At 39.6% G+C, this 127326-nt stretch overlaps 7 protein-coding genes and 1 long non-coding RNA gene across 17 annotated transcripts; 4 read left to right on the top strand and 4 right to left on the bottom strand.

The window, feature by feature from the left end:
* The first annotated feature begins 3974 nt into the window (after positions 1-3974).
* cald1a (caldesmon 1a) lies at positions 3975-51883 on the top strand. 6 transcript variants are annotated; one of them, XR_005892805.1, is made up of 17 exons: positions 3975-4119; positions 26763-26848; positions 34290-34427; positions 36034-36466; positions 36561-36587; positions 36681-36893; positions 37810-37922; positions 39328-39595; positions 41163-41300; positions 43834-43877; positions 44099-44177; positions 44469-44609; positions 44789-44884; positions 46165-46233; positions 46583-46634; positions 47966-48002; positions 50152-51883. XR_005892805.1 is itself a non-coding variant. In XM_041029691.1 (16 exons), exons 2-16 carry the CDS (start codon positions 26772-26774, stop codon positions 50163-50165), a joined length of 1887 nt encoding a protein of 628 aa, XP_040885625.1. In that variant the 5' UTR covers positions 3975-4119; positions 26763-26771; the 3' UTR covers positions 50166-51883. The 6 variants fall into 6 exon arrangements, 5 of the variants coding, with proteins under 5 accessions (XP_040885625.1, XP_040885627.1, XP_040885628.1 ...); XM_041029691.1 differs by lacking the exon at positions 46583-46634; XM_041029693.1 differs by lacking the exon at positions 46583-46634 and having other exon boundaries at positions 44102-44177.
* Positions 51884-52009: 126 nt separating this feature from the next.
* tnnt2e (troponin T2e, cardiac) lies at positions 52010-64864 on the top strand. Of its 4 annotated transcripts, XM_041029696.1 has the most exons (18): positions 52010-52582; positions 54916-54960; positions 55076-55083; positions 55185-55208; positions 56729-56752; positions 57415-57435; positions 57746-57760; positions 57913-57933; positions 58631-58652; positions 58742-58802; positions 59304-59420; positions 59541-59618; positions 60158-60271; positions 60406-60518; positions 60716-60806; positions 61508-61548; positions 62852-62889; positions 64689-64864. In XM_041029696.1, exons 2-18 carry the CDS (start codon positions 54932-54934, stop codon positions 64721-64723), a joined length of 852 nt encoding a protein of 283 aa, XP_040885630.1. In that variant the 5' UTR covers positions 52010-52582; positions 54916-54931; the 3' UTR covers positions 64724-64864. The 4 variants fall into 4 exon arrangements, with proteins under 4 accessions (XP_040885630.1, XP_040885631.1, XP_040885632.1 ...); XM_041029697.1 differs by lacking the exon at positions 62852-62889; XM_041029698.1 differs by lacking the exon at positions 61508-61548.
* Positions 64865-64957: 93 nt separating this feature from the next.
* Positions 64958-76946, bottom strand: LOC121176219 (dynamin-1-like protein). 2 transcript variants are annotated; one of them, XM_041030231.1, is made up of 19 exons: positions 76768-76946; positions 73290-73431; positions 72664-72701; positions 72508-72579; positions 71076-71162; positions 70527-70689; positions 70303-70423; positions 69823-69954; positions 69217-69423; positions 68883-69003; positions 68571-68726; positions 68377-68466; positions 68164-68256; positions 67924-67977; positions 67521-67601; positions 66802-66933; positions 66593-66702; positions 66009-66168; positions 64958-65907 (listed from the first exon to the last, which is right to left on the bottom strand). In XM_041030231.1, the coding sequence occupies exons 1-19, from the start codon at positions 76867-76869 to the stop codon at positions 65851-65853; spliced, it is 2118 nt and encodes a 705-aa protein (XP_040886165.1). In that variant the 5' UTR covers positions 76870-76946; the 3' UTR covers positions 64958-65850. The 2 variants fall into 2 exon arrangements, with proteins under 2 accessions (XP_040886165.1, XP_040886166.1); XM_041030232.1 differs by lacking the exon at positions 67521-67601.
* Positions 74122-75368, top strand: LOC121176222. Its single transcript, XR_005892925.1, has 3 exons — positions 74122-74390; positions 74688-74751; positions 74991-75368. It is a non-coding gene; the product is annotated as an uncharacterized LOC121176222 (long non-coding RNA).
* A 172-nt stretch (positions 76947-77118) lies between the features above and the next one.
* Positions 77119-78649, top strand: stmp1 (short transmembrane mitochondrial protein 1). Its single transcript, XM_041030234.1, has 3 exons — positions 77119-77279; positions 77591-77644; positions 78079-78649. Exons 1-3 carry the CDS (start codon positions 77265-77267, stop codon positions 78148-78150), a joined length of 141 nt encoding a protein of 46 aa, XP_040886168.1. The 5' UTR covers positions 77119-77264; the 3' UTR covers positions 78151-78649.
* Positions 78650-78760: 111 nt separating this feature from the next.
* Positions 78761-79597, bottom strand: LOC121176220 (small lysine-rich protein 1). The gene is made up of 3 exons (XM_041030233.1): positions 79445-79597; positions 79235-79292; positions 78761-79115 (listed from the first exon to the last, which is right to left on the bottom strand). Exons 2-3 carry the CDS (start codon positions 79235-79237, stop codon positions 78855-78857), a joined length of 264 nt encoding a protein of 87 aa, XP_040886167.1. The 5' UTR covers positions 79238-79292; positions 79445-79597; the 3' UTR covers positions 78761-78854.
* Positions 79598-79986: 389 nt separating this feature from the next.
* Positions 79987-89318, bottom strand: dhx57 (DEAH (Asp-Glu-Ala-Asp/His) box polypeptide 57). The gene is made up of 25 exons (XM_041030387.1): positions 89284-89318; positions 88643-88676; positions 88347-88535; positions 87936-88229; positions 87578-87781; positions 86507-87399; positions 86208-86392; positions 85957-86078; positions 85587-85782; positions 85243-85367; positions 84934-85067; positions 84447-84501; positions 84137-84351; positions 83887-84003; positions 83672-83768; positions 83303-83476; positions 82922-83122; positions 82433-82709; positions 82108-82203; positions 81935-82018; positions 81555-81692; positions 81232-81306; positions 80973-81107; positions 80686-80886; positions 79987-80553 (listed from the first exon to the last, which is right to left on the bottom strand). Exons 3-25 carry the CDS (start codon positions 88529-88531, stop codon positions 80410-80412), a joined length of 4347 nt encoding a protein of 1448 aa, XP_040886321.1. The 5' UTR covers positions 88532-88535; positions 88643-88676; positions 89284-89318; the 3' UTR covers positions 79987-80409.
* Positions 89319-91778: 2460 nt separating this feature from the next.
* Positions 91779-93081, bottom strand: LOC121176573 (putative nuclease HARBI1). Its single transcript, XM_041030665.1, has 4 exons — positions 92643-93081; positions 92445-92557; positions 92254-92365; positions 91779-92155 (listed from the first exon to the last, which is right to left on the bottom strand). Exons 1-4 carry the CDS (start codon positions 93079-93081, stop codon positions 91779-91781), a joined length of 1041 nt encoding a protein of 346 aa, XP_040886599.1.
* Positions 93082-127326: the final 34245 nt, after the last annotated feature.

Consider the following 127326-nt stretch of genomic DNA (forward strand, 5'->3'; position numbering starts at 1 on the left):
TGGGCAAATGTGTTTTTATGTTGTTTTCTTTTTTACCAGTGCTTCCTTTGTGCACTTGGTGTGTTTGAAAAGCCCTTGGACCTGACAGCGGGTTTAGCTCATGGGTACTTAAGAATGCAGAAAGCCAGACACTAGAAATGTCTTCTCCTTTGATGTATCTTATTAAAAAAAGAAGAAATTTTTATCTTTTCTAGAATAATGACAGAAGAATGTAAAAACATTTCTGTTCATGTGTGGAGCTTTATGCTCTACACCAGCTCTTGGGAATTCAGTTCAGAGCCACTTTGATGTCATGAAACGCGACATGAAAGAGTTCTTACCTTTAAACCACATTCTTCACATAATTGCACTGAGCCAAATCTTTTTCGACAAACTCTTATATTTTCCTGACTAGATTCAACATTTCATAAAAAGTCAACAAACAGGGGATTCTGTGTTTGCTTTCATTAGACTTATAGCCAGTGTGACGGAGTCCCCCAGGGACACATCCCGGAGCCCTTGAACATGTGAAAGAGTTAGAACTCGAGCCAGATGGGTCACAGCAAGGCTTTTAATCCCTCCCTGAACCTCCTGCACGCTACATGTAATTGATCATTATAAATCATTTTACATAATGTATTAGCCATGGAAGGGGGTCAGAGGTCTTAGTGCAAGGAGAGGATTCAAAGCCATTTTCATCATGCACATTAACAGAAGAGGCTCGGTTTTCACGTAACGGTTACTCTTGTAGTGATCCACGTATATACTGTTGATCCTCCTTGATTTAATGTTGTCGTATGTTAAACTGATGTACATTGCACAATGATGCAAGGTTGCCAAGGTTTTTTAGGGCTGGCAATGTTGGTCTGGAGGATGAGGCTTATTTACTTTGGTGATGGCCCAGCTTCTATTCTAGCACCAGTAGCAGGGTGATTGAAATTTGGTGCAGACATTTGTGTTATCCTCAGGATGACTTACAGATGGATCACTCTGGTGATCCATTAACTTTTTGTCTTGTACCAGTGTAAGGTAAAAATTTTAAATATGTCTAAAACTTTGGTTTATGACCATATATGTTCCCATCAGTTAGCATGCTGATCTTAGCATTTAGCTGAAAGCACCACTGTGCCTCATAGAGCCACTGGCATGACTCTTATTTATTTGTTTTTTTAAAGCATTTAAGTTTATCACTTAAGTAGTATCCATACAGTACTGCAGAGTGGTAAAGCTTACATGTGTATTTCGTATTTAGTATATATGTATGCTGGCTGTGTAGTGATGTCCCATCAGTTCAGAATACACAGAACAAGTCTTTGGTCGAGGAGTAGCGCTGGAGAAAATGAAGCCCTTATGATAATCTTATTGTTTGTCTGAGGGATGCAGCAGGTCAGTTGTCAGTATTAAGTCAAACATGAACCATACACCAGGGAAATAGTCCAGATGTTTACTACTGCAGGTGGCTATCCTTTGTTGACATTGTTGTGTTTGACAGTACACAGTAGAGAGACTCAGAAAGAAACAGGAGACCGATCAGAATGATAAAAGTCCTGAATCTAACCCAGGATGCTGCAGGTATTTTGTATGCACATCGACCAGCTGAGCCACGGAGACACCCTAGATACCAATCATCCATCATACATACACAGTCTGAGTAAGGCTGCAGTGTGTGTTAATCCATTTCAAGTTGATGTCTGATAATTGATGACTTTTACTTTATTTTTAAACAGGAACATCCTGATTATATTTAAAACTGCAGTGACCCTGAGATGGCCCGGGTTTTGTATTGTTGCCATGGAAACATGTTTTATTACGCTGTGATAATGCTGTTGCAGAGTAACATACAGGACTTTCATCATTAACAATAGCTCTTTTCTATGGCTGAATACAATCTTGAATGCGAGTCCTGTCCTCACCTCTAATGTAAGTTTCGCACAAGATGGCAACATAGTCTTTAATCTGATTTAAAACAACATGATGAAATGGGAAAATGTCAGAGGTTTGTTAAAAGCAATGCGTTGTTAAAACCTTTATAATTGGCTCTGAGGTGTTTCATCTGATGTAACATTTTGAAGGGATATATGTCAGGTAGTTTTAGCAACACGAATCTCTCTGGCCCTGGGCTCCAAAGATCTGTGCGTCTCTGACAGCAGCTGGGAACAGCTCACAGAAAGCAAAACAGCCAAGAGCCACAGTGTTTCCACCATGGTTCGTGGCCAGATAAACACCGACCTGCGTCCATATGTTCAGTGCTACCTCTGCTGGCACTGATATGGCTAAGACTTGCGTCCATTCAGTTGTAGTAAGGCTCTTTTTTCAATCACAGGACTCACGGAAGGCCTCAGCCCTGATGAGGCTGAGCATAAACTAAAGTGTGTGGCTGAGGTAAACACCTGAGCTCATGATGTAAATATAGCAAGTGACCATCAAGTGTGAGGCATTATGCTAACTCTAAACATGCCCCTATCTTTTGGCAATCAAATTATGCCATGAAGTGATTTTGGATCAGGGTAATGGGGGGTTTCTGGATCCAAGATGCTGTGTGCAAACTGGATTGGGAGTAAAGTTCTGAAAGAACCCTTCCAAATGAAAGATGACAGGTTTGAAATACAGATTTTTTTTAAAGAAATGAAGACAAATGAATTTTCATATTCGTTGAGATGGATTGGCACTCGGACCCCCACCACCCCTCCCCACCACTATCTCTCCTTTCTCATGCATACTCTATCTCATTTGGTCACATACACATACACAGTAGGCACCTGCACACCACACACTTACACACAATTGCATTTGCACATGCACACAATCAACAGACCGCATTTATTTCGTTTTATCTGGAAAAAAAAAAAGCACATGCAAAAAGAACACCAGCGCATATGGTGCTCATTTCTGCACCAGTGGCCTAATGCTCTTAAGTTCATTCTTTGTTCTGAGCATCATTGTTTTAAAGGGGAAGACAAAGCGGGACAGTGTCCACATGCTGCTGCTTCATAGTGGAAAGTAGAACACTGTGGCTATTGTGTTTGTCACCTCCTAACTCCCTGCATCCTTAGCAAAACTGCTGACAGAGACAAGGTCACAAGTAGGGAATTAAACATGACACTGCACTTTTATCAGTATCCTTTACCTTAAAATATTGAACATGCAGTACATGTGGAACCTGGTTCTTGATGCAAGAACTGAAGCTCACTAAAGACAGCTTTGTAGCTTTTAGGCCAATAAATAAAAAATCTGACTACAATGAAACTAATGCATTACTTTATTGATTCTAAAACAATAAAAATAATCTTTTTTTTGCTGCCACAGTTTATAAATGTATATACTTTTACACTCAGTTTTAATTGTAGCATTACAATAGCATTATCCATCTGTGTATTTTTGACTTGTCTGATAACCTTTCACTAAATTTTGTAAATATTTGGGGTTCTGAGCTGTAAGTGGCTTCAAAAGACCTTCAGGGTTTTTCAAGTATTGCTCTGACACAGATGTAATGGTAACAAATGAGAGGCAACTAGGGCTATATGTTAGCTTGTGTTGATTTAGCATTGTAACTTACTTTTATTATTATAAGTGAAAAAGGGTAATATTATAGTATATTATAGTATTGATAATACTGCTTACTTGAGGTCAATTGCACCCATTTTTATTAAATTGCCACCACATCACTGTTAATATGAAACCTCTCAGGCCTTCTGAGTCTGCCTGTGAGCAACCAGCCCTCCTTTTACTCCAAGATTAACATTTCATATGATCAGTCATGACAGATTATTTTCTTTCAGAGGCCCCCCGAAGGAAATCCAGAAAGGGCACTTTCTGCCTAAAGTCACTTTAGCAGCTTGGAGCGGAGTTCTTCATAGAGTTGACACATTTCATTTTTCATGTCCGGACTCAGACAGGCTTAGAAAGTGCTTTATGGGTGAAGGCTGAGCAGTTGCTTAGCGTTTTTTTTTTTTTTTTTAAACGCAGACTAAGGAGCCAAGAGTGGATGTGCGATTATATCTTAAAGGGAGGGGCTTGAACGGGTGTTGAGTTTGGTTTTATCATTGAGCGTAGTGGAGGACCGACTGCAGACTGCCTCTCTCTCTCTCCTCTCCCCTCACTCGACTCAAGAGCTCTACTTTGTCCCGTTAAGATCCACAGGTAAGCGCAAAACCTTTGAACCGCCTGCACGCTCGGCTCGTACGCTTTTATAGTCGTGCTCCGGAGGAGAGTTCACGACCCGCTGATGCTTTAGCGAGAGGAAAAAGAACGATGCAATATCGCGATGGCAGAATATCCCACTCTGGGTCTCCACTGTGCGCATGGGCTGCTGCTGATACTTTTTCGCAGTATCTTGCCGCTCCCTCTTTTGTGCGCTTTCAACGCCAACAGTGAACTGACGGCGGAGTAAAGTCGTGATTGCGAGCTATAGTAAACTTTTCTATGGCTCGAGCGTTGACGCTGTCATGTAAATGTTTTGTTAACCGAGGGACTACACAAAGAGAAAGCATATGTCCACTTCTGTAATGCGCACTCGCTCCAACAGATTCTTATCGAACAAAGTATGAAGGGGCAGGGTGAAGGGAGGGGGGGTGTCTCCAAACCCCAGGCCGGCCAAGTTTCTCATCGCCTCAGCAGCCGACATTGCTTTAACTATTGCCTGAAAGAACTTTTTTTTTAGGACTGGAACAGAATTTTTTAAAGAGAGATATACAGGTTTTGGTTTTTAATAACATTCTTTGCCAGTAGAATCCCCAAAACTCTAAAGGAAAGCTGTAATCTTGGCCCATAACAGCAGAATGTGGATAAACCTGTTGAAATTTGACATGTAGAGTGTACATAGTTGGCTAAAGGCAAGGATGGGCCTCACTATAGGCCACCAGCACACCACATGCCCCTCAAAGATCTGGTTTGACCATGGGATCGTGCTGAGTTACACATGTCGTTTGGTGTATGCACATTAAAAGCATCCAGCATCTCCTGCAGACAAAGCCATAGGGCAGGCTCGCAAAGGTTTGGCCTGCTCATTCGCAGATGAATCCTCTTCTCATCCTTTCAAGGTATCACATTCTTTGCAATACCACCAGCCCTGAGGCCAAAAGAGACTCTTCAACTCTCATTGTACTTGAGTTGGGCAGCAAGTCTTTTGATCTCGGCTTTATTACATAGTAGTATCTGTGAAATGGAAGCATGGAAAATGGAAGAGGGTGGAGGGAGGGAGCTGCAGAGGGTAGATCTGTAGGTTCTTTTTTTTTCAATGCTTTTGGGCTAGAGACAGCATAGCAATTGTCCATGAAACTGTATCTGATACGTTGTGCAGTGTTTGGAAAACACGTGGAGAATGCCCTGCGCTCCTTATAAGGCGCAGGCCCAACCTGGTGACAGATGATTGGAATAGCCTCTGGAATGCAATTCATAACAGTCCTCCAGTACAGTGATGTACCCCCACTGCTCTGTCGGATGAGTTAAGTACCCCTTCATCAACACCAACTGTGTTTGTTTGAACTGATTCTAAACTGGATGTTGTTTAACAGTGTTTATTTTATAAACGTGCAAATTGCTACAACAACTTCTTCATACAGTTGTTTGCTAACAACTGGAGCATTTGGAGCACAACCTCAACATTTCAGACATTTGCCTGTTACCTTTAGTTATTTCAACCATTTCTCCACTATTTATAGCTTTTTGCACCACTTGCACCCTTAGTCATCAACTGTTTGTCAATGATTTATCTATCAGCCATTTATCAGTGGCTTTAAATGTTCAGAAACTTTGTCCCAACACTGTTGCAGAAGTTCCCACTAATGTGTTGCACTTGTAGTTTGCTTTGTTTTCACTTTCTGTCCAGTTGATCACAAACCAGCTCCATGGGGTTTAAGTCTGGAGACTGTTGGTCTTCACCATGTGAAGCCATCGTCTGGCGCTTTTCTTGTAAAGTTTTGGGTCATTAGCTTGCTGCAGGATGATCTCCGACCAACCAATCTGTCCTCCTTTGTTAGTTTCCTTTTTCTCTCCATTGTGATAGTAATATACAGTACTACTTACTGCTGTGCAGTATTGTAACAGTATTGTAACAGTTTGTTCCAACACTGCCTTTGTATAGACAGAGGGTTTGTAAGTCATCAGCACAGTTGTGGCACCTGTAGGAACTGTCTGCATTAACTTTCAAGGTTTCATTTACTTCCATTTCTGCAGGAAAGGTGGAAGTTTAACCTTTGGCAGTTTATCTTTCGCCTTTGTACCATTTAATATTGTTCCCTGGACTTGAACTGATCATATTTAGGTAAAAACTGGAAAAATGGGGTTGTTCTAAAACTTTTGATCGGTGGTGTAAGTATCCATTACTTATCACGTGTAACAGCTGACTCAGTATGTGGATATATATTTTTCATCAAATCATCATTTCTATTTTGTCAAACCAGTTGACCCACTTTGCCTTTGCAAGGACCTCCTGGCCACTGCAGAAATACCCCTGGCTGGGAATCACAGCTATAACATTTTTTTCCCTCAGTCTTTTTATGTGTGTTCACACAAATCCATACATTCTCACAGAGCTTTTTCTAGGCTGAAACACACAGAAAACAACAGGCTTTACAGTCAAATGCATGTAGCCCTTTGTAGTGCACTTAGAAGGGGATTTTATAATTGGCATGATATGATATGGGTGCAGAGGAATCTGGAGGTAATTGCACAGAGTGATAACAGGGGTTTGGCAGTGTGGGGCGAGAGCCATGGCCAGGGTTAGGGCTGGGCGGGCAGGATGTAGGGAACACTGCCATGCATTTCCGGAGTCTGGCTCTGAGCTGCACAGTGCGGTGGAGGCTTCTAGTTACTGTATGCTGGCTCCCTCTCCTTCTCCCTCCCTTCTCTCATACACTTGATTAAAGTTAAATGTTGGATCAGGTGATTATTGTGCCTTGTTCTCATCATAATCAACATCTGCTAAAGCACACAGCATTCATGAGTCGTGTTTACATGCATGCAATATATGTGGGTGCTTTGTTATAGCTTGATCCAAGATATTCATAATCCAGCACAGTATCAAGTTCCAAAGCAAGAATCCAGAGTTTTCCTGCAAGGCAATAGTTTCTTACCACCACTGAGCTGAGACAGCCAACCAAGTGGCAAAGTGAATTTGAATAGAGTGGAAAACTGGCAAAGATAATTTTCTGAAACAGATGATCAGGCCATTCAGTTCTTTTTTTGGTAGATGTTTACCTATACTGTGTTCAGTGTTTAAGCTTTTTTAAATGTGGTTCAGTTTCCAGTGATCACATGCTGACACGTCAGTCCAAACATACATTGTTTCTGCACAGCAGGTGCCAGAGCTATTTTCTGGTTCCTTCTCATAATGGACCAGTGAAACTATGTCAAGCATGTTTCTTGTGTTCTAAACTTTGTGCCCTTTGGCTTTTAATTTTATGCAGCCTTTTTTTTTTTTGTTCTAAGAATATGGTTTGATATACTGATGCAGCTCCACCATGCCCGCAGAACCACATGCAAAATGATTTCTTTCTGTATCATCTGTGGTGTCCTTGTCATCAGTTGACCAGGGAATAAAGTTAGTTTAGGTTTTAGGTTTGTGTCTTCTGGACAACAGCAGGAGTAGGACAGGGTTCAGCTCATTTGAAGTGATTGTGATTGACGTGCAGCTAGCGCTCATGGGACTCTGGCCCTGGACTCGAGCCCCACAGCGTACTCGTTCTGTTCCCCCTCGCCTTTGAATTCGATAGCATGTAATTTGAATGCGCTGCATCCAGAACCGCACACTAAGTTGTATAATATGGTGAGCTTGGATGGACGGGCAGATCTCGGCTTGGAAAGGTATTCTTAACTCTTTCACAGAGTAACGACGGTCAGCAAGTGGTAGACAAAAACTGGTGGTGCTGCTTAATTGGTTGTGAAGTCACACGAGGGCATGAAACTTTAGATGATGTTTATTTAGGTCCTGGAAAATATGCAGTACGAGTTTTGCAGATGTTTGTGATGTAAATTTAAAATTCCTCCTAATTTGCCATTTTAAAAAGAAAAACCTCTCATGCCATGAAATTTCCCTCTGTGTAATTTAGCTTTATATTCTGTTTGTTGTTCCTCATTACGCAGCCAACATGACATGGAACAGTTCTGGAGGGGAATATCCACACTGCTCTTGGATATTCTGCCGTTTGTTCACTGCACAGTCAGACTCTGGTTGTCTCTTGGGTGTTGGAGAATGCTTGCTCTCATTTTTTGTCTCGTCTTTTAATCGACCCATACTCTGGCCTATAACAGATTTACCACGTCCCAAGTCTTATTTAATCAAACCACATTTACAAAGCTGTTTTCAAGCCACAGATTTATTACGCTGTACTTGCAAAAAGAATTTCACACTGATCCTTCCTCCTAGGATCTGTGTCTTTTACTTCCCTTCTTTCCGAACTATTTCCCAAACTTGGATTCTCCTGACTGGAGCAGTCATGTGGGCACAAAAGACCTGTATTTGAATTCCTCTGGGCTTTAGTCACACTCTGATGAAGAGGGTTTGTTAGATCAGCCTCTCACTCGTGTCGTTTTCTGACTTTAAAGTGCTATCACTCAAGGCCAGATTGCCTAATAGGCAGCATGGCATGTCGGTGTTGGTAATTGGCATATTGGTCTGCCATCTGCTAGTTGCCAGATGCCAAGCTCCACCAGAAGTTTCATAGCTATAAAAAATAGTATTGTATTCCTTTGCTCCTAACTAAATCCTTTTTTTCTGTGGGTGATTTAATTCATGAGGCAGCCTTGCTTTATATCTTAAAAGGTAAAACCTCCTCTCTTACTCACGTGGTCTACATTTCTTGGGGTTTTTGTGGATGATTGATTGTGCGAGAGTGAGGTCAGTGCTCCGAAGCACTGTTTCTGATGTCATCCTACAAAGATGCATGTTCTCCCCTTCGTTCCCCAAAGTGGGTTATTCGGAGAAGTGTACAACACTGTTGAGTGGGACATTTAGCCTTTGGGCTTCTTCTCATCTGATAAAACAAGCACAGGAAATGTCTCTGTTAGCTGATTGGCCTTGTGTTTTCATTTCGGCGTCCTCCCTCTGGGACCTCAGACTTGCATAGTGTGTCCCTGTGGCAGAGAAACCACCTTAACTTGTCTCTCTCCTAACAACTACATTAACTTTCCCTTTGCCTCTCTCCTTCCCTTTGACACCAATCTATTCGACCTCAGCCATTTTCTCCCAAAAAGAAATGATTACTATAACGTTCATTCTCACTTCACCCTGCTTCTTCTTTTCGCCAGCTTTCCATTCTTTCCCCTCTGTCCTCTCTTCACCTCCCCTCTCCTCCTCCTCCTCCTCCTTTCTACTCTCAGCCTATCGTCTTCCTCCCATAGCGTTGCAAAACTAAACAAACATTACTAATCAAGAGCCTGTCAAATCACCTTTTAAAAGTCCCATATTTTTGGGTAATGGGGAATTAAGGGAACATGGAGGTAATAAGGTGATGTAAATCCCAGCGGCGTGTGTGAAAAATACCACTGAGTGTAAACACATGACCGGTGAGGTCATGTGTTTACACAGTTAGCAAGGTTAACCGCTCTATGAATCGCACGGGGGGAAAACAGACAGGGCACTGTGTGGGTCAGTAATAGGCCTGCTGGATTTATGCTTGTGGCTATAGAGGCGCGGTGTGTGTTGAAGTGTGTATGGCGAACTTGAAGGACAGCTTGCAGAGTCCAGGTTGGACGCCCGCCATCATGGGAGTGAGAACTGGCGAGAGCGAGATCAGGCTTATGTGTGGTAATGATGAAAGTGAGGACTTACCTCATACACATAAAACAATCACTGTGTCCTTACATGGGTATTCACATGAGTCAGACTTCTGTTCATTCTTTGGAAGAGCTTCAAAGTTGAGAATATTTTTTATTCCAACCAAGTTCTAAGTATTTGAAGATTTATTCTGAGTCTTGATGTAAAATCTAAGGAGAATACAGCATTGTCCTGTGATCTCACCACGTATATTTAAAGCTGCAACTAGGGGTTATTTTTACCCTTGAATCTACTGATTATTTTCTAAATGAATCACTGAATTGTTTAGCCAGTATACCTTCACAATTTTTTTTGCTGAACAAGTTGGCAGCTATGTCTGGAAACAGCACTGATAAGCGCGGTGAGAGTGAATCGCAAAAGGAAAGTTGTGGGTCATAAAACCAAAACAATGCGTTGAAAGACGCTAAAATAACACTGAAACTCTCAGTATAGCAGAGGTCACCGTGAGCACCTCTTTTCACATTACAAATATGGATTGTAGCAGCTTTAAATGATTCATAGACAGTTAAATTCAGCTAATCATTTAATCAAGTAACTATTTTCAGCTCTAAATGAAATTTCATTCATTCATAATGTTTCTCAAACCTTTCACAGTCCTCGTACATAAAGTTAAACTCTAGACATGTGTCTTATAGCAAGGCACTCTGTTGTAAATGGTCTGTATCCGTCTTTCCCACCTGAATAAGCCAGTGAGGCAGCAGCACAGTCTGAGGTCTGTGTCGGGGCTGCAGTCGGGAGCAGTGGTAATTGTTTAAGAGTGCATTTATAGAGTGTACTCTTTGTGCCTCCTAATCAGAAGCATACTCAGGCATTTACATATGAGCCTCCGAGGATTGCTCAGGAATGTATTACAAGCAAGGCGAGGGGACAGGAGAGTAAGAAAGCTGGAGTTAGTGCGCCACTCCACTGTTGCCTTTTCTTTCCACTTCACATGTCACGGCCCTGTTGGGAGCGGGTAAGATAAGTGGTGGTGATGGCTGGTGGTGGTGGGGTGGGTTGAAAGTGATTAAGGCTGAAGATCAAAAGCACAGAATGGCTGATGCAAAGCCATTCCTCCCTCAATACCAGTAACAAATGTAGAGTATGTTTAGGCACACTTTCAGCATTCCCTTCCTGTGTCTTTGAGTCATGGATGCCAAGGATTTCTCAAAAAAAAAAAAAAAAAGTAGAAATTCAACACTCTCATCTATCTACCTACCGAAGACCTTTATAGATTAGATCTGTTTTTGTGCATTCATTCAGTATGCATTAGGTAATTTGTCAATTTTTCTCTCTGTACTCAAACTCAGAGCTGGCAAGGGGACAAGGAGAACAAAAATATGGTCTCAGAAAACCATTTTAATCAGACAGTGCTCCGCAGGGACAGAGGCTGGCATAGGAGAGCTCTTTACCTCATCAGAGATCTGCCAGTGGTGATTGGGAGAAACACTCAGTCAGGTTTTTATTGAATAACCCCAGCTCTGTACTGGAGGGGTTTTACTGTAATAGAGCAGCTCTACAGCCGCCGAGGTGACAGCCAAATGGTACTTATTAAACCAAGGGCTGATTCATACTGTATGCCCTACTGCAGTTTAACCTTGTTGGAGGCTTATGGTTTGGCTTTAATGCTGAAGTCCAGTCATATTTTTTATGACCGAGCTACATATGCGTATGATTATCCTCTGATCAGACAGCAAAGTTCACAAATTTCCTTTGTAAAAAGACACATGAATACAATTACTTAATAGGGACAGTGATACATTTCATCCTACTTCCAGTTTTAGTTGTAATATCCACTTGAACAACATATGTGCTCAATAGTTTAGATCAAAGCTTTCTTGGAGATGCGCATTCGTGCCTCAATAGTATCAGAACAACTGAGATGCCGTTGTGTTCAGGAATAATAGCTGTGGGTCCCGTCATCTCTGCTTATTTACCCAGCACACAGCTCCCTGCACAAATTGAGCATGACGTCTAATGGAGTGCGAGTGTGGATTAATTACCCCCACATTTAGACTAATGGCTCCTTCTCTTCTGATTAATGATGACACATGTCGCACAGAGGAGAGCTCAGCTAAAACATGCTTAGTTTTCTGCTGAAATAATATATTTGGAATTGTAAGATAATTGTAAGACAAAATCAGCTTATGTGAAGAGTCTTTATTTTACATAATAGCAAAATCATAAGCTATTGAGTGCCCTTTAATGGCAAAGTAGCATTACATGTAGAGAAGGTACCTGTAACCACCCTTGTATTATCATGTACATGTACTAATGCTGAGTTACTGTATATTAGGTGTAGGAATCAGTTGAGTTGCATCAATAGACAGAACATTAATCTGCAAATATTTTAACATTGGATTGACCGTTTCTGTCATATTTAATGCAAAAATACCAAATATTTGGTCTCTGCAGCTTCTCATTTATGACAATTTGATGTTAATATCTGCAAATATATGGGCCTTAATGAAGTATCGGCCTAGCTCTCCTTGCTACTAAGCCGAATATCAATATATTAGTGTGTCATGATTCTTGGCCTGACTTGGTTTTATTTATGGGGGAGATAATGGTTTTGGGTGGATTGTTGATGATTCATTGGAGCAGATGTTGAAGAAGGTACCAATACAACAGAGTATATAAGAGGGATGGGATGTGGTGCCCATTCTGGCTGGAGTCATTAAACCTGCCTTAATGAGAAACAAAACACCCAGACCCCCCAAGAACAATGGGTTCTTGTGATCAAAGAGTCTGCATCCAATGTATGATGGAGTCTGGCTTGCGTCCCGGCAGATTCTTCATGAGAATCTATGTGCCTGAGTCAAACCCTGAGCCCCACAGTGCCACTCACTCCTGTGACAGCCACCTGGGAGACCACCTTGGAAAATAGGCCCCTATTAGTTCAGGTTAGACTTAATGACCAGTAATGGTACACTGGCCAAGCCAAACTGTGCAAAAGGGCTCTGGGCAGGCCGAAATGAAATACCAGTCACTCAAGCTCTGAACATAAACACAAGGTGGGTGGGGGTGGATAGGTATGTCTGTAGGTGCTTGTCTATGTGTATGAGGGGGTTCAGACATACATCTCTGTGTTTGAGAGCAGGGTCGGCCCAGGTGGAGGAGACAATTTCAAGCAAGAGTAAATGCTTGCCCCCCCATGGACAGATTAGTGTCGGGGTGTGTCGGGGGGGGGTCGACTGTGGTTTTGGATTTATTCCCATTTAGCTCTGCTGCTTTGTGAACCAAATCTCATTTCCAGTTTTGCCATCAGCTAAAAAAAAAGGCTAGCAGCAACCTCAACGGAGCAACCAGAGAAGCCTCCTAAGAGCACCACTCAATTATTTACAATTTCATGGCTGTCTGAGATATGTGTTATTCTAATAAATTTAGGAATTAGGAGGCTTAAATACCGCACATGGTATTAACCTCTAAAGCTGAATTTTATCCTCAATTTAGCAGTAAATGCCACATCATCATCATCATTCAATGATGATTGCGTCTTCCATGGTCTAAATAGTGTGTGGTCTTGAATTAGCACAGGCATTAAAAGTAAGAAACTCCAGCATTTAAAATGGTGTGATATGAGTCAATCAGCCACTGAATAAAATTACTTTCGGCTCCCAGGGAGAACGAGCTGTAGAGCTTCCAGGCCTGCAGAAGGCAGACAGAGAAACACAGTGTAATCTACAGTGAAAGACACAAAGACAGAGAAGAGAGAGAGCTTTGTTATGTCTCATGAAGCTCTAGGGTTTCCTGAAATTTCTGGCAGTGGATCCCAAAGTCACATAACCACAGAAGGAGAGAAGGAATAGAGACAGATGTGGGGTAACTCTCCTGAAGGACACACTTTCACAGGTTGACAAATGGCCTCTCTGCCCCTGTAAACTACAGGTATGAAGATCTCAGCTGCAGTCACCTACCTGGTGGTCGCTTTTACCTCTAGACTGACAGAAACGATGACCACAGTACAAACACACATGCAGTGAGTGCAGAGTATAAAGTAGCATACATTACCTACTGTAAATGTATACATTTAAGACCTTGGCCTGGGCCTTTCACATCGAGGGGGGATTGAGGGGGACAGAGGACGTGTACCCGTCCAAGCTGGCTGGCTGCCACACTAATAATAACAGCCAGCACAGCCATGCACGAAAAAGAGATCTGGTAAAGCTAGTGAACTTTAGTCCTGCAGAGCCCTGAAAGGATTTGAGGTATGAGGAGAGTGGAATGTATTCTTTGGAAGGAGAGGTGAGCTCTCTGTCACTTAGAGAATGTGCATCCGCTGATTCAAAAGCAATGATAATGCTTTAATATTGTAGAATTTGACGATACAAACAAATGATAGAAGAAATGTCACATTTTCCACAGGGGTGTAGTATTTGTCAGGATTTCATCTTTGCTGGAATGAAGGAGCTCCATATTGCTAATTCCTGGCATCACATCTGTCAACCAGTGTAGATGGACCAGGATTAGGATTGGTATACTCCACTGAATTTTGTGCTGACCTCTGCAGTCCTTTGTCGAGAGCTATGCTCTGGCTTTTCTATTACAAACATTCTTCTTCTTGTAGCTACTCTGTGCTCTTTGCACCCTCAGTTTGTATCTTAGCTGAATGTAAGCAAAACTGTTTAAAGGAAAATTCTACAGAGTATCTTTAAGGTAGTCTAACAGTGACAGTGTCACTTAAACACGTCGAATGCTTCTTGCCAGTTAGTTTCTCTCGGTCACTGTCACTGCCAATGAAGGCAGCTTATCAGATATATCTGTGGAGTGTCCTGCTTAGAGAAACCTGTTAGTTTCTACTCCTGGCTGAGGAGTCCCAGCACATCCTCCATTAAACAGCTTGGCCCTGCATCAATTCACTGAGAGCATGTCAGGGCCGCATGAATACCCAGAGAGAAAAAGAGAGAGAGAGAGAGAGAGAGAGTGAGAGTCATAGGATTAAAACAAAACATCCCTGACTGTCTCTGCAGAAAGGCTCTCTATTATCATTCCTTTTTCTCACTTGTGCGTATGCGGCATGTGTCTTGTCTGTGCGTTCCCCTGAAGAAACCCTCCGATTTCCCCCCAGTAAGACTGGACTGAAAGCACTGTCAGGGGATCACTCCGCCTCTCCACATCCACTGTGAGTAATAGACCCTCTCGGTCAGGTCATCTTGCTCGCCCACCACCCCACCCACAACACCACCCGCACCTTAATCTCCTCCTATCTCTCTCCAGGAATGCAGCCCCTTATTTTGAAAAATACCTTGTCATGTAATACCCTTGAAAAGCCTTGCAGCACACTTCAAAAAAATTGGCACTCTGCCGCATGATTTACTGACTTGTGTTTTACAACAAGGCAGGAAAAATAAAGATTTATGACATTTTGGAGAGATTTAAATAAATATGTCCTATGTGAGAGTGATTTTCTTTGTGTTTTCCAGATAGGGCTGTGGTGCATGCACAAAAAAGGCAAACGTGTGTCAGGGTTTGCACACCACACAGCTGTCATGTTTTCAACAGGCTCTCGGTGTGTGGGGGCATTGCATCATGCTTTTTAGCCTCACTCTACCCTCATGTATGTTTCCATGTAAGGTATGATGGGACATCCTCTCTTAGTGTGGTTTGAGTCAGCCACATAAAATAACTCTGCCGTTTGTATTCTTCTTCTTTTTTTTTTTTAATCCTTCCGACTTTCTCTCCTTCTTTCACCAAAGTGTAATTTCTGTCCGGCCACAGAGAGCCACACGTCCACCCCGACCATAACGTGGCTTTTATAAGAAGCATGTCACAAGTGCTCAGCAGGACAATTTTCTTAGCACTTTCTTGCCTTAGAGAAACACATCAGGAACCTCTCAAGCTTCATGAGAAATACATTTTTTATGTTCCACTTAATGTTTCCAGCATGTCATGTTATTGCCCATGTACCACAGGCAGTGGGCTGCTGTGGATCATGCTAATCACGTATACTTTCACATTTTAGTGATTGAGCTTTGGTGCGTATCCCGAGTGACTTACACTTATTAAAATGGTACAAGTTCAAGATCTTTCCCTGAAGGCCTTTCAGCCAGACGCACTGGCCTTTTTGCAGTGATTGAAACTGTGGTCTTTCAATTTCTTGTCACGAGAACTGAGCGTTTCTTCTCAGATTGAAAGAAAGCAAGGTTTTTAAGTACTGTAGAGGTTATTTCTGTCCTGTTATGTCCTGTTTTTATCCTTTTCCGTTCAATTCTGCTCTATTGCCATCACCTGGATAAACTGTTCTCTAGCTGCAGTGTCGGCAGTAGCGCTGCTTAGACTAAAATCCACCATATATCAGCACTCTGGTTCCACTAGTCTCCCTGGTCAGCTCACTAGTAGCAGATTAATGTCCTGTTGAGGAGACACAGACTCCTGCCCAGGCCTCATTTACTCTGACAGAAGGCAGGTGTCAAGACAGGCCGTCCTAAAGGAACAAGAGGTGACTGCTTTTCCCCTGGAAATGGACACAAGAGAAGGATGAGGAAGGGATTTGTGACAAGTCACATGTTCTCGTGCTTAAAATGAGAGAAAAACTCTACCTGTGGTGATAGAGGTTCACAAGATTATTAAATTACTTGTTGGGAAGATGTTTTTTTTTCAGTGCATTGAGATTGCTATCAGCTCTTTTGTCTTTGGCTTCATTCCGCAGCTGTCTGTCATTACTTATTTACAGTCCTATTTAATAGACTTAAAACATGTCACAGCGTTCCCTGAGGTACTGAGAGACGCGGTGATGTTGTCCTTGTGTACTCATCATAACTCTGCTTTGTTTTGACAGGAAAATGATGTGGAAAAATCGCATTTATTTATTCATTTTGCCCTGTCTTGTTTGATTATTGTTATTACCAATCTACTATAGTCTAGCTGTGCTACCTTCTTGGCTCTTTAGAGCATGTACGTTCTCACATGGCGTTTGCTCCGGAGTGACAAAAAAGATGAAGGCTTGACTGTGATGTCCTTGTGGAGTTACGCAACACACTGTTACTACTGCACGTCAAGTATACAGGGGTTCATATTTATTGAGTTTATTTGACATCCTTGATATTTGCAGTAGAACATCTGATGTTGTTGTTTTTTTCCTTTTTTTTTAATTCTCAAAATGCCCAACTTTTTCTTTCAGGTTGTAAAACAATCCTTTATTAGTTTGGTTTATTGCATTTTCGTTTGAAGGACTGCTCAGTATGTATTTGATATCACTGCATTATTACCGCTAAACGAGAAAAACAATTTTATTGCTGTAGTCTGTTCTCCGTCTCCAACCATAGCTTAAATTGTTACATCTGTTTTGCTTTGTTTTGTGAGTGTATTGAGATTGTATCAGCTGAGAAGAAGTCCAGCACTAACCCGCGTAAAAACCACAACCTCGTTTTACATTTAGTAGTTAAACAAACCAGATACTGTGTGTTAATTAGTGAGCTTTAGACGCTTTAGAAGCTGGGCTCATCTAACACTTGGCAAGAAAGTGAAAAAGCATATAAAAAATGTAGAACCGTTTCTTTAAGATTGAATACAAATGTTCAGTGACTTGTTAAGCTGGACAGTTTTGTAAAAACAGAGGCACAAGTTCCTCTATTTATTGCTTTGTTCTGTGCTGACTGCAGAGTATTTTTTTTTTTTTTTAAATCTTCCAGCAGCCCCATTGCTGGCAGCTTACACACACTCCAAAAATGTCCTAGATAATTTGATAAGTTTCTTGTGAAATGACATGCCCGCACAAACATTTTTTTGCAGCACGGCACTGGCAGGAGAATGTCAGAGCCGCTCTGTATAGCGAGGGGGGCCAGATAAACAAACGGTTTCTAACAGACGGGACTGTGGCGTTTGAGACGGCTGCTTTTTCACCAAGAGGAATGTTCCCTTTCCAGGGGGCTCCGATACAATGTGCGCTGCAGAGACTCCGCTATAGAGCTCATATGTGAAAGTGAAGAAAGCTTTTGTGTGTGTTTAAAAATGAAATGTCAGCGCAGTGAAAAGATCGGTGTGCCTCTCTTTCACAAGTCCTGAGTCGTGCAGGTGTGTGTATTTATGCGTGTGTGTGTGCCCAACAGTATTCGCGGAGATGTCACGACAGGTCCACCATCACCATCAGTCATGCTGTTTTGAGAGGGAGCCAACTCTGTGGCCACTGTGTAGTGAGTGTGAGAGCTCTATCTTGCTGTGCACACAGCATGCAAGAAAACCTTCCCTTTTTTTTTTTTTTTTTTCTTTTTCCCAGTTTGGTTACGGGAAAAGGCAGCATTTTTTCCTACCATATTTGGTCATATGGAGCACCGCCAGTGAGCAGTAGCCTTTTGATGCCGTACAAACATCCCTATTTTGTGTGGGATTTGTACTTTTTGGAATGCCTTTTCTCCAATTCAGCCTGATTGTGGGTGTAGCATCTGAAAGTGCACTTTTAAAAGGGACACAAGCCTTTTAAAAGTCAAAGACTGGAGAGGAATTGCATTGGCTCTTGCTGGTGCTTCACAAAGAAGTTGCCTTTTTACAGTATTATTTATGATTAGAGCAGTAAGAATCCAGCTCCTAATGCAAATATCCCTCTTAAAACCAACATTTAAAAGTAAGACAGTGTTTTATAGCCTCCTTCTTCTTCAGCCAACTGCTACATCAACTCCTCTTGGGTACTTATTTAATTCGGCAAATTGGATCAACAGCTGACAAATAAGAATTTATCATCTTATTTCATTGCTTAACTTTAAAATGCTTCAAGTAAGATTTTGAAAACTGCTGAAGCTGGATTTATTCAGATCTCCTCAAAAATGAGAAAAATGATGATGTGTTTGCAGTTTAAATGGAGCATCTGTGCGCTAAAACCTGCCTGTCAAAAACCTGTGAGTCTCAGATGATGGATATGGCATGTTAGGGAAATGTTTTTATTGCAATTTAAGTGTGACTTAACTTCAGGCGTGAGGTTTAAGGACACATAAACACACCCTCAGCCTGAAGGGGAACGCTGGCTGGTGAAGCGCAGGTGTTTGCAGCTGTCTCTCCGCAGAAGGTAAAGGTCACAGTACCCTCAGATGTAACGCAGCCTAAAGGGTGATGTGAACACAGCGAAACTCCCATCCATGTGTGGGACCTGGGGAGGAGAAAATATTAAATGAAAAGTGAGTCACAGTCTAAATATACAACAGATGACAGCGTGCTCAAAGTCTAGTGAGGTTATCTCCCTGACAGTGGAAAATAAAACACACGATTCAAGAATGCTACACACAGAGTAATTTGTTTTTATCAGGGCAACACAAGAGTTTAGACAGTATCAAACTACAGCTTCCTTTCCAAAAGGGATTCGTCAGTTTGAAAGATAATTTAAACAAGTGCTATTTATAATCATGGCATTCTTGTGAGGGCTATAGCTGAGTTACACAGTACTTAAAAGGATAATTCCAGCTTTGGGGGTCTAACATTTTGTAGTTTTGGCCTCCATTTCTATTGGCGATGAAAATATTTTACTCCTCCGTAATTGTTGAGATCTGGGAACATGGCTGCTTTGCTATGTCCAATGAGGCAGGAAACACAATCAATCAGATGATCAAAAAGGTCATGAACAAGCCAAGAGTCAAACCAGATTATCTAAAGCACTTTATTTGGAGGTGAAACTGAAAGCAGTTTTGTTTATGTCCTGGCATTTTTTTACTGGTTTCACTTGGGCTGAGCTCAGCTGGAAAAAACTAATATCACATACTTCCTTGCACCAATCAGAGCAACATCTAAAGAAAAAAAAAAATTGGTGACTTATTAACTGTGAGCTAACCCCAACCACACCCTTACAGTCATGACGAAGCAGATTAGCCATGTCCAACTCTAAACTATTAACTAAGGATATTTTCTGAACTGTAACTCTGGCTGTTGCTTATTTAGTCTTGAATACTTGCAGAGAAACACGTAAAATCTGAAATCAAGTTTAAGTAAATACTTTTTGAAGCATTCAGCGTAGTACATTTTTGATGTTGATTAATTAGTCGTAATTAATTACCAGTTTGGTTGTGCATCTGATCTTTTGGATCACTGATGCTGTGATAAATTCAGTGGTTGGTTAATCCCAGCAGTGCTTAGTTTAACCTGCTAGCACCCTGTAAAAAGAAATAATAATGCATCTGAGGTATTCCATTGAGATTTTCTTTGCTGTGTGTGTGTCTGTGTGTGAACAGATAACCTCAGTCAGTCTGTCTCTGTGTGTATGATTCACAGGGCAAAGAGAGGTGTTATGGAATGTGAACCATTGTCTGGGAATGCAGGAGTCTCCTTTTTCTCCACCAAATGGAAACTTAACATCTTTAACCTTCAGGTCTTTTCCCTACACTGATGTGAAATTTCCCCTTGCTTGTCGTTTTTCTATCTGATAGCCAGAGTCAGCACAGAGGGCAATTTGAGGGAGGGTTGTGTCTGATCGGCACATCTTAAGTCGCTAATGATAATGCGTCTGAGGTATTCAAGGTCCCAAGCCCATTTTTTTCCCCCTAGCCCTGGCGCGTTATCCCACCGCATTGCAATTGCCACAGTGGCATTAGCTTCTCAGGTTTGCCTATGAAAACCGTCTGCTCATGCTCGGTGAAATTTTTCCTCATTCGAGCTGAAGTCACACTTTCAAAAATTTGTTTTGGGGAGATAGAGTGTGAGTGGAAAGCAGATGGTATTGAGATTGAGTTAGGCTCTGATGCAGTTGGCTACCTCATATGTTGCCTAGAATATATAGTCACAGCTGAAGACCTCAGCTTTGACAACAGAGGCCATTGTGGTTGTTATTCACACTGTGGCATGCAGATGCAGACACAGACAAATACTGAAAGAAGCTTGGCTGCTTGGATATGGGGGAAATCCTATAAAATTTCAACCCAGCACTAAGCTTAATTCATAGCCAACCAATCCTGTGTCTCTTCATATTGTAGCTGAACACAGTGCGTGCAGCTGTTGGCTATGCTGCAGCATTGTGGTCCAAGAGGAATGAAAATCAGCGAGAAAAGTGTGAGAAAGAAAATGAAACTGAGGAAAGAGAGTCAACCGACTGAGCATTTTCAATTCTGATACCTTTGTTGATATCTAAGAGTTTAAACTCAATAATATATTGGCTGATACTTAAGCATAGAGCAATATTGATAAATCCAAAATGTTTCCTCTAATTACTTCTGTATGTTCAGTATGGCTTGCTGGTTATCTTCATATTGCATCAGCAGAAAGAGCAACAATTGAGTTTACAGCAGTGGACAGGCTTAGATTAGAAGGTGCAGCCTGTTATGCTTATCCACTGGGAATTGGAAAAATTTCATTTTCAGAAACGTATTTACAGGTTGAATATTCAAGTGGCAGTTCGAATTTCAAATAAAAAGTCGGCAGCCCCATTCGACACCACAGTATCGGTTAATAATATCAGCTCACCAGTGTATCGGTCAGGCACAGAAAGAGATTCTAGATGACAGATGAAGCTGAGAGAGGGACAAAATGAGATGGAAAGAAAGAGAGAAACTCTTGGCCTTGCTGTGCCAAAAACCTCCAGTGAATTTATGAATGCTCATCCACAGCCGCTCTGCAACCTGGGCCTGTAAACGTGTTAATGCTGCCGAGGCCTGGACGTGTGAGAGGAGACGCGTAGCACAGAAAACCCACAACCCACAAGGCCAGCTTTCCAAACACAGCACTGCAGGTGGTGATGGATATCACACATGTACACACATTTACCGTACCATAAACACACTCACGCTGCACGGGCACTGGCCTCACGTATTTGCAGTAGTAGAGTAGGAAAAGCCACATTCTTACACACAGAAAAGTTTGCAGTCGTTTCTGAAGCACCTCCTCTGCACACATCTGCAGACACTTTCCACACACACACATTTACATAAATACACACACACTTGCAAATGTAAATCTTGTTTGTTAAATACTGTTTATAATGATGCACACACCCTCACACACAGGCTGAACATATTTTAACCGCCCTGTCAGACTACTCTCAGGAGACTCCTTACCCCTGCAGAAAACATTAGGTTTACCCAACTCAAACTGTCCCCAGAGCCTCAGCCAAAACAGCTGTTAGTGTGTGCTACCTACAGGCATGCAGTATCTCTCTCTCTTTATTTCTCTCTCCCTCCCTGTTTTACTGCAGAGGCTTTATCTGTATGATAAAATAATCATATAAAATGGTCATTTTTGCTTTGCCAGAATACATTGCCCATATTTCTTAACTGAGACTGAACCAATAGACCTCTGTCTATGTCTCTTTTCCCTCATGAATTAGTCTCCCTTACCTCCTGTTCATCTCCTGTGAAGTTAGCATCCAACACTCCCATAAATGGACAACTTGCTGTAGGTTGTCCTATGGCGACGTGCAAATGGAGCAGCATGTCAGGGTTAGCAGTTAAATTCCCACTGTGTCAGTTAACTCCTACATACTCACAGTCTCTCCCAGTATGGAGACTTTAATGATGTGCTTCAGTGCAATGCTATACCTTTCAGTGGTAGGAAAAATATGCAGTGTGGTCTGTTCGCTGGTGAAACAAACAGCCTCCAACTTTAAAGACAAGTTTTTAACGACTAGTGGGGTCATGGACTGATGTTTTGATCGATTTAATTCCAGTGAAATTTTTGCAAAAATTTTTGATGAAGGAAATTCAATACTTTTCTCAGGCTTCAAGGACACACACAATCCATTTGTGAAAAAGACCGAATGTAAACAGAACTTTGTTTCCAAGAAAACTCCACAGAGTGCCTTTAAGCTAAGATGACTATTAGCAGAGACAGACAGAGAGGCTTTGTGGCCGTCATTTCTGTTGTGAAGGAGAGGTGAATCACATGTGTCATGCTTGTCTGGCAGACCCATGACAGCATTTGAAGACAGGCAATCCTGCTGTCACAATAAAAGCCTCAAGTTTGTTAGAATGTGGAGACAATTGTATTTTCAGCCATAAATTTTTAGTCTGGCTGACTAAATATTGATGGGCAAGGACAGCTACTGTCAAAATACTGAAATCCTGCAGCTTGTGAAAACTTTCTTTTCACGTCCTCCACCATCCTCCATTATACACAGCCTTTCCTATATTTTCTCAATGATATTTGACATTATTTTGTGTGATATAATTGGGTACCGTTTTGCAGTGGCCAGAACATATTTCACTATAGCATATCAATCTTGTGTGCCATCTGGTCTCATCAGTTAGTTGGTACTCTGAAAAGCCCAATTACTCTCTGGTAAAATAGTGGTAGTGGCTCATGAGTTTTCCAACATACCATCCACTGCAGCAGGTGCGCAAAATATTTTCGTCCATTGATGCAAAAGCTAGAAAGACCAGGCTTTGTGCTGGTGTTGCATTCACATTCCAGATAACTGGGATGCCTCTCTTCACCTGGACAATGCACAGTCATTACTCCATAGCTGCTACCTTTCCTCTCAGCTCCAGACAACAGTGCGTTCCTCAGGAAACCAAGAGGAGAGCAACGGTATCTGTGACATGACAGTGTTGTGCTTTTATTTCCTCACTCAATAAACTGAATAAAAGAAAGATTTATCTTTCTAATCTTTATTATAAAAGTAAGTTATCTTCCAACATGTTTGATTTAGGTATGTAGTAGGTTACCTTAGCATTAAGGACTTTTATTTCTGCCATAAAAGTCTCTTTAAAACCTAAAACTGTATGTCACCTTCAACTATTAGAGCCAGCTGTAACAAGCCGCCATTGTTCCTTTATTTGCCAGCCTCACAGCTGGTAAGCACATAAGTTGTGCCAACCTAGTTTTTAAATGTTTATCTTCATATTAATTCCCTTCACTCAGCAACCAAAACAGTTACTGCACGCACAAGATCCACAGGAGGAGTTGTTTTTAACTGGCATGTGAATGAGTAATTTGGGGGCTCTTTCAAGTCCCCCTCTGCTAAAATCAGAGGTTAAATAGGAGCATTCCTCGCATAGCTCCATAGCCATAACGTGGAGATTAATGTGTTTGTCTAAAAGCTGCAAGGGGATAGTTGCTTAGAGTATCACAGTAACAAATCTGACCAAAGAGCTGCAGTCTTCTCCTCTCACAAAATGCTAAGCCAGTGTTAGGAACATTTCACCAAAGCCAAAAATAAATACACTGCTGGCCCCATACTTACTCTTCAGCCCTACTCCCAGACTTTTGCTTGATCTACTTTGTGTCTCATTTGGGCGATAAGGGCCTATTGTTTTGCTGCTTTTAACTCAAGACTTCGTGGGAAGATAGAGGCATTATAAGGTGGTGTAATCCCAGTGGCTGTCAGGATAATATCAACGTGGCTTTTAAGGCTTTTTAAGAGGCTGGCACTTAGACACTGGGTTCGGTGCCAGGGTCTGGCAGTCTCGACAGGTAGTAATTTGACTGGTAAATGTGTCATTATAGCCATTGTAGAAGTTTGGGGCAGCCAGGGAAAGAGAAAGGGGGAGGAGTAGAAAAAAAGGGAGATAGTGGAATAAGGGAGGTGGATGGATAGAGATAAATGGTGGAATAAATGGACAGACACGGGGAAGGAAGGAAGGAAGAAGTTTTACAGTGGACAGGCTAAGACAGGCTGAACTTGTAAAAAGTCTGAAAATGTCAAACTTATGACTCCAGGTTGCTCAGCTTTATGGAATGCTGTCTTTCTCTTGTTCTGCCTGTGTTCGCTTTTACAAAGTGTGGGTGGTCCCTTCAGAGATGTACACAGCAGTTACACTTCTACGTCTAACTGAGGGCCTTTTCTGTTGCTGCATGGTGTTGCCCCATGCAGAGACGAGACAGTGGGACTGTGCTTCGTTCAGTCCTGCATTTAATGAACAGCCCTTTTCAAACACCATAAATCAGTTTAAAACATACTTATTTCAGGTTTATTATTCATGTAAAGTCTTGTAAATACTTTGTGATCATTTTGTTGACAAACTTACTTTTATTTTAATTTACCAAGTGATTATTTTCTAAGGGTAAATGACACATCTTAAAAATGATCTATAACTAATTTTTTGTGCAAAATTGAACACCAAATGAAAATTCAGTCCTCTCAGCTGCATAAATCATGCATTATTTGCAACAATGACTCCAAATTTATACGCCGCCGTGCTTGCATTACTAATAACTTCGTCTCCCTCGGCGTCGCTGGTTCTCGGAAGTATGTGATTAGACTGGTGATGTTTGGAGGCCTTGTCGGTTTTAGTTATTGCTCTCATTTTGTCTTAATTACAGTTGTACGAATAGCCCCACATCCAAATGGCAGTTGCCCCCACCCCACCCCCCCATTTCAGAAATGACACTAAGCATGTATCTAAACATAGAGAGTGAATTTTTGTGGTATTTAAAATCTCTCTCTCTCTCTCTCTCTCTCTCTCTCTCTCTCTCTCTCTCTCTCTCTCTCTCTCTCACACACAGTGTAATAGTAGGGATAGGCAAGGCTGTGTTTACTGTATGGGTACACAGGGGGGAGGAGACTGGGTGAGAAGATGTAGAGGGGAGGGTGAGGGTCAGGAGGATCCCTTGGAGTCATGGTTTCTTTTAGCATTTCTCTCCTGTGTGTGTTTCCTGCCCACATGTGCATCTGTATGAGCTCAGCGGTCGGCTTATGAGTGTGAGTGCATGCACACAAATGCTGCAATGTTGCACCTACATGCATGTGTTGAAGCATACTTGTGGGCAGATGTCTATGCATAAAGAGACCCCCCGACCCGAAAACGAAAAAGCAGGCAGAAAACATGCTTATAACACACAGGAAGCTGGGCTCAAGAGTTGAGTCATGTCCTAGCACAGAGTTTAGCCAAGCTCTGACATGTCGGTAAACAACACAGGAAGGAAAAGTTAGCAGTGGAGATATGGAGAGAAAGAGAGACAGGACAGAGGAGGGAAAGAGGGAGGGGGAGAGGGGGTAAGATTGAGGGAAAGAAGGAAGGAGGTCACTGAGGGATGGAGGGAGGGACAAATAGCAGGGAGGGGAAGGAACAGGCATTTGCCTTTTCTGTCAGCTGAGGCTAGACTGTGGGAGACTATTACTAGAAGTTGTTGTATTGTATCTCTGCTTGGAGAAGACATTGTGAGAAGCTGGTATGGTGTAAAGGAAAAGACACTGTTTGAAGGATAATTCAAGGTATGACAGTCACCGCTTCTGTTTCTCCAGATTTGTCCTACAGCACCTGGAAGCATTTTGTTTTCTGCCTCACTTGTTGCTTTTTTGCTTCTATTTTATTTAGACAAAGTCAATAGTATTAATATATGACTTTACTCAGTTCTGTCCTTTTATTCCACGAGCTGTCACACACCTTTGTCTTTTTTCCTCAGCTACTCAACTAGTGTCTGTTTGCTCGGCTCCACTGTACAGTAGATGTTTCTGGTGGTTTAGCAGGGATTGTAGATGTATGATGGGAGGCTCAGCAGCTCCTGGGTGGTCTCTGTCCTCACAGCACAGCCAGTCACGTATCCTAGCGGGGTATTTTTAGTGAGAGTTGCTCTTTACAGCTTGAGTTAACATCCTGTCTTGGCTTCTCCTTCCTCTCTCTTTCTATCTCTGCTCCTCTTTCTTTCATTTTCTGCCTCATTCTTTCGTTTTCCAACAAAGTTCAGGGGCATAGATTCCAGTCAGGCTGATGCCACCTAACTGAGGACTGTAGGACTGTATACACAGAGCTGTGACTACATGCTTCTGGTCAGTACCATGTGTAGTAGGATTTACTGTACTTGAAGTTTTCTTAAGTTTTCAGTCGTGGTTGATTTGGAGACACTGGTGGTTACAGGTGGTAACAGCAAGTTAAACAGATGTTTAGTCAGACAGCAAACACTAACTGAGCAGCTTCTGAACTGTTCATGTCCCAAACAGATACAGATAAATGATGCAATATTGATGAAAACCTGTCTAAAATGACCATCTTGTTTTGATTCTTGATGAATGATCACTGATTGAATTGTGGTGACTTCACCACGATTCAATCAAGCTTTTTAAGGTGAAGGATGTTCCATTTCTGTTTAACTGGTGAACCGGCATTTCTGCCCTCTCAAAACTATCCGACTTCCTGAAATTGAGTGAATCAACATGTCTGTGTTTGATGATGTCATCCCACAGGGCACAGTCATGGAGGAAATGGACTTTGAGCGGCGCCGGGAGCTGAGGAGGCAGAAGCGGGAGGAGATGCGCCTGGAGGCCGAACGGTGAGACCCATTTGGCTGTCCATCATTCACGTCTGCAGATTACTACTCCAGGATTTTCCAACTAGTTCTCTTGCAAGGCAGAAAGAGTTTAAAAAGTCAGTCCTCCACTATGGCTTAATTTGTATCTGGGGCCACAGACGTCCAAAGGAGGTAATGCTGCTGTCATTTAAGATCCTACTACTAAGGTTGTGTGAAGCTGAGGGATGTTGTGTAATGACGCTCTGGTTGTCAATGTACAGCACATCTCCTCTGATGTTCATGCCAAGTTGGAACCAGAGGGAGCCAGCATCAATAGCTTGGACCCTCCTCTAGGCCTTTAAAGATGTCGCTTGTCAAGTATTGGCTTCCCTAACCAAGGCTAGAAGGAAAAAGCTTGATAAGAAATCTGATTCGCTATGTGATGACCTTTAAGTGGGAATGTGGAAATCCCTCCCTCTGTCCAATTTTCTCTCCCAGATACTTTGGCCTTGTGAACCCTCTTTGATTCAATGGAAGAAATTGATTAAACTAAAGTTCATTTCACTAAATTGATTGAGTAGTAACACGCCAAGTGCAGTAATCAAAAATAGTAAAAGGGGGTTTTATTGTGAGAACTTGAAACATAGTGTGCCAAGGAGGCATTTTATAGGGCCTTTTCACAAAAGTCTCTTCATCTGTGCTGCAGCCCTTGCAATTAAGGATGAGGTTGATGTGGATGCAGATACAAGCCAAGGTCAGCTGCCTTTTTGATGTATCTGGGAGAAGTGTTTTATTAGAGGCAGTTACCCCATCACAGATGAAAAACAAGCTGACATAGGTCTGACCACTGCTGAATACACAGATGTTTCTCCCAGATAATTCTTTTTTATGACAAAAAGAATACGCGAGTAGCATTTACTTCACTGAACAAGGCCCTTTGCTTAGAGCAACGCTCTTTACCTTTGCAAAGGTAAATAGCATTTCTTGCATGAAAGAAAATGTCTACAATAGTGGAGATGTGCTAGGTAATAAAATTCAGGGTTAAGTCATTCTTGCAGACATTGAAAATAAATTGTCTGCCTGCTTGCGTGTGCTGTATTGTATATGAAAGTGTTAACTTTATTTCCAGAAGGGTAATTCATGCAGACTTACAAGGATTTTTTTACTCACAAAATAAAACTTGCACAGAGCTACGAATAATACATAGAATGTTAGAAAGTGGTGCTGGGGTTTCTAGTAGTATTGCTCAGTATCTTATCACTAATATGTAAATATCTTAGTCACAGTTCTTCAGTAGTTGCCAAAACAAAAAAAAATCCAGTGTGGGTCAGATTAATAATTTCTGGAAGTGTGGTAAACAAATGAAGTATGACCAGACTATCTACAGCATACATATACTTTAGTGAGTACTTCCTTAGCTACTTAGTCTACAATGTTAGCAACCTGAGAGAGCTTTCTGGAGGCATTTAAAAGCATGATCCTGTACATTTTCATTTTCTGTAACAGTTATGCAATATTCTCCTACTTGGCATCTTTTAGGTTTTACCTCGTTTAGATTTTTATGCCTCATTTCCCCAGATGCACTCTAAATAGCTGACTGAAGTGAAGGTTAACGCCGCTGTTACATTTCATGGCATACAACCCCCATAAACCCCTGCTGCTAGACTTATTTATGCTAAGTTTTTGAGTGTTTATGTTACATGGGGAGGATGGAATTTGGCAGAAAATATGGATCAAGAAGGGTCAGCAGGGATTGACTGACTAAAGGAGAAATGGACCACGAGTGAAAAAGGATAAGAGTTGTAAGCGCCTTCGACATTTACATTTTCAGCTCGGCGGGAGTTTGTTCATGACTGTTTATTTGGTCCAAGCAGCAATAATGTCGGCTGGCAGGCGACGCGCCGCTCCTGTTATTGATAAAAGATTACATCTCTACATTGTTTCCATTTCTGCCAATATACTGAAACAATCAATATTTACATGCCCCTCTTGGTCAGACTAGTCAAAACCACATGTTGTCTCATTGGCCTGCTTCCATTCAACCATCACTGAGCACGCTGTGAGAAGCCGGAGAGTGCAGGGAGAGTGTGGGGCCATATAATAACTGCTGTAGGAATGCCAAATTCCTGGCTATTATAAGTGTTTACTGGCCAGGTCTCCATGAACTGTTTCCTACATGCTGGGACACTGAGACTGTCTGTGTAAGAGTACGTGAGAGCATTTTCTTTTGTGTGTGTGTGGTGCATTGTTTTTGTCTCATAGTCTGTGTGCAGCTTTGCTCATGCCTGTGTGTGCTATGCATGTGCATAGGGTTTAGGATGAGAACATGCATGCAGTTAAGCATGCAGGCGTTTTCTTTAGTGTGCACGTATCTCTGGATCAGGATCAGGTGATGAAGGCTCGACAAGCTCCATTCGCTTTTCAAGTCTGTGTGATCGCTTGTATGTGTGTGTTTGGAGGGAGAACAGCCAGATATTCTCTGTTCTGTCTTGCATCAGGCTCAGTTAGACTTGTAAGAAAATTATTATTGACATAGAGAAGCTCAATGGGCTTCAGTATCACTTCTAGGTCTGTTTGTTAAAGACACATACACACACAATTTTCTGCTCTGCTAAGGTTTCTCACGCTCATGTTCTTCAATTCCCCAGTCCATGCTGCTCATCAGTGCAATAGGTTCTGTTCACTTGAACACACAGTCACTGGCACAGGAATGTCTCGACTGCTGTTTTTTTTTCTTTATCTTTTTTTCCCGAGGAGAGCACATGGATGTGGAATTTTCCCAGTCAGTTCAGTGACCAAAGGGTATTTGCCCCAGCTAATAATAGTCTTTTGTAACAGTGATAGTACGCATAGTTTACAAAAATAAAAAAGCTTTTTTACTCTCTGCTAAGTGCAGCTGGAGCAGTTGAGCAGTTCATTGTCCCAGACAAGGTTATAATAGAATATTTACACATTGCACATTCATACTGAATTCTGTACAAGCGCAGCAGTGAGTTATGAACGTTGAATGTTAGATCAGAAGACTGATAGCACTCTGCACATTGCTCCCTGACCAAGAAATAGTCCCACACATAAAACCACAACTTCTTGTCTTGTCTTTTTATTTTCCTCCTCATCTACTTTCACTTTTTCTTTCCACCCATCTTCTCCCTGCTCCTTCCTTTTGATCTTGTTCTTCCACTTCAATCTTCATCTGCTCATTCTCCACATCCTTCTCCTCCCCCTCACTGTCTCTCTCTTTCCCTGTGTCTCCCTCTCAGTCTCATCTCCCCTCTCTCTCTCTCTCTCTCTCTCTCTCTCTCTCTCTCTCTCTCTCTCTCTCTCTCTCTCTCTCTCCATCGTACTCCTCTTCCTCCTCTTTCTCTTCATCATTCCCTACATCTGTGCTGGCCTCTCTCTGCCCGAGAGACCAGGAAGGGCTGAGGAAATAACACCCATCCTCCGTGAATGAGCCATGCCAAACAATCCCCACCCTGGATGAATGGACCATTCCAAACATGACCCGGTCCTGCATCGTAAACCTTTTGGTTCTGACAGGAAGAGAGAGGGAGATGCAGACAGAGAGATAGAGACAGGGAGGGAGAGGTTGATCCATGTATGCCAACTTTGCACTTACCGCATCAGCTTGGAAAGGATTTAAGCTATTGTTCTGCATTTTGAAGGCCTGGTTTTATTCTCTAACTTTTCACAAAAAGTGCAGAATTTGGTATTTATGTTTAATATGCATGCCATACTGCCTCATTCATCTGTGAGTGAGAAAAAATGCAGTCTAGGGGAATACTGTCATGGCTAACATTGTGTATTCTTGGAGCCAGCCCAGTAGAACGCAGGGTGGGGAGGGTGAGACAGACGGGGTACGATGTGGTTCTTTGGGCCGGCAGTAGGAAGGGAAATAGTCCAGAGAGGCCAGCGTGGGAATGGGTCAGCATTTCTGACAGCGCAAGCCCCCACCTTCTTTCCCTCTCCCTCCATCCCTTCCTTCTCTCCTTCTCCTCTCTCCTCTGTCCTGAGCGGCCTGTCTTTTCCCTCTCTTTCTGTCCTCCTCTTTTTAACTTTTTCTCCCTTCCCTTCTCCCTCTCGTCCCTCGCTCGCCGAGGAGGGGTGAAGAAGTCTTTTCTCATGGGCTTTTCCCAAATTGTTTTCTCTGACATTTCTGAGATATTTCGCTGTAAGGAAAATATTTGGACATATTTCTCCCTAATAGGCTCACTGATGGCGATGTTTTGTGTGCCTGTGCTGTCCACGCAGACAGTTGCTTTGTGAATGCAGAATCCTGCTTAAATCAGCTTTGCTGTGCTATGCAGCGTGTGAAAACCCAAGAAAATGAGGAATTTATTCACAAGTGTGACAAAACTTTTAATCTCCTTTTCAGCTGCATCAGCTGCCACATGTAAAACTCAGTGTGCAGAGTCTATATTAGCTGTCAGTCAGCAGTGTGCAGTTTACTGTACTTGGCCACCCATGAAAAAGGCATCTGTTGCAAACTCTATACAGGCAGACACACATACCTTTAGTTTATAACTGTGGCTAACATCATTCTGTACAGGAAAAGGTGTTGTCTGTGATAAAATCTGCAGATTACTCCTTTTTCCTTTTCCTTTCCTGTCTTTCATTCCCCACTTCTCCTCTTTATCCTCACTCTCCCATTTCATTTGCTCTCTCTGTTCCTCTCCTTTTTTCCTTCCCCCATCCTCCCCCACCCCCGTCCACCTCTCCCCATATTTCTGTGTCAGTATGCTGATAGAGTTTGGGGCCTAGGTAAGGAGAGGGATATTAAATCAGGGCTTCGGTTGTGTATGCGTCTCTAGCCAAGGCTGTGATTGACAGGAATGCTAATTCAGCTTTTAGGAGTTTGTTCTTCTCTCCTACTGAGGAATCTTTAACCCCGAGATTGTCGTCGTCACTGCCACCAAGGACTCTTTTGTTCCATTTTTAGCTGTTGTCATTTTCTCTTTCTCATGACATTTGGTGCTGTTTCTGGGACGGTGCAGTCCTTCGGGAGTTAAGGCAGTTGTTTCGCAACTTTTTTTTTTTTTTCTTGCTTGCAGAAACAACAGATCACTCTGGCATTTTAAATAAGGGTTAATGTTCTTTCTACTGCAGGGGAACCCAATTGAAGTTGATGGAATATAAATGTAATTGAAAAAAACAAAGATTTATGGAGAAATCTAACTTTTTGAAAGAAGAAATAACACGTTCTTTCTCTTACTAATAAAAAGTTGAAGAAGCAATGAAACACACGCTTGCCCATTTCAGTACACACAGGGGGTTTTGCTATAGCTTTTATTATTTTAACTGGCACATTTTAGCTTTATACATCTTCATTGTAACTGGTGGCCAGAGTGGCAGGTGTTTAGCAGAAGTCACATATGTTAGCTTTTAAGGCTGAAAAGAGTCTTAACTTTCACCTGGATTTGACCATTTTTCAATGCTCAAAGATTCTGTATTATCTGAACTAACCACATACTCATGCACATGTGTAAAGCATTGCCTGACGTCACTGATGTCACCGTCTCATAGGTCCAGTTTGGGCGTTAACCGATTCATCTGTTCTGTTATGACAACATTCCTCATCTGAGAGAAAGAAACGGGAGACGAAGGGCAACAGCATTGGGGAAGGAAAGGAAAAGGGAGACTGTTGTTCACAAGCTGTAAAACCTCACATAAACCCAAGCAGCTTTAGCTCGGCTAACCACACATGTTGCAATTAACATGCAATAGCACGCTTCGCTGGCTGACCTCAAAGGCTGCGCTGTGATGTTAGGTAGCTAGGCATGTGGTTTGCAGTGGGAGTGTAAAGGTCTGTCAGGGCAACACAGATCAAGCATGGAGCTGAGTTCATGGATGTCAGGTGGCCAGACACACAGCAGAACTGATTGGAAGAAAAGGAAAACTTGTTGTTGTACTGATAGACATCCTCAGTTTGTTTGTAGTTCAATATCAAATATACTTCACTTTTTGGGTGTTGCATCTTTCCTTCAACCTGTCTACTTGTACTTCAGTTAGATTTCCTGTCTTTTTCAGAATGACTTTGGACCGGCCCCAGAGAAAGGCCTGAACATGTTGTTCTCAATCGAATTTAAGCATATAAATATACAGTAGCTAGTCGGCCAACTAGTTTGTGAACAATGGAGTCGTGTTGATGATTGCATGCAGCCGCACCCTTGACTTAATCCACTGCATTTATTGAAGACATGCATAATCCACTGCATGCCTGCTTTGGATTTTGCTTTAAGTCAAGATGGTGAGTGGAGAAAGTTCTTAAATTCTTAGTAATGAAATACAAAAAATAGATGTTAACCCTTGATGTTTTTAGACACGACCTGCCATGACCGCGTTGCATCTTTGCTTGACCACTTATGCATAGTAATAATAAAAATAAACCATAAAAAGAGAACAGAAAATTCAAGGGACACCACCAGAAGCTATGTTTAACTCTACTGAAATAATAAAGGGTGTGCCTTCCTTCTAGTCATTTACTACACATTTCACACATTCCTAGGTTGTGAAAAAAAATGAACTGTGAAGGTGTTGTTATGGATATGTCATCAAAACAGATCATGTGTCAAGACTATTTAAATAAGAAGCAGTATTCAAGAAACTACTTTTTATCATAATTTTTATCATAAATTCTGCTGACTATTCGGCTTATGTCTCTTCTTGCAATATTTCTGGATTTTTTTTTTTCTTTCTTGCTGAGAGTTAGATTAGACATGCCGTCTACAGCCTGCAGACGGGTAGCTTAGCTTAGCATAGAGCCTGTAAACATCTTCCTCCAATGAGCTTGCCAAAAAGCAAATAAATATATTTTACAAAATGTCAAACACTTTGTTTAAACTGGGAAGGTGTTTTTGTTTTTTTTTTTAAATAGTTGTCTCAGCAAAACTTAGCTCTTACCTACAACTTTTCTGCACCTATGTCATCACAAAGTACTGCTAAATAATTTTGACAAAAGAGATTTTTTTAATGACTTCTAGATTTAATGTGGTATTAAATTCCTTGTAGAAATATAAACTTTTAAGGATAATGGCTGTTTTGCAGTGCACAAACACACTTATACACACACACACACACACCTCCCCAGTCTGATCTGTTCCAACACTAAGCAGACCAGTATAAACTGTGAGTCAGAAACACTGTTTCCCTGGTTCTCTCTTATCCTCAGCCAAGCCATGTCTGCAGACTGAGTTTTTATCAGCTCATGAAAACTGCAGCCACGATAAGAAGTATTAGTTGTTGCACAGCTGACAGGACAGCTCGATAGGAGAGAAGAAAAAAACTCTATCAACCAGGTTTGGTCACTGTGATGATTACAGTCCAATTTAAAGAATCGTTGACTTTGAAGTTTCTAACTGAGAAGCTAAATTGAGGAAGGGAAGAACCAGATGAAAGGTTGAAAGTTGGAGGTTGGAAAAAAAAAAGAGAAAATGTCTTTCTTTGTCTCCTGACTTGCTCTCTCTCTCTCTTCTTTTGTCTTCCTCAGGTTGGCGAGGAATGATGATGATGAAGAAGAGGCGGCTCGTGAGAGGAGGCGCAGGGCACGCCAGGAGAGGCTGAGGAACAGGGAGAGCGATGAGCCCAGTGGACAGCCGGACAGTCTGGTCATGACCAACAGCCACAGGTGACACACAGATAGCAACACAAGCTTTGTCTGTGATAAAAATGTAGTCAGCAGCCGACTGCTGGGCCTCCAATTTTTTTAACACTGTCCTGTCATCCTATCCTGTTCACAGAGCTGTACCTCATCAATTTATAATAAATGTGTGTCCCTGTTCTGCATGAAAAAATGGTCAATTTGATATCAAGGTTTTGGTTCTTGGACAGCAGATATACAGTTTAAAGTGATAATGGTGGCAGATTTACGCCTCGAAATTCTTCTGCCAACTTTGTCAGCTAAAATAACAAACTGCTTCTGGCAAATGTTATCAGCTGTAACTAGCCTCGAGTTGGTTGAAACACTGTCTCTGACTGAGATTTTAATGTTTCCAACCGACTCCTTTTGCGCTTAATGGATACACTCATGATAACATGCTAAATGACTAAATCAGACTGTTATTTTATAATAAGCCTGTTTGGCTGATCAGCTTACATTTTTGATGATTTCTTTTTTAAAAAGTATGTGCTAACTTGTGGAGAAATCCAGAGCTTGACAGATCTGCCGTGCCCAGTTATGGTTGGTTAAGTGATCGAATATTGTAAGATTGTCAGGTGTTGAATGATCAAATATTTATTTATGCATCCTGAAATACATTCAAGTCAGCAAATGCAAGAACTGAACCTCATTCCCTCCCTATTCCCAGCTGCCAGCATGACAACCAATTTATGATCTCATGCCTATCCATCACAGAAACTGCCATAGGAACAAAGGAGCTAAATATCCATTTCTGTGCATTTTAAGACTATGAGATCAATCGTCTTGGCTACAGTGGAAGTGGTGGTGGGTTGCTCTGACATCTAGCAACACAGACGATGCTTTGTGGTTGTGAATGTTTCCCTTCTATGAGCTCAGAAATACATCCTGGCCCGGTCGAACAACAAGGGGATTGTGCGGGAGGATGCTGAGGCAGGCGCTGACTAGCCATTGTTGATTGTGTAGATGCAAGGATAATGTTTGGCAGACTTTTAGGTCAGAATGGTTGAGTGTTTGAGTTTGAGTCAGTCAGCTGGACGCCACCGCTTTTTGTTTACATACATTATAGTCGATAGGTATCTGAGAGAGTGTATAGACACAGACCTGGGATTTATTTTCTGTCTTGGCCATGACTTTATATTTAAAAAATTCTGTGGTTGAGCCCTGTCAATCAAGCCAGATGTCAGCAGCAGCTTTTTACAGCCTCTTTGTAAACTTTTATTTCCTTTTAAAGTATTTTTTATTCATTTGGGGTTTTTTTGCAACACAAAGAAGTTTAATAGGCATATCCTTTTTTTTTTTTGCCATGTCTGCATCAAAGCACCATATGCTCACTCAGCAACACCTTGCTGCACGTTAGTTACTACATTCAAACCTGACTACTTCTTAAACTGAATATAAGTCTCAACTACATGCCTCTGAACAGCTATAAACTGCTGGAGGTTTCCTACCTTGCTCGAGGACATCTTGATGATTTAAAAAAAAAAGTTGATAATATTATGCATTCACTTTCACAGCTGACGTCTGTTGCTCTGACCTCGACGCTTCCTCCTCATTACCACACAGTGAGATGTTTGTGTCCTCTCTCTCCTCCTAGTGTGACAGAGACAGTGTCTGTCAGCAGCTCTTACGGAGGCGGTGGAGACGACGAGGACCAAGCCCTGCTGGACCGCATGGCCAAACGCGAGGAGAGACGGCAGAGACGCATGAAAGAGGCGCTGGAGAGACAGAGGCAGCTGGACCCCACCGCAACAGAGGAAAACAACAGCATCACCACGGAGAAAGACAACGAGGAAGAGGAGAGGCCCTCCTCCTGGCGTAGGGGCCGCTACCGTGAACATGAGGAAGAAGAGCAGAAGACATCCATGTACAGTTCACGGAGAGAGGAGAAGGAGCGAGAGGAGCCAAGAGAGGAAGAGGAGGCTGCTCCTGAGGGTGGAGAAGAAGCAGAGGAGGGTGCAGATGAAGAGGAGGAGCAGAAAGTGGAAGTGGTGGAGGACAAACCAAGAAGGTCTTACTTGAGAGAAACGGTGAGTCGTTTGTTCATTCTTGTCCATTCACTGTCGGGATTGGTTGTGTTGTTGTAGCTGACAGACCCTGCAAATGTGATGCTTGTTTTGGTAGGAATCAACAGAAGAAACTCAAAACAAGGTATAGTCACTGATTTATTGCCTTTTCAATGCACATAGTTAAGCTGATCACTGGTCTTTCTTTCAAAGAACTGCTATAATTCCTTTTTCGTAGGAGCTCGCTGAAGAAGAAACGCATTCAGTAGTCAGTGAGAGAAAGTCAGCAAATTCAGAGGCTGAGGAGGATGCAGTAGAGTCAGGGGAGCCTGAAGAGGTACCTGAGGATGATAATGTAGATAATTCACCAGAGAACAAGCCTATGACACTCATAAATGACACTGAAGAGGACAAAGAGGTGTCTGAGATACTGCACTCAGAGGATAATGAGGTATCAAACATGTGGTAAGAATTTCAGTAGAGGTGTAACGCACAGCACAGAAAATCTCTCTGGGTAACTTCACTGTCGTGATTCATCTTTGAGGAGATAAGTAAAAGAATATGTTTGAGACTAAACCACACAAAAAATCTCTTAATAAGGCTATTTTGTTGACTTTGTGATTTATCCCGGAGCCAGACGCTGAAATTACCCAGACACCTCGTGTCGTCACAGTGTGGTTTGCACCATTTGCAAACTTGTGGTAACTGAGCCTACGTTTTATAAGGAGTGGTTGTAGCCGTGTGGTCAGATTTTTAATGAGGTTAATGCTATGCTCCGCAGAGTGGTCACTGTGTTTGTTTTGTTTTTTTCTGCATGTCTTCCACCTCAGCTGTGAGAGCAGCAACGCTTCACATTACACTGACTCCACTCCGAAAACTGTCTGCAGCAGAGGAGCATAGTATATTTCTGGACACTTTGTCTGTTAAGATAAAGACATTTCTGATTCCTCGGTCATGTTAAAAATGCACTGTGACTGTGCCAGAGAGCATCATCAGGAAGACAAGTGTATGCTCTGTGCTACAGGGTAATAAAAGCTTGACTGGCAGTGTACATATTGGGCTTACACACATAATAATTAGAATTTATAAAACTTGAATTATGTTTTTGATGATGGTTAACAGTGAGAAGTGGAAGATAAACAGCTGGAGACACTCCCAGGTTGATCACATGTTAGATAATCCTCTGTCAGCAGTAATTCTGGAGTGGACACTGTTTGATGTGATGTTCTGTGTTATTTTGTTTTGGGTGTGCGCTCCTTCTCTCTTTCTCATGTGACACCCTGTGATGTCACATGGCAGATCCCGCCCATTCGGCCTACCCGCCGATTGCGTCTTCGCTCACTGTCCTGGTGGTTGTTTCCGTGCAGGTGAATGAGAGAGGCGGGGCCAGGGAGGAGAGGGAGGAGCAGGGGAAGCAGAACGGAGGGCTGCATGAGGAGGCTGCTCCCAAACAACACAGGAAACCTGAGAGGACCCACAGGTAAACAGACACAACAACACAAGCACTGTCAAAGTCACTGCCTGGTTCTCACTCTGAGGCCAGTGCTGGGGATAGTCTGGTCTTATGAATTATTCAGGAAACTCTGTTTTCCCCAACACAAGATTCATGTGGCAGTTTGCTAAGAAAATCAAAATAATTGCCTGAATGTCATCCAAAATGTTTCTCTCTCTCATACTGCATCACCAGCACCAATATGGATGTTTTAGGCCAATATACATATATCCAATATTTAGTCTCCTGCATTTTTCAACATTTTCAATATTTTCCTACTTTGCTGATATTAATAATACAAGGGTCCTAGAACGAAATGCAAAATTAGTTTATATTTTAAGTCATCAGACTTACCCACTAGGGCTACAACTCAAACTGTTTTCATTATCAGTTAATCTGCCAGTTACTGTGGCATTTTTTAAATTGTTTGGATTGAACAGTGATCAGAGATCATCAGTTATCAAATTTGCTTCCAATTATTTTGCTGTCAGTGGATTAATTAATCGACTAATTGTTAGTTGGATGAATTGGAATGAATATGTAGTTTGCTGAAAAAGCCATGATTTTTATTTTGAAACTTATTTAACAGTTAAAAGTGCCACTGGCAGTAAAAAAATGACAAAAGAGAAACAGTGACTTTGCTTTATAAAGCTGAGATTGGCTGATTTCAGCAGTAAGCTGATACATCAGTGCCTTTCTACATTTGATCAGTTGTGGAAAAGTACTGCAGTAACTTAATATTCCTGACACAAAGGTCAGCTGAAAAAGATCAAGTTACCAAACAAATATCACTGTGACTTTCCAAAATAAGATCCCCAGAAGTGCCAAGAAAAGACACATGTTCCAGTGATTAAAAAACTATTGATATTGCATAAAATAAAAACAAAAGGATGCTAAACTACAGCAGACTGCATCTTACTTTGGAAATTATGGAGGAGAAGTCTTCATATTTGTCTCAACACTGCACAGTTTTTGCAAATGCTGAACTGGGGCAGTTTCATCAGACAGGGACTTATTGATATTGCAGTCTGACATTTATTGTTTGTCGCCCTTGTATTGCCTAAGGCATCTGCAAAATAACTGAAAAGCATATCTGAATTAGATTTTCAAGCAAACAAGCTGTTTTTGTTCTGCAGTCAGCCGTGTTTTTTTTTTTTTTTTTTTTTTTTTTTTGACTTGGATCACCTACAGTAAATCCCCAGCTTGAAACACTGAATGAAACTTCAGCTGAGCTGTAACCTTATCTCTGCAGAGGTGATTGTTGGTATTTGTATGGGTGCATCAAATGTCAGGTGTTAACCTGCTTGTCAGCCAGCTTAGTGTCCTGCTTGTTTTTGTTTCTGTTGTGATCTGCTTCTCTGCTGTGACCTGTGGTTTCATGCATCCGTCTCAGTCGTGGCAGTGTACGTTCCCCCGAGGTGTCCGCGGGCGACGACCAGGACGACGCTGCCCGCCTCGAGGCAGAGCGCAAGCTGGAGGAGCTGAAGCGTCGCCGCGACGACGCAGAGAGCGAGGAGTTCGAGAGGATGAGGCAGAAGCAGCAGGAGGCCGAAGTCGAGCTGGAGGAGCTGAAGAGGAAGAGGGAGGAGAGGAGGAAGGTGCTGGAGGAGGAGGAGAGGCACAAGAAGCAGGAGGAGGCGGAGAGGAAAGCCAGAGAGGAGGTAGGGAAGCAAGAGGCATGTTTTGATGAGGTGTTTTTTTGGAGTTATTTTATAGATTCTGTTTGATCAGTGTTGCTCTGTCTATGTTTTTACTCTCCATTTGTTGTAGTTGAACTGAAATTTAAATTCTTCTCACTTTTTATTATTTACTTTTTGTTAAATAACCAACACTGTCATCATCATTCAGAAGCAAAAACTCATGTCCCAGGCACATTTCTTTCTTTTTGATAATTACACCTTTGGCCAAATTAGTACACAAGTCAAAACAAACACTAGATATATACATGTTGATTTTCTCACAAAAAATCTTTACGTTGCAGAGCCCATATCCTCTCTCCTTGTTTTTCCCTTCATGTTGATTTAGCCTTTACACCTGTGTGAGCTGAAACTCATGCATCATACTCAAACTAGCGCCGCAGTGACGTTATCTCTCCATACTTCACCGTTATCATGGCTCAACCTATTTGGGTCCCCACATAACTCAATTATGCCAGTTCTTTATCCCCCTCTTATAACAACCTCATCCTTATGTATCTCGAACGTGATAACCTCCTCCATGCTATGTGTTCACATCTGGGTTCAACCGCACAACGTCGTTCATTTGCCCTTTCAGCTGCTCACACTGAGGCCCAGCGTTCTCACTATTACCCTGACCGGTCTTCTTTGTTGATCTTGGCTCTGGATGTGGCGGCCCGTCTCTCGCTATCTGCCCCTGTTCTTCTCCTCTTGTGTGATGTTAATGAGGCCTTTTGGTTTGTAATTAAAAGATGGCCCAGAGATACAGAGAGACTAATTAACCAAGACAAGACTGCTGGAGAGGGCTGATACACTGCCAAGCACCAGGCCTCCTCTTAATGCAGTACAAATGGTTCATACATTAATTGTTTGAAATATATATATATATATATATATACTCTTGATAGTGTGAATCTCTCAAGTTTTCCAAAATGGCTTTTTGTTCCTGAGGCAGGCGATCACTGTAAAAGAGGATTTGCTCAGAGTAATTGAATGTGTTCTTGACCTGCTTCATTGGATAAAGTAAGTAAATCAATTAGAAAGTGGCACGGATCTGTTGTCTGGGTCGGCTGCATGTTGGTTGTCTGTGGGTGATGCTAATTTATATAACAACCTACGATAATATATGTACAGTACGGTAGTATGTTATTATTCTGTCATAAAAAAGTTATTTAACTTAAACCCACTTCGTGAAAAAAACATCCATTCTTTGTTCCAAAGGCTGGATCTGTTAGTTCACTTCCAGGCAAAGTCCTCTGGTGCACAGGAAGTGTACTGTGGTTTCCAGCAGCAACAGCGGTTTGTTTAGAGTAAATAGACAATAAGTAGACAGTTAGTATGAGCAGCAATATCCAGCATGGCTGAACAGGCAAAGAACAGAGCGCCACCTACACACGCTCCAACTAAATTCACAGAAAATGTCCTCTCAGCACCAGATATCCTGAAAAATATTTTTAAAAAATGAGGGTTTTTACTTGATTTCTTTCAGATGTTGCTCTCAGAAACTCATGTGCTGAACATCCTTAACCATAACCACATCTTTCTTTCTCAGGAGGAGAAGAGAAAGATGAAGGAGGAGATCGAGAAGAGGAGAGCAGAGGCAGCGGAGAAGAGACAGAAGGTGGAGGACACTGTGGACGGGGAGGATAAACCCTTCAAGTGTGTCAGCCCCCGAGGCTCCTCTCTGAAGGTCAGTCCACCATCTTTAACCTCTCACCTCCAACAACAGAGCGTCAGTCTAGTTTTATTTTGCCATTTAACTATTCACTAAGCCCCACTTGACCCTTAATTGGTGTTACTACGCCTGTCAGGTTTTCCATGACATGGTACCTATGCCATTTATAATGATAATGGTGGCAGATTTAGCACTGGAAATACTGGATTTCACACAGTAGATTATTCCACCTGAATAGACAACTGCCACTGGCAGCTGTCAGCCAGGTCTTTGTGAACACAGATAATGCAGTTCAATATTTAAAACAGCTTAAACTTTAAAACACTTTTCCTTGTTGTATTTCCCTTCCTGTGCTGTATTTGCATCCCGTTCAGCACACTCGTCAGTATAATAGTTCTCCAAATCTTGCAAATCCCACTCATCCGGCAATGCAGCAAAGCTCAAGCTAAACATTCAAAATATTTGGAGAGATTAAGTGCCAGATGACCCACATCTGCCCCTCTCACCTCTTTTAGCTCTTTGCCTGAAGTGTTATCTGACTGAGATGAAGGAATGTTCATAAGTGGAAAGAACCTCGATGAACTGAGAGAGAAATGCGAAAAAGTCGGCGGGTGGCAAATTTGACTGTTGACTTTGAAATTTTGCTGACCTGTTTACCTGTTTGTCACAAGAAATCCAAAAGAAAGAGCAACCTGAATAAACCCGGTGCATGCCCCTCCCTTCCTCATCCAAAGATAAATGCTTGTCATGGCAAAGGAACATTTAATCAGCTCAAATGTGGATAAATGTTTCCAGTGTTGCCAAAAGTCAACTCCCACACACTGAAAATCGAGGGGGATTTTCAGCCAGTGGAGAAAATCTAATTAGTGACAGTTAGCAGTAATATCCATCTGGCCCATCCCGGTGAAAGTCCAGACTTGACACTCGGCTCTAATGACGTGTGAGCTCTGATCATACTAGAATCAAGCACTTTGTTTGTGGTCAGTTTGTTAAATAATGTTGTTGAACTGTAATTCTCCACCCTGCTGCACTTGCCTCACAGACACAGCTTTACTTTGTCATCATGTTCACTGTAGGTACAGCTGTGTTTCTGTGTGTGTGTGTGGATCTGATCAGATCATCCGTCTGTTGCGTTGTTCATACACTGATCACTGTTGTGTATGAAGTGTTGCTTTGCAGTGTAATACATTTTGCTATGTTGTGTTTATGTAACACTGTGTTATCACATCATAATACAGTTGGGCTGTGTTTGGTGTCTTCCAACTTTTTTATTTTTTATATTTTTTACCAACAGCATTTAGGTGAACGCCATAGTGAGCTGAAAGATGCTAAAAAGATCCAGGAGGTCCATTTATGTGCTGAGTGCATTTCATACCCCGTCTTCTTTTCTATGTCAGATTTCAAAACATGCATGCATGATACTGAGAACATGCATTGTTTTCTACATTGTCTTTTTCTGTTATATGTTGTTTTTTTTGCCTGACAGCTGCCATATTATATCACTTGTTACACTAAAACATCGAGTGTTATGTTTAGCTATCTGCAATCACTTCCCAGTGGAACATACAGTCCACAGGCACGTTCAAGCTCGCCTTCATGTTATCAGCAGTAAACCAGCATAACCCTGCTCTATACTATAGATAAAGTGCTGTGTCCTGGGAGAGAAGGACAGAGGGACAGAATGAAGGACAGGCTGTGAGGATGCAGGAAAGCGATTATGGTTAACAGGATTACTGTAACGGCGTTCGGATGGGTACAGCTCTTTAAAACGCGTCTGAGAATGGGGAATTTCCTGTCGGGGAGTATTTTGGGAACTCCCACATTCGGTAGCAGTCGAGTGCAAGGTCCTTTTTCACAGAGAGAGAGAGAGAGAGAGGGGAGAGAGACCTTTTTCTGCTGTTTCTTCTTTTGTCCATTTAAAGTTTTTTTTTTTTTTTATGGTCAGCAAAGGAGCGCAAGCAGCCCTCTTTTAGCCCTTTTGTCGTATATCATAAACAATCCTCTGACGTTCCCACAGTCCGAAGGCAGAGATAGAAAAAAGCTTGCTGTGTTTTTACTGTGTGTGTGTATGTTTGTGCATGTGTGTGCATGTCTTTCAGAGCATTTTGCACACAGGGAACAATCGGGTACGTTGTGTGACCCTGGTCAGGAGAATCCAACTTATTGAGCATATGAAGAAATGAGACAGAAGACGTGTCCACCATTAAACAAATACAGTGTGTTGTAGCTAAATGACTATAGCTATGAACATTAAGTACATAATGCTTTTCAAGGTATGAACCACCAGTAGCTATAATTATTTAGATGAGAATCTCGTTTGTGTCGACACATTGACCTGTGAACTTAAGTCAGAAATGGGTTTAACAATGAAACTCCTCATACACACAATAAAGAAACGATAGAAGCATGGAAATCAAAAGGAGGGCTGGGTTTAACATCTGTTTTGAGGCTACTGAAGAGTGAAGGGAAAATGTTGCAGGGATGTATGCATGAGTGAAGCATCACTGCGATATTTATAACCCAGAGACTTTCTAACCTTTCTCTACAGATTGGAGAGAGGGCAGAGTTCCTGAACAGGTCAGCACAGAAAAGGTACAAACACATCGACCAGATCATGTTGTGTCCCAGTAACAAAGCTTTTACATGAGCATGCAAGCCTTACAGCAGTGAATAGTAAAAATGTAACCCAGACCTCAAGTTTAAATCCTGCTGGAGTGTCAGCTGTCGACAAAACCAGAGGCCAAATGGCATATAATATTTAATGTGGTCCCATTTTTTTATGTATTGTATTCTAACTTCTTGCTTTCACCCAGCAGCACAGTGAAGACATCTCATTCTCCTGTGGTGTCCAAGATAGACAACAGGCTGGAGCAGTACACCTCAGCTGCTCAGGTTAGCAATGATTCAGCTGTAAAAATGCGAAACCTGTGCCATGTGACTGTGTCTGGTATGCTTATCAAGCAGAAACCCTGTCAGGGCACCCTGAATGTGACGTCAGTGTCCTGCGTCACATAGCAAGCACTGTAAAAGACTATTTGAAATCAGTTTTGAGCAACAAGACAGACACAAATATCTAAAAACCACCTTTTCTTTTTTTTTAAGGAAAGATAGGTATCTGAGTTTTGATCAGGTCATCCATCCCCTGCTCTTCCCCAGTTTAAATGCACCACTTTGTCCCAGCAGAGAGAGAACAAGGAGTCTCGATCTCCTCGCTCCGGAGCAGTGGATCTGCCCATGGTCACCGACAGCATACGAAACATAAAGAGCATGTGGGAGAAAGGCAATGTGTTCAGCTCGCCTGGAAGTGGCGGGAGCACGTTCAAGGTAAAAGACGAGGCGGCGGAGGATGTGAGAAAGCTGATGAAACTTTGTGTGTGTCTGTGTGACTGGAGGAGAGAGAGAGTGTGAGAGAGAGGAAAGAACCCAATTCGCTGGCACTTCCTGCTTGGCCCCCGTTGCTGATGACGACCAGGCTTAGATGACCTTTGACCCTGTCCAAACAGGAAGCAGCTGTGATGAAGACAGGCGTGGCAGGCCGCATCAACGACTGGCTGAATAAAACCCCGGAGAGTGGCAAAGCGTCAGGAGGAAGGCCAGCGGTAGGTCGTCGTCGTAGCAACCCCTGTGGCTTCTGCTAGTACATATTCCGTACAGCTCAAGCCAAATGGAGATTTACATTAAAAAAAAAAACAAAAAAAACAAGAAAATGGCAGCTGTGTTGACTGACCTGCACCATCTTTAGAGCCATCTTAATATTTCAACTTAGATCAGATGTTTTATGTGAAATACCAGGATCTACTCATCAGTTTTAAGGTGTTAAACTTTTTTTTTTAACTTATTATTAATTTATTTACAGTAATCATCAATGTTTAATGTTATACAGAAATATTTAAAACTGAATTTTTAGGGGCTTTAAGTGATGTGTCCACTTGTAGCTGGAGTAAACACAGAACTTGATACATTAATACGCTGACCGGGTTCAAAGTCTTTCAAATTCTCAATAAGTTTATTTGTATTAAGGATTCAGTAGTCAGTCATGCATAGGACCAGTGATCCTGTAACATCTGAACTTCATTCATCTAAGCAAACACTGGTCAGCCTCATAATAAACTGCAGTATGCTCAGCAGTTTTATTACAATGATGCTGCAGTTATTGCTGGTCTTGTTTTTTTCACAGGTTTTATAATCGTTTATAATCATTTTCAAATGATGCAGTAGAAGCATATCAGGTTGTCCTTGTGCATGTCCGAGGTATTATCTGTCTGGCACCACCTTGTGGCCACTAATCAAAATAACTCGTGAAGTATGTGGACTTGCTACAGTCCACTCTTAGATCTGTCATTTAATCCAGATACAGTGCATGAGGATATTTTAGTTTTGGCTTCACTTTGGTATAAAGTGTCACTTAAGCATTTTATCTTAAGCTTATCATAAGCTTTGCTAACTTGCCAGACATCCAGCTTTTTTTTCTTGTGCTCATGTGTATGGCTCCATGCCTGTGCAGCCTGCCACCCTTCACTCTCTACAGTACCTATATTTCACCCAAATGTTTATGTTAGAGCTCCCCATGCTGCAGATTATGGCCTGTGCTAAAATAAGTAACACACAGCAGGACAGAGTGAGGGTATGAAAGGAAACTTTGAATATAAATATTTACAGAAGGGAAGTGTCCAACATGTGATAGTGGCGGTCAACCTTTGCTCTCATTCCACAACACCTCTGTCATCTTCCTGTCATTCCTTCCCTCCACATCTCAGGTACTCTGCCAGTACCACAATATAACAACTATTTTCAAATTGACAAACAAATGCTGAGCCCTCTGAGCACCGCTGATATGATGCTTTGTGTTTCCCTCTTGTTTTCTGTCTCCCTCTCACAGGACCTGAAACCTGTTGACGTCACCAATAAGAGGAGTCTATGGGAAAACAAAGGCGCCTCTCCAGCCAAGGTCGCTATCATTAATTTCAAACCGTCCACCGTCCAGTATCATGAAAAAAGATTTGTAGGGTGATCAGAGTCCCAGTCTCACCCACTGGGGAAAATTCAAGTGAGCTTTACACTTCTGGAGTTTCTCCAGATGCAGTTTTAACTATGCCAAATTGGTTTGTGGTCTTGGAAGGGCTTTCTGTGGTTTTTCATGGTTTTCCAGTTGCTGTCAATCAAGACAACATTTTGTTGAAGAGATGGCGTAATATTAAAATAATGATATTAGGCTATTAAAATAATCTCGTGGTATTTTGACCCTGGTGTGGCAGCAATGAGAGTAACAATCACTACTGTTTGTTTTTCTTTTAAAGAACTCTCATAGCTAGTTGACCTCATCATTAAATCTGGAATAAGCCTGGAGAGGTAAAAGAGCATTTCTTCAAAACTCTTATCACACAATGACCTCACACTCTGCTGTCACACGGTCGACTTTTTTTGCTCTCTGTCATTGGCAGAGCTGTGCTGTGTTCTGCTGTGGTTGGACACTACTGCTTATTTTAATCGTAATGAAAATAAATATCTTAAGAGTTTCGGTCCAAAGCGAGATATTGACAAATGTGCAATCTGTTATATTCAAGTTATGAACTCTGATAGCTCTTTTACACACTAAGTCACTACATGTTAGGGGAGGTAATTATCAGAATTATGTAAATATTGAGCAATAAACAAAAAGTGCTTTCCTAAATGCTCATAAGGCAATTAGGAATTAAACTCCTCACTTGTAAAACATGTTTGCCAAATGTTGTAAGTGTTGTAAAATAAAAGGAACAGAATGAACATATCAACAAAGCCAGAGAAAAGCCAATTTTAAAGAAGGATTACGCTGTTGACTCCATTAACACCCATAACTTGTTAAAGCCGACTCAACAAAATCCAGAAGATTACAGTTCGGTGTAAATTCTGTGTCGTAAAAACCTTTAACAGTGCGCCTGTTGTCCAACTGCGGGCTGAATGCTTTTCACAAATGGCTGTATCACATCACCGCTCCTTCTTCTGACAACCACAAATCACTACTCTCCGTCCAGCTTCACTTGACTTATTATTGCCCTGATGGAGAAACTGTTTACAACATTCTTTACAAGTAAGAGGCTTTGCTGAGTTTGCAGCGACAGTTTGACAGTTTTGAGTCACTGTTATCACCTCACATTTTCAAACAAGTCTGACTTAACCTGCCAAGAATGAATTCTTACCTTAATTTCTATACATAGATGAATCTGTGTTTGTAGAGCTGCTCAGCAAGACCCCACATTTTAAAATAGAGCATGACCAGGATGTCCTCTCACTTTCCTATAAACTTTCCTTCCTTCCTACTCTGGTGGTGTTGTGTTCCTGCAGCCAACAGCTGCCGAGCAGGCCGGGGGCTGTGGTCCGCTACAGTGAGTAGTGGGGTTGGAGGGCACCAGGCGGTGGTCTGCTCTGACGTAAAAAGAGCCCTAGACAGGAAAGGTAGCGGTTAGCAACCTTGTCATTAGTTAACCGTGCTATGCTGTGATGTCAGGCAAGGCAAGAGAGCAGGATGATGATTGGTGTGGGGCAGCTGGATTCTTTCTGCATAGGTCTAGAGTCTGCCTAGGTGGAAATGTTAAATCAGACGTGAGCACTTGCAGCTTTGACTGGAAGCTTCGCAGGTATGTTCTTCTGACTTTCTGCATCTTTGCTGCTTTATTACCTTCCTGTCTGTTCGTGTCTTGCAGGTGGCAGGCAGAGGGGAGACCAAATCAGTCGCCAATGGTGAGTTTTTACAAGGCACCAGAAAAGTATCAGCTTGTAACTGGGGAGCTTGTGAATTTTTGTGCACACAAATAAAGAAATGGGTGGACAGGCATGTGGGCTTGCACTCTGCAGTTGTCGGGTCAAATTGTGGCTCCACAATGTTTTTCTGAACCTCTAGAACACAGTCGTTCTTAGCTTTGCCACAGTGCTTTTTTTTTTTTTTTTCATTTTTCTAATTAATTTTAGAAAGAAACCAGGACTTAAGTTCCAAATGAGGATGAAAACAAACCGAGTATCTAGGATTAAAAGAAACCACCATGAAAATGTATCTGAGCGACCACTGTGCACTCTCACCTTTGTGCAGGCCAGAGAAGTGTAGTTCCAGCTTGAAGGTGTGACCTTCTCATTAAGTGTGCCATCTTGTCACTGGGTTTTTGATTTATACAGCGCCATGTGTCCCAAAACCAATAACTGGCCCTGTCACAGCCAACCCTGCAGTCTTTTTCAGGTTGCTGTTTGGCCTTTTGATCCACAGCGTTTTAGGATGCCACTTAAACATTGCTTGCTATTTTAAAATCAGATCTGAGTGCAGCCTCCTCCTTTTGTTCCCCCCGGTGGACGAAAGAGGGGGTTTTAGCCTTGAGGGATTCCGTACACGTCTGCGTTGCTTGTTCGGTGCACGGGATCATGCACACATATGCACACGCCAGTTTCACCTCTATAAAGCCACTCAGCAGCCATCTCGACGCCACTCAGACCTTTTCAGCTTTTCCACTTATGTACACGTCCACTTCTGCTGCTCAGACCACAGCCCTGCCTCTTGGAGTGTCAGAAGCAGTGTTCCTGCCAGGCCGGTTTGTCACATTAATGGCTGGTATGTTGGAGATTAGCACACCATCACAGTCTGACTCAGAGGATGAGGGAGGCTTTGTATAGATTTTGTGCTTCTCACTAGTAGTTGGCTGCAGGACCTTAGAGACATTTGACACCACACCTGGACCACATACAAGTTAGCAGCCCCACACTCTCTCCACATGTTTGGCTCTAATAGAGAGCTTCCAAAATAATGTTCACCATTTTGGAAGAAGTGTAAGTGGAAATTTAACTCTCACTTGAGCTTAGAACTGTCAAGTCAGAAATTTTTTTTGTCTAAATTTTAGTACAATATGATGTTATTGTGCACAATAGTACACAATTTAGAGTACACAAAGTTTTAATCTGCTCCAAATTTGTTTCGCTAAACTTGTCAAAGATGTAAAACTGTACTCTGGTTCTCTGTATGTTATTAAATCTGATGCACCTATCAAATATCCCTCTGTAAATATTTTGCAGTGATGTGGCCTGTTTTGACATGTGGATTTAGACCATGAAATGTGGAACAAATGTTAGCAGCTCTGTGAGGATGTGTTTAAACACAGCAGCATTAGTGTGCTAACATTCACCAATGGGCCAATGGGAATGTCATTGATTGATTTTACAATTGTTGAGATATTTTATTAAAAACACACAAAAGTCAGGAGGCCACCAGAGTCAGCATGATTCATTGTCTGGGAGAGATTTCATGGCAGTCTGTCTAATAGTTGTTGAGATATTTCAGCCCGGGCCAGATTTTGGACCACCCGGCCACACGACATGGGTATAAAACATACATAAATGTAATGTTTGTGATGTCCCCAATATTCCTCAGAAGGAATATTTACAAGACTGATCTTGGGTTTATGCTTGTGTCACTTTGTCAGTCTCCTGGAGGCAAGATATTCCAAATTGGAGCAAGTTTTCTGGACTGGTTGAATCTGAGGTGAATCTAATGTTCAACACCAGTAGTTCTACAGTTTCCTGCCAAAACACTCCTCTCAAACAGAGTCTCAACATATTATACAGTAACCTATAAATACTGTGATCCTTAACTTGTGGGGAAAAAATACTTTTTCAAAAGAACTTGTGAGTCTTTTCAAATGAGTTGTATACCGTCAAATTTTTCTTGGAGCCAGCATCAAGTAGCCTTTAAACTGCATGCTGACTGCAGTTAACTGCATGACTTCAACTCTTCACTGTGGCGTTTGCTGCTTGGTTTGACCCTTTGTGTCAGGAGGTCAGTCGTTAACCCACACCTGCCCAGGGGCTTGTAGTAAAGCCGCTGATAGACTTATTTTGTGTCTTTCAACAGGGATGGGGCACTAATGTCTTGAAGAAGCCACTAAAGCTGGGGACCACGACAATCCAAGACTCTTCCTTTGACTTTGTCTTAAGAACCAAATAATAACCACATTCCCAAGAGGGACCCCAAGGAAATGGAGGGACAGGAGAGACACTGTCCGAGCACTGTACCGAAACGATCATATTTTTGTACGGTTGCCACGTAGAGTGCCTTTGCACAATGATTTTTGCTTTCTAAAAGAAACAAAATGCTGTGAAATTTGGACATTTGTAATTACTGTTACTAATTACTTTATAAAATCCTGCCAGGAAGAAAAAAAAAACTAATTAAATTTAGATTTATCTGTTGTACTCCATGCCGACAGTTTTGATAGTGACAGAGTAGATGAGTTAAACGTTTCCACATTCCAAAGAGATGGGTGAAATCAGTTCTCTCCCTCGTACAGATCATTTTCCATCTCTTTTTTTTTTTATTTATATTTAAAGCAAAAGCTTCACACATTGCTATTTTATTCAACGTTCACCAGTTCAGGATAGAAATATAGGCACTTCTAGAATTTAGCTGATTTCACTTTTATTATGTCTTACCAATAGTGCAGCAATGGTCTGAGTAATATATGTTAGCACATGTGATGTTTTGAATATGACCTATCATACTGTATCGTATATAACATCTTTATACTCATAACAAAAGGTATTTTTGCTTTTTTTGTATCCAGAAACTATTCACCAACAGGCAGTTAATTTTGGAGGTGATAGGACTGTTGAATATTCAGAAGGCCATTATGACTTTTATTATCCTTTATGTCATTTTATTTATGTTTTAATGTGTTTTGTCCTTTTCTATTTCTAGCTGTTTTTGTAGCTTTTGTACCTGTTTGATGATCACTTTAAAATCTTCAGACATTCCTCTTGAAGAGCAGGTGCACGTGGTGCCTTCGCTGCTTAAAAGCTGTAGGTTTTATAATGTAGGAAGTCGGCAAACCAGCCTTTTTTTATTTTTAAATCTACCTTTAACTTCTCTTTTGCCTCTATGCACACTCTTACGCTCAGCGAACATTTTCTCATTGAGGGCATGCAAAGTAAAATCAGGGTGCCTAAGCATATAGCAAGATACTAGTACAGTACAAGGATATTTACCACTATGTAACTCTTCTGGCCTTATGATTGCAATGACAACATTTATGACAGCTGAGGTACAGTACATAAAAGCCTCAAAGCAACTCAGTATGATATTAAGACTTGTGACTTTCATGTTTATCTTTCACTAACATGGTCTTAAGTAGCTCTTTCCCTTTCGACTGTTTTTTTGCGCGGCACAAGCTTTGACAAGCGTATGAACGGTTTGCCGGGGCATTAAATTGATCCATGTTACTGCTCAAAAGTCTGACAATCACATTCCATGGCTCCTAAAAAGAGCAGGGGAGCTTGACCAAAACATTTTTAAGCGTGATTTAATGTGACATTTATGGGTTGTTTTTTTAATACAGTGGTTTCATAATGCCGTATTGTTTTTTTTTTCTACAACTTTGTGTCCATTTTATGTTTTTTAAAATTCTTTTATTTCCATGTTTAACCAGACACTTGTTGTTTGTGTAGCGCTAAGCCTATGCAAAACACACTTATCTGTAGTCTCTCTAAACACTCCCAATGTCATACAAGTGGGCAGTTTCCAACTGGATGGATGTTTTTAACATTGTACCCTTGACTCAAGCAACAGCAATAAAGACATTGAGGTATTACACATTTTTAAGTTTCCTTACATAAACTCCACTGCTCTACCAAAGACCACATTATATACTGTATATACCCACTGTAGCAGAGACTGTTGAAACAGTTAGTCAGTTAATAATAATTTGATAATTTGACGAATAATAATTTGACTGTTCTATTATACTAACTCTAATTGTAAATTCATTTTTCTCTGCTGCCTTCAAGTGCTGTCAGAAAATTTGTAATAATGAATTGGGCTAATTTTAATTTTATCATTATGAAGCTGCCAAACTGTGATGTGTTTACAGTGCCAGTGAGCATTTTCATTTTGCTTCAGCAGCATAAAGTTGCCCTATGTTGATGTTTTTCAGCAACAAAACACAACCAAAAAAAAAAAAGAAACTCACAAGCTCAATTTTATTACAAACCAAAAAGTCATTGGGAGTGGAACAAGTTCTATTTCCAATTTCTGACCACGAAAGAAGCAGATTACGAGGAGCACTTGAAGGCAGCATTCCTCTCCAGGTATAACTCATCTTTCTGCCCCCAACAATAGAACTGACAACCCTAACCAGTCATAGAAAAGATATGTGGTCACGTGACATACACGGCTGTATTAAGTATGCTTTTTGGTGGGGTGGATGATTGAACTTGTCTCTGTCTGGATGTGAAAGAATAAGACCTGAACTTGCCGCTAATCCCATCTCTTCCTCAGGGATATACAGGAGGTAAGAGCATGACAGTGACCTCTGGGTGCATGACTCCAAAAACATCAACAACATCTTGCATTGTTTTTGAATCTGCATTGATGTACAGTTCATATTTTTTTTCAGTTTTTTAATGAAAGTGTGTCTGCTTTTTAATGTCTTGATAAATTTGACAAAAATTTCAGCGAGCTGGGCTGAATTAAATCCATGAAGCCCATTGTGAATGCTGAATTCAGTTGGCTCAGACGTTGCCTAAGTAGACTCTTAAAGATTTTATGATGTCTTTTCTTTAATGTATTCCGATCAGAGCAGTGAATACGCTGGTGGAGAAGGTGCTAAGCTCGCCCCTGAGATTGCCGTGTTGGTAGCATGCTTTGGGCTTTGACTTAATGCTGCCTAATGCTGAAACCAGCACCCGCAACATTCCTGCCACTGTCAGACTGTGTGTTATTCCACAGTTTCAGCCAGACGGGGACTGACCGCATACATTAAAGCAAATACACGTTTAATACCTCAGCCATGACAGCCCTCATACACTGTAGATTCTTTTTGGGTTTTTGTCAGTGCTTTCCCTCTGCCTGTCTTTCTCGGTTTTGCTCACTTTTTTCACATTTCTCTTTGCTCCTCGTGTTTCTTGACGTCAGCTGCTCAACCTGATGACACAAGTAACAACCACACTGGGACTCCAAACACCACAGTGTTTGGATTTGAGGAGAGGATGTAACAGAAGTTAGACAGAAGCATGACTTTGTACAGTAACCATATACAGGGAAGGTGTAAATATGGCATGCAGAGATTGAATGTGCAGCTGGCCCTTTTGAAATGACTTGGAAAGAAAGATCAGGCCCACAGCCAGGCAGAGGGAGGAGGGAGGGTGGAACTGGGGATGTGGAGCTAATTTTCTTTATCCCGACATCACCCGTTCGACATGTATGTAAAATATGTTCCTATTATTACCAAAAAAATTGGAATGGACTTGCTTCTGCGATGAGGAATATATTTAAGAGGCAAGACAAACTCCTGAGAGGCATTGTTATAAAAATGTCCCCCCCAACCAGCAGCTGACCAAACCACAGTGACAAAAATAGCCTGTCTGAATGTGGGTCCCAGCTCACTGATTTACTGTGAGTACGCTGAGGTGAGCCAAAGCCATTGTCTGGAGGAGTAGCTCCACACCTGTTCAAAAGCATGCTCTATTATTCTTAAAAATAGACCCTTGCTCTCCCCCTCTGTTCAGCCCTACTGACACCAGTTTTTATGATCTGGTGATTTATAAGCATGTGGAAAATACGTGGTCCAAGGGGACTGTTGTGCACAGTCATATTCTGACATGGAACCTTGTGATACTGCAGCCATATTGAATCCATCCCTGTGACCTTGACCTGGACCCCAAACACCCCAGTGTTGTTTTTGTTTATTTTTTTGTTTTGTTTTTTAGTTATAGAGGGTAGATTGACAGATTGACTATAGTTACATTTCTTAAAAGAATTGCTGGAATGTCCCTTTAATAACTTGAGTGAATGAATTTTTGCACTGAAATCAAATTGAACTATTTTTTTTAAAGAATGACAGATGTTACTTTGACTACTAGACTAAATCACACTTATTTTGACTGACATTTCTTGCAGAGTACCTGTTCAAAGCCTTTTGACCACCTGGAAAGTTGTTTACAAGTGTTTGTATCAAAGCTAATATGATATGCGTAGCTTCAGATTTGTTAGAGCGTCCCTGAAGAACTTGTGCAGTCCTGATAGTCTCAGTGCTGTTCAGACTCCAGTCGGCTGCCTGCAGCCTTGATCAGTGCCAAGAGGAAATGGCTGAGGATTAGGCCTGGAGCTGTTTAAAGCCCTGGGCCTCTGCTTACAGTGCCCATGGTGGAATCAATTCAAATTCTACAATTGCTCCAATCTTCCAGTATGTAGCCAAGGTTGTTGTTTTTTTTTTTGTTTTTTGGGGGGGGGTTTTTTGTAGGTTTTGGTGTAGTTGTTTGCACAAACGATAAAAGCAATGAAAGGAGAAGAAGAGAGATACAAACCATCTGTCCGAGGGAAAGAAATCTCAAAGGCTCTTAAAAAACATTACAGTCGACGAGAAAGAGAGGAAAATATCAAAAAAGGAAAACAACAATGCAAATCCCAGCAAGAAAAACATTAAAATACAAAAATAAATGTGAGCAGCCCTAATTTTATTGAGCCCAAGAGAACCGAGAGTCTGGTTATTTGTGTGTATGTGCGTGGGGGGGGGGGTTTAACAGCTGCATTAAAATTCAGTTACAAACTCAAAACAAGGGAATTCATTAAAAATGAATCTTGTATTCTGTGTGGATTCATTGTGTGCTTTCCTCTGTGATTCAGGTAGCTGTAATCCAAGATGTCTGAAGAGGTAGTCGAGGAGATGCAGTGAGTATTTTCACTACACCAGTGTACACCAGGCATCTCCACTGCTTTATACGCAGAACACATTTTGACTTATTGGCCCAAAAGTTCAAATCTTCACTTCTTTTCTTCCTTTCAGGGAGGAAGGTAGGTGAAGGCTTTGAGCGCATTCACTGTGTTTTCGAAAGCAAAATGTCATTTCCAAGCCTCCGTTGCTACACGTGGCTGACCTGATTATGTCCACTCAGAGGCAGAAATCCTGGAAGAGGAAGGTAAAGGCTTCTGTACGGCTTCACATGTGTGTGTTTAGTCTTGTTTCCGGTGTGTCTGCCGCTGTCAGTGATGAAAGCCACAACAAGCTTGCTGAATGTGTTTTCTGTTTGAATGTTAACACTTCATTTGTCAACACACACTGATCTGTCAGCTCGTGTGTAGCTGTCACTTTGTATAAAATTACCTCCATCCCATTTTTAGCACTCATTCATCTGAATAACGTTCTGACAAAAATTTGCATGGAAGGTTTTCTGAAGTGACTAGTTTAAAAGACTTTGTGTATTTTAATGCATGTCATTACTTGGTCTAACAACATTATTAGGTTATGATATTTAAGTAAAACACTACAAAAACATCATAATAGCATCATTGATGGAACTAAGCTTTTACTTCACTGCATTTCACAGGTTAATATTTTATTTTTATTGCACTCCATGTGTTTGACAGCCATAGTTACTGACAGTTCATTGTTAAAGGACAAGTTCAACTGTAGGAACTGTTGATTTCCTTTCCTGTACAAACAAGCGTAACAACCGGAAATGGAGAACAGGAAGCGTCTGTCCGAACACCTGCCACCTGCCTTGTACAGGTTTATACCTTAAATATAAACGTTAAATGTCAAACTGTATCGAATTTATCCTGTAACGTTTGGATAAACAGGTCAGTGTATTTCCATGCATGTTTCATTATTATAGGGGCGCACTCGTTCGTAACTGTTTATCAAAAAAAGTCGCGTCTAGTTGGGAACAGTTCACGTGTTGATGAGTTGTTAGTAAGCACACCAAACAAACATTTCCCCTCCAAACATTTGGTGGTTTAATTAAAATAACATTAAGATATTGTCGAAGAAATGCAGCGAAGTCAGCAAAAGTAAAATTGTCCAGTGTTTCTTTTAGTCGCTTTTAGTTTTGATACTTTTAATTAAGTAGGATTGCGAATGTCGGACTTTAACTGCTATTGGTCCTTTTATTTAAAAGTAAATGCTCTCAGTATTTCTTCCTTCACCGATCAGCACTGGATAAAAAATAATGTAAATGAAACGTAGTAAGCAGGATTTTTGTGCTTGTTGTTCTGTTATGTGTTGAGATTTTGCTTTGATGTGTAAACATTTAACAAACAGTTCACAGACTCAGTTTGTGATCAGAGATCATTCCCTGTTTTTAGCTGAATGTCAGACACCAGCACAGTTTTTTTTTTTCTCACAACAATCCCAAGAGACAAAATCACAGCGCTCAGAGTTTGACCAAATCCCACTGACTTGCAAGCTGTGTGCCAGTGTCTCACTGATCCACTAATCCATATTTTGTTCAGTCAGTCATAGAGACTCTGTAAAAAGGAAGGTTTGCATGACTTGTTTTTGTCTGTAAATAATGTCCTTCATTTCTTTTCTTCACCCACACACTTGTGAGATAGTACTGTGGTGTAGTGTGTTTTTGCCACCGTGTCTTTTGTCACATTTTTTTGGCCAACATTAACAGATTCTGGCTTCATTAATCTTTGTTGTGTTCTTGTTTAACAGAAGAGGCTGCACCTGAAGTTGAAGGTAATTCTTGGCTTTTTTCATTTTTTTCTGTGCCAGCATAAAAAAGGGGATAACATTAAATGTAGTTTACTGTTCAGTACTGGTCATAGCATTGCTTGTACATTACATACAAACTATAGAAAAGCTCCTGTTCTTTTCAAATAGAGCCTCCACCTGCACATTACTGTAAAAATTAAACTGTCTTTTCAATTTCTTCTCACTTACTTCAGCACGATTCATTTACCTATATCAATATTGGCTTTTTCATGTTTGGTATTCAGTAATCACTTCAATGTTTGACTGCCAAAGAGCCTCCTGCTGAGTTAGTATTTGATGAATTCATTCTCAAAATGAGATATCCACCTTGTGAAAAGTGTGGCATCTACTCAGACAGAAGTACTGTTTGCATGCAAGAAAAAGTCACGACTGATTATTGTTGAAATTTTGGCTGTTTTGATCTATTTACTGACAAAAGATCGGCCTTTTCGAGGTTTTAAACATCTGAAACCTTTTATTTAATTTGAATATATTGTAAAAAGCTTCATCTCATTCATATTTATTCTACTGCACATACAGTGTGTCTCTCTTATTTTAAGACTGAAAGAGAAGTTGTTTTTGTAAGTGTAATCCTGTAAAGCAATTGTTGCATCTAACCATATTTCCATTATTTCACTCCGCCTCAGAACCTCCTCCCACTGCTGAAGGTAATGACTTTTTCTACTGTTATATTGTATTGGGAAACAATAGAAAATTGTCTTCTTGCAGTAGCTTGAGTATCAGCTATTCTACTACAAACTTATAGTTCTTACTTGTGAAAAAAGCAGCATATTCATTTGATGTTTGGCATCATTTGTTTAACTTCAGCACATGTGGCTGAACCGTTACTCTGGGTAACATTAATATATCTTAGCTAAATCAAACCATGAATATTCACTGATGAGCTTTTCTCTGTTTCTTCCACTGATCATGTTCACTGTCACTGATCACCTGTCTGCTCACATTACCTTCACAAAGAGCCTGCAGAGGAAGGTAAAATATAGTCTCTTATGTCTTATTAATATATATACATACAAACCATGAATATGCACACACACACATATATATATGCAAATATTAAAGTAAATCCATTTGTATACTGCCTGCTGGTGCACTAACAGTTGTTTTCATGTCTTCTGCCGTAGAGTCTCCAGCACCAGATGAAGGTACAGCGACCAGCTGAGGAGGCCTTATAATTTTAAGTTTGTGATCATCACTGTAGTTTAACAGGAATGTCTGGTGTCTTCAACCGACTCTTTGAAAGTGCTGAGCAGCACATGCTCACAAAACACTGCCAAAATAAAGGCTGTGTGGTATTTCAAAAACAGCTTTTGGGACACCATGAAGAAACCCCCTTTTTCAGACAGTGCAGACAATTCAGTGCACTGAATTTCAGCATGCTGTTACACATTCTGTTACACATGCTGTTCATTATGTGACAACTGCACTGGACATCCTGTACTAAATGGCTACAGACAGTGCATGATAGTCTTTTTGTAACAGAAAAGACTAAATCTATTGTAGAGAATCCATCAAGTAATTATTCACTGACACAGTACATTTGTCAGGGTGTGTGTTCAGTGTGTTCGCCTGCTATTGTTCCATTAGAGATGGTCAGTCATTAATAATCTTTTAATCAGATGTTCTCTCAGCACTGTCAGTTTATTTATCCAGAAACAAACTATTTGACATTTGAGATATAAGTTTTGCAACATATATAGTTTTGTTAAAATTAATATTGTAGTCTTAAAAACTAAATTGATAAAATAAACTAACTTATGGACGATTAAAACACGTAGGCTGTATATCAGCACAAGGTGGTATCTTACCTGTGATCCCTTCTTTTTTTCTTTTCTTTTTTAGATGAGTCAAAACCCAAACCAAAGTGAGTATTTGCATCATTTCACATCATCCAACTGGTGAAAAACTGGTTAAAGTTCTTCTTATTCTAACCCAGTACTTTTTATATTTTAGGGCATTTGCTCCGCCTTTAACTGTGCCAAAGATACCGGAGGGAGAAAAAGTCGACTTTGATGTGAGTCATTGATTTTAAAAGTGATTGTCAGCAGACCGTTAACTTAGCTCGCCACAAAGACTGGAAACAGGACATTTTTACACTTTGGTTTTTGTACAGGTTAAACAAACAAGATTTATTAGAGAGCTTTAAAAGATTTGTGTTTTCTTTCTAACCTTTTGATAGAGCCAGGCGAACTGTTTCCCCCAGTTTTCAGTCTTAATTGTTAAGCTAAGCTAATTGTCTGACAGCTGGAGCTTCGTTTTTACATGGTCAATGCACTTCTTTCTCTATGGTCAATGATCTAGTCATACTTCCCAAAATGTCCAACTCTTTATTTAAACAACACAGATATAAATACAGACACTATTATGAATTTGTAATTTAAAATTAGAATGAATAATTACTTGTACTTGTATTTATATAAATTTGCATGCAAATGTATGATGAAATTCGGGATGAAAATTTTAAGATGATGGTCCTCTTAAGTATAGCACTAAAAATGTGTGTGTGTGACTGCAGGACATCCAAAAGAAGCGTCAGGAGAAGGATCTGGCTGAGCTGCACTCTCTGATTGAGGCCCACTTCATTCAGAGGAAGAAGGACGAGGAGGACCTCATCGCTCTCGTTAACAGGATCGTAAGTGTTCCAGGAAAGCACACTAAGATCACTGGAGTGATGCACCACCCAACAATTACACTGTTTGTGTTTGTGTGTGTGTGTGTGTGTGTGTGTGTGGATGTGGATGTGGATGTGCAGGAGAAGCGTCGTGCTGAGAGGGCTGAACAGCAGAGGATCCGTGCTGAGCAGGAGAAGGAGAGACAGGCTCGTGTTGCTGTGAGTAATCGTAGACATCTCATCCTTTTCAGGACATGACCCTGTACACAGCAAATAAATGACTGGCACCCTGTAGTTTCACCAAGTGTCTCAAATATGATTAAGGAGTCTTCTGTGGCTGCAGGAAGTGACAGATATGAGTGAAGGTGTCCTCAATTCATTATGTTTTGCAGCTGTTTTTACTGAAAAGCTAAAAAACAAACAACTGTTCTCAGGTAGTAAGCTGAACAGCAACTAACCACACACAGTTAAACTACCTAGTGAACACAATGGAGCATTTTAGCAGCTAAAAAACCGGGAACACAACTTCAAATTAGCATTAAGAAAAGTTGCTCCATATGAGCAAATGTCAGTGTTGTGTTTACAGCTTCTTTCTGCTGCCTCCAAAAACAAATGTAGACAAAGTCATATTAAAATCAATATGAATATTGTCATGGCCAAACAAATTTTCTTGCAGCTACAGTAAATGTTATTACTCTGTGGAAGGTGAACAGGTGCTTCTTTTCCCCTGTGATCATGTTGTACAATCTGTACTGCAGGAAGAGAAGGAGAGGAAGGAGCAGGAGGAGGCACGTAAGAAGCTGGATGAGGACGCCAAGAAGAAGAAAGCTCTTACAAACATTACTCAGCAGTATGGTGGCGTCCAGCAGAGGGTCAGTCGTCACAAATAAGCACTTCATTTCAAAATTTCATAACTTTGTCACTTAGTTTGTAATGTAAATGGAGCTTCTCTCTTTCTTTCTTGCCTTCTTTCATCCTTTCATCCTGTATGAATTCTCCCATCCAGCAAGACGGCAAGAGGGGGGCGAAGAAGCAGACAGAGAGAGAGAAGAAAAGGAAGATCCTGGCGGAGAGGAGAAAGCCTCTGAACATCGACCATCTCAGTGAGGACAAACTGAAGTAAGGGCTTTGAGTTTTTACACAGAGCAGCTATTCTTCACAGTTCAAATCACATTTCCAGTCTAACGCAGGTGATTTGTTTGTGCATAAACTGCCACCAACTTCCACACCCTTCATATCCTTTATAGTGTTTTACAGTTTTGACATGGCCTTTTAGTTTTCTGTATTTTTAACTCCTCCTGGTTTTTGCTCAAAAGGGAGAAGGCCAATGAGCTGTGGCAGTGGCTGATGACGCTGGAGGCTGAGAAGTTTGATCTCAGCGAGAGACTGAAGAGACAGAAATATGATGTAAGTACTTTGCCTCGAGATGCTCATGTGCTGACTGCTCCGTGAAATTGCATAAGTGAAAACCATTTTTCTCCAGACTTTTATATGAACCAATGGAAGAACTTACCTGATTTTATAACAACTCTGTCAGTGTTAAAGTTAACTCAGTCTGGTTTGGAAAATCAGAGGATATTTTTGGAGGAATAGTTTGACATTTGGGGAAATACTCTCATGTCTGTGCAGTAAACAGGAAAACAGTTGGCTGATTGTGAACCTTGTGAACAGAGCCAAGACAATTCAGTAGCTAATTGGCTGCTAACTCCAGCTACATATTCACTGTACAGATATTAGAGTGGCATCAATCCCCTCACTTGATTTATATTTCCTAAAATGTCTTAATATTCCTTTATGGTCTTTGCTCACAAAATAAGTCAATTTTAGGACGTAATTCTAAGTGTTTTTGTGAATATAAATCAGTAAAAACCTGTGGTGTGCCTAAAAAGCAAGCTTAGCTACAGTATATTTGCAATTTAACTGGATTTGTTTTATCAGTTTGGTTCATGGGATAAAATGGTAAAGACAGACTATGCAAATTGATGGTGCACAGCCTTACAGCCCTGGAAAAGCCACAGAATACCCAATCTGAAACAGTATGTACTAGGCTTCTAATACAAGACTGTCCTCAGGCCACCTGTCTAAAATGAATGTGACCTGACTTCCAGATCAATGTGCTCCAGACCCGAATCAATGAGCAGCAGAAGTTGTGAGTAACTGTTAATGAGGAGTGTGAGCCCCTTGGTTGTTGTGTAGTTTTGCTGTCTGCCTGCTGCACGGTTACAAACTGAGTCTCTGGCAGCAGGAACAGCCGAGCGACACAAACAGAAGGTGAAACTGTTGGTTTTGTCTTGATGAGGAGGAGGCTTGCACAAGCTGACATGTGCTTGTATTTAATCCCAAAACTCAGTGTTTACCGTAAATGTATGCAGCATTTAAAAGAAACAGGAACAAAAGACAATAGTTTGATATTTCGGGAAATTGTTTGCTTTCTTGCTGAGTGATATGTGAGAAGATCTATATCACTTTCACTGGTATAGGTCTGGATGTAAGGCTAACAGACTGTCTGAAGGTAACAATGTGACCATGTGAAACCAGATTCAAACTAACCATGTATGGCTCAGTTTAAATGATTTGATTTGCCTGTATGAATGTTAGTATTTGATTTTATTTAGCTGTAACTGCCAGCAGTGGTTGCTTTGCAGCCATGTTGTCGATTGTTGACTTTGAGTAGTTATTTTCACCAAGTAGGCAATTTTACAGATGTCAGAAATTCTTGATGCCCTCACTTTGAAATTCTAACTCAGACAGTAAGAAGGTTTTGTTGCCTCTGGACAGAGCCAGGCTGTTTCCAGCCTTTATGCTAAGGTAACAGGCTGCTGGCTATAGCTTCAAATTTAATGGACAAATTTCATAGTGGTATCAGTCTTACCCATTTTATTAAGCAAAAAAAAAAAAAAAGCATCTTTCCTGAAATGTCAAACTGTTCTTTTAATGTGTCAGGAGGAATTAGTTATTTACATTAAGCCCACAAACATTATTCCACAAAAACAATCTGTAAAAGATGTTTTTGTATTGTTTAAAATCTGACCCAAAAAAGAAAAAAAATCCCTGTCTCCAGAACATAATTTCAGCTGTCATACCAAGTTTTGAAAGCTATAATTTGATCTCAGTCCCATTTTGCTGTCAGTGTCTTGTCCCTCAGTTCTTGCTGTAAGGGACATTTTGACTGCTCCTCATGCAAGCACGACCAAAACTTTGCAAGAACAATTGCAGTTCTGAGCTTCTGTGGCCTTTCCTTTTACAATTTAGTTTAGATTGATAGCTCACTCAGGAAGACTAGAGGTGAGTCTCCGTCTGCAGATGATATTCTGTGTATGTCAGGTAAACATGTCTTGCCCTGCTGAGTTCCTCTTTAGGACCACGAGGTCCGCTCTTTGGCTCAGCTGGTGTCCCCCGTCTCTGCTGTTGGTGGTGTCCTTAGCCGGGTCCTCCATGTTTGTCCCCCACAGATTAATCTTCTCCAGGCTCGTGTTCAAGACCACCAGAGGTAAGTGGCAGCCACCTTTGAATCACACCTGAGATTTCCAGGGAATCTCAGGTGTGGTTCAAAACAGTGCTCAGTCTTTTCTTTTTCTTTAAAGCCACTGATGTAGAATTGAGCTGGTCCTTATTTAAAGAGCCTCGGGAAATCTTTAGTCAAAAGTCTATTCTTTAAAGCACAATTTGGTATTTAATCACTATCTTTATCTGTACAGCTGCTTTAAAGGTAAATTAAATTGTAGATATAATTCCACTCCATCCTGTATTTTCAGATCTTTAGTTTGTGTTATGTTATCTGTACTTAAACCCAAGGCCTTTTAAAGTCACATCAACCCACTTAATTTAAAGTGGGAACATGTGACGCATTTTTTCTGAGTGAGTTGTGATCCTACTCTAGATTAACATAGTGAATATAGTATAATATGAATACTCCTAACACTGTACGGTGCAGAGCTCACCCTCTTAAGCAAGAAAAATGTAATTTATCTTACCTGCTTGAGAGCTGTGGAGGAGATAAACACTAGGTACAAGAAAGTTATTATGTGACTCTGCAAGTAATCAAGTACTCTTCAAGTACTCGAGTACTCTGCAGAGTAATTGAGTACTCTGCAGAGTAATTGAGCACTCTTCAGGTAATTGAGTACTCTGCGGAGTAATCGAGTACTCAGCGGAGTACTCGATTACCCGAAGAGTACTCTGCAGAGTAATCGAGTACTCAGCAGAGTAATCGAGTACTCTGGGGAGTAATCGAGTACTCTGCAGTTAATTGAGTACTCTGCAGAGTAATCGAGTACTCTGCAGAGTAATCGAGTACTCTGCGGAGTACTCAATTACCTGAAGAGTACTCAGCAGAGTAATCGAGTACTCAGCGGAGTAATTGAGTACTCTGCAGAGTAATCGAGTATTCTGCAAAGTAATCGAGTACTCTGCAATTGAGTACTCTGCGGAGTAATCGAGTACTCTGAGGAGTAATCGAGTACTCTGCAGAGTACTCAATTACCTGAAGAGTACTCGATTACTCTGCAGAGTACTCGATTACTTGAAGAATACTTTGAGTATCGGTTACAGTTTTTTATGTGTAAATTGATCTGCCAGCGCCGTTCTTGGAATAGTCACTTGAAAAGTTTAGTACATCAAAGTTTTAAGGCAGAAAGAAAGCAAAACATCTGTGTTGAATCAGCTGGTAAGTGTTTACACGCTGCCTTTCAAGTCAATTATCTGGTAGATTAAACTGTGGTTGTATCAGATCTTATGGGCAAAGGTGCGACAACAGAGACAGCACATCAAAGGTAAGGCTGCTGTTGAGAGGACAAAATCTTAATTTGCCAATTGTGTGCTTGGCCCTCTTCTAATAGCATGCTACTTTCAATTCAGTCTCCTCTATGCCAATGTTAATTTCTTTGTGAACATTACAGATCATATGCATTTTTGAAAGGCATATGATCTGTAATGAAAAATCTGTTGCTAAGTAGGTCTGGGTAACACTTTTTTGGTAGTGACAAAATTAATCTGCAGCAACAAATATCTAAAATTGTGAAGCTAATTATTGTTTGATCAGTTAGTTCCCAATTTAAATCAGAATTTCTCCATTTTAAACTATTTTAATTAGACAGTGTTCTTGTACAGCCTGTTAGCATTTAACATTTAATTCTGCTGCAGAAACATCTCTATACTTGTAAAGAAAACTGTTTAAAATGGGGAAAATTTGGTTTCCAAAAATGTGATACCCAGATTTAAACACACGCACCTGAGCAACCGAACAATCGTGATTACACAATTGTTAAAGGAGTTCTGTCTGCTCCACAGCGCCAAAGGACGAGGCAAGACCAAGGGCAGGCTGAGATAGAGGGGAACCTCAGCGAGGGTTCTCGGCGGAGACGTCTGAAAATGAGCAGCAGTGTTGAAGACATTAACGTTCACTTGTTCACAAAGACAGCGCTGACAGAGCTGGTTGTAGACGTAAACAATAAAGAAACGTGTGCTTTTAAGTCAAGTAGTGCCCATTTGTTTGGCTTACATTACAGTTATCTCACCTCACAGACTAATGGAGGAATCTGTCACTCAAGTGGCAATAAAATACTTCAGTTTATTCTCGGGGGAACCATACATAGAACCACAGTGCACTATAAATTTCACACGTAGGCAGCGATATGTAAACGTAATTAAATGACCTACCGCAGCACGCTGCAATAGTGCACATAACATTATCCACACACTTAAATAATACATTAATAAATAAAGAGTTTGGCAATACAGTGTCAAGATGATAGCCTCTCTATACAGTACAGTGTGGTGACAAGAGTGCAAAAAATAAAGTGATGGATTATGTACACAGGCTAGATGACTAACGTTTGCTGCAAGTATGCATTTATACTAAATCAGTGAACCAATCCCTGCTGTATTGTTAGACTACGACTAATGAGGTTCCAAGGTTTCTGACACATGACAGTTAATCTTACATGAAAAGGTTGCAGATGAGGGGCAGAATAATATTTTAGATATTTTTTTTATAATCCTAGATCCAAAACATTTTTCAGAATGCTTTGTGGAGCTGCCAAAACGGCATCAAAACTTTCATTACCACTTCACACAAAAGTCCATTTCCATACTGGTTAACCACAGTGTGTCAGAAATGAAAAGTACTTTGCCTTTGGCTGCACTCTCGATTCCTCCAGGAGGAGTGGGTGGCAACTACAGTTTCTAGAACTTTACCTTAAACCTTAGCTAAGAGTGCAGCATATTTTCATATACCCAAGACAACACCAAGTGTTTTAAATAACTTAAACTGACTTACATTTCTTTCAGGTATCTTGCGAAAATGATACCCACTGTACGCCTGAGCAGGGATCATGGTTGCAAATCCGAAACTTCAAGTTCAGACACGATGAGTGCATGGAGAGTCGGTCCTTGGGCATGACGGGCATGACGAGAAGATACCAGATCAGGTTCAGCTGCCTTCGTTGATTTTTCACCACAGATGTGTTTCCCGGATCTCAGCAATCACCTGGCTGGCTTTCTGCAACGCCTGTGTACAAGATTTAAAAAAAGAAAAACACATTGAAATGATAGATAAAGGAGCTTCAATTCACAGAGGAAAACTATACACTGCAACATGGAGTGTGTCACCTGTAGCATGTCCGCGGCCTCCTTGCGCCGCTGGGCCATATCCTCCGACTCAGTCAGCAGATCGTTGAGGAGGCCAGATTTATACAGCTGGCCAACAAGCTCGCTCTGGAGGCTGTCCTTCACATGGTTGACCAGGAAGTGCATCACTGCCTTCGGCACACTGCGGCAGAGAGAGGGAGAGAGGAATCAAACCAAACAGATGGTTGAGAACAAGGCAGCAAGATGGCCTGGTGATTGTATTGTCCCCACAGATGGAGGGACTCGGGCTTGACCCACCAGGTGGCCGTGCCTGTCAAAGAGTTAAAGATGACCTTACTGGACTCTAGGGAAAGTCAGAGCTCAGCACGGTCACATAATAAAAAAAAATCGTCTTTGGTACTCAGTAATTAGAGCAGCAGATTAGTGTAACTGGGATTTAGTCAAAATAAACTTGAAGGAACCCAGTGCAAAAGCACACAGACGAATAATACTCAGCTATATAGACAATACGTGTTAGAAGGATCCACTCATCATTAGTTCATCATAATCAACAAAATATAGGAAATCCCCAGAGTTATCCTTTATAAAGGAGTTGGATGACCTACCTGTCCTGGATATTCTTTCGGACAATGAGGAAGTACGACTTGATGAGGCGTTCGATGACCTCACAGTCCCGCTGCTCACGTGACGACAGCTTCCTGGCAACTGGAACCGGCTGGAGGCAGAAATAGGAGAAAATGTTTTAATTAGCTGGTCTCTGAAAAATACTGCAGTCTTAATACTGGGGTGTGCTGATAGACCAGTGCTTAGTTACCACATCGAGTAGGTTGACTGCTCCTTTAAGGGGGCTTCCGGGTCCAGAACCTGGGGCTTCCTCTCCCTTCTTCAGCATCCCCCTCCAGTTCCCTGTGCCGTCCTGTTCGCCCTGGGGTCCTGCTGCCGCCACCTGAGGAGCCAAGGACAAACAAAAAATGAAGAAAGAGAAACTATCTTCACACCATGCTGACCACTAACAGGTTAACAAGGAGAGGATGGTTAGGGTTGTTATATAATAATCTTGACTGGGTCATTTGCAAAACTGCTACCACAAGTCAAACAGGCATTTACACATTAGGGGAAACTGGGCACAGTACAGCCTATTATTGTTCTCCAAAAAATATGCACTCAGAGCCCAAAAAGGCTATAAACTGTGCATAGTGGAAGAATTTCAACTATCATACAATTCATATTCAGGAGGCACGAAAGACAGAGCAACCAAAGTTTGAAAAAACTGGAAAAGGAAAGAGAAAGGGCAGAAGGCACGTTCTGTGAGACAGGTGGACCAGCTTTGGGGAAGGACGCTCTGCAGAAAACGTAACAGTTGTTAGTGCAAGTCCACACAAGCTGAGGGAAAGCAAACCAAGAAGACGGCATCAGCAGACAAAGATCAGAGTGCATGCCAGCAGCCCATGCCCATCCATCCATCCATCCATGCCCCACCACCAGCCCCACAGCCAGTCAGGCACAGAGCCAGCGAGCTGCGTACGTGCCCACCTTGGCACCGTCCATGTCTGCTCCAGACGCAGGGGGCTCGCCAGAAACCACAGTTGGGCCAGCCGGGCCTTTGCCAACAGACTAGCAGGAATATGAGAGCAGGAACGGAGAGAGAGGAAAAAAAAACACTGAGAGGAAATGTGGAAAGACAGAAGAAAGGAGGTTGGCTGTTCAAAGTCATTTGAGGGGAGAAGAGGAGACGTTCTGAGAGAGAGAGAGAGAGAGAGAGAGAGAGGAGATGTGGGATAAAATTCCTCGATGGAAACTATCCGAAGCATTTGGTTCACAGATCCTCATCCTGTGGCGCTATGAGTGATTAACACTGAAAAAGTGCCATTTACACTCCAGACACTGCAAACACTGGAACACATAGGCTTCTGTTAATCTATTTTCAAATATTCACCTTATCCCTGGGCACTGCAGTGGGCAGTTCTCTCATCCTGTTTCTCCTTTGCTCCTGCAAAACACACAAAAACAGATGTTGGTTGCTGGTTTTGGCAAAATTACCTCAACACATCCTTGGAAAGTATGTAAGATAATTTACTGGAAAATGCATAATGAAAGAAGCTATTCTGCTACAAGGTTTTACCTCTTCTCTGTTTATTCTGCCATGTATTTCAGTGTATTCACTGTGAATACAGACCTCTATATTGTTATTCATGACCCCGCAGGCATCTGCAAAGTCTGGGTGTTTGGTGTTGATGTAGGCCAGCTCAATTGCAACCAAGTTGTGGACCTACAATAAGAAAAGACAATAACTTCATCAGTCATCAGTCAGTTCAGTGTCTTATTCCCACACTGCAACCTAAGAGATAATGCAAACAGATGAATGAATGCAGACTGAACGCAGACGCACCATCTCATTGGTGATAGGCAGTCTCTTCCTCAGGAGGGAGGTGACCACTTCCACAATGGCCTCATGAAGCTTAGGGAACCTCTGCAGCTCCTGCAGGACAAAACAATTTGAATATGAATTATCTGCATGTCAGGGAAAGATAAATACATGTGTTCCCTTCTTCTGACATAGAGGAAGTGAGCAGAGCTGATCACCTGTGTGCTGTAGTTGCTGCAGTGCTGGATGATCCTCTGCATCTCCTCGTGGACCAGCTCCACGCAGCGCAAACTGGGCTCCTCCAGGCGTTTCACCTGCTTCTTCACCAACAGCTCGAAGGAAACCTCAGGCACAAACAGGGAAGGACGCGGGCCCTGATGTGGGGAGGGGAGGAGGCTGCAGGTTAGCATTTACCCAGGTCAACGTGTGTTAAGAGAGCAAGGAAGATACAAACTAGAACAGGGAGCTCTTTGCAGAACAGGTCATGCTTTGTTTGCAGGTCATTTATGAGAGGGGGCAGCACCACTCACTGTTGCGTTCCTTATGGCTGTTAGGATGTCTATGGTGCTCAGTCCTCCCAGAGGATCCACAGACTCCAATGTTCTGCCAAAAGTCTCGTGGAATATGTAACAAATTCTGGCTCCGCCGCACCTGAAAAATAGCAGCGGGGGGATATTAGCTGTGATATGAAACCCATGGCCTCACCTCCTGTCAGCTCTTCCTTCACAGAGGCTGCACGTGCCTCAACTTACAAGTTGTGTCATATTAAATGATGAAACCAATGCAGTTGTTTTGCTCATTTTCCCTGTGCTGGACCAACAGCATCCCCATGTGGCCGAACAGAGGAGAGGCATCGGTACTCACAGTTCTGCCGTCTCGATGTATTTGGCCGTGCCCTCGATGGTGTTGCAGTATTCTGTGGCGAACTTGGTGATGAGCTGGAGCAAGGTGGCACTTTGGTCTTCGACGGGTTCTCCGTAGCTGCTGAGCAGGGACTGGTACTGAGCTGCCAGGACGTTGATCCGTGTCTTCAGCTCAGGGAGACAGTCTCGGATGTGATGCATCAGTAACCTGACATTATGACAGCAAAGGGCAGAGGGTTCAGTTTTTACGCAGATATGTAAACTACAGTCGAGCTAAATACCTGTTTTCTAAATGACAGACAATAGCAGTTCCTCTGATGGCTGATTAATTCCAGGCCTGCCTCTGACATTCAACACACCGATGCTGACATAACCTCATATGCCCTACTTTTAAATTCATGACTATTTATCTGTCACATCTTAATTTTTGCATGGTCACTGTTCTGAAATATTTCTCAAATATTTATTTCCTTCCTTTAACTCTTCTCTCTCTGTTTTTCAAGGGTGCAGTGATTACAACGATCTTCAACTGGATTACAGTGATAGACGGATGAGGCTTCCTGCTTTCGAGTGAGGTTGTCATGGTAACATTTCTATTTACATTTACCTGTTAAGGGTCCTGGCCAGGTATTTGGTTCCGTTTCTGTTGGCGAGAGATGGATATTTCTTCTGCAGGAAAGCATATTCGTCCCGAATCGCATCAGCCACAGACTTTTTATTGTTTATGTCCAACTGGCTCCTAAAAGTTTGAATACAACAACAAAAGACACTTAGTGCTGGGCAATAAGAAGAATAAATACCATTATTAAGCCCATCTTTCATTATGTCTATATCATGATATCTAATTTAATATGGAAAACATTTGACTGATAATATTAAAAAAACAAACCACAGTGTGATTGCAGTGCTAAAGCAATATAAATAATAGATAACAATATATCCGCCTTTTATTTCAGCATTAAAAATATATTATAGTGCACTCATCTCTAATGAGCCTCTTGTCTCTATTATTACATACTCATCTCTGTTATGAGCAACGGATCATTTCAGAGCATATTCAGCACAGTAAACAGTAAACCAGTCAGACCTGTTGACTACTCCAATGAGGCCCAGTTTGACAGGTATGACTCTGCCCATTAGTACATCCATAGCGTCAGTACCAGCATCCATCAGGTCCAGCTTGGTCACCACAGCCAGTGTCCTCCGGCCTGGTGAGTCACAAAAACAGTTTCTAACACTCATCTCTTCGCCATTTACTGTCGAAATAATCGGTGAAAAGTCAGAAAAGAAACGTCGGACAGTCTTTCTTACCGTCAGGGTCAACCTCCCGAGCCACCTTGAGGGCCTCAGAGGTGGCCATGTCTGTGTTAGCAGCCGTGACAGCCAGGATGATGCAGTTGGGGTTGGAGATGTGCTTCAGGATTAGATCTCTTATCTGAATCTCAATGTCCTTGGGCTGATCACCTACAGGAACCTGAAGGGAACAATACCAATTAAGGGAAAAGACGCAGTACGTGTCAATTTAATTCATTAAAAACTACAGCCGGTGGGAGGGGGATTTCTCAAATTAACAACATGTTCAGCCAGAGGGGAGGAACTAATGAGGCTGAAATCAAAGCCTACATACACTTGGACTTTGACGGCACATGGTTTAGAAGCATTAACACTGAGTTAATGACTCCCTGCCGTCTACAAATATCAAATTCCCCAAAGCACAAACTAGACAGGGATATTAACACCAGTGACCTGGCCTACCATGGCTTCTAGGTGCTTTCTTGCTTTTTAATGAATAGTTGTATATTTTAAAAGTGTTGTCGTGTCGATCAAAGCCTTGTCTTAGGGAGGAGGATAGCATGTTACCTTAGTGATTCCTGGCAGGTCCACCAGTGTGAGGTTGACAACGTGAGGAGAAAATATCTTCAGATGAATGGGTTCGTCGCTGATCCCCTGCAGAGGCACAAGAACAGAACAGACGTGTACTGCGTGTTTAACAGCTTAGCAGTGTTTTACAGAACGTTGTTATAATGAACAAACTACATTTTGTCAGAGCACAATCTCTGCCCACTGGCTGGCTGTTTGGATGATACTGATATTATAGGTAAAATATCCATTCTCTAGGAGCTGGTTCCGGCACTGCTGGGTGTCCGATAGCTCCTGTTTGTGCCTCTCATGTCACATTTAAGTCACAGAGCTAAACATCAGTTTCTCTGAAAGATAAATAACCATCAGTTGTTGAGCCCTGAAGATTATTGAACAATCCAAAAGGCTTCTCTGACCATGCAGATGAAAAAACAAAACTGCTGCCTACTGAGAGTGCTGTTACTTCCAGGTAGCAAACGTAATGGTACCCTGCAAATTATTTGGTTCTTACCAAGATTTTAAAAAAAAACAAAAAACATAGATTTAGAAGTGTTGGATCATTTATCTTGTTTTAAGAGTTAATTTCTTATTTTAAGTGTTCCACTTTACACTATAATCTTAAAACAAGCACAGCCTTATCTTTTTTGTCTCAAATAGGCAGGAAATCTCAAAATGAGGTAAATAACTGTTAACATTATTATTGATATTTTACATCTCTCACCCAAAGTCTCATCAAAATAAATCTTATTTTAAGATTCAGTAAAAACTCAAGTTGCTTGATTCAAGAGTCACATAAAAAGCATCTGAAAGAAGTTTATTATTGCTATGATTTCAAGCATGTTCAAACAATGTGGAACATAAATTATACAGCCTCAACCACAACTCGTCATACAGTGCATGGCATTTTTTGATGACCAGTGTTTGTTAACACTGCTGAAACAGGCAAACTTGATCACCCAATACATTAATGCATCCCGTATTGTTCCTCCATATTAATGTCTACTTCTGTGGGCAACAATATCACAAACACTATATTTTGTTGGCACAAACGTATGTTCTTTGAAACTAATTGAAAAATTGGAAATACAGTCAATGAGATATATATAATAAATTTAATATTTTTTTTTACTAATCCTCATCTTAATTTGCTAAAAGTAAGAAAACAAAATATTTCACTTGTTTTGAGTACCTTTTTCCTCAGATTTAGTGTTCTTATCTTGTTTGTAGACACCCCTTTTTTGCAGTGTACCGTTATTCTGTATCTCAAGCAAGGGGAACCAAGGCATTGCTATCTGGGAGTATTGTCTTGGCTGGTCATTTTGAGTTCTTTATTTTTTTACAGTACAAATATAAAACATGCAGGGTGCAGTAAATCTGGTGGGTCTTGATGAAACATAAAAAATGGCCTCTGCATCCTTCATCCACATCTCACCTTATTATTCCCTGATACTCGTTCAGTTTCATTTTCAATTTCTTGTCTGATTTCATCGAAATCGGTGTAGATCTGCGAAATGAAAAAAAAATTGTAAAGACAATAAAGGACCAAGGCTGTTAATTAATATTTTTTCACATCACACAAAACCCATACCTTATTTTTTGTGTGCAGAAACTTGCCCCACTCTTCACCTGTGAAAACAGAAGGAAAACATTAGGGGTCACAGTATTCACTCTCAAATTGGAAGAACACACATTTTAAACTACTCTGAGCAGGAGGCTAAGCAAACACAGCTAACACTGGACCTACAATACAAATAGACACCTGATGACAGCTACTAGTCCTGTGATTAAGGCAGCTGGAATGAAGGAAGTAGTTTGTGAAGGAGGGAGCAGAACTAGGAGACTAATTCAGGTTATTTGAATGTGAGGGCAGCTGTACAATGCACCTTTGTGACCACAGTGCTTTTTTCACACCCTGGCACCTGCAAATAATTAGAAAGACAGCGACAGAGAGAGAAACTTTAAAACTGGTGCTTCCTTAATGAGGACCAGGAAATTAAATGTTTTCTTACTGGACACCAACAATTACGGGCATGCTCCCTCCATATGTCTGTAATGACCTAAATACTGTGCAAGTGTAAATACAAAAACTGCTCAGTTATTTGCAAGCACCCCTACATGCCACACCAAGATAGAGACAATATCCAAAACAGTGGCCTGAGCTGTGGAGTCCTCGTTCTGAAAAACTGCAGTGATCAAAGGGATGTTTGTACCTACCACTGTCGTCATTTTTCCTGGCGTCTCCAGGATCTACGTGTACCAGCTGGAGAATAAGAGGTCGCCTGGTTACAATGCCAGTCCCACGGGGCAGCAAGTCCCTTCCCACCAGGCTCTCCAGCACAGAGCTCTTTCCACTGCTCTGGAGACACAAAATACAGATACAGACATTAGTTAGATGTGAGATCTGTATCTGCGTTCTGATTTAGGACACAAAATCCAACACAGCCCCGATAAGGAGCCTTGATGGACCTGGGAGAGAGGGGGACAGCAAAGCTAATTAATTGCACCTTTGTTTACCACACTCATTGGCCTGGTTTAGCCAACAGTGCTTAGTGTGAGGATGGAGCTCTTAAAATAGCAGTGATTGAAGGTGGTCAAAATAGATTTCACTGCCAGTGCCAATGCAGACTTTGCAAATGAGGTTTGCAGCAGTCCAGTTAAATTCTCAGTAGGGTTTTAGCAGTGCTTCAGTGGTCTACTGCCATGTAGGCTCAATTCATTTTGGTATCTGAATATTAGACATTGTACTACATGTTTCGCAGCCAGTACACTCAAAAAAGTGAACTCAGTGAGTTGTTGAATAAAAATAACTGTACTTCTGTGCAATTTAATAAACATTTCTGTGTTTGGCTTTAAAACCTAGCCTACTTTAGTAAGTGCAATTTAGTCAAAGTCAGCTTTATTGTCAAAACCATATGTACAGGTCATACACAGGTTTTGAAATTGCAGTGCTCCCTTGGCCCACAATGTTACAGAAAACAAAAGTAGTAGTATAAATAAATAAAGACAGTATAAACATAAACAGTATACACAGCTCCATCAACAATACACAACAGTATAAACATGTATACTTGTTAAAGCAAGAGAAACCAGCTAGGTAAATTCATCATAACACTCTTGTGTAAATCGTACAACCTATAAGGGTTTCCATAGGACAATGCACATGCTCAGAAGCTGACTGTTTGGTATTTTATTTTGAAATTGTAACCTCATGTCATGTGACCAAAATTCGGCCAGGTAGACGGACCGTGGAATTGTGGGAGCCAGCAGGGACGCCGAAGAGGAAACACGTACCAAAGACGCCAAGATGCGCACATGGTAATTGTTTGAAATAATATTGTATATATAAATATAATTGTATATATATATACAATATAAATATTGTGTGAAATATTGTTGATGGACTCAGAGACGCCTTTTCATTGTATTATTTTAAGCACTTGACATATGTGTTTGTGTGGTTTTCCTTTTCCTGAAGTTTTCACGGTGTCCTCTGAAGAAACAGAGACACAATATTTGTGTCAATGTTTGACAGTACAGCTATCAACATGTTCAAGCTGTAACTATTATGCGTCTGATGAGTGATATTAAATGGACTATACCTCTGTATTACAGGTCTTCCCTACATTTCTGAGCTTGAGGACCAGACATTGCATTTGTTTGTGGCTCTTCAGTAGTGGTAAGTATTATGATGTTATAGATCCAAGCTAACTTTTCACGTGTTCACAGATCTACAATGCTAATAATGTAGCCTACATTGGATGGTAATTTTTTGTTTGGTGGAATAACGGGTGGAAAGTTTCTCTGGCCAGATTTTGCACCGCACAGTGGGAAGAAACTCAAGTCAAAGAAGTGAAATCAGGTGTATTTACACTTAGAAACAAAGAACTTCAACAGTTGCATGTTAATTCTGCACAGGCAGCGGTACCAGGAAGTATTTCCAGGCGAGAGACTCTTGCCCAAACACCACTTTCTGGAGCACTACCCAGAAATTCTGAAGCGGTTTGGCCCCATTGAAAATTTTTGGACAGTGCCTTTGAGGTGACACATGTCTCGTCAGTTCCTGTCAGGAAAGAGGATGCAGTGCTTCATCAACAACAAAAATATCCTGATCTCACAATAGTTACTTTAACACAGTGTCTCCACAATATAGAAATGGAATGATTATTGTGCATGGATCAGTAGGTGGATTGCCTGAATTTGTGAAGATACTTCAAATGTGTATATTGGAAAATACATTGATCTTCATTGGTGATGAGTGATGGACTGTACTTCTGAACTCTGTGAGTTATTGAATAAAATAACTGTGCTTATGTGCAATTTAATTAACGTTTCTGTGTTTGGCTTTAAAACCTAGCTTACTCTAGTAAGTAAGTGTGATTTAAAATGCATACTTGTTAAAGCAAGAGAAACCATCTAAGTAAATTCATTCAACACTCTTGTGTAAATCGCACAACCAGGAAGGGTTTCCGTAGGCCTGACATTGCACATGCTCAGAAGCTCCATTTTGCAAGCAATGCTATATACATTTTGGCGGGCGGCTGTGGGATCTGCTTCGAACTGCGTTCATCTCTTTCTGAGTAAGTATATTTACTAATGCGCTCTGTGATGTTGGAAGATTAGTGCATGGTGATGGTGATATTGCTGGTCCAACTGTATTTGTCTTGTGAAAATCTATCATATGTGAGAACGTTAGCCAATTAACAAAAAGTTTTGAACTAGTTTCATTCGTGCTCCAACGATACATAACTTCTGCTGCTGCTACAGCGCTACAAGGCTAGCCGCCTAGGTGGTTTTAACCTTAGCCTCGGCTAAAGTGTGCTCTCATCGCCGTAGTGGCGCGCATTCCATTAGTCGCACTTGTGTTTTTTCGTGCACGTCTGTGGTGGTGGCTAAATATAATCATTAGTAGCTTAAATATAATAATCATTGGACATCTCTGTTCTGATGGACCTGTTTCTGATTCACGTTTGATATTTTATTTTGAAATTGTTATCTGGTCATGTGACCAAAATTCTGTCAGATAGACGGACTGTGGAATTGTGGGATAGCGCTAGCAGGGACGCAGAAGAGGAAACGCACAGCAAATCGCGTATTCTACATGTGGGCCAAGACGCGCTCACGGTAATTGTATCGTGTGAAATTTTGTTGATGGACCCATTTCATTGTATTATTTTATGCACTTCAAAAACATCACACTGTCTTTGGCGAATAAGCATCAGTTGATGATTGTATATCACTTGTATACAAGAAGTTATAAGAGATCAGCCTTTGAGGTGACACGTTTCGTCAGTTCCTGTAGATGTCATGAAAGAGGATGTAGTGCATAGGTGTCAAACCTGTTCCGCAAAGGGCCGTGTGGCTGCAGGTGTTTGTTCCAACCAATCAAGAACACACAGTTTGACCAATCAACTGTCTGACAACTGAGATCAGTTGATTAAATGAGTGAAGTCTGGTGTGCTGCTGCTTGGTTGGAACAAAAACCTACATTGTCTCTAGCAATGGCATACAATATAGAAATGGAATGATTATTATAACACATTGATTTTCATATGCAAAAAAATGATGTCATGGTACTTAGAGCACTGTACAGCTTTGACAATAATGCTATCTTTTTCTATTCATGCATGCATGTCGTAAAGCAAGGTAATCAGGATAGCATGACAGCCGCTTTATTACAAAAATCACACCTTACCTGAGTCCCGACTACTGCTATCTGTGGCAGCTGGATAATATCGGCCCCCACTGTGTTGAATACATCTTGGAGCTTGTTTATAACGGGGATAAGAGCCTCCATGCTCGCGTCGTGTAGAAAAAATTAATAAACTAGCTGTTTTCGCGATGCAGCCAAAGTCATTCAATGTCCCACCGACACCACCACCATTGCAACAACGCCCACCGGAATGGACGTGAGACTTCGTGTAGCGCTGGGAGTTGTAGTTCTCCAGTGGGAAACAACCTCAGCTCAGACGAGACAGGCTGAGGGAAGAGACTACAAAACGTCAGCGCTGTAAAAAAAAAAATAACGCGATAGTCTGATTTTCTCGCGCATGAGTACAGCCATTGTTGATGACGTCGTTAGCCAAGGACTCTGGTTTTATTTTACCTGTTCGGCTTTGAACTTACTGCCTGTTTTTTAGTCAGCAAGTTAGTTTGCTGTGGACGGTCCCGTAGTGACTTTGTTATTCCAACATGCTACAGTTCCTGGTGAGTTAAATGGATATTATCATGCATGGTATCGATGTTTGGATGCTGAGAGATACCAGCGAAGCTAACTTAGCTAATGTATTAGCTTAACGGCAACTGGCTGTCAGTAGACCATGGCAGTAGACTTTGGTTTAGTATTAGTAGTGAATTGAAGTTGTCTGTTTTAATAAAGTAAGCGTGTTAGTCAACCATCACAAAGCTAACAGTAAGCTATGATCCAACGTTAAAGAAACTTGAAACCAGCAGATGTTGCTTAAATGCATCGTTAGGTCACATATTTCCGCTTTTAATGACAATGTTTTGTCTTCCAGGCTGGCTTCACTCTGGGGAATATTGTGGGGATGTACCTCGCTCAAAACTATGAAGTAAGTTTATCTGATAATTAGTCTTTATGTTCATATTTTTGAAAGAGTTAGTGAAGTTATCTGCTTGTCTCGCTGTACCATCTCCACCACACCCTGCGCTAGCCAAACCAAGGCCACCTGGGTAGGTGGTTCTGGAGCTATTCCCTTATACCATAAACAACCTACATCATTTGACATTTTATTTGGTACACTTAGTTAAAGCTAATGCAGTCTAATACAACAGGCCTGTGGGGAAGCCTACTTCTTGATGACATAATATTGGAAACGCCTCAGTGTTAAACACTTGCTGCAAAAACTGAACGGCATAACCTTCATGAAAAGATATATTTCACATTTGTTATATTAGATCGCATGTTTTGCCTAGATGTACATAAAAACTGGTACCTGTATACACATACCAGGTTGTACTGACTGTAATGGTATTTCTTTCATAGGTCCCCAACATAGCCAAGAAAATCGAAGCTTTTAAGAAAGATGTGGAGGCCAAGAAGAAGCCCCCAGAGTGAGAAAAGCAGGACCATGTTGCAATCAAGAACAGACTAACTCTTCAGAGAAACTATTTATTTAACAGGGTTATGGTACATTTGATAAAATGACTGACAATGTAAAATATATATGAGAATATAAACAGTGCCTGGAACAGTATTTGTTTCTTCCATTTGTAGTATAGGCATGTTCTCATTATTGCCTATTTTTGTAAGTTAAATTGTGCAAGGACTGGATTTAAAGAACATCATAACATATTAGAGGGAACACTTTATTTCCAGTATCATGGCACTACTGACTGGCCTTTTTTCTATGATGCACTATGGTGTTTTAACTTAGATATGATGTTTCATTCTCTCCACATTAGGTGGACATAATGTTCTTTAAAATGGATATTAATAGAATATTCATTTGCTCTTGTGTTGTATTTCATTAAGTTTAAAGAGATTCATTTACAGGCTTCTGAATTGTCAACAACAGCTGCCAAGTTTTTCACATTAGTGCAAGCACAATTCAGAATTATTCATCTGACAATAAAGTTGCTGGTAAAGAATTCAAAAGTCTTTGCCTCATGGATTACGTCACATTTTACTGGTATAATTTTGCTGGGGTGTATTGTAACACATTTGTCCACTAGATGGTGCCATTACCAAGGTGATTATATGTAACTCTCCCTTTAACCCTAATGACAAAAAAATCTCTTAGCTTTGGCAAGAATTGTGATCTACTTTTTCTTCTTACGTTTTGTTCCCTTCTTCCTTTTCTTCTTTTTATTTGAATTTGGCCACCCAAAGCCTCTGAACCCCAGACAGTCCACCGCATTATGAGAAATGTAGTAGACATTCTCCATGGCTGCTGGGCTTAGGATGTCCACCTCTGTCTTGGTGGATTTGGCACTAGAGGACCTCTTTTTGGGTGTTTTTGGACTCCCAGTCTTCTTGGCAGGCCTAGAACTGTGGGACCTCGATTTCCTGGGTTTGGTGGGCTATGAAAAAAATACGTAAAACCAGTTTACTCAGTTTAGGTTTGGTTCCTCCACAGTGACCATATTTAGCATTCTGTATTGAACTGATAGTTTACAGTGGAGCAAATCTAATACTTTACCATGGTGAAAAATGTCAGGGTCACTTGTCACCAGTGTGATGAGAGATTATCTACCCATCTGTAAAATAAAACAAATACTGTAGAATGCTATAAAAAGCAGTATTTTAAAGTATTTTAAGACAAACAAGATGTTTTAACGACTACATAGTAAATAATGTGCTTTCTCACAACATCTTAAGCAAAAAGCAAACATATATCTATATATCTTACCAGCTCTGGACTTGGCACTGTTGTAAGTGGCAACTGAATGGCTTCAACTAGGACAGTGATACCCCATTTGTTTATGTCCTGTTGTCATAGAGACAGAACAGACTCAGACATGAATGAGGAGGCTGCTCTCTTCTACAAGCCTGTAAATTCCTGTGTTGCATCCAAAACGCAGCTAGACTTCAAATACAACACAAAACAAGAATCTTTGCTTATATTACGTTTGCTATTTTTATTTTTAGTGCAGTGGAAATCCTCACTTGTTAAGACAATAAGCTTTTAAATTCTTTGGCGACTCACACCAGATACTCCTGAATTAAAAAGCCCTTGCATTCACATTGTGAAGGTGTGGTCTTGACATCACTGTAACATTGAAATACATTCAGTAAATGTAAAACAACTCAATACCATGCAGAAGCTTTGGGATCTGTTGATCATGCATCACAAATAAATATCCACAACCATAGCGAGCAGTTAATGTGAGTATAAGAAATCCAATATGGACCCAAGAATATTCTCAGTTGTGAGCAAGACATGCACAGCCTTTCAAAGGTATCAAAAGACAAGTGCTTAAGTCTAGCAACAACAATGTTGGAGGTTTGTGGATCACCTGCATAGAGTCTTTTTTTTTTTCTTTCAAGGCAGAATTTTCTTTAAAAAGCCTCTGGTGCAGCAACACAATAACAGCTTTTTGTAAACTGATACTCATGGTAAAGTGCCAGGTGGCAGCAGTGTGGTGTGATGACTGTCCCTCCACCAGAGAACCTCATATTAACTACAGTATCTGCCCAGCTGATCTGTCTTTAAGAAACACTAGAAATTTTAACCTGTCTCAGGGATGTTAAGCCTGATTTTCTTAATTAATGTAGCAGTGCTGCAGGAGCAGAAAGACATTAACACTGTAGAGCTCCATGCATTTAAGCCCTTGAGAGTGACTGAAAGGGACAAAGTTTTATTAGGGAACAAAGCTACTGTGTAGAGATGAGGTGGACAATCATGTGGATGATGCGGGAGCCGCGCGGGCAGCTGCAAAGGTCCATGCTCGGGTTCCTGATTTTGTCCTCTAGCAGTTGGTCCAACTCCCAGCGCAGCTCCTTCACCAGCTCAGCCACCTGGGTAACACACACACACACACACACAATATCCACAAAACAAAGTTTTTGTATTTGTATTTTTATGAATATGTGGAACTTTGTTCATGTGATTGTACATTGTTAAAATCTTTGTTCTCTCTTGTCCCTGACCTGATGAGAAGCAGCAGCAAATCGGATCCAACCATCATCCAGGGAGATGACAAACTCCCCCTTGCGCAGCTCCACGTTGACCTGACCACCTCCAAACAGCACCAGCTGATAGACGGACACCATGCTGCAGTCCCTGATGAAGACACGGCTCGTTTTCACCTTCTCGTGGTAAACCAGGTAGGGGCTATCATAGTGACGAACCTGGAAGAAGAAGAAGAGTCACAGGGCTTGTTTCTCTTTTTATCTGTCTAATACATTTCCCTGTCTTTGCTTTTTTTAAATCTCACCATGTAGTTGATGGACGATGGGTGCACATGAACACAGCCGTCGTTCTTGGTCACAAAGCGAAGTTCGTTGGCTTTTGGTTGCATCTTCATCGCTCCTTTGCTGGTCATCTTGTAATTCCCCTGAGGAGCTCGTACCTGGATCACAGCGTCAAACACAGGAGCGTAAAGCAAAGTAGGGATAACAGGTATGAGACAGTTTTACATTGTTATCACTGGACTTCAGTTTTCTATTCAAACAAAAGTGAGAATGAAAATCCACCTGGACCACGTTGGGATAGAGGGCAGCACACAGCATGGCAGACATCAGCCGAATGTTATCTGAGTTCAGGTTAGCCTGGAAATTGACATTTAGCATTATTTAGCATTATTTATTATTATTATCAGTTTTTCTTTAACACTAAGGCTAGATTGTTAAGTAAAACATAATATTAAAAGTAGACTGACTAGGTGCCCCTTATACAACTTAAATAAATTCTCTTGAAAATAAGCTAGATAGATAAAGCAGTATCATATAACTGATATCTTAACAGGCACTGGAACAACAACCTAAACACTTCCAGCACTATAATTTCTGTGTATTACCTCAGGACCAGTTGCCTCTAGAACACCATCAGTACCATTAGAGCACATGCGCTCTATAATCCTGGCCCTCAGTCCCTCCTTGATGAATCCAATGTCAGACAGCAGCTCTGCAAACTGCCTCTTCAGACTGGCGATCTCCTGCACGTGTCACAGCACGTTTTAAGAAATGTATGACTTCAGGAAAAATATAAACAAATGAAACTCAAGTACTAGACTCACTTGTTTTAATGTGAATCTAAACTAAAACTTTAAAGCTATTCAGTTTTATGGAGGTTTAGATTTAAGCAGTGGTAGTAAGCTGAACACTGCGGCACATTCTACAGTGGCAACATTACTCATTTGTAGAAGAGAACAGATTGCCTCAGACAGCTCTGCCTGACCTGTAAGCCTCTCCATGACAGAAAGTTGTCCTTGCAGTAAAGGAAGCCGGCACGGTTACCGTTCTTTGCAGCGCAGCACCATCCCTGCAACAGAGATTCAAAACCTATCTCTACATTGCTACATATCAATACTGTCTTTGAATTATTTGTCCACAAAAATTGATCCTGTAGACCTTATATGCCTGTAGCAAAGCAAGATGGTCACTATTGGCCAAGGCAAAGGCCAGTTTCTTCTCATTGGCTTCCTCTCGCTTATCCCATGGAGACACCTAGAAAACAGAGGACCAAATAAAGAAACTATTCTTTATTAAGACACTTTTAGATGAATGATTATTATTGTGTAGGTTAATAAATAAACACAAAGATGAAGTAACTAGTTAAGCAATTGTACGGTATACTGGATGTACACATGGCTGTGACATAAATGATCTGAAAATTAGCGTTGTCGTGCTGATAAGTGGCACATATGGTCTCTCAACAGTGGCACAGTTTCCTTACAAATGGTGATTTGAAAGCCAGACTGGCAGCGATGGTGAGTGCTGGGTCGAGGCAGCGGAAGATGGCACCGAACAGCATGAGTTTCCCAATGCGCACGTCGACAGGCAGGCAGGCCAGGTGGTAGCCCAGCGGGGTCAGCTTCTCATCTGAAGTTAGAGCTCCCAGGTCCTGCAGGCGCTGCTTGGCTGCATCCAAACTTCCCATAGCCGGGGGTTCGATGAGCCGAGAGAAGACAGACTCCAAAGTCTGCTCTGCAAACACGTCCAGGATCTTGATTCTGTCAGAGACATGGGGGAATGGTAAATATTAGAATGGGAATTTGCTAATTTGCTAAAATCAGATGAAGTGTCTAACTAACCATACAAAGCCAACATGTCATTTTCAGTTATAATTCCTAATACTCTTGTCCTATATAAACCTCTATTATTTCCATTTTCAGAGACAACAAAGCAGGCTGGCATCGTGCAAAGAGCAAACAGATGGACCTACCGGAGGCAGAGCTGCTCCAGAGGCACTCTCTGGATCTCAGGCAGCTGTTGCTCAGCCAGCTGGTGTTGGAAGCCGTGGCTGGTGAAGAGGTGGAAGCAGACCCCCGAGGCCACACGACCTGCTCGACCCTTCCTCTGCAACGCGTTGGCCCGAGAAACCCACGAGTCCTCCAGGCTCTCCATGCTTTTAGACGCATCATACCTGGAAATATGACCAAGAAATGTGGACTTTAAAGTAAGCAGTGCTTCATCTATTTTTAATCTGAATATAAACTCTTTGGTCATATGTGTAAACAAAAACATAGTATAATTGACAGCCATAGTTATTACAAAAAAAAAAAAAAACATAATATCTGTTCATTTTATTTAAAAATCAGGTTACCTTTTCTCCTTCATCTTGCCAGAGTCAATGACATATACTACGTCATCAATGGTTACAGAGGTCTCTGCGATGTTGGTGGAGATGATAATTTTTGTGACACCCTTCGGGGGCTGACTGAAAACTGCTTGCTGCTCCTCATTGGACAAGGTTGAATGAAGTGGGTACACCACACACCTGATGTGAAGGTGTACACTCAAAGATATCAGCATTTGACCAGCAGCTAGAATTCATTTCCCACAAGTATCATATACCATAAATGATTTTACCTAGATCAGTGCTACTGAATAAGTACTTAACAATGAAAAGAACTGAAATTGCTGCAAAAAAAAGAAAAAACCAAAACAGACACACGTGGCTCCAGACACAGACCTGATTGAGCCCCTGTTGTTGAACATTCTGTTGGACTGGAGCTGTTCATACAGCATCTTTATCTCAGCCAGGCCTGGCAAGAACACCAGCACAGCACCTGGACACAGACAGAAAGGTTAAGGCAACACACACAAAAAAAACCCACAGTAAAACTGTCCACGTGTCCAAGACTCACCTGGACAGGGCTGAGTACACAGTATGTGGGTGATTCTTACCCGGAGGGTAGTTATGTTTTCCATCTACAATCCACTCCAACAGGCTCTCCACCAGATCCATGTTGATCTTGTCCAGGTCCATTGCAGCAATGGTCTTCAGCACAGACTTTTTAGTATCTGCATCAACACCAATACAAAACATAGTCTTAATGCACAGATAGGCTGCAGCAGTTTATTTGAATAAGGCCCAGCAAGTACAGTTTGAGACCCTACACATCGCATCAGTTTATAATACTTGCCCTCAACTCACCCTTGTATCTAATAGTGAGATCCTGCAGGCTGAGCTGCTGGTCTGGGATTGAGTCTTTGACAAAGTCCTTCTTGCAGAAAGACATGAAGTTCCACACGTCGTCACCCAAGTCGTCCACCATGTCCCTTGCGTTTCCTTTGTTTGATCGTCCACCTGTGGAAGACGCATTCTGTTTCCCTGAGCGCATGTAAGGGCTGCCATCCTCAATGACATAGCTGGGAAAATACAAGACAGACAATTAATTATGTTCTTAAACATTCACAGAGACAAATTTTAAAAGCAGTCATCAGTTGAACCCTGTTACCCTTACCCTGTTTTAGCGATGGCATCTTCAAGAAAAAACTGGTCGACAGGAAAAGTACGCCCTGGAACGAGAGATATTCATTGAGGGGGAAAAATGTGTATATCAAATGATGTGTGAGAGGAGTATGATGGGATATTGTTTGTTTGTTTTTTGTTTATTAGGATATTGTTTATGTGATCATGTTGATAGGGGGGATAGCGGGTCACATGGTTATGGGCGTGTATATTAGTTGATATCACGTGTTGGTCTTTTTTTTGTTTTAGATAGAGAGAGCGGGTGGGGCGCTCTATTATTTTGGTTATATTTTAGGGCACGTTATCTTGAGTTGATTATCTTTTGTTTGTTAAACTGTTAAATTTAGGTTTGAAGTCTCAGTGGATTTTTTTTGTAGCACATCAGACAATAGGGCCCATCTTCTGTCTCTCAGCAACTCTTAGGACTGCGAAGTCGCTACAGTGAAGGTTATGTGTATAAGAGATACTACATTTATTACCCGGTATGTGGACTGAGGGACAGTTGTAGAAATACTCAGAAAAGAGGCTGGCATTGAGTGTGGCACTCATGAGGATAATCTTCAGGTCTGGTCTCTGTACAATCAGGTCTTTGAGCACCAACAGCAGAAAGTCACTGATTAAAAAAAAAAAAAAAAAAAAACACACACAGATAGCAATTTAGGAAGGAAATTTGCCAGTTTGAAAGTGGATCGACCACATTTCGAATGTAGAGCTAAAAATGCGTGGTGAAGAGCATGACTGTACACTTTCTGCACCATACTGTATATGAGTGATCTGCATAGTCTCACCTCTCCTCTGTGCGCTCGTGTACTTCATCCACAATGACGTGTGTGACGCCCTTGAGGTCTGCCTCACCTTCAAGTCTCCTCAGTAACACGCCTGTAGTGCAGTACAGCAGTCTGGTGGCAGATGTCTGACAGAAAAGCGTAGTCAGTGATAAAAGAGGTAGAAGTTATTATTGTATGATATAAAGATTGGTTATATACACTAAGGTTTTGTTGGTGATTTAACATTTCATGTTCAGGACCTTTTGAGAAATAACGTTGCATTTGATTTGTCATTTTGACCCTATGGCTAAAACTGGTACCTTTAAACACAATATACTAGATTTATATGTTGAATGTGTCCATACCCTGACACTCTCCAGGCGGATCTGGTATCCCACTGAGTTACCCAGACACTCTGCACGCTCCTGTGCCACTCTCTGAGCCACAGAGATGGCAGAAATGCGGCGTGGCTGGGTACAGATAATGTTGGCCACGTGTTCTGCTGGACCAGTTAATGAGGCGTCCAGAATGAACTGAGGGATCTGGGTGGTCTTACCACACCTGCAGAGAAGTAAACAGAAAATTAACATGAATAATACAGACATTTTCCTTATAGACAACAAGTCTGGGCTCTTTTCAGTTTTATCTTTCCTTCAATCAAACCAAATCAGGTTTGCTTAAATAATATTTTCTCTATTTCAGAATGCCAATACATGGTGTTTATGTGTGACCCACCCTGTCATCCCGCTGACCACCAGCACCTGACATCTGTCCAACATGTCTAGGATGTTCTCTTTTTCTTGCCAAGCAGGCAGTGTCTTCCTCTGCTCCAGCATGGACCTGAAGCGCCTGGATGACTTGGTGAAGAGAAGAATGAAGGGACAGCTGTGCATTGGTATACATACATAGTGTTGGAAAGGATGCAGAGTAAGTTAATGTAAGTACAATATGTTTTGTTTTTGTGAGTTACAGCACTTATCTTTTACCTTTTTCCTCAGGAACTCTTGGCACAGCTTGCTATTTTCCTGCAATATGTTGTCGATCTTTGGGTTGTGCTTATTCACCATCTTCTTCCTCAGATTGACGTAACTCTCGCTCTCAACTGGAACAGCCTCATCTTCTTCATCTTCCTCCCTCTCATCCAGCTCCTCTGCCTCGCCTGTATCTTTCACTTTGAAGATAGAGGTGACTGATTCAATACAATAGCATATAAATACAATTCTAAGCTGTATTTAATGAAAACAGATGATAAATAAACAATATAAAGTTAATCTTTTTGACTCACTATCTAGTGGTCTCTGGTTGTTGGGTGGAGCAGTCCTTCTGCTGTTAGTGTGATTGCTACTACTAGTACTACTACTTCTGCTTTCTTCTGAGGTATTGCTCCTCACACTCTTACTCTTTGCTATGGTGAGAGAGGGTGGAGGTACCACAACAGATGGTGGTGTGCTGTATTTGTGATGACTGACAGCCAGCAGTTCCTTCATGGTAGCTTCATCCTCACACAAGGTGATCAGCGTGTAAACAACAGGTTCGCTGCTCTTTGCTGCAGCGAGCGCCTCTCCAAATAATCTCTCAGTCACACTGAGCCTCGCTGCAGCTCCAACGGACTCATCATTGGTGCTGAAGGCGACTATTGGTGCCTGAAATGGGTAACGATTTCCTTTGGGGAAACGGACCTCTAGCTCATACTCAGGAGGAGAGTAGCTGCTGAATCCAGGCTGGCTTGGGCCCTTCAGGTCTGAGGCACCAGCCACAGACCGCCCTTTGGTGGGAAGTTGGTGTTTAAACCTGCATTTGTCCCCAAAGCGGCAACCTTGCCCTTTCAAGAAGAATCTGCAGACATCACGGACATTAACAGATCCTCCACCACCTCGACCCCCATCATTCTTGCCATTGTTGTCTGAGAGGAATGAGAGGTCCAGGGTTACTGTCCAGACCACATTAGCAATGCGCTCACTAAAGCGCTCACCATAGATGGCAGTTAGAGCCAGAGCTTCCTCCTGCCTCTGGCTCAAACACTCATCCATAGGCACCCTCTCGAGGCCGTCAGGGGAAACTGCTTTCTGGCCATAACGCTCAGTAAAAACCTGGTGGACGAGCTGTTCCAAAGTGGCTCCAAATTCCCCTCCACCAGATTCCAGTGCCAGCTTACTGCGCTCCCTGTCAAACCCATACCTACCAAAAAGAAATGTGAGAAAACACAGATGACAGAAGGAAAGGTAAATATATACAAAATTAACTGTTTACATAGCAGTAACAAAACACTTGATTAATTTTAAACAAAAGCAGGATGACTGTAACACCTACAACATCCAAAATCTGCAATAAAACAAAAGACAAATCTGAACATCACCTGCAGAGTTTGCCTATGGCAAATAAGGAGATGACAGGTTCAGGGGCAGGCCGTTCATCGTCAGACTCTGGCTCATAAAATGGACTATCTGCTCTCTCCACGGGCTCATCATTAGTAGCCCAAAACTGGCCTTCCTCACGGTGATCCAACTCATCATATTCCTCCTCATCCTCTTCTCCCCCCGTATAATCTGAACCAGATTCACTTAGAGAGGGAGGGTAGCATAAGTTCACGTGGACCCAGAGTGGGAGGAAAACATCCCTTCACCCCCCAAAAAATTTCTAACATTCATATTAGCCTTTCTCAACATTTAAAGGGATGCAGCATGCCCTATGCATATTTACTACAATGTACTTACTCATAGGGCTCATCAAAGTCCTGAGTCTGCAGTTCCCGCAGCAGCTCCTTCAGTTGTTCTTGGTTCTCATTAGTCATGAAGATCCTCTGCAAAGGCATGGTGCTCACCTCCGACCTGATGCCATCACCTGACTTTGGGCAACTTCTGATCCTCGCCAGGGAGCTTGGGAGATTGCCACTGCTTTTCCGATCACTTCTGCTATCCCTGTCTCGATCCCTACCTCCTCCCCCCCGCCTCCCTCTACCTCCATCCCTGCCACCAGCACGACTGCCACCGCCTCGTCCTTTGCCAGGTCTGGAGACAAAGCCAGGTAGACAGAGAAGGGAACAAGAGAGATGAGAGAAAGGGGATGAAATGAGGACAGTGATCATTTTTAAACTGTTAATAAATTGTTCCACTACATATTTATACCTGCTGGAACGTGGAGGTCCAAAATCAAGGCTGAAATCGTCATCGTCATCCCATCGACCACCTCCCCCTTTCCTACTTCCACCTCCGCCGCCACCTCCACTGCCACCTCCACTTCCACCTCCTCTTGGCTTGTTAAATCTCCCCCCTCCTCTGTTGGGCTTCCCACCTCTTCTCCTTGCATTCATTTCTCTGTGAAGACATTCATGAGCAGTTTGATCATACATACTATATTTTAAAGCAGTCTAGCTTCAAAGTATCACCACCAACACACTGCTGTTAGACCAAAGTGTACTCACCTTCAGTCAGTGTCCTTTCATAGCAGCCAACAATCTGTGAAGAGAGATATAAGATGTATTGTTTGAATAAATTTTCTCAGCCCTTGGAGAATCCAATAATCCTGGATACGCCAGAGAGAGCTGCTAGCTGCGGATCCGGGCAGAGCAGGCAGCCGCTGTACATCCACTGCAGTGCTCAGAGTTGCACATAGCTGTGGGGTGGCTCGTTGTGGCACTTCAGTTCAAGTGCGAGCAATGAGGTGGTGGCTGACACACAGCGCTGGTGGCTACAATTATGCAATCAGACTGAGCACGCAGACTAACAACCCAGCTGACCGCCCAGCTGACTGACAATGTGTTTTACTAGCAAGCAACAAACGGACAAGCTATTGCTCGTATTGGAAATAACATGATGTTGTGTCGGCACTGATACATCAATCAGTTTCAAGTATTAAGCTTGAGCTAGCTAACATGCTAGCAGGCTCACTCCTCACTTTTGATTTAACAAGCTAGCGTTAGCTCAGCTGAGAGAAGCTTCTCCACAAATCAAGACGAGATAATAAATGCTTAAGATTGTCATAAGAATATACTGATTTCTATTATAACCGACACTGGGTGAAAGTTGTTGAGAAACTTTACTTTCATAACAAGTAAGTACAAACCTGACAGCTGTGCAAACCCACCGGTACCCTGCATCCCTTTCATTGGTCGAAACTCAGAGTTCAAAGTTCCTTTTCCGGTGTCCCGTAACTTTCGAGTTAGGAAATAAACATAGACTCAATAAAACTTACTTTAAACAATACAAAATGTAATATTTAAAAAGGGTCCGAGAATATTTTGGTATTTGAATTTTCCTTAAAACGCTGATATTAAAAAAGAGTGCTTATTTGATTTTCCTTTTAAAATACAAAAAACAAAATTGAAATACGAAGCATTTTACTTTTTTGTGGGTCTGAAGGGAGTCCTCGAAATTTACAAATTACTTAGATTTTTTTTTTCCACTTACAAAAATACAAAATCACGAAGAGGCAGAAACGAAAAGGAACCGTCTTCTCGTGTCCACAGACCGGTTATTGTTTTCTTATTTTATTTTATTTTATTTTATTTTATTTTATTTTATGGAGACCTGCTACCGGCTGCAGGATTTTCGCCACCTACTGTTCATTATTTATAATAATCTCGCGTTTGGGCGAACGGTAGAATCCAGCAGCCAGGAAGAAGAACATAGCCTACAAAAACCTTGTTTTTGTGTTCATTTGTGTCCAGCAGGTGGCTGCAGCTTGGACAAGGCTGTGGCCAGTGTGGAGTCCAGGTAGCCCTGTTGCAAAATCTTTTTTTTTTAAATATTGAGTTTTGACCAGATTAGTATCCAAAGTCAGTTTTGTTTTTTGTTTTTTTTTCTGCAGGTGGGCGGAGCTGATCCAGAGGACCCTTTGAGACCAGGGGCCAATTTCATGAAGGAGGTTCAACAAACTCTGAGTATGAGTGTTAACCCTGAGTTGACAAACCCTGAGATGAAAAACTCTGAGTTTCCTGTTTCAACACAGCTGATTCACATTAGTTTTGTCAACTCTGAGTATGTTGACTCCGAGTCAAGCGCGTGCACCACGACTATAAATAAGCCATCATCAATGGAGCCCCGATTCCTTGATTCACCATGGAAGCGGGATCAAAACGAAAGCGCTCAACATTTTTTTCACCCCTGGAGCTTGAAATTTTGATGGAGGCATACGGTGAATATGAGCATATTTTCCGGAAAAAAAGCAACACAGTGGCAGCGGCAAAAGATAGAGAAAACGCATGGGAAAAAATCACTGCTCGAGTCAATGCGTAAGTTTTGTTTTTAATCACTCATAAAATATTGCATGCAAAAAATGCTGTTGGCCCCCTGTTCATGCAGGTGCAACCCAGGGGGCGAAAAACGGACTTGGAGGCAGTTGAAAATGAAATATAAAAATATAATTCAATCAGGTGAGTTGGAAATATAACATGCCTGGTTGTATCTCACTTTGGTAACATTTGATATGTGTATTTCAATTTAATTGTAATTCAATTTTCAATTTTTATTTATATTTTTAATTTATTTATTGAATACTGTAACAGCTCTTTCAGTCCTGCATGATGTTTTCACACATTCTGCCCCCTGTAATGTTACATTAATTAATGTGGTGAAGTTAACATTTGACTCCTGCCTAGCCAACAGAAAGAGGGCAGAGGCCTGTAAAACAGGTGGAGGACCTGCACCACCACCTCTAACAGAGGCAGAGGAGAGGGCCCTTAGCCAAACAACAGGAAGGCCCATGGCTGAGGGAATCCCAGGGGGCAGCTCATCTGAACCAGTCAGCCCTGAGGACACAAGTGCCTTCATAACATGTAACAAGTCCACACTTCTATATTGTTTTTTTTATGAAGCCTCTTTTAGATGCAAAAGCTGTTTGTTCCTGAATCCAATAGATTCTGAGGGAAGTCTCCACCTATTGGAGCCTCATGTGGCCCAACTCCAGCCTGTTGTAAGTACCTCAACACACCATAACCCCATAACCAATAGTGGTATAAAGTTCACAAAATGAAATGCTTGACTTCAAAGGATGACGAACATGAAGATGAGGACACTGTGTCTGCTGTCACAGACAGGCCCTCAGAGGTATCATATTAGATCAGCATTACATGTACATGTGACTTTCTTGTATGGATTTATATTGACATGGAAGCTAACATATTCATCCTTTTTTAACAGAGCATAACTGGACAGCATGAAGAGGGTCCATCAACTTCTGCAGAACAAATGAATACAGTGAGAGTTTCAGTGAACAACAGAGTTTAATTCTGTATAATTGACTGTGTTGAACAATATTCTTGTGGATTTCCAGTTACCAGTCAAGGAGTTATACAAAATTCATCTACTTAAACAAAATCGAAAAAACAGACAAGGAAATGTTATACCTAGACCGCCAGATCCAAAAGGCAGATCTGGAAATCGAGATACTTAAACACAAGCTGGAGGTGTGTGTGTAGTCAGAGGTAAATTTAATGTATTATTAGAGCAATATGAAAAACTAACAGAAAAATGTTCTCTTTGTCTCTGTCTGTCTGTAGGATATAAGGAAGACTAAATAAAATGAACGTGTGACAGTGTGGCATTCTGTGTGGCTGTAATTTAACATGGAAAATGGTTGTTGCAGATCAGATCTCTGATTGCCCTTCCATCCTGATTTTCTGGGAGCTGGATGGGGTCCTCCTCAGGGTCTTCTATTTGTAGGGCAGGGTGTTGCTCTCCTCTAATAGTTGCAATATTATGGAGAATAACACATGCCACAATTATGTCACAGGCTCTCTCAGGGGTTACTCTGAGATGACGTAAGCACTGGAAACGGGCTTTCAGCAGGCCTATAGTCATCTCTACCCTGGCTCTCGTCCTGCAGTGTGCCACATTGAAGTGCTGCTGGGGTCCTGGTTGAGGGTCTGGGTAAGGGGTTATAAGATTTCGTTGGCAAGGGTAACCCCTGTCACCCAGAAGGAAGCCATGAATCTCTCCTGCAAGTGAAGTCACATTTTTTACTTCTGATATTTTTCTCAGAAAAATTAGACAAAGATCTTTGCGGTGACAAACAGCAATGTTTCAGACCACTTACCACGTTCCAGTCTATTGCTTATTGTAGACTCTCTATATATGCGGGAGTCATGCACAGACACGGGCCACTTGGCTTCCACATTTGTGATAATGTGTGCTGCATCACAAATGATCTTGACAGTACAGAAAATGAGACAAGTTAGTTGCAATATTTGTGCTCTGACATTTAAAAGTAGTAGTCAATGTATGTACCTGCACATTGATGCTATGGAAGGACTTCCTATTCACATAATCTCCTTCATTTTCTGAAGGAGCAGTGATAGGAATGTGGGTGCCATCAATGCAGCCAATCACATTGGGAAATCCTAAAAGACATTCAAATTATTGCTCCCAGAGGTCACAGCAACATGTTATTGACAGAAAAGTTATTAATCATTTAAAATTATTTACCTGCAATCCCATGGAACTCTTCTTTGATGGCTCTCACAGGTTTGTGTCCGGGAAAAACAACAAAAACTGATAAAAACCGCTTCAGAGCGAGGCACACCTTTCTTATAGCCCTGCAAACGGTTGCTTTGCTTGTGTGTTCTGCATCGCCGATATTATAAAGAAAACTTCCATTTGCAAAAAAACGTAGAGCAATGCAAAGTATTTGTTCAGTGGTGAGTGCACGTCCACGGTGGGTGATGTGAGTGATGAGAGGGCGGATGAGGTTGTGAATGTATTGCAGTGACTGTAACGAAAAACGATAACGTTCAAATAAAAAGTCGGGAGGATATGAAAACGTATCCAAACGTGGACGGAAAATCCTCGCCCGACGTAATCGCAGTTCTCTACGAATCAGTCTTGCTTCTTCATCAATCGGGTCTTCCAGAAAGGGACATGCCATTTTAAGCAGGTTCTATGGAGACTCAATTATAAGGAAACGGTTTAGCTTTTATGTACTCCAGGGGAGAAGTCAGAAACAAACTCTGGGTTTCTGGAATAAAACCTGCTCCCGACCAGGTTATGTTCACAGACTAAGTTACCATGGTAACAGACTCCGAGTACGAGTTACCTCGCTTTATGAAATGGGCTTAACTTACTCCTTGACTTACCCCTATCTCGGGGTTAATTTACCTCCCTTATTGAAACGGTTAACTCTGGGTTTCCCTCATTTCAGGCTTAACATACTCAGATTTTCCACATAACCTGCTTCGTGAAATCGACCCCTGGTGCATGAAGGCCATATTGTGCAGTGTTTCTACCAGTACGCATGCATGCATCCATATCTGAGTGTGAGAATTTGTCTATTAAAATCAGAAAGAAGGAAGTGCCTGCTTTTGTCTTTAATGTACTTTAGATGGGGCTTAGATCAGTTCTGGGGGGGGGGCACTGGGTTCCAACTAGGTTTGGAGTGTGCGTTTGCCATTTCTAGGCTGTTGCATCAGTGCATCAGTATGTGGAAGCACATTATGCTGTTGTGATCCCGACACAACTGTATATGTGCGGAAGCTCATCAGCAGGTAGATTTGGAAGCACAGGCTGTATAATACCCACAACTAAGCCTGACAGTACTAGACTACACATTTAGTATTGTCAGGCTTAGTTGTGGGTATTTGTCACTATATGGATGGCACTGGGGTCAGTGTGGGTTTAGTGTGTGTGTGTGTGTGTGTGTGAGTCATAGTTGGTGCTTGATGTAGAATAAAAGTTAGGCATGCATTAATGTCTCCTTGTTTCTTTCTGTGTGTGGCTACTTCTGGCTGAGTGGCGATCCAACTTTGAGGCCATGGGCAATGCAGAGCTCAGGTAAGGCCCCTGCTGCAGCTGGAAGTAAAGCAAAATATTACAAGTTCAACCACTGACTTGATTAGTATCCAGAACCAATGTGTTTGTGTTTTTCAGCAGGAGGGAGGAGCTGAGTGAGAGGACCATTTGAGACCAGGTGAGCAAGAGCCACATTGTTTCTACACTTATGCATGCACTAATTTTACACGTTGTTTGTTTGTTTGTGTGAAAGTGTTGTAGGTGTATTTGGGGTGAGGCCAGTGAAGGTGCTGCTGGTGAGGATAGAGCGCCATCCTGTGGGAGTGAGGGACACACTGCGGCTGTTCTGTGTTGTCAGAGCTCTTTGTGGTAAGTGGACTTAAAAAAAAAAATCAAGGGCATTTCAAAGGTGGTTTGTGTGCTGATGCTTCCTGTTTATTTCTCTTGCAGAATGGCAGAGCTTATTTGGAGGGCCATGAGAGACCAGGTGAGAAGTTGCCTGTTGGTAACATTGTTTAGTGTTTCTACACATATGCATGCATTAATTTCTCTCTGTGTCTGAGCGTGCGAGTGTTGGAAGTGCAAGCTTGTCTTCAACTCAGTTTAGATGGGCATTGTTCTGTATCCAGGTGCATTGGAGTTTGGGTCTGGCTGGGTATTGTCAAGGCTTAGTTGTGGATGGATTCAGCGCATGTGAAAAGCATTGGGGTCTGTGTAGGTTTAGAGTGTTTATGGTTGTCAGTTTTGTCTGTAGGTGCAAGCAGATATGCAGTTGTGATTTGGACTCAGCTGTGTATATGTGGAAACCTATGGGCAGATAGTGTTGGAAGTGCTGGCTGTGTGTAGCTGTATTGTCAGGCTTAGGTATGGTTATTTGTCAGTGTAAATGTAGTGTAAATGTAATTTGAGTTTTAGTCAATTTTTAGACAGTTAATTTGGAGATGAAACAGTGCGGGCTGTGCTGTGTGGATGCCAGATTCTTAGGCTTTAAACTGTGAGGTGTTAGATGTACCACTTACAGTTGCAAGAAAAAGTATGTGAACCCTTTGGGATTATGTGGAGTTTTGCATGAATTGGTCATAAAATGTGCTCTGAACTTCATCTAAGTCACAACAATAGAAAAACACAGTCTGCTTAAAACAATACAACACAAACATATGTTTTTATTGAACATAACATGTAAACATTCACAGTGCAGGGTGGAAAAAGTATGTGAACCTTTGGACTTAATAACTGGTTGACCCTCCTTTGGCAGCAATAACCTCAACCAAACATTTCCTGTAATTGCAGATAAGACCTGAACAACGATCTGGAGTAATTTTGGACCACTCCTCTTCACAAAACTGTTTCAGTGTAGCAATATTCTTGGGATGTCTTGTGTGAATCGCTCTCTTAAGGTCATGCCACAGCATTTCAATCGGGTTGAGGTCAGGACTCTGACTGGGCCACTCCAGAAGGTGTATTTTGTTCTGTTGAAGCCATTCTTTTGTTGAATTACTTGTATGCTTTGGGTCATTGTTCTGTTGCATCACCCATCCTCTACGGAGCTTCAGTTGGCGGACAGATGGTCTTACGTTTTCCTGCAAAATGTCTTGATAAACTCTGGAATTCATTTTTCCATCAATGACAACAATCCGTCCAGGCCCTGAGGCAGCAAAGCAGCCCCAAACCATGATGCTCCCTCTGCCATGCTTTACAGTGGGGATGAGGTTTTATTGTTGGTGTGCTTTTTCCAAACAACTCAATTTTGGTTTCATCTGTCCACAGAATATTTTGCCAGTAGTGCTGTGGAACATCCAGGTGCTCTTTTGCAAACTTCAAACGTGCTGCAATATTTTTTTTTTGGACAGCAATGGCTTCCTCCGTGGTGTCCTCCCATGTAGGCTACTCCATTCTTGTTTAATGTTTTCCTTATTGTAGAAGTGTCAACAAAAATGTTAGCATGTACCAGAGATTTCTGTAAGTCTTTAGCTGACACTCTAGGATTCTTCTTTACATCATTAAGCATTCTGCGCTGTGCTCTTGCAGTCATCTTTACAGGACGACCACGCCTAGGGAGAGTAGCAACAGTGCTGAACTTTCTCCATTTGTAGACAGTCTGTTTTATCATGGTCACATGAACATTAAGGCTTTTGGAGATTTTCTGTGAGGCATGGTTCACATCAGGCAGAGCTTCATGAAACCAGTAAACCCAAAACTGGTGTGAGTTTTTAAAGAGCAGGACAGCTTTCAGCAACACATCCAATATCATCACACTGATTGGACTCAAGGTTGGCTCACTCCTGGCTCCAATTAGAAGTCATTAGGCTAGGGGTTCACATACTTTTTCCACCCTGCACTGTGAAAGTTTACATGTTATGTTCAATAAAAACATATAATGTTTGTGTCATATTATTTTAAGCAGACTGTGTTTTTCTATTGAAGTGACTTAGATGAAGTTCAGAGCACATTTTATGACCAATTCATGCAAAACTCCACATAATCCCCAAGGGTTCACATACTTTTTCTTGCAACTGTAGACGTGGTTGAGTTTTAAAAACTCTCTTCTTTTTACATTTCTTTAAACAGACCAAACCAATGATTTTTGTTGTTGTTGCAGTAAAGTGGATTTGTGTTTGCGTTGTCTTTTTTGTCTCAAGCTTGAAATGTAACAAGTAGGGGAAGAACCTGAGCTCCACTTTAACTGTTACCACCTCCATGAAAAAAGTCATACTTTAGTATGGCCTCAAAATATACCAAAAAAAGTCATAGTATAGTAAGACTTCAAAATCGGCCAAAAAAAGTTATACTTTAGTATGGCCTAAAAATGTGATAAAAAAACGTCATAGTATAGTATGGCGTCAAAATCGGCCAAAAAAAGTCATACTTTAGTATGGCCTCAAAAAGTACCAAAAAATGTCATAGTATAGTATGGTGTCAAAATCTGCCAATGTCATAAAAAACGTCATAGTATGGTATGGCGTCAAAAAATGGCAAAAAAAGTCAAAATTTTTTTTGGCCTAAAAATGTCATAAAAAAACATCATAGTATAGTATGGCGTTACAATCAGCTAAAAAAGTCACAATGTTTTTTGGCCTCAAAATGTCATAAAAAACATCATAGTATAGTATGGCGTTGTTTTCGGCCAAAAAAAGTCAAAAATTTTTTTGGCCTCAAACTGTCATAAAAAAACGTCATAGTATAGTATGCCGTTTTTTTCGGGCAAAAAAAGTCACGATTTTTTTTGGCCTCAAAATGTCTTAAAAAACGTCATAGTATAGTATGCCGTTTTTTTCGGGCAAAAAAAGTCAAACTTTTTTTCGGCCTCAAAATGTCATAAAAAACATCATAGTATAGTATGGCGTCAAAATCGGGCAAAAAAAGGCAAAGATTTTTTTCGGCCTCAAAATGTCATAAAAAACGCCATACTATACTATGACGTTTTTTATGACTTTTGGGGGCCAAAAAAAATTGTGACTTTTTTGGGCCGAAAAAAACGCCATACTATACTATGACGTTTTTTATGACTTTTGGGGGCCAAAAAAAATTTTGACTTTTTTGGGCCGAAAAAAACGCCATACTATACTATGACATTTTTTATGACTTTTGGGGGCCAAAAAAAATTGTGACTTTTTTGGGCCGAAAAAAACGGCATACTATACTATGACGTTTTTTATGACTTTTGGGGGCCAAAAAAAATTTTGACTTTTTTGGGCCGAAAAAAACGCCATACTATACTATGACGTTTTTTATGACTTTTTGGGGCCAAAAAAAATTGTGACTTTTTTTGCCCGAAAAAAACGCCATACTATACTATGATGTTTTTTATGACTTTTCATGGCCAAAAAAAATCTTGACTTATTTGGGCCGAAAAAAACGCCATACTATACTATGACGTTTTTTATGACATTTCATGGCCAAAAAAAATGTTGACTTTTTTGGGCCGAAAAAAACGCCATACTATACTATGACGTTTTTTATGACATTTCATGGCCAAAAAATTTTTTGACTTTTTGGGGCCGAAAAAAAACGCCATACTATACTATGACGTTTTTTATGACTTTTGGGGGCCAAAAAAAATTGTGACTTTTTTGGGCCGAAAAAAACGCCATACTATACTATGACGTTTTTTATGACTTTTTGGGGCCAAAAAAATCTTTGACTTTTTTTGCCCGAAAAAAACGCCATACTATACTATGATGTTTTTTATGACATTTCATGGCCAAAAAAAATCTTGACTTATTTGGGCCGAAAAAAACGCCATACTATACTATGACGTTTTTTATGACATTTCATGGCCAAAAAAAATGTTGACTTTTTTGGGCCGAAAAAAACGCCATACTATACTATGACGTTTTTTATGACTTTTGGGGGCCAAAAAAAATTGTGACTTTTTTGGGCTGAAAAAAACGCCATACTATACTATGACGTTTTTTATGACTTTTTGGGGCCAAAAAAAATTTTGACTTTTTTTGCCCGAAAAAAACGCCATACTATACTATGATGTTTTTTATGACTTTTCATGGCCAAAAAAAATCTTGACTTATTTTGGCCGAAAAAAACGCCATACTATACTATGACGTTTTTTATGAATTTTGGGGGCCAAAAAAAATTGTGACTTTTTTGGGCCGAAAAAAACGCCATACTATACTATGACGTTTTTTATGTCATTTCATGGCCAAAAAAAATCTTGACTTTTTTGGGCCGAAAAAAACGCCATACTATACTATGACGTTTTTTATGACTTTTGGGGGCCAAAAAAAATTGTGACTTTTTTGGGCCGAAAAAAACGCCATACTATACTATGACGTTTTTTATGACTTTTGGGGGCCAAAAAAACTTGTGACTTTTTTTGCCCGAAAAAAACGCCATACTATACTATGACGTTTTTTATGACTTTTGGGGGCCAAAAAAAATTGTGACTTTTTTGGGCCGAAAAAAACGCCATACTATACTATGACGTTTTTTATGACTTTTGGGGGCCAAAAAAAATTGTGACTTTTTTGGGCCGAAAAAAACGCCATACTATACTATGACGTTTTTTATGAATTTTGGGGGCCAAAAAATTTTTTGACTTTTTTGGGCCGAAAAAAACGCCATACTATACTATGACGTTTTTTATGACATTTCAGGGCCAAAAAAATTTTTGACTTTTTTGGGCCGAAAAAAACGCCATACTATACTATGACGTTTTTTATGACTTTTGGGGGCCAAAAAAAATTGTGACTTTTTTGGGCCGAAAAAAAACGCCATACTATACTATGACGTTTTTTATGACTTTTTGGGGCCAAAAAAAATTTTGACTTTTTTTGCCCGAAAAAAACGCCATACTATACTATAACGTTTTTTATGAATTTTGGGGGCCAAAAAAACTTGTGACTTTTTTGGGCCGAAAAAAACGCCATACTATACTATGACGTTTTTTATGACTTTTGGGGGCCAAAAAAATTTTTGACTTTTTTTGCCCGAAAAAAACGCCATACTATACTATGATGTTTTTTATGACTTTTCATGGCCAAAAAAAATCTTGACTTATTTTGGCCAAAAAAAAACGCCATACTATACTATGACGTTTTTTATGAATTTTGGGGGCCAAAAAAAATTGTGACTTTTTTGGGCCGAAAAAAACGGCATACTGTACTATGACGTTTTTAATGACATTTCATGGCCAAAAAAAATGTTGACTTTTTTGGGCCGAAAAAAACGCCATACTATACTATGATGTTTTTTATGACTTTTCATGGCCAAAAAAAATCTTGACTTATTTGGGCCGAAAAAAACGCCATACTATACTATGACGTTTTTTATGACTTTTGGGGGCCAAAAAAAATTGTGACTTTTTTGGGCCGAAAAAAACGCCATACTATACTATGACGTTTTTTATGACTTTTGGGGGCCAAAAAAACTTGTGACTTTTTTTGCCCGAAAAAAACGCCATACTATACTATGACGTTTTTTATGACTTTTGGGGGCCAAAAAAAATTGTGACTTTTTTGGGCCGAAAAAAACGCCATACTATACTATGACGTTTTTTATGACTTTTGGGGGCCAAAAAAAATTGTGACTTTTTTGGGCCGAAAAAAACGCCATACTATACTATGACGTTTTTTATGAATTTTGGGGGCCAAAAAATTTTTTGACTTTTTTGGGCCGAAAAAAACGCCATACTATACTATGACGTTTTTTATGAATTTTGGGGGCCAAAAAAACTTGTGACTTTTTTGGGCCGAAAAAAACGCCATACTATACTATGACGTTTTTTATGACTTTTGGGGGCCAAAAAAATTTTTGACTTTTTTTGCCCGAAAAAAACGCCATACTATACTATGATGTTTTTTATGACTTTTCATGGCCAAAAAAAATCTTGACTTATTTTGGCCAAAAAAAACGCCATACTATACTATGACGTTTTTTATGAATTTTGGGGGCCAAAAAAAATTGTGACTTTTTTGGGCCGAAAAAAACGGCATACTGTACTATGACGTTTTTAATGACATTTCATGGCCAAAAAAAATGTTGACTTTTTTGGGCCGAAAAAAACGCCATACTATACTATGATGTTTTTTATGACTTTTCATGGCCAAAAAAAATCTTGACTTATTTGGGCCGAAAAAAACGCCATACTATACTATGACGTTTTTTATGACTTTTGGGGGCCAAAAAAAATTGTGACTTTTTTGGGCCGAAAAAAACGCCATACTATACTATGACGTTTTTTATGACTTTTGGGGGCCAAAAAAACTTGTGACTTTTTTTGCCCGAAAAAAACGCCATACTATACTATGACGTTTTTTATGACTTTTGGGGGCCAAAAAAAATTGTGACTTTTTTGGGCCGAAAAAAACGCCATACTATACTATGACGTTTTTTATGACTTTTGGGGGCCAAAAAAAATTGTGACTTTTTTGGGCCGAAAAAAACGCCATACTATACTATGACGTTTTTTATGAATTTTGGGGGCCAAAAAATTTTTTGACTTTTTTGGGCCGAAAAAAACGCCATACTATACTATGACGTTTTTTATGACATTTCAGGGCCAAAAAAATTTTTGACTTTTTTGGGCCGAAAAAAACGCCATACTATACTATGACGTTTTTTATGACTTTTGGGGGCCAAAAAAAATTGTGACTTTTTTGGGCCGAAAAAAAACGCCATACTATACTATGACGTTTTTTATGACTTTTTGGGGCCAAAAAAAATTTTGACTTTTTTTGCCCGAAAAAAACGCCATACTATACTATGACGTTTTTTATGAATTTTGGGGGCCAAAAAAACTTGTGACTTTTTTGGGCCGAAAAAAACGCCATACTATACTATGACGTTTTTTATGACTTTTGGGGGCCAAAAAAATTTTTGACTTTTTTTGCCCGAAAAAAACGCCATACTATACTATGATGTTTTTTATGACTTTTCATGGCCAAAAAAAATCTTGACTTATTTTGGCCAAAAAAAACGCCATACTATACTATGACGTTTTTTATGAATTTTGGGGGCCAAAAAAAATTGTGACTTTTTTGGGCCGAAAAAAACGGCATACTGTACTATGACGTTTTTTATGACATTTCATGGCCAAAAAAATTTTTGACTTTTTTGGGCCGAAAAAAACGCCATACTATACTATGACGTTTTTTATGACTTTTGGGGGCCAAAAAAAATTGTGACTTTTTTGGGCCGAAAAAAAACGCCATACTATACTATGACGTTTTTTATGACTTTTTGGGGCCAAAAAAAATTTTGACTTTTTTTGCCCGAAAAAAACGCCATACTATACTATGATGTTTTTTATGACTTTTCATGGCCAAAAAAAATCTTGACTTATTTTGGCCAAAAAAAACGCCATACTATACTATGACGTTTTTTATGAATTTTGGGGGCCAAAAAAAATTGTGACTTTTTTGGGCCGAAAAAAACGGCATACTGTACTATGACGTTTTTAATGACATTTCATGGCCAAAAAAAATGTTGACTTTTTTGGGCCGAAAAAAACGCCATACTATACTATGATGTTTTTTATGACTTTTCATGGCCAAAAAAAATCTTGACTTATTTGGGCCGAAAAAAACGCCATACTATACTATGACGTTTTTTATGACTTTTGGGGGCCAAAAAAAATTGTGACTTTTTTGGGCCGAAAAAAACGCCATACTATACTATGACGTTTTTTATGACTTTTCATGGCCAAAAAAATTTTTGACTTTTTTGGGCCGAAAAAAACGCCATACTATACTATGACGTTTTTTATGACTTTTGGGGGCCAAAAAAAATTTTGACTTTTTTGGGCCGAAAAAAACGCCATACTATACTATGACTTTTTTTATGACTTTTCGGGGCCAAAAAAAATCTTGACTTATTTGGGCCGAAAAAAACGCCATACTATACTATGACGTTTTTTATGACATTTCATGGCCAAAAAAAATGTTGACTTTTTTGGGCCGAAAAAAACGGCATACTATACTATGACGTTTTTTATGAATTTTGGGGGCCAAAAAAAATTGTGACTTTTTTGGGCCGAAAAAAACGCCATACTATACTATGACGTTTTTTATGACTTTTGGGGGCCAAAAAAAATTGTGACTTTTTTGGGCCGAAAAAAACGCCATACTATACTATGACGTTTTTTATGACTTTTGGGGGCCAAAAAAAATTGTGACTTTTTTGGGCCGAAAAAACGCCATACTATACTATGACGTTTTTTATGACTTTTGGGGGCCAAAAAAAATTGTGACTTTTTTGGGCCGAAAAAAACGCCATACTATACTATGACGTTTTTTATGACTTTTGGGGGCCAAAAAAAATTGTGACTTTTTTGGGCCGAAAAAAACGCCATACTATACTATGACGTTTTTTATGACTTTTGGGGGCCAAAAAAAATTGTGACTTTTTTGGGCCGAAAAAAACGCCATACTATACTATGACGTTTTTTATGACTTTTGGGGGCCAAAAAAAATTGTGACTTTTTTGGGCCGAAAAAAACGCCATACTATACTATGACGTTTTTTATGACTTTTGGGGGCCAAAAATTTTTTTGACTTTTTAGGGCCGAAAAAAACGCCATACTATACTATGACGTTTTTTATGACTTTTGGGGGCCAAAAAAAATTGTGACTTTTTTGGGCCGAAAAAAACGCCATACTATACTATGACGTTTTTTATGACTTTTGGGGGCCAAAAAATGTTTTGACTTTTTTTGCCTGAAAAAAACGCCATACTATACTATGACGTTTTTTTATAACATTTCATGGCCAAAATTTTTTTTGACTTTTTTGCCTGAAAAAAACGCCATACTATACTATGACGTTTTTTATGAATTTTGGGGGCCAAAAAAAATCTTGACTTTTTTGGGCCGAAAAAAACGCCATACTATACTATGACGTTTTTTATGACTTTTGGGGGCCAAAAAAAATTTAGACTTTTTTTGCCCGAAAAAAACGCCATACTATACTATGATGTTTTTTATGACTTTTCATGTCCAAAAAAAATCTTGACTTATTTGGGCCGAAAAAAACGCCATACTATACTATGACGTTTTTTATGACATTTCATGGCCAAAAAAAATTGTGACTTTTTTGGGCCGAAAAAAACGCCATACTATACTATGACGTTTTTTATGAATTTTGGGGGCCAAAAAAAATTGTGACTTTTTTTGCCCGAAAAAAACGCCATACTATACTATGACGTTTTTTATGACTTTTGGGGGCCAAAAAAAATTGTGACTTTTTTGGGCCGAAAAAAACGCCATACTATACTATGACGTTTTTTATGACTTTTGGGGGCAAAAAAAAATTGTGACTTTTTTGGGCCGAAAAAAACGGCATACTGTACTATGACGTTTTTTATGACATTTCATGGCCAAAAAAAATGTTGACTTTTTTGGGCCGAAAAAAACGCCATACTATACTATGATGTTTTTTATGACTTTTCATGGCCAAAAAAAATCTTGACTTATTTGGGCCGAAAAAAACGCCATACTATACTATGATGTTTTTTATGACATTTCATGGCCAAAAAAAATGTTGACTTTTTTGGGCCGAAAAAAACGGCATACTTTACTATGATGTTTTTTATGACATTTGGGGGCCAAAAAAAATTGTGACTTTTTTGGGCCGAAAAAAACGCCATACTATACTATGACGTTTTTTATGACTTTTGGGGGCCAAAAATTTTTTTGACTTTTTTGGGCCGAAAAAAACGCCATACTATACTATGACGTTTTTTATGACTTTTGGGGGCCAAAAAAAATTGTGACTTTTTTGGGCCGAAAAAAACGCCATACTATACTATGACGTTTTTTATGACTTTTGGGGGCCAAAAAAAATTGTGACTTTTTTTGCCCGAAAAAAACGCCATACTATACTATGACGTTTTTTATGACTTTTGGGGGCCAAAAAAAATTGTGACTTTTTTGGGCCGAAAAAAACGCCATACTATACTATGACGTTTTTTATGACTTTTGGGGGCCAAAAATTTTTTTGACTTTTTTGGGCCGAAAAAAACGCCATACTATACTATGACGTTTTTTATGACATTTCATGGCCAAAAAAATTTTTGACTTTTTTGGGCCGAAAAAGACGCCATACTATACTATGACGTTTTTTATGACTTTTGGGGGCCAAAAAAAATTTTGACTTTTTTGGGCTGAAAAAAACGCCATACTATACTATGACGTTTTTTATGAATTTTGGGGGCCAAAAAAAATTGTGACTTTTTTGGGCCGAAAAAAACGCCATACTATACTATGACGTTTTTTTATGACATTTCATGGCCAAAAAATTTTTTGACTTTTTTGCCTGAAAAAAACGCCATACTATACTATGACGTTTTTTATGAATTTTGGGGGCCAAAAAAAATCTTGACTTTTTTGGGCCGAAAAAAACGCCATACTATACTATGACGTTTTTTATGACTTTTGGGGGCCAAAAAAAATCGTGACTTTTTTGGGCCGAAAAAAACGCCATACTATACTATGACGTTTTTTATGAATTTTGGGGGCCAAAAAAAATCTTGACTTTTTTGGGCCGAAAAAACGCCATACTATACTATGACGTTTTTTATGACTTTTGGGGGCCAAAAAAAATTGTGACTTTTTTGGGCCGAAAAAAACGCCATACTATACTATGACGTTTTTTATGACTTTTGGGGGCCAAAAAAAATTGTGACTTTTTTTGCCCGAAAAAAACGCCATACTATACTATGACGTTTTTTATGACTTTTGGGGGCCAAAAAAAATTTTGACTTTTTTGGGCCGAAAAAAACGCCATACTATACTATGACGTTTTTTATGACTTTTGGGGGCCAAAAAAAATTGTGACTTTTTTTGCCCGAAAAAAACGCCATACTATACTATGACGTTTTTTATGACTTTTGGGGGCCAAAAAAAATTGTGACTTTTTTGGGCCGAAAAAAACGCCATACTATACTATGACGTTTTTTATGACTTTTGGGGGCTAAAAAAAATTTTGACTTTTTTTGCCTGAAAAAAAACGCCATACTATACTATGATGTTTTTTATGACTTTTCGGGGCCAAAAAAAATCTTGACTTTTTTGGGCCGAAAAAAACGCCATACTATACTATGACGTTTTTTATGACATTTCATGGCCAAAAAAAATGTTGACTTTTTTGGGCCGAAAAAAACGCCATACTATACTATGACGTTTTTTATGACTTTTGGGGGCCAAAAAAAATTGTGACTTTTTTGGGCCGAAAAAAACGCCATACTATACTATGACGTTTTTTATGACTTTTGGGGGCCAAAAAAAATTGTGACTTTTTTGGGCCGAAAAAAACGCCATACTATACTATGACGTTTTTTATGACTTTTGGGGGACAAAAATTTTTTTGACTTTTTTGGGCCGAAAAAAACGCCATACTATACTATGACGTTTTTTATGAATTTTGGGGGCCGAAAAAAATTTTGACTTTTTTGGGCCGAAAAAAACGCCATACTATACTATGACGTTTTTTATGACTTTTGGGGGCCAAAAAAAATTGTGACTTTTTTGGGCCGAAAAAAACGCCATACTATACTATGACTTTTTTTATGACTTTTCGGGGCCAAAAAAAATCTTGACTTTTTTGGGCCGAAAAAGACGCCATACTATACTATGACGTTTTTTATGACTTTTGGGGGCCAAAAAAAATTTTGACTTTTTTGGGCTGAAAAAAACGCCATACTATACTATGACGTTTTTTATGAATTTTGGGGGCCAAAAAAAATTGTGACTTTTTTGGGCCGAAAAAAACGCCATACTATACTATGACGTTTTTTTATGACATTTCATGGCCAAAAAATTTTTTGACTTTTTTGCCTGAAAAAAACGCCATACTATACTATGACGTTTTTTATGAATTTTGGGGGCCAAAAAAAATCTTGACTTTTTTGGGCCGAAAAAAACGCCATACTATACTATGACTTTTTTTATGACTTTTCGGGGCCAAAAAAAATCTTGACTTATTTGGGCCGAAAAAAACGCCATACTATACTATGACTTTTTTTATGACTTTTCGGGGCCAAAAAAAATCTTGACTTATTTGGGCCGAAAAAAACGCCATACTATACTATGACGTTTTTTATGACATTTCATGGCCAAAAAAAATGTTGACTTTTTTGGGCCGAAAAAAACGGCATACTATACTATGACGTTTTTTATGAATTTTGGGGGCCAAAAAAAATTGTGACTTTTTTGGGCCGAAAAAAACGCCATACTATACTATGACGTTTTTTATGACTTTTGGGGGCCAAAAAAAATTGTGACTTTTTTGGGCCGAAAAAAACGCCATACTATACTATGACGTTTTTTATGACTTTTGGGGGCCAAAAAAAATTGTGACTTTTTTGGGCCGAAAAAAACGCCATACTATACTATGACGTTTTTTATGACTTTTGGGGGCCAAAAAAAATTGTGACTTTTTTGGGCCGAAAAAAACGCCATACTATACTATGACGTTTTTTATGACTTTTGGGGGCCAAAAAAAATTGTGACTTTTTTGGGCCGAAAAAAACGCCATACTATACTATGACGTTTTTTATGACTTTTGGGGGCCAAAAATTTTTTTGACTTTTTTGGGCCGAAAAAAACGCCATACTATACTATGACGTTTTTTATGACTTTTGGGGGCCAAAAAAAATTGTGACTTTTTTGGGCCGAAAAAAACGCCATACTATACTATGACGTTTTTTATGACTTTTGGGGGCCAAAAAATGTTTTGACTTTTTTTGCCTGAAAAAAACGCCATACTATACTATGACGTTTTTTATGAATTTTGGGGGCCAAAAAAAATTGTGACTTTTTTGGGCCGAAAAAAACGCCATACTATACTATGACGTTTTTTATGACTTTTGGGGGCCAAAAATTTTTTTGACTTTTTTGGGCCGAAAAAAACGCCATACTATACTATGACGTTTTTTATGACTTTTGGGGGCCAAAAAAAATTGTGACTTTTTTGGGCCGAAAAAAACGCCATACTATACTATGACGTTTTTTATGACTTTTGGGGGCCAAAAAATTTTTTGACTTTTTTTGCCCGAAAAAAACGCCATACTATACTATGACGTTTTTTTATGACATTTCATGGCCAAAATTTTTTTTGACTTTTTTGCCTGAAAAAAACGCCATACTATACTATGACGTTTTTTATGAATTTTGGGGGCCAAAAAAAATCTTGACTTTTTTGGGCCGAAAAAAACGCCATACTATACTATGACGTTTTTTATGACTTTTGGGGGCCAAAAAAAATTTAGACTTTTTTTGCCCGAAAAAAACGCCATACTATACTATGATGTTTTTTATGACTTTTCATGTCCAAAAAAAATCTTGACTTATTTGGGCCGAAAAAAACGCCATACTATACTATGACGTTTTTTATGACATTTCATGGCCAAAAAAAATTGTGACTTTTTTGGGCCGAAAAAAACGCCATACTATACTATGACGTTTTTTATGAATTTTGGGGGCCAAAAAAAATTGTGACTTTTTTTGCCCGAAAAAAACGCCATACTATACTATGACGTTTTTTATGACTTTTGGGGGCCAAAAAAAATTGTGACTTTTTTGGGCCGAAAAAAACAGCATACTATACTATGACGTTTTTTATGAATTTTGGGGGCCAAAAAAAATTTTGACTTTTTTGGGCCGAAAAAAACGCCATACTATACTATGACGTTTTTTATGACTTTTGGGGGCCAAAAAAAATTGTGACTTTTTTGGGCCGAAAAAAACGCCATACTATACTATGACGTTTTTTATGACTTTTGGGGGCTAAAAAAAATTTTGACTTTTTTTGCCTGAAAAAAACGCCATACTATACTATGATGTTTTTTATGACTTTTCGGGGCCAAAAAAAATTGTGACTTTTTTGGGCCGAAAAAAACGCCATACTATACTATGACGTTTTTTATGACATTTGGGGGCCAAAAAAAATTGTGACTTTTTTGGGCCGAAAAAAACGCCATACTATACTATGACGTTTTTTATGACTTTTGGGGGCCAAAAATTTTTTTGACTTTTTTGGGCCGAAAAAAACGGCATACTATACTATGACGTTTTTTATGACTTTTGGGGGCCAAAAAAAATTTTGACTTTTTTGGGCCGAAAAAAACGCCATACTACACTATGACGTTTTTTATGACATTTCATGGCCAAAAAAATTTTTGACTTTTTTGGGCCGAAAAAGACGCCATACTATACTATGACGTTTTTTATGACTTTTGGGGGCCAAAAAAAATTTTGACTTTTTTGGGCTGAAAAAAACGCCATACTATACTATGACGTTTTTTATGAATTTTGGGGGCCAAAAAAAATTGTGACTTTTTTGGGCCGAAAAAAACGCCATACTATACTATGACGTTTTTTTATGACATTTCATGGCCAAAAAATTTTTTGACTTTTTTGCCTGAAAAAAACGCCATACTATACTATGACGTTTTTTATGAATTTTGGGGGCCAAAAAAAATCTTGACTTTTTTGGGCCGAAAAAAACGCCATACTATACTATGACGTTTTTTATGACTTTTGGGGGCCAAAAAAAATTGTGACTTTTTTTGCCCGAAAAAAACGCCATACTATACTATGACGTTTTTTATGACTTTTGGGGGCCAAAAAAAATTTTGACTTTTTTGGGCCGAAAAAAACGCCATACTATACTATGACGTTTTTTATGACTTTTGGGGGCCAAAAAATGTTTTGACTTTTTTTGCCTGAAAAAAACGCCATACTATACTATGATGTTTTTTATGACTTTTCGGGGCCAAAAAAAATCTTGACTTTTTTGGGCCGAAAAAAACGCCATACTATACTATGACGTTTTTTATGACATTTCATGGCCAAAAAAAATGTTGACTTTTTTGGGCCAAAAAAAACGCCATACTATACTATGACGTTTTTTATGACTTTTGGGGGCCAAAAAAAATTGTGACTTTTTTGGGCCGAAAAAAACGCCATACTATACTATGACGTTTTTTATGACTTTTGGGGGCCAAAAAAAATTGTGACTTTTTTGGGCCGAAAAAAACGCCATACTATACTATGACGTTTTTTATGACTTTTGGGGGCAAAAAAAAATTGTGACTTTTTTTGCCCGAAAAAAACGCCATACTATACTATGATGTTTTTTATGACTTTTCATGGCCAAAAAAAATCTTGACTTATTTTGGCCGAAAAAAACGCCATACTATACTATGACGTTCTTTATGAATTTTGGGGGCCAAAAAAAATTGTGACTTTTTTGGGCCGAAAAAAACGGCATACTGTACTATGACGTTTTTTATGACATTTCATGGCCAAAAAAAATGTTGACTTTTTTGGGCCGAAAAAAACGCCATACTATACTATGATGTTTTTTATGACTTTTCATGGCCAAAAAAAATCTTGACTTATTTGGGCCGAAAAAAACGCCATACTATACTATGACGTTTTTTATGACATTTCATGGCCAAAAAAAATGTTGACTTTTTTGGGCCGAAAAAAACGGCATACTTTACTATGATGTTTTTTATGACATTTGGGGGCCAAAAAAAATTGTGACTTTTTTGGGCCGAAAAAAACGCCATACTATACTATGACGTTTTTTATGACTTTTGGGGGCCAAAAATTTTTTTGACTTTTTTGGGCCGAAAAAAACGCCATACTATACTATGACGTTTTTTATGACTTTTGGGGGCCAAAAAAAATTGTGACTTTTTTGGGCCAAAAAAAACGCCATACTATACTATGACGTTTTTTATGACTTTTGGGGGCCAAAAAAAATTGTGACTTTTTTTGCCCGAAAAAAACGCCATACTATACTATGACGTTTTTTATGACTTTTGGGGGCCAAAAAAAATTGTGACTTTTTTGGGCCGAAAAAAACGCCATACTATACTATGACGTTTTTTATGACTTTTGGGGGCCAAAAATTTTTTTGACTTTTTTGGGCCGAAAAAAACGCCATACTATACTATGACGTTTTTTATGACATTTCATGGCCAAAAAAATTTTTGACTTTTTTGGGCCGAAAAAGACGCCATACTATACTATGACGTTTTTTATGACTTTTGGGGGCCAAAAAAAATTTTGACTTTTTTGGGCTGAAAAAAACGCCATACTATACTATGACGTTTTTTATGAATTTTGGGGGCCAAAAAAAATTGTGACTTTTTGGGCCGAAAAAAACGCCATACTATACTATGACGTTTTTTTATGACATTTCATGGCCAAAAAATTTTTTGACTTTTTTGCCTGAAAAAAACGCCATACTATACTATGACGTTTTTTATGAATTTTGGGGGCCAAAAATTTTTTTGACTTTTTTGGGCCGAAAAAAACGCCATACTATACTATGACGTTTTTTATGACTTTTGGGGGCCAAAAATTTTTTTGACTTTTTTGGGCCGAAAAAAACGCCATACTATACTATGACGTTTTTTATGACTTTTGGGGGCCAAAAAAAATTGTGACTTTTTTGGGCCGAAAAAAACGCCATACTATACTATGACGTTTTTTATGACTTTTGGGGGCCAAAAAAAATTGTGACTTTTTTGGGCCGAAAAAAACGCCATACTATACTATGACGTTTTTTATGACTTTTGGGGGCCAAAAATTTTTTTGACTTTTTTGGGCCGAAAAAAACGCCATACTATACTATGACGTTTTTTATGACTTTTGGGGGCCAAAAAAAATTGTGACTTTTTTGGGCCGAAAAAAACGCCATACTATACTATGACGTTTTTTATGACTTTTGGGGGCCAAAAAATGTTTTGACTTTTTTTGCCTGAAAAAAACGCCATACTATACTATGACGTTTTTTATGAATTTTGGGGGCCAAAAAAAATTGTGACTTTTTTGGGCCGAAAAAAACGCCATACTATACTATGACGTTTTTTATGACTTTTGGGGGCCAAAAATTTTTTTGACTTTTTTGGGCCGAAAAAAACGCCATACTATACTATGACGTTTTTTATGACTTTTGGGGGCCAAAAAAAATTTAGACTTTTTTTGCCCGAAAAAAACGCCATACTATACTATGATGTTTTTTATGACTTTTCATGTCCAAAAAAAATCTTGACTTATTTGGGCCGAAAAAAACGCCATACTATACTATGACGTTTTTTATGACATTTCATGGCCAAAAAAAATTGTGACTTTTTTGGGCCGAAAAAAACGCCATACTATACTATGACGTTTTTTATGAATTTTGGGGGCCAAAAAAAATTGTGACTTTTTTTGCCCGAAAAAAACGCCATACTATACTATGACGTTTTTTATGACTTTTGGGGGCCAAAAAAAATTGTGACTTTTTTGGGCCGAAAAAAACGCCATACTATACTATGACGTTTTTTATGACTTTTGGGGGCTAAAAAAAATTTTGACTTTTTTTGCCTGAAAAAAACGCCATACTATACTATGACGTTTTTTATGACTTTTGGGGGCCAAAAAAAATCTTGACTTTTTTGGGCCGAAAAAAACGCCATACTATACTATGACGTTTTTTATGACATTTCATGGCCAAAAAAAATGTTGACTTTTTTGGGCCGAAAAAAACGCCATACTATACTATGACGTTTTTTATGACTTTTGGGGGCCAAAAAAAATTGTGACTTTTTTGGGCCGAAAAAAACGCCATACTATACTATGACGTTTTTTATGACTTTTGGGGGCCAAAAAAAATTGTGACTTTTTTGGGCCGAAAAAAACGCCATACTATACTATGACGTTTTTTATGACTTTTGGGGGCCAAAAATTTTTTTGACTTTTTTGGGCCGAAAAAAACGCCATACTATACTATGACGTTTTTTATGACTTTTGGGGGCCAAAAAAAATTGTGACTTTTTTGGGCCGAAAAAAACGCCATACTATACTATGACGTTTTTTATGACTTTTGGGGGCCAAAAAAAATTGTGACTTTTTTGGGCCGAAAAAAACGCCATACTATACTATGACGTTTTTTATGACTTTTGGGGGCCAAAAAAAATTGTGACTTTTTTGGGCCGAAAAAAACGCCATACTATACTATGACGTTTTTTATGACTTTTGGGGGCTAAAAAAAATTTTGACTTTTTTTGCCTGAAAAAAACGCCATACTATACTATGAAGTTTTTTATGACTTTTCGGGGCCAAAAAAAATCTTGACTTTTTTGGGCCGAAAAAAACGCCATACTATACTATGACGTTTTTTATGACATTTCATGGCCAAAAAAAATGTTGACTTTTTTGGGCCGAAAAAAACGCCATACTATACTATGACGTTTTTTATGACTTTTGGGGGCCAAAAAAAATTGTGACTTTTTTGGGCCGAAAAAAACGCCATACTATACTATGACGTTTTTTATGACTTTTGGGGGCCAAAAAAAATTGTGACTTTTTTGGGCCGAAAAAAACGCCATACTATACTATGACGTTTTTTATGACTTTTGGGGGCCAAAAATTTTTTTGACTTTTTTGGGCCGAAAAAAACGCCATACTATACTATGACGTTTTTTATGACTTTTGGGGGCCAAAAAAAATTGTGACTTTTTTGGGCCGAAAAAAACGCCATACTATACTATGACGTTTTTTATGACATTTCATGGCCAAAAAAATTTTTGACTTTTTTGGGCCGAAAAAAACGCCATACTATACTATGACGTTTTTTATGAATTTTGGGGGCCGAAAAAAATTTTGACTTTTTTGGGCCGAAAAAAACGCCATACTATACTATGACGTTTTTTATGACTTTTGGGGGCCAAAAAAAATTGTGACTTTTTTGGGCCGAAAAAAACGCCATACTATACTATGACTTTTTTTATGACTTTTCGGGGCCAAAAAAAATCTTGACTTTTTTGGGCCGAAAAAGACGCCATACTATACTATGACGTTTTTTATGACTTTTGGGGGCCAAAAAAAATTTTGACTTTTTTGGGCTGAAAAAAACGCCATACTATACTATGACGTTTTTTATGAATTTTGGGGGCCAAAAAAAATTGTGACTTTTTTGGGCCGAAAAAAACGCCATACTATACTATGACGTTTTTTTATGACATTTCATGGCCAAAAAATTTTTTGACTTTTTTGCCTGAAAAAAACGCCATACTATACTATGACGTTTTTTATGAATTTTGGGGGCCAAAAAAAATCTTGACTTTTTTGGGCCGAAAAAAACGCCATACTATACTATGACGTTTTTTATGACTTTTGGGGGCCAAAAAAAATCGTGACTTTTTTGGGCCGAAAAAAACGCCATACTATACTATGACGTTTTTTATGAATTTTGGGGGCCAAAAAAAATCTTGACTTTTTTGGGCCGAAAAAAACGCCATACTATACTATGACGTTTTTTATGACTTTTGGGGGCCAAAAAAAATTGTGACTTTTTTGGGCCGAAAAAAACGCCATACTATACTATGACGTTTTTTATGACTTTTGGGGGCCAAAAAAAATTGTGACTTTTTTTGCCCGAAAAAAACGCCATACTATACTATGACGTTTTTTATGACTTTTGGGGGCCAAAAAAAATTTTGACTTTTTTGGGCCGAAAAAAACGCCATACTATACTATGACGTTTTTTATGACTTTTGGGGGCCAAAAAAAATTGTGACTTTTTTTGCCCGAAAAAAACGCCATACTATACTATGACGTTTTTTATGACTTTTGGGGGCCAAAAAAAATTGTGACTTTTTTGGGCCGAAAAAAACGCCATACTATACTATGACGTTTTTTATGACTTTTGGGGGCTAAAAAAAATTTTGACTTTTTTTGCCTGAAAAAAACGCCATACTATACTATGATGTTTTTTATGACTTTTCGGGGCCAAAAAAAATCTTGACTTTTTTGGGCCGAAAAAAACGCCATACTATACTATGACGTTTTTTATGACATTTCATGGCCAAAAAAAATGTTGACTTTTTTGGGCCAAAAAAAACGGCATACTATACTATGACGTTTTTTATGACTTTTGGGGGCCAAAAAAAATTGTGACTTTTTTGGGCCGAAAAAAACGCCATACTATACTATGACGTTTTTTATGACTTTTGGGGGCTAAAAAAAATTTTGACTTTTTTTGCCTGAAAAAAACGCCATACTATACTATGACGTTTTTTATGACTTTTGGGGGCCAAAAAAAATCTTGACTTTTTTGGGCCGAAAAAAACGCCATACTATACTATGACGTTTTTTATGACATTTCATGGCCAAAAAAAATGTTGACTTTTTTGGGCCGAAAAAAACGCCATACTATACTATGACGTTTTTTATGACTTTTGGGGGCCAAAAAAAATTGTGACTTTTTTGGGCCGAAAAAAACGCCATACTATACTATGACGTTTTTTATGACTTTTGGGGGCCAAAAAAAATTGTGACTTTTTTGGGCCGAAAAAAACGCCATACTATACTATGACGTTTTTTATGACTTTTGGGGGCCAAAAATTTTTTTGACTTTTTTGGGCCGAAAAAAACGCCATACTATACTATGACGTTTTTTATGACTTTTGGGGGCCAAAAAAAATTGTGACTTTTTTGGGCCGAAAAAAACGCCATACTATACTATGACGTTTTTTATGACTTTTGGGGGCCAAAAAATGTTTTGACTTTTTTTGCCTGAAAAAAACGCCATACTATACTATGACGTTTTTTATGAATTTTGGGGGCCAAAAAAAATTGTGACTTTTTTGGGCCGAAAAAAACGCCATACTATACTATGACGTTTTTTATGACTTTTGGGGGCCAAAAATTTTTTTGACTTTTTTGGGCCGAAAAAAACGCCATACTATACTATGACGTTTTTTATGACTTTTGGGGGCCAAAAAAAATTGTGACTTTTTTGGGCCGAAAAAAACGCCATACTATACTATGACGTTTTTTATGACTTTTGGGGGCCAAAAAATTTTTTGACTTTTTTTGCCCGAAAAAAACGCCATACTATACTATGACGTTTTTTTATGACATTTCATGGCCAAAATTTTTTTTGACTTTTTTGCCTGAAAAAAACGCCATACTATACTATGACGTTTTTTATGAATTTTGGGGGCCAAAAAAAATCTTGACTTTTTTGGGCCGAAAAAAACGCCATACTATACTATGACGTTTTTTATGACTTTTGGGGGCCAAAAAAAATTGAGACTTTTTTTGCCCGAAAAAAACGCCATACTATACTATGATGTTTTTTATGACTTTTCATGTCCAAAAAAAATCTTGACTTATTTGGGCCGAAAAAAACGCCATACTATACTATGACGTTTTTTATGACATTTCATGGCCAAAAAAAATTGTGACTTTTTTGGGCCGAAAAAAACGCCATACTATACTATGACGTTTTTTATGAATTTTGGGGGCCAAAAAAAATTGTGACTTTTTTTGCCCGAAAAAAACGCCATACTATACTATGACGTTTTTTATGACTTTTGGGGGCCAAAAAAAATTGTGACTTTTTTGGGCCGAAAAAAACGCCATACTATACTATGACGTTTTTTATGAATTTTGGGGGCCAAAAAAAATTGTGACTTTTTTGGGCCGAAAAAAACGCCATACTATACTATGACGTTTTTTATGACCTTTGGGGGCCAAAAAAAATTGTGACTTTTTTGGGCCGAAAAAAACAGCATACTATACTATGACGTTTTTTATGAATTTTGGGGGCCAAAAAAAATTTTGACTTTTTTGGGCCGAAAAAAACGCCATACTATACTATGACGTTTTTTATGACTTTTGGGGGCCAAAAAAAATTGTGACTTTTTTGGGCCGAAAAAAACGCCATACTATACTATGACGTTTTTTATGACTTTTGGGGGCTAAAAAAAATTTTGACTTTTTTTGCCTGAAAAAAACGCCATACTATACTATGATGTTTTTTATGACTTTTCGGGGCCAAAAAAAATTGTGACTTTTTTGGGCCGAAAAAAACGCCATACTATACTATGACGTTTTTTATGACATTTGGGGGCCAAAAAAAATTGTGACTTTTTTGGGCCGAAAAAAACGCCATACTATACTATGACGTTTTTTATGACTTTTGGGGGCCAAAAATTTTTTTGACTTTTTTGGGCCGAAAAAAACGCCATACTATACTATGACGTTTTTTATGACTTTTGGGGGCCAAAAAAAATTTTGACTTTTTTGGGCCGAAAAAAACGCCATACTATACTATGACGTTTTTTATGACATTTCATGGCCAAAAAAATTTTTGACTTTTTTGGGCCGAAAAAGACGCCATACTATACTATGACGTTTTTTATGACTTTTGGGGGCCAAAAAAAATTTTGACTTTTTTGGGCTGAAAAAAACGCCATACTATACTATGACGTTTTTTATGAATTTTGGGGGCCAAAAAAAATTGTGACTTTTTTGGGCCGAAAAAAACGCCATACTATACTATGACGTTTTTTTATGACATTTCATGGCCAAAAAATTTTTTGACTTTTTTGCCTGAAAAAAACGCCATACTATACTATGACGTTTTTTATGAATTTTGGGGGCCAAAAAAAATCTTGACTTTTTTGGGCCGAAAAAAAACGCCATACTATACTATGACGTTTTTTATGACTTTTGGGGGCCAAAAAAAATTGTGACTTTTTTTGCCCGAAAAAAACGCCATACTATACTATGACGTTTTTTATGACTTTTGGGGGCCAAAAAAAATTTTGACTTTTTTGGGCCGAAAAAAACGCCATACTATACTATGACGTTTTTTATGACTTTTGGGGGCCAAAAAATGTTTTGACTTTTTTTGCCTGAAAAAAACGCCATACTATACTATGATGTTTTTTATGACTTTTCGGGGCCAAAAAAAATCTTGACTTTTTTGGGCCGAAAAAAACGCCATACTATACTATGACGTTTTTTATGACATTTCATGGCCAAAAAAAATGTTGACTTTTTTGGGCCAAAAAAAAACGCCATACTATACTATGACGTTTTTTATGACTTTTGGGGGCCAAAAAAAATTGTGACTTTTTTGGGCCGAAAAAAACGCCATACTATACTATGACGTTTTTTATGACTTTTGGGGGCCAAAAAAAATTGTGACTTTTTTGGGCCGAAAAAAACGCCATACTATACTATGACGTTTTTTATGACTTTTGGGGGCAAAAAAAAATTGTGACTTTTTTTGCCCGAAAAAAACGCCATACTATACTATGATGTTTTTTATGACTTTTCATGGCCAAAAAAAATCTTGACTTATTTTGGCCGAAAAAAACGCCATACTATACTATGACGTTCTTTATGAATTTTGGGGGCCAAAAAAAATTGTGACTTTTTTGGGCCGAAAAAAACGGCATACTGTACTATGACGTTTTTTATGACATTTCATGGCCAAAAAAAATGTTGACTTTTTTGGGCCGAAAAAAACGCCATACTATACTATGATGTTTTTTATGACTTTTCATGGCCAAAAAAAATCTTGACTTATTTGGGCCGAAAAAAACGCCATACTATACTATGACGTTTTTTATGACATTTCATGGCCAAAAAAAATGTTGACTTTTTTGGGCCGAAAAAAACGGCATACTTTACTATGATGTTTTTTATGACATTTGGGGGCCAAAAAAAATTGTGACTTTTTTGGGCCGAAAAAAACGCCATACTATACTATGACGTTTTTTATGACTTTTGGGGGCCAAAAATTTTTTTGACTTTTTTGGGCCGAAAAAAACGCCATACTATACTATGACGTTTTTTATGACTTTTGGGGGCCAAAAAAAATTGTGACTTTTTTGGGCCAAAAAAAACGCCATACTATACTATGACGTTTTTTATGACTTTTGGGGGCCAAAAATTTTTTTGACTTTTTTGGGCCGAAAAAAACGCCATACTATACTATGACGTTTTTTATGACATTTCATGGCCAAAAAAATTTTTGACTTTTTTGGGCCGAAAAAGACGCCATACTATACTATGACGTTTTTTATGACTTTTGGGGGCCAAAAAAAATTTTGACTTTTTTGGGCTGAAAAAAACGCCATACTATACTATGACGTTTTTTATGAATTTTGGGGGCCAAAAAAAATTGTGACTTTTTGGGCCGAAAAAAACGCCATACTATACTATGACGTTTTTTATGACATTTCATGGCCAAAAAAAATTGTGACTTTTTTGGGCCGAAAAAAACGCCATACTATACTATGACGTTTTTTATGAATTTTGGGGGCCAAAAAAAATTGTGACTTTTTTTGCCCGAAAAAAACGCCATACTATACTATGACGTTTTTTATGACTTTTGGGGGCCAAAAAAAATTGTGACTTTTTTGGGCCGAAAAAAACGCCATACTATACTATGACGTTTTTTATGACTTTTGGGGGCTAAAAAAAATTTTGACTTTTTTTGCCTGAAAAAAACGCCATACTATACTATGACGTTTTTTATGACTTTTGGGGGCCAAAAAAAATCTTGACTTTTTTGGGCCGAAAAAAACGCCATACTATACTATGACGTTTTTTATGACATTTCATGGCCAAAAAAAATGTTGACTTTTTTGGGCCGAAAAAAACGCCATACTATACTATGACGTTTTTTATGACTTTTGGGGGCCAAAAAAAATTGTGACTTTTTTGGGCCGAAAAAAACGCCATACTATACTATGACGTTTTTTATGACTTTTGGGGGCCAAAAAAAATTGTGACTTTTTTGGGCCAAAAAAAAACGCCATACTATACTATGACGTTTTTTATGACTTTTGGGGGCCAAAAAAAATTGTGACTTTTTTGGGCCGAAAAAAACGCCATACTATACTATGACGTTTTTTATGACTTTTGGGGGCCAAAAATTTTTTTGACTTTTTTGGGCCGAAAAAAACGCCATACTATACTATGACGTTTTTTATGACTTTTGGGGGCCAAAAAAAATTGTGACTTTTTTGGGCCGAAAAAAACGCCATACTATACTATGACGTTTTTTATGACTTTTGGGGGCCAAAAAATGTTTTGACTTTTTTTGCCTGAAAAAAACGCCATACTATACTATGACGTTTTTTATGAATTTTGGGGGCCAAAAAAAATTGTGACTTTTTTGGGCCGAAAAAAACGCCATACTATACTATGACGTTTTTTATGACTTTTGGGGGCCAAAAAAAATTGTGACTTTTTTGGGCCGAAAAAAACGCCATACTATACTATGACGTTTTTTATGACTTTTGGGGGCCAAAAAATTTTTTGACTTTTTTTGCCCGAAAAAAACGCCATACTATACTATGACGTGTTTTTATGACATTTCATGGCCAAAATTTTTTTTGACTTTTTTGCCTGAAAAAAACGCCATACTATACTATGACGTTTTTTATGAATTTTGGGGGCCAAAAAAAATCTTGACTTTTTTGGGCCGAAAAAAACGCCATACTATACTATGACGTTTTTTATGACTTTTGGGGGCCAAAAAAAATTTAGACTTTTTTTGCCCGAAAAAAACGCCATACTATACTATGATGTTTTTTATGACTTTTCATGTCCAAAAAAAATCTTGACTTATTTGGGCCGAAAAAAACGCCATACTATACTATGACGTTTTTTATGACATTTCATGGCCAAAAAAAATTGTGACTTTTTTGGGCCGAAAAAAACGCCATACTATACTATGACGTTTTTTATGAATTTTGGGGGCCAAAAAAAATTGTGACTTTTTTTGCCCGAAAAAAACGCCATACTATACTATGACGTTTTTTATGACTTTTGGGGGCCAAAAAAAATTGTGACTTTTTTGGGCCGAAAAAAACGCCATACTATACTATGACGTTTTTTATGAATTTTGGGGGCCAAAAAAAATTGTGACTTTTTTGGGCCGAAAAAAACGCCATACTATACTATGACGTTTTTTATGACCTTTGGGGGCCAAAAAAAATTGTGACTTTTTTGGGCCGAAAAAAACAGCATACTATACTATGACGTTTTTTATGAATTTTGGGGGCCAAAAAAAATTTTGACTTTTTTGGGCCGAAAAAAACGCCATACTATACTATGACGTTTTTTATGACTTTTGGGGGCCAAAAAAAATTGTGACTTTTTTGGGCCGAAAAAAACGCCATACTATACTATGACGTTTTTTATGACTTTTGGGGGCTAAAAAAAATTTTGACTTTTTTTGCCTGAAAAAAACGCCATACTATACTATGATGTTTTTTATGACTTTTCGGGGCCAAAAAAAATTGTGACTTTTTTGGGCCGAAAAAAACGCCATACTATACTATGACGTTTTTTATGACATTTGGGGGCCAAAAAAAATTGTGACTTTTTTGGGCCGAAAAAAACGCCATACTATACTATGACGTTTTTTATGACTTTTGGGGGCCAAAAATTTTTTTGACTTTTTTGGGCCGAAAAAAACGCCATACTATACTATGACGTTTTTTATGACTTTTGGGGGCCAAAAAAAATTTTGACTTTTTTGGGCCGAAAAAAACGCCATACTATACTATGACGTTTTTTATGACATTTCATGGCCAAAAAAATTTTTGACTTTTTTGGGCCGAAAAAGACGCCATACTATACTATGACGTTTTTTATGACTTTTGGGGGCCAAAAAAAATTTTGACTTTTTTGGGCTGAAAAAAACGCCATACTATACTATGACGTTTTTTATGAATTTTGGGGGCCAAAAAAAATTGTGACTTTTTTGGGCCGAAAAAAACGCCATACTATACTATGACGTTTTTTTATGACATTTCATGGCCAAAAAATTTTTTGACTTTTTTGCCTGAAAAAAACGCCATACTATACTATGACGTTTTTTATGAATTTTGGGGGCCAAAAAAAATCTTGACTTTTTTGGGCCGAAAAAAACGCCATACTATACTATGACGTTTTTTATGACTTTTGGGGGCCAAAAAAAATTGTGACTTTTTTTGCCCGAAAAAAACGCCATACTATACTATGACGTTTTTTATGACTTTTGGGGGCCAAAAAAAATTTTGACTTTTTTGGGCCGAAAAAAACGCCATACTATACTATGACGTTTTTTATGACTTTTGGGGGCCAAAAAATGTTTTGACTTTTTTTGCCTGAAAAAAACGCCATACTATACTATGATGTTTTTTATGACTTTTCGGGGCCAAAAAAAATCTTGACTTTTTTGGGCCGAAAAAAACGCCATACTATACTATGACGTTTTTTATGACATTTCATGGCCAAAAAAAATGTTGACTTTTTTGGGCCGAAAAAAACGCCATACTATACTATGACGTTTTTTATGACTTTTGGGGGCCAAAAAAAATTGTGACTTTTTTGGGCCGAAAAAAACGCCATACTATACTATGACGTTTTTTATGACTTTTGGGGGCCAAAAAAAATTGTGACTTTTTTGGGCCGAAAAAAACGCCATACTATACTATGACGTTTTTTATGACTTTTGGGGGCAAAAAAAAAATTGTGACTTTTTTTGCCCGAAAAAAACGCCATACTATACTATGATGTTTTTTATGACTTTTCATGGCCAAAAAAAATCTTGACTTATTTTGGCCGAAAAAAAACGCCATACTATACTATGACGTTCTTTATGAATTTTGGGGGCCAAAAAAAATTGTGACTTTTTTGGGCCGAAAAAAACGGCATACTGTACTATGACGTTTTTTATGACATTTCATGGCCAAAAAAAATGTTGACTTTTTTGGGCCGAAAAAAACGCCATACTATACTATGATGTTTTTTATGACTTTTCATGGCCAAAAAAAATCTTGACTTATTTGGGCCGAAAAAAACGCCATACTATACTATGACGTTTTTTATGACATTTCATGGCCAAAAAAAATGTTGACTTTTTTGGGCCGAAAAAAACGGCATACTTTACTATGATGTTTTTTATGACATTTGGGGGCCAAAAAAAATTGTGACTTTTTTGGGCCGAAAAAAACGCCATACTATACTATGACGTTTTTTATGACTTTTGGGGGCCAAAAATTTTTTTGACTTTTTTGGGCCGAAAAAAAACGCCATACTATACTATGACGTTTTTTATGACTTTTGGGGGCCAAAAAAAATTGTGACTTTTTTGGGCCAAAAAAAACGCCATACTATACTATGACGTTTTTTATGACTTTTGGGGGCCAAAAAAAATTGTGACTTTTTTTGCCCGAAAAAAACGCCATACTATACTATGACGTTTTTTATGACTTTTGGGGGCCAAAAAAAATTTTGACTTTTTTGGGCTGAAAAAAACGCCATACTATACTATGACGTTTTTTATGAATTTTGGGGGCCAAAAAAAATTGTGACTTTTTGGGCCGAAAAAAACGCCATACTATACTATGACGTTTTTTTATGACATTTCATGGCCAAAAAATTTTTTGACTTTTTTGCCTGAAAAAAAACGCCATACTATACTATGACGTTTTTTATGAATTTTGGGGGCCAAAAATTTTTTTGACTTTTTTGGGCCGAAAAAAACGCCATACTATACTATGACGTTTTTTATGACTTTTGGGGGCCAAAAATTTTTTTGACTTTTTTGGGCCGAAAAAAACGCCATACTATACTATGACGTTTTTTATGACTTTTGGGGGCCAAAAAAAATTGTGACTTTTTTGGGCCGAAAAAAACGCCATACTATACTATGACGTTTTTTATGACTTTTGGGGGCCAAAAAAAATTGTGACTTTTTTGGGCCGAAAAAAACGCCATACTATACTATGACGTTTTTTATGACTTTTGGGGGCCAAAAATTTTTTTGACTTTTTTGGGCCGAAAAAAACGCCATACTATACTATGACGTTTTTTATGACTTTTGGGGGCCAAAAAAAATTGTGACTTTTTTGGGCCGAAAAAAACGCCATACTATACTATGACGTTTTTTATGACTTTTGGGGGCCAAAAAATGTTTTGACTTTTTTTGCCTGAAAAAAACGCCATACTATACTATGACGTTTTTTATGAATTTTGGGGGCCAAAAAAAATTGTGACTTTTTTGGGCCGAAAAAAACGCCATACTATACTATGACGTTTTTTATGACTTTTGGGGGCCAAAAATTTTTTTGACTTTTTTGGGCCGAAAAAAACGCCATACTATACTATGACGTTTTTTATGACTTTTGGGGGCCAAAAAAAATTTAGACTTTTTTTGCCCGAAAAAAACGCCATACTATACTATGATGTTTTTTATGACTTTTCATGTCCAAAAAAAATCTTGACTTATTTGGGCCGAAAAAAACGCCATACTATACTATGACGTTTTTTATGACATTTCATGGCCAAAAAAAATTGTGACTTTTTTGGGCCGAAAAAAACGCCATACTATACTATGACGTTTTTTATGAATTTTGGGGGCCAAAAAAAATTGTGACTTTTTTTGCCCGAAAAAAACGCCATACTATACTATGACGTTTTTTATGACTTTTGGGGGCCAAAAAAAATTGTGACTTTTTTGGGCCGAAAAAAACGCCATACTATACTATGACATTTTTTATGACATTTCATGGCCAAAAAAAATGTTGACTTTTTTGGGCCGAAAAAAACGCCATACTATACTATGACGTTTTTTATGACTTTTGGGGGCCAAAAATTTTTTTGACTTTTTTGGGCCGAAAAAAACGCCATACTATACTATGACGTTTTTTATGACTTTTGGGGGCCAAAAAAAATTGTGACTTTTTTGGGCCGAAAAAAACGCCATACTATACTATGACGTTTTTTATGACTTTTGGGGGCCAAAAATTTTTTTGACTTTTTTGGGCCGAAAAAAACGCCATACTATACTATGACGTTTTTTATGACTTTTGGGGGCCAAAAAAAATTGTGACTTTTTTTTGCCCGAAAAAAAACGCCATACTATACTATGACGTTTTTTATGACTTTTGGGGGCCAAAAAAAATTGTGACTTTTTTGGGCCGAAAAAAACGCCATACTATACTATGACGTTTTTTATGACATTTCATGGCCAAAAAAATTTTTGACTTTTTTGGGCCGAAAAAAACGCCATACTATACTATGACGTTTTTTATGAATTTTGGGGGCCGAAAAAAATTTTGACTTTTTTGGGCCGAAAAAAAACGCCATACTATACTATGACGTTTTTTATGACTTTTGGGGGCCAAAAAAAATTTTGACTTTTTTGGGCCGAAAAAAACGCCATACTATACTATGACGTTTTTTATGAATTTTGGGGGCCAAAAAAAATTTTGACTTTTTTGGGCCGAAAAAAACGCCATACTATACTATGACGTTTTTTATGACTTTTGGGGGCCAAAAAAAATGTTGACTTTTTTTTGCCCGAAAAAAAACGCCATACTATACTATGACGTTTTTTATGACATTTCATGGCCAAAAAAAATCTTGACTTTTTTGGGCCGAAAAAAACGGCATACTATACTATGACGTTTTTTATGACATTTCATGGCCAAAAAAAATCTTGACTTTTTTGGGCCGAAAAAAAACGCCATACTATACTATGACGTTTTTTATGACATTTCATGGCCAAAAAAAATGTTGACTTTTTTGGGCCGAAAAAAACGCCATACTATACTATGATGTTTTTTATGACTTTTGGGGGCCAAAAAAAATTGTGACTTTTTTGGGCCGAAAAAAAAAGCCATACTATACTATGACGTTTTTTATGAATTTTGGGGGCCAAAAAAAATTTTGACTTTTTTGGGCCGAAAAAAACGCCATACTATACTATGACGTTTTTTATGACTTTTGGGGGCCAAAAAAAATCTTGACTTTTTTGGGCCGAAAAAAACGCCATACTATACTATGACGTTTTTTATGACATTTCATGGCCAAAAAATTTTTTGACTTTTTTGGGCCGAAAAAAACGCCATACTATACTATGACGTTTTTTATGAATTTCGGGGCTAAAAAAAATTGTGACTTTTTTGGGCCGAAAAAAACGCCATACTATACTATGATGTTTTTTATGACTTTTCGGGGCCAAAAAAAATCTTGACTTTTTTGGGCCGAAAAAAACGCCATACTATACTATGACGTTTTTTATGACATTTCATGGCCAAAAAAAATGTTGACTTTTTTGGGCCGAAAAAAACGCCATACTATACTATGACGTTTTTTATGACTTTTGGGGGCCAAAAAAAATTGTGACTTTTTTGGGCCGAAAAAAACGCCATACTATACTATGACGTTTTTTATGACTTTTGGGGGCCAAAAAATTTTTTGACTTTTTTTGCCCGAAAAAAATGCCATACTATACTATGACGTTTTTTATGAATTTTGGGGGCCAAAAAAAATTGTGACTTTTTTGGGCCGAAAAAAACGCCATACTATACTATGACGTTTTTTATGACTTTTGGGGGCCAAAAATTTTTTTGACTTTTTTGGGCCGAAAAAAACGCCATACTATACTATGACGTTTTTTATGACTTTTGGGGGCCAAAAAAAATTGTGACTTTTTTGGGCCGAAAAAAACGCCATACTATACTATGACGTTTTTTATGACATTTCATGGCCAAAAAAAATCTTGACTTTTTTTGCCCGAAAAAAACGCCATACTATACTATGATGTTTTTTATGACTTTTGGGGGCCAAAAAAAATTGTGACTTTTTTGGGTCAAAAAAAACGGCATACTATACTATGACGTTTTTTATGAATTTTGGGGGCCAAAAAAAATGTTGACTTTTTTGGGCCGAAAAAAACGCCATACTATACTATGACGTTTTTTATGACATTTCATGGCCAAAAAATTTTTTGACTTTTTTGGGCCGAAAAAAACGCCATACTATACTATGACGTTTTTTATGACTTTTGGGGGCCAAAAAAAATTGTGACTTTTTTGGGCCGAAAAAAACGCCATACTATACTATGACGTTTTTTATGACTTTTGGGGGCCAAAAAAAATCTTGACTTTTTTGGGCCGAAATTAAGGCCATACTATACTATGACGTTTTTTATGACATTTCATGGCCAAAAAATTTTTTGACTTTTTTGGGCCGAAAAAAAAAACGCCATACTATACTATGACGTTTTTTATGAATTTTGGGGGCCAAAAAAAATTGTGACTTTTTTTGCCGGAAAAAAACGCCATACTATACTATGACGTTTTTTATGACTTTTGGGGGCCAAAAAGTTTTTTGACTTTTTTTGCCCGAAAAAAACGCCATACTATACTATGACGTTTTTTATGAATTTTGGGGGCCAAAAAAATTGTGACTTTTTTGGGCCGAAAAAAACGCCATACTATACTATGACGTTTTTTATGACTTTTGGGGGCCAAAAATTTTTTTGACTTTTTTGGGCCGAAAAAAACGCCATACTATACTATGACGTTTTTTATGACTTTTGGGGGCCAAAAAAAATGTTGACTTTTTTGGGCCGAAAAAAACGCCATACTATACTATGACGTTTTTTATGACTTTTGGGGGCCAAAAATTTTTTTGACTTTTTTGGGCCGAAAAAAACGCCATACTATACTATGACGTTTTTTATGACTTTTGGGGGCCAAAAAAAATTGTGACTTTTTTGGGCCGAAAAAAACGCCATACTATACTATGACGTTTTTTATGACTTTTGGGGGCCAAAAAAAATTGTGACTTTTTTGGGCCGAAAAAAACCCCATACTATACTATGACGTTTTTTATGACTTTTGGGGGCCAAAAATTTTTTTGACTTTTTTGGGCCGAAAAAAACGCCATACTATACTATGACGTTTTTTATGACTTTTGGGGGCCAAAAAAAATTGTGACTTTTTTGGGCCGAAAAAAACGCCATACTATACTATGACGTTTTTTATGACTTTTGGGGGCCAAAAAAAATTGTGACTTTTTTTGCCCGAAAAAAACGCCATACTATACTATGACGTTTTTTATGACTTTTGGGGGCCAAAAAAAATTTTGACTTTTTTGGGCCGAAAAAAACGCCATACTATACTATGACGTTTTTTATGACTTTTGGGGGCCAAAAAAAATTGTGACTTTTTTGGGCCGAAAAAAACGCCATACTATACTATGACGTTTTTTATGACTTTTGGGGGCCAAAAAAAATTGTGACTTTTTTGGGCCGAAAAAAACGCCATACTATACTATGACGTTTTT

Source organism: Toxotes jaculatrix, chromosome 22, assembly GCF_017976425.1.
Source record: "Toxotes jaculatrix isolate fToxJac2 chromosome 22, fToxJac2.pri, whole genome shotgun sequence".
Taxonomy (NCBI): domain Eukaryota; kingdom Metazoa; phylum Chordata; class Actinopteri; family Toxotidae; genus Toxotes; species Toxotes jaculatrix.

Bases quoted from the DNA above. Each gene is read 5' to 3' on its own strand.
- tnnt2e (XM_041029696.1), top strand. From the start codon at position 54,932: ATGTCTGAAGAGGTAGTCGAGGAGATGCA. The intron at 58,803-59,303 runs GTGAGTCATTGA...GTGTGACTGCAG, and splicing joins GAGAAAAAGTCGACTTTGAT to GACATCCAAAAGAAGCGTCA. The intron at 61,549-62,851 runs GTGAGTAACTGT...TGTCCCCCACAG, and splicing joins ATCAATGAGCAGCAGAAGTT to ATTAATCTTCTCCAGGCTCG.
- LOC121176219 (XM_041030231.1), bottom strand. From the start codon at position 76,869: ATGGAGGCTCTTATCCCCGTTATAAACAAGCTCCAAGATGTATTCAAC. The intron at 70,690-71,075 runs GTAACATGCTAT...TGTTCCCTTCAG, and splicing joins ACCTGCCAGGAATCACTAAG to GTTCCTGTAGGTGATCAGCC. The intron at 69,424-69,822 runs GTAAATGTAAAT...TCATAATGTCAG, and splicing joins CTGGCCAGGACCCTTAACAG to GTTACTGATGCATCACATCC.
- stmp1 (XM_041030234.1), top strand. The intron at 77,645-78,078 runs GTAAGTTTATCT...TTTCTTTCATAG, and splicing joins ACCTCGCTCAAAACTATGAA to GTCCCCAACATAGCCAAGAA.
- cald1a (XM_041029691.1), top strand. From the start codon at position 26,772: ATGGAGGAAATGGACTTTGAGCGGCGCCGGGAGCTGAGGAGGCAGAAG. The intron at 36,467-36,560 runs GTGAGTCGTTTG...TTGTTTTGGTAG, and splicing joins GGTCTTACTTGAGAGAAACG to GAATCAACAGAAGAAACTCA. The intron at 46,234-47,965 runs GTCGCTATCATT...CGTGTCTTGCAG, and splicing joins AAGGCGCCTCTCCAGCCAAG to GTGGCAGGCAGAGGGGAGAC.
- dhx57 (XM_041030387.1), bottom strand. From the start codon at position 88,531: ATGAATGCAAGGAGAAGAGGTGGGAAGCCCAACAGAGGAGGGGGGAGA. The intron at 85,783-85,956 runs GTGGGTCACACA...ACTTCTCTGCAG, and splicing joins GTGGTCAGCGGGATGACAGG to GTGTGGTAAGACCACCCAGA. The intron at 83,123-83,302 runs GTAACCTGATTT...TCATATTTCCAG, and splicing joins GGCAAGATGAAGGAGAAAAG to GTATGATGCGTCTAAAAGCA.
- LOC121176573 (XM_041030665.1), bottom strand. From the start codon at position 93,081: ATGGCATGTCCCTTTCTGGAAGACCCGATTGATGAAGAAGCAAGACTG. The intron at 92,366-92,444 runs GTACATACATTG...TGTACTGTCAAG, and splicing joins TCCATAGCATCAATGTGCAG to ATCATTTGTGATGCAGCACA. The intron at 92,156-92,253 runs GTAAGTGGTCTG...CTTCACTTGCAG, and splicing joins AAGCAATAGACTGGAACGTG to GAGAGATTCATGGCTTCCTT.